Source organism: Moschus berezovskii, chromosome X, assembly GCF_049115385.1.
Source record: "Moschus berezovskii isolate FMDL1 chromosome X, NW_MosBer_1.0, whole genome shotgun sequence".
Lineage (NCBI taxonomy): Eukaryota > Metazoa > Chordata > Mammalia > Artiodactyla > Moschidae > Moschus > Moschus berezovskii.
Genome location: NC_142488.1, coordinates 103344699 through 103488877, shown reverse-complemented (window position 1 = coordinate 103488877; position 144179 = coordinate 103344699). Strand labels below are relative to the sequence as shown.

General features: G+C 38.9%; 1 protein-coding gene across 1 annotated transcript; it reads right to left on the bottom strand.

Annotated features, from left to right (window-relative positions):
- Window positions 1-27797: 27797 nt before the first annotated feature.
- Window positions 27798-92889, bottom strand: LOC148773418 (phospholipase A2 group V-like). Its single transcript, XM_088834292.1, has 3 exons — window positions 92853-92889; window positions 28825-28935; window positions 27798-27922 (listed from the first exon to the last, which is right to left on the bottom strand). Exons 1-3 carry the CDS (start codon window positions 92887-92889, stop codon window positions 27798-27800), a joined length of 273 nt encoding a protein of 90 aa, XP_088690418.1.
- Window positions 92890-144179: the final 51290 nt, after the last annotated feature.

Below are 144179 nucleotides of genomic sequence, written 5' to 3'. Positions count from 1 at the left end.
AAATAGAGGTTTGAATTAGAACTAAGCAAGTGGATTTGGAGCTGTCAGTTTAGATAAAGTAGAACTTAGATTGAAACAGTTTCAGAAGGTTCATTTAATAGCATTCAGAAAAAAATTAGAAAATATACTCCTGGAATAAGGCAATCCAAAATCCAATTATTAGATTTGAAATATTCTCTTGGAGCTTACAATCTCATTAAGAGAAAAAACATGTTTTAATAATAGGTACATTAAAAACTCAATATGATGGCCTACAGACTAATTTCACACTATTTTAATGAGTTGATGGTAAAGAAAGATGAATGCCAATTTAAGAAAAGTTTTGTTTCTCTGTTGAGGAATACCTTTTCCCTAGTGAGTTCAAACGACTCCCTCTACATTTCAAAATGTAAGAGCTAGAAAACATGGATTAATGGACAAGAACAGGGGTCATTTCTCATGTTTGAATTTAAGAGGACCATCTTTATAGTTCTATAGAGAAATACTTTATCAGGAAAAAATGGGGACAGGAGGAAGATTCTATTTTCATGATAATACTTAAACTATAAATTACTAAATTTCTGTTAGGAAATATAAAGTCAATGCAATTCAAACATAAGCCTTAATACTGTGAATTAATGTAACAACAAATATTGACAAGATATTGGTGACTCTAATAATGAACAGAGACCTTAATTTAAATTGATACATGTTTTGGGTATTTTTGTCTAATCTTTGTTAAATCCTCCTTTTATCCTGATTTAAGCCTTTAATCAACAGCCTTTAAGCAGTTTTCCTTGACATTCAAAGATTTTTATAATCTGGTTTCACTCCAGCTACCTAAATTTAGTTATTCCTACCTCTCAGCATCCATTATTTTCCCTGGCCATTTCATTAACACGCCAGGATCATGTCTACCTCTGTCTTCCTTTAAAGTGTTTACCTTACACAAATCCTACTTATCTTTCAAATTCTAGTTCAAGACCTGCCTTCTCTATGAAACTTTCCTTTATTATTCCAGTACTCATTGACATCATTTTTTAAAATTCCTATAGCACTTTGTATACAATATACAATTCAGGCTTTATTTATATATTAGCTTGTATTGGCATAATAACTTCATGTATATTGATGCAATGAACATTAACTGAATACGCCTCTGAAATACCTGACATTACGCTAGGCATTCAAGACAGGAAAGTGCATAAGATGTGGCCCCTTCCCTAAAGAAGCTCATAGTTTACCAGGAGAAGAGGCAGACACATAAAATGTAAGAAGCAGTATTAAAGAGAAATATCTGTTTCTTTTATAATGACGTAGATAATCAATTAATATTGAGAAGCTATTATAAGAGATTAAACATGAGCTGGGCTTTAAAAGATAAGTAAGTTTTCTGGGTTGGTAAGAAAAGAAAAGGCCTTGTATGGTTTCCACTTCCAGATTAATCTCCTCTATTCCATGTTAAAAATTATAAAACGTGGATATTCAGGAAATTTCAAATAGTCCCATGTGACAGAGCAGCATTTCCCAAAATATGTTCTGTGAAGAGTTTTATGCTTTTAAAGAAATACTCTTCAAAACTTGGTTCCATTGTCAAATAAATTGGAAAACAACTGATTAATGTTAAATAGACCTCTTCAGTATTGTAGTTTTTCAAAGTTTTTAACATATTGCATTCATTTCTAAGAAAAGAATATACTATACAATACCTCCCAAACTCATATGACCATGGAAACTTTTTTCCCCCCAGAGCAAAGGGAATTAAAGTTCTATAGAAAATTATTTGGAAAAAAATTAGACTATGACATAATTTGCATTGTAAAGGGGGTGAGGGTGATGAATGGTGTAAATTACAGAGGCTGGGATCAGATTTTGAGGTATCTTAAACTTTCTAAGAGTATTAGGTTTGTTTTTTTCTACAGGCAATAAAGAAACATCAAATATTTTATACAAGGGACTTGTATAATCAGACCTATAAAAGTACACTTCAGGCAAAAGCATAAAGAATGGATTCAAAGAACTATGTCTGGGACCAAGGATATCAGCTAAGACATTGCCATGTGAAAAATAAGATGGAAGCCTGCACTAGATTAATACTAATGACAGAAACATTGGTATCGTGATTGGTGTTTTGACTGGTGGTGATTTATTTGAAAACCAGCACTATGTTGGATGTTACTTTTCTTACACTCCTCTCTGCCGACCATAGGATCTAGTACATTGCAGAGAATGTCAGAAGTGTCTGCATTTAAGATTTTTAAGATTCACTTTTCATTAAATATCTTCTGAGAAGTAACTGAGCATGACAACTTCAGGCTTTCAGAGAACACTGGACAGAAAAGCAATTATTCTTTACATTAAAACTTCTAAGTATAGGCCTCATTTCTCAGGTGTTTATTCTAAAACTATTGTAGGATCCAGCATCCAAGCTAGCCCCAATGACTCCCACTTGCAAGCATTTGTACTTGTAGAGTCTCAAATTATACCAGGGTTCATCTGGGTGACCAACAGAACATAGCAGAAATTACGGTTATATCACATCCAGGCTTAAGTTTTGAAATCTATCTTAGTCATTCATATTTTTTTCTCTTGGATCACTCACTCTGGGGGAAGCCAGTTGGCATGTCATGGGTAGTCCTATAGAGAGGGTCACATGGTAAAGAACTGATTTTCAGGCAACAGCCATGTGATTACTCTTGGAAGTAGGATCAATGCAAATAGTGAGTTTAAGAAGCCTAGAGTACCTATATTAATATTCAATAAAATACATTTTAAAACAAATTGTATTACCATTGCCAGAGATGATAAATTTATTATCATAATATATGTGTCAATTCAACAGGATAAAATAATCACAAGTGTGTGATTATAAAGCTTCAAAATGCATGAACCAAAATGGCAAAATTAAAGGAAAAACAGACAATTCCTCAATCATAGTTAAGGATCTTAACAGTCTTCTCTCAAAACTTGATAGAACAACTAGACAAAAACTCAGCAAAAATTAGATCTGAACAAAACTATCATCACTTCAACTTAATTAATATTCATAGAATACACACAAAAATGGCAAAATACACATTTCTTTCAAGTATGTATAATACCTTTCCATACTTTTATTCAATTGATATTTGATAACTATTTTAAGGCAATTTCGTGGGGGAAAGACACTCTTTTCAACAAATGATATTGGAACAACTATATAGCTATATAGAAAAAAAGAACCTTGACTCTTATTGCACACCAAACACAAAAATTAACTCAAAATAGATCATACATCTCAATGTAAGAGCTAAAACCGCTAAACTAGAGAAAACATAGAAAACAATTTTTGTAACATTAAATTAGGTAAAATTTCTTAAATAGGACACCAAAATACAATGTATTAAAAGTGATGAAATGGGCTTCATAAATATTAAGAAAGTTTTCTTCTTGAAAAGCATAATTAAGAAAACAACAACAAAAAAAAAAATAAGCTACAGCCTTGGAATATTTATAAAACATGTACCTTACAAAATGCTCTTGAACCAAGACTGTATAAAGAATTCTTACAACTCAACAACAAAAATACAAATAACTCAATGTAAAAATCAGCAAAAGACTTCAATAGACACTTCTCCAAAGAAGATATACAGATGACCAATAAGTACATGAAAATGTTCAGTCATTAGGGAAACATAAATCAAAACTACAATGAGATACCACAATATACCCATGAGGATGACTGTAATCAATGTGATAGTCAATACCAAGTGCTGGTGAGGATTTGGAGCATTACCAGTGGAAATGTAAAATGGTGTATCCACTTTGGAAGACAGTCTGGCATTTCCTCAAAAGGTTAAGTACAAAGTTTTTATATAGCCTAGCAATTCCACTCCTAGGTATTTACCCAGAAGAAAGGGAAACATATATCTACACAAAATATATCTGTGAATGTCCATAGTAGCTTTGTTTCTAATATTCCAAAAGACAAAATAATCCAATGCCCATCAACATTTGAAAAAAATATAAACTGTGGTATATCCATAAATTGGAATGCTATTCATCAATCAGCAATGCTGCTCAACATAGAGAACCATGAGCTAGCCCCCCCACAACAGAGAACTATACAGCTCAAATGTCAATAGTGTCAAGGTCAAGCGAAAGTGAAAAAAGTCAGTGACTAAAAAAGTAACTAAAAGTGCTAAGTGAAAAAAATCAAAGACAATCACAAACTGTATGATTCCATTCATATGAAATTCTAGAAAAGACAAAATTATAATGACATAAAAGAGACAAATGGGGAGGGGAGGTTAAGTTAAAGGGATATGAAGAAAACTTTTCAGGGTGATGGCATTCTATGCGTTGATTGTGGTGGTGTTGACACAATTATATACAATCACAAAATTCACCAGAATATGAACTTAAAATTGATTGTTAAAACATTGCATGCATATCAGTCATATGTTAAAGGTACCACAGTGGGGGGAAAAGCATTGAAAGAAAAGGCAAGAAAATTCCAAAGACGAGCTTTGTCAACCTTACCTATGTGACTGAGAACTGACCTCCAACTTCACTGATACTTACATGTCACTGAGATATTATCCAGTAGAACATCACAACAAGGGCACCTTGGTATCCTGTAAAGAGAGAGTTAAATCAGTTTCTTACCAGGTTCTATAAGGGACAATTAATAATAAAGAGATTTTATTCTCTTCTAGTTTTTTTTTTAATTCCTCAAATAATATTTTCATTAACAGAAAATATGATTCAATATTATTCCACCAAGTGAGCATTTTTGAGAGTGTGTTCACTATGGCAAGTAGAGTGTTACGCATAGTCCTTTTGTGAATTTTTATAACTTTTACTATATTTTCGTTGATAAATGAATGAAACCTTTCCTTGAGCACTTGAGATGAACTTTGTTGTTGTTGTTTAGTTGCTGAGTCTTGTCAGACTCTTTTGCAATCCCATGGACTGTAGTCCACCAGGTTCCTCTGTCCATGGGAATTCTCCAGGCAAAAATACTGGAGTGGGTTGCTATTTCTTTCTCCAGGGGATCTTCCCAACCCAGGGATCAAAGCTACGGTCTCTTGCATCTCCTGCACTGTCAAGCAGATTCTTTACCACTGAGCCACGGAGGAAACCCCCTCTTCATAATAGAGGCCATATTTGTTCAATACCACTCTCCTCCTAAAAACGAACCTATTACACTTCCTTAAACAAATGCTACTCTGACTCTGAGAAGTAAAGAAAGTAGAATTACAGTTGATGAAATCTGAACAACAAAGGGTGAGTTACTTTTCTCCTCCTGGGGTTAAATCAGAACTTTTCCTTCATTTTGAGTCTTGTTGAGACAGTTAAACAGGAATAGCCTCTTATCTCTGCACCTCTGAAAACAGTTATTTCTCCCATATGCCTCATTAAATCCTTGGAAAAAATCATCTTAGAAGAAACAAAAATCATTACATTCAGCTCTGTGTAGAAGATTCCTTATGAAGATAGATAAAAACATAGCCGGGCTGCCTTCAGAGTCCCTGGAGATTCCAGAGCTCTATATGAATCCTGGCAATCCTATTGCAAATATTAAGAAAAGGGAAAATAAGACGATGCAGAAAGCTCTTTCCCAGAGATGATGAAATGTTGAAAAATAAGCATTTTTAATGCTGATTTAGAAAATTACTTAGATCTGCAACGTTCATTTAAGTGAAAGCTTTTCAATGTCAACAACCTACCCTTGCATATCCTTCTGTTGTCCTGCATGACCCTCTAGGTCTCACTTCTGTTGATATGAGTCTAAGGGTTTTTAATTTGGAGCTTCCAAATAACCACTCTGGGTTGATGCCACAGCTAAGAATGCTATCAGATAATCCTAGATGGCCAGTTGAACTATATGTAGCTTCTCTATGTCTACTTGGCATACAAAGTGTGGTTAGGGGAAGTAGCAAAAGAGCTTATAGCTAGGATGTAGAAGGGGACATGATTCTACTATTGTAGAAAATGAGAGTTTGGGGGAAGAAGATTCAGAACTATTTCAAAATAGAATACTTTCAAAATAGTATGTGAATGTGTTTTATGCACCAAGTTGTCTAGCTACTCTTAAAGGTATTTTGCTATAGAGAAAGTGAAGGAATTTCTACATCATCATATATAATATAGTTACTAAGCAATACATTTTCAAAAGCTTCCCTCGTGGCTCAGCTGGTAAAGAATCTGCCTGCAACATGGGAGACTTGGGTTTGATCCCTGGGTTGCAACATTTTCAAAACTATTAAGTTGTTTCTGAATTACATTATTTTCATATCGTGAACAGGTCCAACTACTCCAACCGATCAAGAATAAATGCAGCACCGGCACAGTCTCTTTTCATGTGATTTCAATGCATTATATTTGTAAAACATGGAAAAGAAGAAAAGATCTTTGGAGAGTCAAACAACATTGTCAATGGCTAGATGAACCATTTTTGTTTGTCATCCATGTCATCTACTCAGACTTTCTGTTCTTTGAACAACCATTCTCCTGAAACACCAAGAATATGTTGCTCTACTGCCCTGTCAATGGTCCAAACTCAAGTATATGCAACAATCTCTTCCACTTTGTCATTAATTCATGTTATTCCTTTGTCTTTCTCTCTCTCTTTTGCTTTCCTTTTTTCCCCTTGTAAGTCTCATCATCTCCTAGATATTCTTCCCTTAGGCCTTTGCTTTCAACCAGGTAGCATACGCAGAATACACTGAGCTAATCTTAATGTGATTTACTTATAGGTTGATAGGTCAGGCAACCTAATGAATTTTAACACTATTCAAGAACCAGTTCTTTCTATCCCAGCACGTTTCCTTCACTGTCAGGAAATGATTCCAATGCAGTTTCCCTTTATAAAGGTACTCCAGTTTATCCCACCCATTATTCAATCTGCCAACAAAAACTCAGTATCCTCAAGATACTTCTGTGAGCATAGGCACATATTTATTGGCACAGAAATCAAACTTCATCACCAGATGTGACTGCAGCACCATGAGAGATTTCAATTCTGTCTCATTAATCTACAAACGGAGTAAGCACTTTGAAACCCAAATAAGACGGTAGGTATTGGGAGGGGGCATCAGAGGGCAGACACACTGAAATCATAATCACAGGAAACTAGTTGATCTGATCACATGGACCACAGCCGAATGTGGTCCACTGGAGAAGGGAATGGCAAACCACTTCAGTATACTTGCCTTGAGAACCCCATGAACAGTATCAAAAGGCAAAACGATAGGATACTAAATGAGGAATTCTCCAGGTCGGTAGGTGCCCAGTATGCTACTGGAGATCAGTGGAGAAGTAACTCTAGAAGGAATGAAGGGATGGAGCAAAAGCAAAACCAATACCCAGTTGTGGATGTGACCGATGATAGAAGCAAGGTCTGCTGCTGTAAAGAGCAATATTGCATAGGAACCTGGAATGTTAGGTCCATGAATCAAGGCAAATTGGAAGTGGTCAAACAGGAGATGGCAAGAGTGAACATAGACATTCTAGGAATCAGTGAATTAAAATGGACTGGAATGGGTGAATTTAACTCAGATGACCATTATATCTACTACTGTGGGCAGGAATCCCTTAGAAGAAATGGAATAGCCATCATGGTCAACACAAGAGTCCGAAATGCAGTACTTGGATGCAATCTTAAAAACAACAGAATGATTTCTGTTCGTTTCCAAGGCAAACCATTCAATATTACAGTAATCCAGGCCTATGCCCCAACCAGTAATGCTGAAGAAGCCGAAGTTGAATGGTTCTATGAAGACCTACAAGACCTTTTAGAACTAACACCCAAAAAAGATGTCCTTTTGATTATAGGGGACTGGAATGCAAAAGTAGGAAGTCAAGAAACACCTGGAGTAACAGGCAAATTTGGCCTTGGAGCACGGAATGAAGCAGGGCAAAGGCTAATTGAGTTTTGTCAAGAGAATGCACTGGTCATAACAAACACCCTCTTCCAACAACACAAGAGAAGACTCTGCACATGGACATCACCAGATGGTCAACATCGAAATCAGATTGATTATATTCTTTGCAGCCAAAGAACATTCACTTATTGCATAATCCTACAGCCTAGTCTTCAAATCAAGATGAGGTTGCTGTATACTCAGATAATATGAACTCAGATAATATGTTTCAGTGAGAAACGAATCCCCTTAATTGTAAGAAAAAAATGGCACTTAATTAAAGGGCAACTCAGCTACTTGGGAAAAAAAAGGCAAACCTCAAAAACAAGAAGAAAAAGCCTATTATAAAATGATATTTTGATATTGAATCCATTAAATGTCAGTTCTCATTTGTGCTCATTCCAAATCTGAGAAATTCATAGTAAGATGAAGAAAGTTGATTCAACGTCCATAATATGCACACTACTGTGTGACTTTGGGTTTTATTTTTTAATGATGAGTAATTATTTCAGTCAATTCTTACAATTGTCTGGACCACCTATTTTATCACCTAATCAAACATATCTCATATTGCTATTTAACAGCTCAATGCAGTTTGTTCACTTATTACTTAAATGCTTGTTGTGTGGATAAGGCTTTGTGCCTATACAGACTATAAATCCATGATGGGTGTGCTCAATAAATAATCATTAAAGTGACCTCAATTGAATTGAGAAGATAGTAACAGAGATAATCCCCAGTTCATCCCTATTAGGCATTTTCAATGTGTGTTTGTATTTCCATTTCAATAGGATCTCTCTGGGATATTAGGACTTCGCATAATTTCAGATAATGAAGTCACACTGAGAAGAGGTGATTTTGAAGAAAATGGAAAGCAACCCAGTTTACATTTATGCTGAAAACTGAAGCAAGGCACCAAACCCAGATTTAGGGACTTTGATGATTACAGGCTGAATGACTCACATCTTCCCCAGGGAATGGAAGAATGAATCACAAATCTGTTTTAAAAACCTCCTGACCACTGAGCATGGACAAGGAGGTGGGGGCAGGGCGAGAAGGTAGTGGAAGCAGTACAAACACTCTGAAAGGTCTCTATTTTGTAGCATGCTGAATTAGAAAAGGGGAGAATTAAAATAAATTATGATAATACCAAGAAAAGAAAAGGAAAGAAAAAAAAAAAACCTGTGTGGCTTTGTTCCCTGTTTCAATCACTTAGTAGAGAATTTAAAGATTTGCTTCTGATAAGCTTTAATACAATAACTGAGTTAACACTTTCACTGATCCCACACCCATCCATCACTTACTATACACAAACTAGCAAACCCTTCCTGAAAAATCACTGCTAGACTAATCTTCTCAAGGTCCTGCTTTCAGCATGTCATTCCCCAACAAGGGCATCCATTTGCCTGTAGGATCAAGTCAAAACTAATCAACCTGACGGTCCAGGTCTTCCATCCAGTGGCTCCACCCTACCTATTCATTCTAAACCCCTACTAATCCCCAACATGATCACTGGCCCCAATTCTGTCAAACTGGCATTCTTAAAATCACATACCACATTCCTGCTTCCATACTGTCAATCATTCCTCTTCCTTTTATCTAAAGGATATAAGTCATTCAAAACCCAAAATTTACTTTTTTTGAAGCCCTAATTTCAAGACAAACATAGAGTATTAAAAAGCAGAGACATTGCTTTGCCAACAAAGGTAGGTATAATCTAGTAGTCATGTATGGATGTCAGAGTCGGATCATAAAGAAGACTGAGCACTGAAGAACTGATGCTTTTGAACTGTGATGTTGGAAAAGACTCTTGAGAGTCCCTTGGACTGCAAGGAGAACCAACCAGTCAATCCTAAAGGAAATCAATCTTGAATATTCATTGGAAGGACTGATGCTGGAGCTGAAACTCCAATACTTTGGCCACCTAATGTGACTCATTAGAGTCATTAGCCAACTCATTAGCCGACTCACTAGAAAGGACTCTGATGCTGGGAATTCAGATTGAGGGCAGGAGGAGAAGGGGACGACAGAAGACAAATTGGTTGGATGGCATCACCAACTCAATGGACATGAGTTTGAGCAAGCTCCTGGAGATGGTGAAAGACAGAGAAGCCTGGTGTGCAGTCTATGGGGTCGCAAAGAGACACGACTGAGCAACTGAACAACAAATAACAAAGTTCAAGAATAATCTTCTTCATAAGAGCTGCCCAGTCTAACTCCATCCCTCAGTGACCATTTCCTTCCTTAAAATATCTATAACATGTTACGTACATCAATATCAAATGACTTCTACCTACCTTGAAATCCTCATGCTTCCATAATTAGATGCTAATCAGAGGGCAAAGGATCTTTTCGTTATCACCAACATGTCTTAAAATAGTGCTCAAGATATATACGTATTTTAATGTTAATAATCAATAAATAGAAGTTTGTGGGCTTTTGAATGAATTTAGAGTTAATTTGGCATAGAAATGCAGATATGTTGTAACTTTCTTTTCCTTTCATAGTTATAAAGCCATTTTTAAATTCCCAAATTCATTTACTTTCTTCATTTTTCTAAATGGAACTCATTTTCATTTTACTTTCCTTTTTAAAAAGAACCTGTTCTTCATGTTGTATTTTCAAAGCTCTGTTTTTAAGTATGACACTAAGGGCATGAACAATCATCAGACTTTACATATTCCAATTGAGGTACTGTAATTTAACCTTTACACATATCTGTAGCTCAGTAACCTGGTCTGATGAAAGAGGAAGATCTATCCCACCAGGAGGCCTTAAGGAAAAGATGTAGTTCTTTAGAATTGAGTTTCATGAGGGGAATCACATTCTCTCCCACTTGGATATAAGCTCTTCTTGGAGCCTGGAGGATGATTTTATGACTCAAACAGATGGATTTTTTTTCTTTTTATGTATTGTTCTTTACTTAGACAGGTAAAGAACAGCTGCTTCAATTCCTGTTTTTTAATTTATTCTCTACATCACACTACTTTTTTTTTTTTTTATCTCTTTTGGGTATTTGGAATTCCAATCTGGGGGAATGATTATTTTGTATTCTTAAAAACTAAATTCATTCATTTTCTTGTCCCTTTTAGACAAAGTATTGCAGGGAGAATTTAAAATCTGCTAGGGCAGTGAGCAGACATGGCAGACAGAGGTCATGATTTTTAAGGGGGAGAAATCTTTCTAGAAATACTTCAGTTTAAGTTGGATCTACTTGCTCATGCCAAAATTCTGCTAGCTAATGCATTTTCCTCTCTAGGCATCCTCCTATAAAATGTAAATATCTCGAGAGCAGTAACAAATGAGTCATGCACACTATAATTTAGATTAGTTTATCAAATGTCCCTCTCAACTAGCTGTGCATTGTGGGAATGGAATTTGCAATGGTGTATTCTCCTAATTAGTCGCTCTAGAAATCCCAGACCAGCTTGAATAGGCTAGATTAGTCTTATCTTCCACTTCTCTCAATACACTCACATTATTTGCAATCATTCAAATAAACCATGTATTTTAAAAAAAATCATGTGACGCTGCTTCTTTGCCCATGCAGTGTCCTCCTTCACAGATTCCCTTGTATGCAATCAAATCTTTTTCCATGGCCCATCTCATTCACCACACCATCCTTCAAGAAACCTTCTCGGCGTATTTTGCCTGGCAATAGGACTCATTCATCCTTCATCTATCATAGCAAATGCTACCTCCTCTATGAAGCATTCTCTGACTTTTTCAGGTAGCTGTAGATACTTTTCCTCTAGGCTCCCACACCATATCTTAAATTATACCCTAGCATATCACATTGTAGGGCTTCCCTGGTAGCTCAGCTGGTAAAGATCCACCTGCAATGCAGGAGACCCCGGTTTGATTTCTGGGTCAGGAAGATCTCCTGGAGAAGGGATAGGTTACCCACTCCAGTATTCTTGTCCTTCTGTGGTGTCTCAGATGGTAAAGAATCCGCAACGTGGGAGACCCGGGTTTGATCCCTGGGTTGGGAAGACCTCTTGGAGGAGGGCACAACAATCCACACCAGTATTCTTGCCTGGAGAATCCCCATGGACAGAGGAACCTGGCAGGGTCCATGGGGTCACAGAGAGTCGGACACAACTGAGCAACTGAGAAGAGCATATATCACATTATATTGAAATTATCCTATTATGTGTTCATCCCCACAAGACTGTGTTTCTCAGTGGCATGGACTAGATCTTATTCGTCTTTGTTTCCAACAGGAGACCGGTTTTCAATTCCTGGGTTGGGAAGATCCCCTGGAGAAGGGAAAGGCTACCCAGTCTAGTATTCTGGCCTGGAGAATCCCATGGACTATACAGTCCGTGGGTCACAAAGGGTTGGACATGCATTTTCCCCTAAATGTTCCATATTTGTTGAAAGAATAAATCACAGGAGTAGCCTAAATAGAAAATTAAACAAGATTCAAATTCATTTCTACAGGTATTCACTTCCACAGATGGTTGCACGTGTGCTCACTTGCTCAGTTACTTAGTTGTGTCTGACTCTTTGTGATCCCATGGACTGTAGCCTGCCAGGTTCCTCTGTCCATGGGATTCTCCAGGTAAGAAAACTGGTATGGGTTACCATTTCCTCTTTCAAGGGATCTTCTGTATCCAGGGATCAAACCTGCAACTCTTTGCATTGGTAGGCAGGTTATTTACCACTGAGCCATCTGGGAAGTCAATCAGATGACTACTTTATCATAAACCATGAAGACTTCCTAACCACTAGCATGTACTTTGTCAGGGCAAAAAAGCAGAGCAGTTAGCTGTGTGTGGAAACATCAAATTTAAAAGGTTGTTATTCTGTTATACTAAAAATGAATTCCAAATTATATTTCTCTTGTTTGACTTTTAAAGTCACTCCAAGTCATCCTTTCCTTACTCTAACTTTCAGAGTTAAACAAAAGAGCCAGAAGAGAGCAGTGATTTTGAGATCAAGCTTGTTTATTTATTCATTGACTACTTATCAAATATCTACCACATACAAATCTACAATAGTGAGGAAAACATAGTTACCTCCTACCCTCATGAAACATCATCTAGTGGGGGGAAAGATCATAAATTAGAGATAGATACTATCAGTTAATGATAAACTTATAAATAAAAAACATCAGGATAAGAGGATAAAATGTAATAGGGTAAAGATGTGGTTATTTTAGAGAAAAAGACATCATTGAGAAGTTTACATTTGAGAACAATATAAAAGTAAACCGTGAGTAATGCCGCTGGTGGGAAGAAGAGGGGCTAGGTCAGCAAGTGCAAAATCTGAGGATGGAGGAAGGAAGAATTTGTGGTAACTTAGCAACAGCAAAGTAGCCAGAGTGGCTGGAATGTAGTGAGCCAGGGGATGCCTGGTAAGAGTTATCAGAGAAGCAGCAGGGATTTAGATCATATAGAATCTTATGCATGCGTGGTAAGTAGCTTCAGTCATGTCCAACTCTTTGCTACCCTATAGATCATAGCCTTCCAGGCTCCTCTGCCCATGGGATTATCCAGGCAAGAATATTGGAGTGGGTTGCAATGCCCTCTCCCAGGGGATCTTCCCAACCCAGGGATTGAACCCGTGTCTCTTACAGCTCCTGCATTGACAGGCAGGTTCTTTACCACTAGCGCCACCTAAGAAGACCATAGAATCCTACATGGGTGCTCAGTCGCTAAGTTGTGTCTGACTCTTTGTGACTCCGTGGATTTTAGCCCACTAGGCGCCTCTGTCCATGGGATTTTCCAAGCAAGAATACTGGAGTGGGTTGCCATTTCCTTCTAGCAGAATTTTTGGGCTTTATTTTAGAAATTATAGAAAATTATTTGAAAATTTTTAGCAAGAAAATTACATGATTTCATTTATGTATTTTTGGATGCTATCTTAGTTATCTCAGGCCACCATAACAAAATAGCATAGACTGGGTGACTTAAACAACAGGAATCAATGTCTCACAGTTCTGGAGACTGGATATCCAAGACCAAGTTGCCAGTAGGATAGGTGTTTAGTGAGAACTCTCTCCCTGGATTTCAGACAGCTACCTTCTTGTTAAGTCTTTATATGGCATTTCCTCCAAACATGTAAGGCAGAGGGAGAGAGAGAAGAAGAATAAGAAGCAAGCTCTCTGGTGTCTCGTCTTAAAAGGGCATTTATTCCATTACGTGGACCCCATCCTCATGACCTCATGTAAGCCTAACTACTTCCCAAAGTCCTCATCCAAATACCATTATATTGGGGGTTAAGGGCTTCCCTGGTAGCTCAGCTGGTAAAGAATCTGCCTGCAACGCAGAAGACCCCGGTTTAGTTTCTGAGTTGGAAAGTTCTGCTGGAGACGGGATAAGCTACCCACTTCAGTATTCTTGGACTTTCCTGGTGACTCAGCTGGTAAAGAATCTACCTGCAATGTGGGAGGTCTGGGTTTCATCCTTAGGTTGGGAAGATCCCCTGGAGAAGGAAAAGGCTACCCACTCTAGTATTCTGGCCTGGAGAATTACAGGAACCATACAGTCCATGGGATAGCAAAGAATTGGACACGACTGAGTGACTTTCACACACTTTGGGCCTTCAACATATGGATTTTAAGGGGACAAAATTCAGTTAATGGCAGAAAGTGTAATCTTGAAAGTCTATGGAGAATAGACTCTCAGAGAATAAGAGTGTAAACAAGAGAACTAGCAAGAAATCTATTGTAATGATTTACGTAAGAGATAACAGTGGCTTGGACATGGGTTGAAGTGTTGGAAATGGTGAAAGGTGGTGATCTTTTAGACATATTTTAAAGGTAGAGTCCATGGGATTTGCTAATAAGTTGTATGTGGGTCATGAGAGGAAATAGTCAAGAATGACTCCAAGGATTTGGCCTGGACAACTGGTGAATGTTGGTGCCGTTTACGACAGTGGGGCACACTGAGAAAAGACAATTTGAGTTGAAGCGGGTAGAATCAGGAGCTCAATTTCGTGTGTGTTAGGTTTAAGCTGCCAAGTAGGTAGTGGATTATACCAATCTGAAGTCCAAGGAACAGGTCTATAATAAATATACAAATTTAGGGGGCATTGATATATAGATGATGTTTAAAATCAAGAGATGATATCACTTACCCCCCAAAAAAATGTAGATAGAGAAGAAAATAGGACTAAAAATAAACCTACTCTGTTATTGTAAATTATTTTACAATATTATATTGGTTGATTTTGCCATACATTGACATGAATCCGCCCCGGGTGTACATGAGTTCCCCTTCCCGAACCCCCCTCCCACCTCCCTCCTCCCCTTATCCTCCCTCTGGGTCATCCCCGTGCACCAGCCCCAAGCATCCTGTATCATGTGTCGAACCTGGACTGGTGATTCGTTTCACATATGATAATATACATGTTTCAATGCCATTCTCCCAAATCATCCCACCCTCACCCTCTCCCAGAGTCCCAAAGACTGTTCTATACACCTGTGTCTCTTTTGCTGTCTCGTATACAGGGTCATCATTTCCATCTTTCTAATTCCATATTTCTTCTTTCCCAATCCACATACCTTTTATTTTCTTTTCTTGTCTTATTGAATTAGTAAAGATTTCCAGGACTGTTGACTAAAAGAGGTAAGAGGTGACAACACTGTCTTATTCCTGATATTAGCAAGAAATCACCTGGCTTCTTATCAAGTATGACATTAACTGAAGGATTTCTGTAGATGTTCTTTATCACGTTGGAGAAGACCCCCTTTATTCATCATTTTCTAAGAGATTTTAAAATCATGAATGGGCATTAGATTTTGTCAGTGCTTTTTCTGTATCTATTAATATTATATGATTTTTCTTCCTTAGTCTGCTGATGTGAAGGCTTACATTAATTTCAAATGATGAACCACCTTGCATGTACAAAATTCATCTTACTTATTCATGTCATGCAATTTATGCAATTTTTTACACATTGTTGGATTTCATGTCCTAATATTTTTGCACTTATATTTATAAGAGATATTTGTGTATAGTTTTCCTTTCCTGTAATGACTACCTGATTTTGGTATTACTAACTTCACAAAATGAGTTAGTAAGTATTCCCTCTGTTATCTTCTAGAAGATACTCTAATTTTTATTATTCCTTTTCTTCTGCTTACTTCTATTTAATTTGCTCTTATTTTTCCAGTTTCCTAAAGTGGAAGCTTAGATTAATTTTAGATCTTTCCTCCTTTCTAGTATATGTATTAAATGTTTAAAGAATTCTCTTTAAGCATTGCTTTTGCTGTATCCAAATTTGCTAAGTTGCATTTTCATTTTACTCAAAATGTTTTCTTAATTTCTCTTGAGGCTTCTTTGACCCATGTGTTATTTGTAAGTGTGCCATTTAATCTCCAGACATAGTATATTTCAACTATCTTTTCATCATTGATTTTTTTTGACCCATTTCGTTGTGGTCTGAGAATGTGCTTTGTATGATTAATAATCTTTTAAATTTGCTAAGTTGTGTCTTATGGCCCAGAATGTGGTTTATCTTGGTAAATGCTCTATAAGCTTGAGAAAAACATTCATTCTGCTGCTATTGGATGAAGTACTTTGTAAATGTCAATTAGATCCAGTTGATATATGGTATTGTTCAGTTCAGCTATGTCATTATTTTTCTGCTGGCAGGATCTGTCAATTACTGATAAAGGGGTACTGAAGTCTCCAACTATAATAGTGAGTTCATTTATTTCTCCCTGCAGTTCTATTTGGTTTTGCCTCACATATGTTGACACTCTGCTGTTAGGTGCATACATATTCAAGACCACTATGTTTTCTTGGAGAATTAACCCCTTTATCATTATGTAATGCCCCTCTGTATCCCTGATACTTACCTTACTCTAAAGTATGCTTTATCTGGATATAATATAAATATTAATTTACCTAATCTTCTTTTGATTATTATTAAAATGGTTTATCTCTCCATTCCTACACTTTTTTGTGTCTATGTACATTGATGGAATTTTCTTGTAGCTGACATATAGCTTCTTATAAAAAACATATAAAGACTAGTTCCCATATCCATTTGTTTAATTTGTGTATTTAGACCATTGATGTTTAAAGTGATTATTGACATAGATTAATATCTTACCACGATTGCTAGTTTTTATTTTTGTCCTCGTTCTTTGTTTCTTTTGTTTTTATTATTTTCTGATTTATGCAGTTTTAATTGAGCATTTTATGATTTTAAATTTTCTCTTCTCTTACTATATCAATTGCATTTCTAGCATTTCCTTTTGATTCTGAGAGATTCTGTCTCTCTGCTTACATTATCCATCTCTTCTTGCATGTTTCCACTTTTTTCATTAGAGCCTTTAACTAATTCATCACATGTGTGTGCATGCTTTCATGTCCGACTCTTTGCAACCCCATGGACTATAGCCTGCCAGGCTCCTCTGTACACAGAATTTCCCAGGCAAGAATACTGGAGTGGATTGCCATTTCCTTCTCCAGGGTATCTTCCTGACCCAGGGACCAAACCTGGGTCTCCTGCATTGCAGGTGGATTCTTTACAGGCTGAACTACCAGGAAGCCTCAGCCACAAAAAGGGATGAAATAGTGCCATATTCAGAGACATGGAAAGACCTAAAGATTATCATACAGAGTGAACTAAGTAAGAGAAAAACAAACATCATATAATATCATTTATATGTGGAATCTAGAAAAATGGTACATATGAACTTATTTGCAAAGCAGAAATAGAGACACAGATGCAGAGAACAAACTTATGGATACCAAGAGAGGAAGAGGGGCTGGGATGAATTGGGAGATTGGGATTTACATATATACACTACTATGTGCGGGGCTTCCCTGTAGCTCAAATGGTAAAGAATCTGCCTGCAATGCAGGAGACCCAGGTTTGATCCCTGGGTAAGGAAGATCCCCTGGAGAAGGTAATGGCAACCCACTCTAGTATTCTTGCCTGGAGAATCCCATGGACAGAGAAACCTGGTGGGCTACAGTTTATGGGGTCACAAAGAGTCAGACACAACTGAGCAACTAACACTACTACTACTACTGTGTGTAAAATAGATAGCTAATGAGAACCTATTGTATACCACAATGCTACTCAATGCTCTGTGGTGACCTAAATGGGAAGGAACTCTAAATAAGAGGATATATATATATATATATATATATATATATATACACACACACACATATGTATAACTGATTCACTTTGCTGTACAGTAGACGCTAACACAACATTGTAAAGCAACTAACTCCAATAAAAATGGAGAGAGAGAGATACTTGGTGTATAAGTCTTCTGTTGTAAAATTCTTTAGCTGGAACCCTGTAACCCAGACAAGTTATCTGCTTTCAAAATGTAATGGTTGGAAGGATTACAGGATAGACACTCCCATTATGAAAGGGAGAAGTAGGAAAGAAGAAAGAGGTGATGGGTTCCAAGCAAGTCCAAACTCCACTAGCAAAACAAATTCCACTAGATTTTTAATGCTCAAAAATAATCCTCTTTGACACTACCTAATATCATACACAAAGATAAACTCAAAATGAATTAAGACCTAAATGTAAGATCAGAAATTATTAAACTCTTAGAGGAAAACATAGGCAGAACACTCGATGACATAAATCAAAGCAAGATCTTCTATGACCCACCTCCTAGAGTAATGGAAAGAAAAACAAAAATAAACAAGTGGAACCTAATTAAACTTAAAAGCTTTTGCACAGCAAAAGAAACGACAAACAAGGTGAAAAGACAACCCTCAGAATGGAAAAAAATAATAGCAAAGGAAATAACTGACAAAGAATTAATTTCCATTAATATACAAGCAGCTCATACAACTCAATACCAGAAAAGGAAACAACCCAATCAAAAAGTGGGAAAGGGACCTGAAGAGACATTTCTCCAAAGAAGACATACAGATGCCTAACAAGCACATGAAAAAGATGCTGGCACAAAGACAGAAATATAGATCAATGGAACAAAATAGAAAGTCCAGAGTTGTGCTAAGAAAACTGGTCAACCACATGTAAAATCATGAAACTAGAATACTTTATAACACTATACATAAGAATAAACTCAAAAGGGATTAAAGATATAAATGTAAGACCAGAAACCATAAAACTCTTAGAGGAAAAAAAAGGCAGAAGACTCTCTGACATAAATCACAGCAAGATCCTCTACAACCCATCTCCCAGAGTAATGGAAATAAAAACAAAAATAAACAAATGGGACCTTATTAAACTTAAAAACTTTTGTACAACCAAGGAAACTATACGCAAGGTAAAAAGACAGCCTTCAGAATGAGAGAAAATAATAGCAAACATAACAACTGAAGAAGAATTAATCTCCAAAATATACAAGCAGCTCATGCAGCTCAACACCAGAAAAATAAACAACCCAACCAAAAAGTAGGCAAAAGAACTAAACGGACATTTCACCAAAGACATACAGATGGCTAATAAATACATGAAAAGATGCTCAACATCACTCATTATTAGAAAAATACAAATCAAAACCACAATAAGGTATCATCTCATATCCATCACAATGGCTTCCATCAAAAAGTCTATGAACAATAAATGCTGGAGAGGGTGTGAAGAAAAGGGAACTGTCTTACACTGTTGGTGGGAATGCACACTGGTACAGACAGTATGGAGATTCCTTAGAAAAACTGGAAATAGAACTGCCATATGACCCAGCAAAACCACTGCTGGGCATACACCCTGAGGAAACGAGAAATGAAAGAGATACATGTACCCCAATGTTCATTGCAGCACTGTTTATAATAGCTAGGCCATGGAAGCAACCTAGATGTCCACCAGCAGATGAATTGATAAGGAACTTATGGTACATATACACAATGGAATATTCAGTTCAGTTCAGTTCAGATGCTCAGTCATGTCCAACTCTTTGTGACCCCATGAATCGCAGCACGCCAGGCCTCCCTGTCGATCACCAACTCCCGGAGTTCAACCAAACCAATGTGCATCAAGTCAATGATGCCATCCAGCCATCTCATCCTCTGTCATCCCCTTCTCGTCCTTCCCCCAATCCCTCCCAGCATCAGAGTCTTTTCCAATGAGTCAACTCTTCGCATGAGGTGGCCAAAGTATTGGAGTTTCAGCCTTAGCATCAGTCCTTCTAATGAACACCCAAGACTGATCTCCTTTAGGATGGACTGGTTGTATCTCCTGGCAGTCCTAGGGACTCTCAAGAGTCTTCTCCAACACCACAGTTCAAAAGCATCAATTCTTCGACAATCAGCTTTCTTCACAGTCCAACTCTCACATTCATACATGACCACTGGAAAAACCATAGCCTTTACTAGGTGGACCTTTGCTGGCAAAGTAATATCTCTGCTTTTTAATATGCTGTCTCAGTTCAGTTCAGTCACTCAGTCGTGTCCGACTCTCTGCAACCCCATGAATCACAGCACGCCAGGCCTCCCTGTCCATCACCAACTCCCAGAGTTCACTCAAACTCATGTCCACAGAGTCGGTGATGCCATCCAGCCATCTCATTCTCCGTCGTCCCCTTCTCCTCCCGCCCCCAACCTTTCCCAGCATCAGAGTCTTTTCCAGTGAGTCAACTCGTCGCATGAGGTGGCCAAAGTATTGCAGTTTCAGCTTCAGCATCAGTCCTTCCAATGAACACCCAGGATTGATCTCCTTTAGAATGGACTGGTTGGATCTCCTTGCAGTCCAAGGGACTCTCAAGAGTCTTCTCCAACACCACAGTTAAAAAGCATCAATTCTTCGGCGATCAGCTTTCTTTACAGTCCAACTCTCACATCCATACATGACCACGGGAAAAACCATAGCCTTGACTAGACGGACCTTGGTTGACAAAGTAATGTCTCTGCTTTTTAATATACTATCTAGGTTGGTCAATGCTGTCTAGGTTGGTCAAAACTTTCCTTCCAAGGAGTAAGCGTCTTTTTATTTCATGGGTGCAATCACCATCTGCAATGATTTTGGAGCCCACAAAAATAAGGTCTGACATTGTTTACACTTTTTCCCCATCTATTTCCCATGAAGTGATGGGACCAGATGCCATGATCTTTGTTTTCTGAATGTTGAGCTTTAAGCCAGTTTTTTCACTCTCCTCTTTCACTTTCATCAAGAGGCTTTTTAGTTCCTCTTCACTTTCTGCCATAAGGGTGGTGTCATCTGCATATCTGAGGTTATTGCTCACCTATAAAAAGGAATGCACTTGAGTCAATTGTAATGAGGTGGATGAAACTGGAACGTATTATACAGAGTGAAGTAAGTCAGAAAGAGAAAGACAAATTCTGTATATTAACTCATATATGTGGAATTTAGAAAGACAGTAACAATGATCCTATATGCAGGGCAGCAAAAGAGACACAGATGTAAAGAACAGACTTTTGGACTCTGTGGGATAAGGCACGGGTGGGGTGATTTGAGACAATAACATTGAAACATTTATATTACCATATGTAAAACAGATGATCAGTGCAAGTTCAATACATGAAGCAAGTCATCCAAAGTCGGTGCTTTGGGACAACCCAGAGGGACAGGGTGGGAAAGAAGGTGGGAAGGGGTTCAGGATGGGGTGACATATGTGTACCTGTGGCTGATTCATGTCATTGTATGGTAAACACCAGTGTTAGTCACTAAATCGTTTCTGACTCTTTGCAACCCCACGGACTGTAGCCCACCAGGCTCCTCTGTCCATGGGATTCTCCAGGCAAGAATACTGGAGTGGGTCACCATTTCCTTCTTCAGAGGATCTTCTCAACCCAGGGATTGAACCTGGGTCTTCTGTGTTGCAGGCAGATTCTTTACCATCTGAGCTACAGGGAAGTCCTAAGTGGCAAAACCATCACAAAATGGTAAAGTAATTATCCTCCAATTAAAATAAATTAACTAAATTAGCAAAAGGTGCTCAACATCATTCATTATCAGGAAAATGTGATTCAAAACTGAAATGAAATGAAGGAGACACGGGTTGGATCCCCAGTCCAGGAAGATCCCATATGCTGAGGAACAAATAAGCCCATGTGCCACAACCATTGAGCCTGTGCTCTAGAGTCTGGGAACCAAAGCTTCTGAACTGCAACTACTGAAGCAACTACAGAGTAGCCCTCGCTCGCTGCAACTGGAGAAAAGCCCATGCAGCAAGGAAGGCCCAACACAGCCAAAAATAAATTAAAAAATAAAATAAAAAGTTAAAATGAGGTATCACCTATCACCAGTCAGAATGGCCATTATTAAAATTTTTACATAATAAATGCTTATGAGAGTGTGGAGAAAATGGAACCCTTCTACATTGTTGGTGGGAACATGAATCGGTGCATCCACTACAGAAAACATCATGAAGTTTCCTTTTCTTTTGCTACTTAGTCACTAAGTTGTGTCCAACTCTTTGGTGGTCCCATGGACTGTAGCCTGCCAGGCTCCTCTGTCCATTGGATTTCCCAGGCAAGAATACTGGAGTGGGTTGCCATTTCCTTCTCCAGGGGTTCTTTCTGACCCAAGGATTAAAGTAGCATCTCCTGCATTGGCAGGTGGGTTCTTTACCACTGAGCCACCAGGGAAGCCCATGCATGTTCCTTAGAAAAGTTTTTAAAAAAAAAAGTTGTCATATGATCCAGCATATGATTCATTGCAGCCGAAGATGGAGCTCTATACAGTCAGCAAAAACAAGACTGGGAGATGACTGTGACTCAGGTCATGAACTCCTTACTGCCAAATTCAGATTTAAATAGAAGAGGGAAAACCACTAGACCATTCAGGTATGACCTAAATCAAATCCCTTATGATTATACAGTGGAAACGACAAATAGATTCAAAGGATTAGATCTGATAGACAGAGTGCCTGAAGAACTATGGATGGAGGTTCATAACATTGTACAGGAGGTCGTGATCAAAACGATCCCCAAGAAAAAGAGATGCAAAAGACAAAATGGTTGCCTGAGGAAGTCTTACAAATAGCTGAGGAAAGAAGAGAAGCTAAATGCAAAGGGAAAAAGGAAAGATAAATCCATCTGAAAGCAGAGTTCCAAAGAATATCAAGGAAATCTAAGAAAGCTTTCTTCAGTGATCAATGCAAAGAAATAGAGGAAAACAATATAATGGGAAAGACTAGAGATCTCTTCAAGAAAAATAGAGATACCAAGGGAACATTTCATGCAAATGAGCACAATAAAGGACAGAAATGGTATGGACCTAACAGAAGCAGAAGGTATTAAGAAGAGGTGGCAAGAATACACAGAACTACACAAAAAAGATCTTCATGACCCAGATAACCGCGATGATGTAATCACTCACCTAGAGCCAGACATCCTGGAGTGCAAAATCAAGTGGGCCTTAGGAAGCAGCACTAACAACAAAGCTAATGGAAGTGATGGAATTCCAGCTGAGCTATTTGAAATCCTGAAAGATAATGCAATGAAAGTGCTGCACTCAATATGCAATCAAATTTAGAAAACTCATCAGTGACTACAGGATTGGAAAAGGTCAGTTTTCATGCCAGTACCAAAGAAAGGCAATTCCAAAGAATGTTCAAACTACCGCACAATTGCACTCATCTCACAGGCTAGCAAAGTAATGCTCAAAATTCTCCAAGCCAGGCTTCAACAGTACGTGAACTGAAAACTTCCAGTTGTTCAAGCTGGATTTAGAAAAGGCAGAGGAACCAGAGATCAAATTTCCAACATTCGTTGGATCATTGAAAAAGCAAGAGAGTTCCAGAAAAACATCTACTTCTGCTTTATTGACTATTTCAAAGACTTTGACTGTGTGGATCACAACAAACTGTGAAACATTCTTAAAGAGATGGGAATAGCAGACCACCTGACCTGCCTCCAGAGAAATGTGTATGCAGGTCAAGAAACAACAGTTAGAACTGGACATGGAACAACAGACTGGCTCCAAATCGGGAAAGGAGTACATCAAGGCTGTATATTGTCACCCTGATTATTTAACTTATATGCAGAGTACATCATGAGAAATGCTGGATTGGAGGAAGCACAAGTTGGAATCAAGATTGCTGGGAGAAATATCAATAACCTCAGATATGCAGATGACACCAGCCTTATGGAAGAAAGTGAAGAGGAACTCAAAAGCCCCTTGATGAAAGTGAAAGAAGAGAGTGAAAAAAACTGGCTTAAAACTCAACATTCAGAAAACAAAGATCATGGCATCTGGTCCCATCATTTCATGGCAAATATATGGGAAACATTGGAAACAGTGTCAGACATTATTTTTTTGGGCTCCAAAATCACTGCAGATGGTGACTGCAGCCATGAAATTAAAAGACACTTGCTCCTTGGAAGAAAAGCTATGACCAACGTAGATAGCATATTAAAAAGTGGAGACATAACTTTGCCTCCAAAGGTCCGTCTAGTCAAAGCTATGGTTTTTCCAATAATCATGTATGGATGTGAAACTTGGACAATAAAGAAAGCTGAGCACCAAAGAATTAATGCTTTTGAACTGTGGTGTTGGAGAAGACTCTTGAGAGTCCCTTGGACAGCAAGGAGATTAAACCAGTCAATCCTAAAGGAAATCAGTTCTGAATATTCATTAGAAGGACTGATGTTGAAGCTGTAGCTCCAATACTTTGACCACCTGATGTGAAAAACTGATTTATTAGAATAGTCTCTGATGCTGGGAAAGATTGAAGGCAAGAGGAGAAGGGGATGACAGAGGATGAGATGGCTGGATGGCATCACCAACTTGATGCACAGGAGTTTGAGCAAGTTCCAAGAGTTAGTGATGGGCAGGGAAGCCTGGCATTCTGCAGTACATGGGGTCTCAAAGCGTCAGATACGACTGAGTGCCTGAACTGATGATCCAGCAATCACACTCCTGAGCATATATCCAGAGAAAATTCTAATTCAAAAAGATACATGCACCCCAATGTTCAGAGCAGCACTATTTACAATAGCCAAGGCATCGAAGTAACCTAAATGTATATCAGCAGATGAATGGATAAAGAAGATATGACATATATCTGTGTATATATATGTGATGGAATACTACTCAGCCATAAAAAAGAATGAGGCAATGCCATTTGATGCAACATTAATAGACCAAAACCACAAAAGAAAAAGACGAATATCATGTGATATCAGTTATATGTAAAATCTAAAATAAAAGTGATAGAAATGAACTTATATACAAAAAAAATATATCCACAGATACAAAAGCAAACTTAAGGTCACCAAAGGGAAAAGGGTAGTGGGAATGTGTAAATTAGGAATTTTTATTTCTTCTTGAGACACATTGCATATTATGTTTTTCCAGTGATCTTCCTAAGTATGTAAGGTATCAAATGTACTGGCATAAAATTGTTCATTATACACTCATATTTTTAGGTGCAGTTTTGTATATACCCTTCTGTTTCCCTGATGTTGTATATTTGTACCATGCCTTTTATTCTTCTTGTCTCTTGCTCACTTCTTCATAGTGATTTGTTCATTTTATTTTTCTTCCTAAAAAACTAACTCTTGGTTGTGTTGGTCCTGTCTAATGTATGCTTATATTATATTTCACTAATCTCTAGTGTTTGTTCTTTCCTTACTTATCACTTATTTACATTTAGTTTTCTACTTTTTCTAGAATTCATTAACTTCCAGACTTTCTTTCCTTTAATACACACATTTAACGCTATTAAAATTTCCCTCTACTGACTTTGTTGTTGTTCAGTCGCTCAGTTGTGTCTGACTCTTTGCGACCCCATGGACTGCAGCACGCCAGGCGTTCCTATCCTTCACCATCTCCCGGAGCTTGCTCAAACTCATGTCCATTGAGTCAGTAATACCATCCATCTCATTATCTGTCGTCCCCTTCTCCTTCTGCCTTCAATCTTTCCCAGCACCAGGCTCTTTTCCAATGAATCAGCTCTTTGCCTCAGGTGGCCAAAATATTGGAGCTTTAGATTCAGCATCAGTCCTTCTAATGAATATTCAGGATTGATTTCCTTTAGGACTGACTGATTTGATCTCCTTGCAGTCCAAGGGACTCTCAAGAGTCTTCACCACCACAGCTCAAAAAGCATCATTTCTTCAGCACTCAGCTTTCTTCATTGCTGCAGTCAACATCTGCAGTGATTTTGGAGTCCAAGATAATAAAGTCTACTGACTTAGTTTGATCTAAATGTTCTTATGTTGCATGTTAAAAATTCCAAACATTTCATAAGTTTCATTTTTATTTGTCCTGTGATTTGGTAACTATTGGAAAGTGTATCATTATTTTGAGGTATGTGAGGCTTTTGTAGTTACTTGTTGATTTCTAACTTAATCACACTGTGGTCAGATACTGTTGTGTATATGATAACAATAATTTGAAATTCAAAGCTCATCAGTATATCTATTTTCATCAGTATATTTACCCAAGTAAATAATGTAAGAACCAAGAACACCAAGCCTGATCCATTTCCACTTTAACAAATCTCTTCACATAATGTCATTACTATAACATTACTATCTCTATCTAGTATTTAGTTTATCTTTATTATTCCTCAAGATATCATCATTAAGACATCATCATTATTATTTTAAATATTCTGTATATATTTATGTTTACCCATGTACTTGCAATTTTATTTCTTCAGCACACCTTGCTTTTCAAATCTCCCATCTTAGATCATATTTTCTGCCCCAGAGATATTTTTGTTGGTTATCGAACTCTAGTTTGCCACTTGTTTTCAGATCACTTTGTCTTTGGTATTCTAGAGTTTCAACATAATGTCTCTAGGAGTGTGCGTTTTTTTTTTTTTTAATCTTGCTTGGGATTAGCTTTGCTTCTTGAATCCATGTATTGATGTTTTCTAATAGTTTTACAGACAGTTCAGTCCTTATATCTTCAAATATTTCCCCTGTTTCAATCAAACAATTTCTTTTGTTTTTGGATCTCTGATTAACTATATGGTAGATCTTCTCAGTCTGTCCTACAAGTCTGTTATCCCTTCTTTCATAGTTCCCATCTCTTCATCTCTTGGACGGTATTCTGTATATTTTTTCAGTTCTTTATTATAGTTCTCTAAAATTCTATTCAATTGTGTGTAATCATTTTTAAACACTTTCACAAAGTTTTCTATTTCAATATATTCCGTTAAGATGGGTTCTTTATGATTTAATAGCTACTTCCTCCTTAGTTATATTTTTAATTCTCTCTTTAATTCATTAAAATGTAGAAAACTTATTTTATACCCCAAGTCTCATAGGTACAAAGATAAAATTTTATGAATCTTATTCTATTGTCTTTTGTTTCTACTGGCTGTCATGCATGGTTACTTCTTCATAAGTTTATTTTTCTCTCATTTTCCTTTTATCTCTATCTGTGGAAATTATTTTGAGCTTAGGATAAAGGTATGTTCACTCAAAAAAGGACTTGAGTTTGGTTCTGTTAGACTATTGGAGAAACCAGTATGGATTTGCTTTAAACTAAACACTCAGCTTTTGAGTCTAGTGCCCCCAACAGCCAAGAAAGAGATGCAGGCAATCCCCCATGGCGGGGGAAATATCTGTGGTTACTGTTAATCTTGAAAAGGAATTTTATTTAATATCTCTGTGGCAGAATTATGGGAGTCACTTTTGATTCTACTTGAGTAAAAATTCTCTGCAAGGTGGTAGTGACTGCGGAACTGAAAAGTTAAAGCATCCCAGGAAAACCACCCTCCTGGGGAAGTAAGAGTGATCTTCAGGGATGAGGAGACACACGACCTGCCTGGAGTCAGGGGTGAGCTTTCAGCACCAGAGCAGGAATTTTTGCAAGTGGAGGCCAGGGATCCTGGCCTTCTTGATCCAGTGACATGAGTCACTCTCCTGGGACTCTCTGGTGGGCATGAGAGTGTGGGCATGGGGCTTCTCCAAGCCCAGTGGGACCATTGAGACTCCAGACCTGGAACCTCCCTGGGAAGTCCAGCAGAGTGGGTGAACTAGGTGCTGTAGTGAGGGAAGCAAGTTTCCTGGCCCAGGAGGAGCTCTCTGAGGGCGACTAGGTGCAGAGGAAGTTGGGAAAGTATTGATAAAGAGGGTTGTAGCTCCTCATGCTTCTTTTCAGGCAGTAGACGAATTTCTGATCACAGGCGCAGAGCTGCCGCTGGCAGCGGGACCTGTGTTCTGCAAATAGGATGCCAAATGCAGGATGAGAAAGCAAAAAGACGCTCTGTGACACTGACTCCAGGCTTGCCCTGGAGCAAGACTTCCTACTAGCCTGAGTGGACACCCCAGTCTCTTTCCTACTCTCAGCCTGAGGAGGGAGCCCAGCTTCTACGCTGAGGGTGCATAATCGGATGGAAGGGGCACAGTCGCTAGCAGCCCAGGGTGAAGTTTGAGCCCAGGTAGGGATTGTGGGCAGGAGAAGAGGACGACAGAGGATGAGATGGCTGGATGACATCACCAACTTGATGGACATGAATTTGAGTGAACTCTAGGAGTTGGTGATGGACATGGAGGCCTGGCGTGCTGAGATTCATGGGGTTGCAAAGAGTTGGACACGACTGAGCTACTGAACTTACTGGACTGACTGACTGAGACACAGCTACTGCCCTCAGGGAGTCTCTAGTCTGATGGAGAACACAGATTCCCTCCAGAGTTCCCAGTGTGATGGTGGAGACTGTCCTGGCTCTGGAGAAACTTCAGTTCTCACAGAGGAGACGCCATCCCTAGATTTAACTTTGAACTCAGATGGACCTGAGCTTGAATCCAGACTCTAGCTGTGTGCGCTTGGCAATCCTTTTTGGGTCTGTTTCCTCATCTGTAAAATGGGGGACAATAAACCCGCCCACAGCAAGCAAAAGGAAATATGCAGAGCGCTTGACTCCTAGAGCATGTTGAGCCTAAGGAGCCTAAGACCCTTCAATCTGTCCCCTGGAGGTCAGATACAGCTGCAATAATCCTGCCTCTCTTGCCCCATCTCTGCCCACCAAGATATAGACTGGCTGAGTTCTTGGGACAGCTGACCTCAGAGACAGCAGGAACCCAGGCTCTTTGGGTGACCCGAATGGCGGCCCCAGCCTTACTGCAGATGATGAAGCCCCATGCAACCCTGTATGTGTAGGCCTGTGTCAAGATGTCACAGTCTTGGGTCTCCAGCTGGGCATAGCAGCAGTCATACTTCCAACAGCACCTCTCTATGAAAGAACTTCAGATCCCAAGTAGAGGCCATCTGTCACTTGAGCAGAAGCCACCATGGTGGTTAAGGTCTGATCAAGAAAGAATCTCATAGTGGCTAAGTCCTTCTGCCCCACACTTGTACCAGTTCACCGGATGGCTGTTTCCTTCTGGGCCCACGGGGAGATTACATTTCCCAGCCTCCTTTGCAGGTATGTGTGGTCACATGACTAGACAGCCGGTGGGCCAGGGAAATGCACAGAACTTCTAGACCTACCCATAGAAACCTCCTATTCTGTCATCCTCCACTCTCTCTCCATCTCAGCAGGAAGGAAATGTCCCAGCTATTCATGGGGTCGCAAAGAGTCGGACATGACTGAGCGACTGAACTGAACTGAAGGACTCTGAGGGCATAGGGAGAGCCACAAGACAGGAGAAACCTGGGTCCTGGAATTGATACGTGATTCACATAGTTAAGTGAGCAAAAATTAAACTTCAAGGATGATAGGCATGGACAACTGTATTTTTTTTTTTTAGATTTACACAAAAATTGAGAAGATTGTACCAAATGCCCCCTTTTACCCCATACCTAGTTTCCCCTATTATCAACATCTTTCAAGAGTATAATACATTTGTTACAGCTAACAAATAAATTCACTGGCTGTTGTTTAAAAAATAAATAAATAAATAAATACACAGCTTTGGGTTTTCCAGGCTACATACGTGGTGAATATTTGGGCTGTAAACTTGCGAAAAACTAGCCTGCTATCTCAAAAATATCAAGAGATTAACTCACATTCCTACCAAGGTTCAAAGCAGGTAGTACAGTTTTCCTTTCAGTTTCCTGGATAAGGAACAGATTTATTCCTCCTGCTGCTGCTGCAAAGTCGATTCAGTCGTGTCCCACTCTGTGCAACCCCATAGACAGCAGCCCACCAGGATCCCCCGTCCCTGGGATTCTCCAGGCAAGAACACTGGAGTGAGTTGCCATTTCCTTCCCCAATGCATGAAAGTGAAAAGTGAAACTGAAGTCGCTCAGTCGTTTCTGACTCTTCGTGACCCTATGGACTGTAGCCTATCAGGCTCCTCAGCCCATGGGATTTTCCAGGCAAGAGTACTGGAGTGGGTTGCCATTGCCTTCTCCGGATTTATTCCTCCTGTGAAGAAAACTGATCACCAAAGAATCGTTGCTTTTGAACTGTGGTGCTGGAGAAGACTCTTGAGAGTCCCTTGGACTGCAGGGAGATCCAACCAGTCCATTCTAAAGGAGATCGATCCTGGGTGTTCACTGGAAGGACTGATGTTAAAGTTGAAGCTCCAATTCTTTGACCACCTAATGCGACGAGTTGACTCACTGGGAAAGACTCTGATGCTGGGAAGGATTGGGGGCAGGAGGAGAAGGGGACAACAGAGAATGAGATGGCTGGATGGCATCACCGACTCTGTGGACATGAGTTTGAGTGAACTCCGGGAGTTGGTGATGGACAGGGAGGCCTGGCGTGCTGTGATTCATGGGGTCACAAAGAGTCGGTCACGACTGAGTGACTGAACTGAACTGAACCCTTAAACTATAGGTATGGCTCTTTGGGTCCCAAAATTTGTAGAAGGATCTTCTGTAGATTCTTCATCTTAGGTGGATTATAGGCTTTTTTTTCCTGCTCCCTGGACGCCACAAAACTGTGAAAAAAGTTTGTTGGGTTCAGCATATGCTCTTAAACTAAAAGTTGGCTTTAGAGAGCTGCGTAGTCCTTTTAAGTCTCTGCCTTCATTTGGTCACTGAATAATAATTTAATAATTTCTTTTTTTTCCTAGCTGATAGATGTATTCAAAAAGATTTATAATGTGCTTTTATTCATTTTGTTTTGTTTTTCATGTGAGAGTCAATATGGCTAGCTGGTTTGTTGGTTTATTAGAAACAAAAATGACTGCCATTTTTCCCCATGTCTTAATAGTAGTACTAAATTCTAATGAGAATAGAGTAAGAAAGATACTTTATGTATTTACTGGTGACTGAGTAGTTAGCTATAACATTTCTGGATAATAAAATATATATAGGGCTTTATAAATATTCATTTACTTGGGTATAATAACTGAAAATATAGGTTAGTAACCTAGGCACATGATCAGAAATGCAGAAGTGAGTTTTGTTTATGGGTTAAAGCAAAGATACTGTGGTGTTGGAGAAGACTCTTCAGAGTCCCTTTTACTGCAAGGAGATCCAACCAGTCCATTCTAAGGGAGATCGATCCTGGGTGTTCATTGGAAGGACTGATGCTAAAGCTGAAACTGCAATACTTTGGCCACCTCATGAGACGAGTTGACTCACTGGAAAAGACTCTGATGCTGGGAAAGGTTGGGGGCGGGAGGAGAAGGGGACGACCGAGAATGAGATGGCTGGATGGCATCACCGACTCTGTGGACATGAGTTTGAGTGAACTCCGGGAGTTGGTGATGGACAGGGAGGCCTGGCGTGCTGTGATTCATGGGGTCGCGGAGAGTCGGACACGACTGAGCGACTGAAATGAACTGAACTGAACTGATACATCCATATAACATTATATAGCAATTATAACTGTATTTTATTTTATTTTATCATCAGAGATATATTTTATTGTTTTGCATTCCGTTATCATAATCTTACATTGATTAAACATTGTAGTACACACTCAAGGGAAATTGTCAATAAAAGCTAACAGTGGAATGTGATAGTCTAGTGACCATGACGCTTGTTGTAAATCTCATGCATAACTGGGTCAGAGACAGTCAGGTTCCCTCCAAGCTTCCTCTTCATAATGAACTGTCCCACTAAATGTATGACTTCAGTGTGTCTGAACAGCCACTAACTCAGTGGACATGCAAATATTGTTTGGAAAATCAAGCCTAGGAAATAATATCCCATGATGATAATAACTATTTGGAAAGGTAGAATTGAATTCAGTCCTCTAACAAGAGTTTGACACTCAAGGCTGGTGCACTGGGATGATCCAGAGGAATGACATGGGGAGGGAGGTGGGAGGGGGCCTCAAGACGGGGAACACATGCACACCCGGGGCGGACCCATGCCAATGCCTGGCAAAAACAATACAATATTGTAAAGTAATTAGACTCCAATTAAAACAAATAAATTAAAAAAAGAATAAACTCTCACAGACTTGGGAAGTAAAATACCTGAAACAGTGGACCTAAAGATGCAGTGATCTGAGAAGAAATCCACAAGATAGGTGTGATTTACCAGATGCTGTCAACAGGCAGGAGGGTCATGGGTGTCTGTCATTGAAAGCTGGCATGCAACTTAATGTTTCACTTTTCCGCATGGGATCGGTTATCACCAGTTAAATGCAGGCACTCTCTCTCATTGCATATCTGCTGGTCTCCTTTGTTGTACTTCCTCCAGCAAAGAGGATGATTCAAGAGCATCTCACTCCATATTTACTAACCTCTCCCACGTCCCCATCAAACAAACAGACAACAACAACAAAAAAAAAAACTGAGATATTTGTAAGCAACCTCATGTCTGTCCTGATGCCGTTCTGTTTCCCTGTAGCTTACCTTGAGGACCTCCTGGTAGAACACCTCCAGACTGGGGTTGAGGAGCCTCCTCTGCCTACTGTGAAGGTAAGCTCAACTGTTATCTCTCATAAGACTGTTGCTTCACTTCTTTATTTTTTATTCAGTGAAATACAGTTATACTAATCTGACTATGTATATTGATGCTTATGTATGCACTTCCTTGCTAGTGAAATATTAAAGATAAATCGATTATCAACACAGACCTGATTCCAAAAGACACTAAAATATACTGTCAATTACTACTGTAGGTACTTTCCTCAGTAGAATTTTTTTCCTCCTTGAAACAGAAAATCTTAACTGAAAGAACTCTTTCAATGAGGGTTCTCTCTGTTTTCTTTTGGAACGATGGCTTTTTTTATTATTATTATTTTATTGGAGGCAAATTACCTTACATTAATATATTGGTTAGTTTTTGCCATACATTGACATGAATCCGTCCCGGGTGCACAAGTGTCCCCCTCCCAAACCCCCCCACCTCCCCCTTCCCCACATCCTCCCTCCAGGTCATCCCCGTGCACCAGCCCCAAGCATCCTGTATCATGCGTCGAACCTGGACTGGTGATTCATTTCACATATGATAATATACATGATACAATGCCATTCTCCCAAATCACCCCACCTTCACCCTCTCCACAGAGTCCCAAAGACTGTTCTACATACCTATGTCTCTTTTGCTGTCTCGTATACAGGGTTAAGTTTACCATCTTTCTAAATTCCATATATATGCATTAGTATACTGTATTGATGTTTTTCTTTCTGGCTTACTTCACGCTGTATAATAGGCTCCAATTTCATCCACCACATTAGAACTGATTCAAATGCATTCTTTTGGATAGATGAAAAATACTCCATTGTGTATGCTTTCTTATCCATTCATCTGCAGATGGACATCTAGGTTGCTTCCATGTCCTGGCTATTATAAACAGTGCTGCAATGAACATAGGAGTACATGTGTCTCTTTCAATTCTGGTTTCCTTGGTGTGTGTGCCCAGGAGTGCAATTGCTGGATCATAGGGCAGTTCTATTTCCAGTTTTTTGAGGAATCTCCACACTGTTCTCCATAGTGGCTGTACTAGTTTGCATTCCCACCAACAGTGTAAGAGGGTTCCCTTTTCTCCACACCCTCTCCAGCATTTATTGCATGTAGACTTTTGGATAGCAGCCATTCTGACTGGTGTGAAATGGTATCTCATTGCGGTTTTGATTTGCATTTCTCTGATTATGAGGGATGTTGAGCATTTTTTCATGTGTTTGTTAGCCATCTTTATGTCTTCCTTGGAGAAATGTCTGTTTAGTTCTTTGGCCCATTTTTTGATTGGGTCACTTAGTTTTCTGGAATTGAGCTGCAGGAGCTGCTTGTATAATTTGGAGATTAATCCTTTATCAGTTGCTTCATTTGCTATTATTTTCTCCCATTCTGAAGGCTGTCTTTTCACCTTGCTTAGAGTTTCCTTTGCTGTGCAGAAGCTTTTGATTTTAATTAGGTCCCATTTGTTTATTTTTGCTTTTATTTCCAATATTCTGGGAGGTGGGTCTTGGAGGATCCTACTGTGATTTATGTCAGAGAGTGATTTGCCTACGTTCTCCTCTAGGAGTTTTATAGAATCTGGTCTTACATTTAGCTCTCTAATCCATTTTGTGTTTATTTTGGTGTATGGTGTTAGGAAGTGTTCTAGTTTCATTCTTTTACAAGTGGCTGACCAGTTTTCCCAGCACCACTTGTTAAAGAGACTGTCTTTTCCCCATTTTATATTCTTGCCTCCTTTGTCAAAGATAAGGTGTCCATAGGTGTGTGGATTTATCTCTGGGCTTTCTATTTTGTTCCATTGATCTATGTTTCTGTCTTCATGCCAGTACCATACTGTCTTGATGACTGTGGCTTTGTAGTAGAGCCTGAAGTCTGGCAGGTTGATTCCTCCAGTTCCATTCTTCTTCTTCAAGATTGCTTTGGCTATTCGAGGTTTTTTGTAGTTCCATACAAATTGTGAGATTATTTGTTCTAGTTCTGTGAAAAATATCATTGGTAGCTTGATTGGGATTGCATTGAATGTATAAATTATTTTGGGTAGTATACTCATTATCACAATATTTATTCTTCCAATCCACGAACACGGTATATTTCTCCATCTATTAGTGTCCTCTTTGATTACTTTCAATAGTGTTTTATAGTTTTCTATGTACAAGTCTTTTGTTTCCTTAGGTAGATATATTCCTAAGTATTTAATTCTTTTCGTTGCAACAGTGAATGGAATAGTTTCCTTAATTTCTCTTTCTATTTTCTCATTATTAGTGTATAGGAATGCAAGGGATTTCTGTGTGTTGATTTTATATCCTGCAACTTTACTGTATTCATTGTTTAGCTCTAGTAGTTTTCTGGTAGAGTCTTTAGGGTTTTCTGCATAGAGGATCATGTCATCAGTGAACAGTGAAAGTTTTACTTCTTCTTTTCCAATTTGTGTTCCTTTTATGTCTTTTTCTGCTCTGATTGCTGTAGCCAAAACTTCCAGAACTATGTTGAATAGTAGGGGTGAGAGTGGGCACCCTTGTCTTGTTCCTGACTTTAGGGGAAATGCTTTCAGTTTTTCACCGTTGAGAATAATGTTTGCTGTGGGTTTGTCATATATAGCTTTTATTATGTTGAGATATGTCCCTTCTATTCCCACTTTCTGGAGGGTTTTTATCATAAATGAATGTTGAATTTTGTCGCAGACTTTCTCTGCATCTATTGAGATAATCATATGATTTTTATTTTTCAGTTTGTTAATGTGGTGTATTACATTGATTGATTTGTGGATATTGAAGAATCCTTGCATTTCTGGGATAAAGCCCACTTGGTCATGATGTATGATCTTCTTAGTGTGTTGTTGGATTCTGATTGCTAGAATTTTGTTAAGGAATTTTTCATCTAAGCTCATCCGTGATATTGGCCTGTAGTTTTCTTTTTTTTGTGGTATCTTTACCAGGTTTTGGGATTAGGGTGATGGTGGCCTCATAGAATGAGTTTGGAAGTTTCCCTTCCTCAGCAATTTTCTGGAAGAGTTTGAGTAGAATAGGTGTTAGCTCTTCTCTAAATTTTTGGTAGAATTCAGCTGTGAAGCCGTCTGGACCTGGGCTTTTGTTTGCCAGAAGATTTCTGATTACAGCTTCCAGTTCCATGCTTGTGATGGATCTGTTCAGATTTTCTATTTCTTCCTGGTTCAGTTTTGGCAAGGTGTGCTTTTCTAGGACCTTGGTTGGCTAATTACTTTGCCAACCACGGTCCGTCTAGTCAAGGCTATGATTTTTCCCGTGGTCATGTATGTATGTGAGAGTTGGACTGTGAAGAAGGCTGATCGCCAAAGAATTGATGCTTTTGAACTGTGGTGCTGGAGAAGACTTTTGAGAGTCCCTTGTACTGCAAGGAGATCCAACCAATACATCCTAGAGGAGATCAATCCTGGGTGTTCATTGAAGGGACTGATGCTAAAGCTGAAACTGCAATACTTTGGCCACCTCATGCGATGAGTTGATTCACTGGAAAAGACTCTGATATTGGGAAAGGTTGGGGGCGGGAGGAGAAGGGAACGACAGAGAATGAGGTGGCTGGATGGCATCACCGACTCTATGGACATGAGTTTGGGTGAACTCCAGGAGTTGGTGATGGACAGGGAGACCTGGCGTGCTGTGATTCATGGGGTCACAGAGAGTCGGACACGACTGAGCGACTGAACTAAACTGAACTGAACTTTTCTTGGAATTTGTCCATTTCTTCCAAGTTTTCATTTTATTGCCATATAATTGCTGATAGTATTCTCTAATAATCCTTTGTATTTCTGTGTTTTCGGTTGTGATCTCTTCATTTTCATTTCTAATTTTACTGATTTGGTTCTTCTCCCTTTGTTTCTTGATGAGTATGGCTAGTGGTTTGTCAATTTTATTTACATTCTCAAAGAATCAGCTTTTGCCTTTGTTGATTTTTGCTATGGTCTCTTTTGTTTCTTTTGCATTTATCTCTGCCCTAATTTTTACGATTTCTTTCCTTCTGCTAACCCAGGGGTTCTTCATTTCTTTCTTTTCTAGTTTCTTTAGATGTAGAGTTAGGTTATTTAGTTGACTTTTTACTTGTTTCTTGAGGTGTGCCTGTATTGCTATGAACTTCCCCCTTAGCACTACTTTTACAGTGTCCCAGAGGTTTTGGGTTGTTGTGTTTTCATTTTCATTCATTTCTATGCATATTTTGATTTCTCTATTGATTTCTTCTATGATTTGTTCATTATTCAGCAACGTGTTGTTCAGCCTCCATATGTTGGCATTTTTAATAGTTTTTCTCCTGTAATTGAGATCTAATCTTACTGCATTGTGGTCAGAAAAGATGCTTGGAATGATTTCAGTTTTTTTGAAATTACCAAGGCTAGATTTATGGCCCAGGATGTGATCTATCCTGGATAAGGTTCAGTGTGCGCTTGAGAACAAGGTGAAGTTCATTGTATTGGGGTAAAATGTCCTATAGAGATCTATTAGGTCTAACTGGTCTATTGTATCGTTTAAAGTTTGTGTTTCCTTGTTAATTTTCTGTTTACTTGATCTATCCATAGGTGTGAGTGGGGTATTAAAGTCTCCCACTATTATTGTGTTATTGTTAATTTCCCCTTTCATACTTTTTAGTAATTTCCTTACATATTGCGGTGCTCCTATGTTGGGTGCGTAAATATTTATAATTGTTATATCTTCTTCTTGGATTGATCCTTTGATCATTATGTAGTTTCATTCTTTGTCTCTTTTCACAGCCTTTGTTTTAAAATCTATTTTATCTGATGTGAGTATTGCTACTCCTGCTTTCTTTTGGTCTCTATTTACGTCGAATATCTTTTTCTAGCCCTTCACTTTCAGTCTGTATATGTCCCTCGTTTTGAGGTGGGTCTCTTGTAGACAACATATATGGGGGTCTTGTTTTTGTATCCATTCAGCCAGCCTTTGTCTTTTGGTTGGGGCATTCAACCCATTATTGATTATTGATAAGTATGATCCCATTGCCATTTTCTTTATTGTTTTGGGTTCGAGTTTATATACCCTTTCTGTGTTTCCTGTCTAGAGAAGATCCTTTAAATTTGTTGGAGAGCTGATTTGGTGATGCTGAATTCTCTCAGCTTTGCTTATCTGTAAAGCTTTTAATTTCTCCTTCATATTTGAATGAGATCCTTGCTGGGTATAGTAATCTGGGCTGTAGGTTACTTTCTTTCATCACTTTAAGTATGACTTGCCATTCCCTCCTGGCCTGAAGAGTTTCGGTTGAAAGATCAGCTGTTATCCTTATGGGGATCCCCTTGTGTGTTATTTGTTTTTCCCTTGCTGCTTTTAATATTTGTTCTTTGTATTTGATCTTTGTTAATTTGATTAATATGTGCCTTGTAGTATTTCGCCTTGGGTTTATCCTGTTAGGGACTCTCTGGGTTTCTTGGACTTGGGTGATTATTTCCTTCCCTATTTTAGGGAAATTTTCAACTATTATCTCCAAGTATTCTCTCATGGTCTTTCTTTTTCTCTTCTTCTTCTGGGACTCCTATGATTCAAATGTTGGGGCGTTTAATATTGTCCCATATGTCTCTAATATTGTCCTCATTTCTTTAATTAGTTTTTCTTTTTCCATCTCTGTTTCATTTATTTCTACAATTCTATCTTCTAGCTCGCTTATCCTGTCTTCTGCCTCTGTTATTCTACTCTTTGTTCCCTCCAGAGTGTTTCTGATCTCATCTATTGCATTATTCATTGACTCTTTTTTATTTCCTCTAATTCCTTCTTAAACATTTCTTGCATCTTCTCAATCCTTTTCTCCAGTTTATTTATCTGTAACTCCATTTTGCTTTCCAGATTTTGAATCATTTTCACAATTAAAGTTTGAAATTCTTTATTGGGTAGGTTCCCTATATCTTCCTCTTTTGTTTGTGTTGGTGGGCATTTATCCTGTTCCTTTACTTGCTGGGTATTTCTCTGCCTTTTCATCTTTCTTATGTTGCTGTGTTTGGGGTGGCTTTCCGTCTTCTGGCAGTTTGTGGAGTTCTCTTTATTATGTAGTTACCTCGTTGTGTGTGGGGTTGGATGGGTGACTTGTCAAGGTTCCCTGGTTAGGGAAGCTTGTGACGATGTTCTGGTGGGTGGAGCTGGATTTCTTCTCTCTGGAGTGCATTGAAGTGTCCAGTAATGAGTTTGAGATGTCAGTGGGTTTGGAGTGGCTTTGGGCAGCCTGTATATTGAAGCTCAGTGCTATTCTCCTGTGTTGCTGGATAGTTTGCGTAGTATGTTTTTCACTGAAACTTGTTGACCCTTGGGTGGTGCCTGGTTTCAGTGTATGTATGGAGGCATTTGATGAGTACCTATCAATTAATGTTCTCTGGAACAGGAGATCTCAGGTGTTCTCAGGATTTGGCCTTAAGCCTCTGCCTCTGGTTTTCAGTCTTATTCTTGCAGTAGGCTCAAGGCTTCTCCCTCTGTTACTTCCAAGGCAGTTCCTTCTGTTGAAAAAGCTCTTCTGTTTTCTGGTCTCCTCAGTGTCTAATACCCGTCCTGACACCAGGATGTGGTGGTGGACACTTTTTTTTTTTTCCCAGCTCACCTATTCAGTCCTGCTGTGGGGAGGGAGGAACGCAGCTAACAAATATCCCTGGTGTCTGTGGGGAGTGCTCGAAGTGTCTTGGCTACACTGGGAATGCTCCCACTCGCGATGTGTGTGCTTTCCCTGTTTATGCTCCTCAGGCTCTATGTTGCTCTGCAGGGAGCTGTCCCTGGCCTGCGCTGGGTTGCATGCACTTCCCAGGTCTGAGCGGCTCAGGTTCAGGTCCTCGGGTACTCCACAAAGGCGCAGACTTGGCTGGGCCTGCGTTTTGTGCCTTCTCCGGTCCGAGCAGCTAAGGTGACCAGGCATTTGGTGAGCACGGTAGCTGTGACTTATCGCCTTCCTGGTCCCTGCCACTCAGTTTTCTGGGTGTACAACTGGCGCACTTTCTCAGGCGGATATCGACCTCTCCGAACCCAAGAAGTTTTGGTTAGCAAGGAAGCCTGCCTGCAGCTTGGTATGGGAAGCCTCTTGGGGCCGCAGCTGCCCCTTCCGTCGCTTGCTGCCCTCCCCACCCACGTCAGCGTGGGCTGGGGAATGGGATGCCGGCTGCCAGCTCACTCTGCTCAGTCCTCTGTTCTGTGAGTGGGGCTGGCTGAGTCCCAGGTTGGGGCTTTTCTCAGCCTTTTCGCATCCTTTTTGCCTTTTAGCTGCAGCGTTCGTGCCCTCAGTTTGCCCTGGGGCGTTCAAGCCCGGTTCTCCCTCTAGGCGCCGCCACCCGCACCTCCCTGCCCAGCCCCAGGGTGAGGGCGTCTGGGCTGCTTCTCCTGAGAGTTTCCTCTGGGCACTTAGTCTGTGAGTTTTAATTATTTGTGTCTTTTGTCTCCCAGTTATGTGGCCCTCTGAGGTTCCACTCGCCAGTGTTTCCAGGTGTTTGGAAACTTCTCTCTTTTTTTTTTAAGCCTCCCTTCCCAGGACGGAGATCCATCCCTCCCTCTTTTGTCTCTCTTTTTATCTTTTATACTATTTCCTACCTCCTTTCAAAGACTATGGGCTGCTTTTTTGGGTGCCTGATGTCCTCTTCTGGTATTCAGAAGTTGTTTTGTGGGATTTACTCAGCGTTCAAATGTTCTTTTGCTGATTTTGTGGGGGAGAAAGTGGTAGCCCCATCCTATTCCTCCGCCATCTTCCCGTGCTCCCCTATAACTGTATTTTAGAAAAATAAAAACATAGACTCGTGGAAATGCCCTATAATATTAAATTAAAAGTTATGATACAGAATTATATACAAAACATTACACTATGCATAGAAAAAAGTGTTGAAATAATTACTAGACTTTTTGGGTGTCTGTTCTACAAATATAAGTGCTTTTGGTTAACATTAATATTTTTTCTGTATCTTCAAAGTACTTTTTGCAATAAATTATATATTTATTCATATAAATATTAGTAGGGCTTCCCTGGTGGCTCAGATGGTAAAGCGCCTGTCTGCAGTGCAGGAGACCTGGGTTCAGTCCCTGAGTTGGGAAGATCCCCTGGAGAAGGAAATGGCAGCCCACTCCAGTAGTCTTGCCTTGAAAATCCCATGGACGGAGGAGCCTGGTAGGCTACAGTCCATAGGGTTGCAAAGAGTCAGACACGACTGAGCGACTCCACTTCTTCTTCTTCTATTTATAAAAGAAAAATAAAGGTGTTATTGTTCTTTGTTTTTAAACAGAAGTCTTAGACAATAAAATGGTCTTAAATGTTGATACACTTAAAAATTCACCTTCCCTAGTATTTCAATAACACACTTCATTTTGCCAGTGTTTAATAATTAAGAATGTCCTTTGTGTAAAAGATAGCACTTCTACTGAATGATCTGATAAATTATACCTGATTAAAGGTGATTAAGAAACAGCCTGAAAAATAGTCAGTCTGGTATTTTCAGACATTTTAACAAGCAGAAAGGTTTTACTGCAAAGGTGATCCGATTGGTTATGCAAAGTGCAATCATTAAGAGGTCTGTAAAAAATAACTTGACCTAAAAAATACTTCTCTAGCAACCAGTAAACTTTGACCAAGTTTGCATGCTCTTAACATTCTCTTTATCTTTTCCTCCTTCTCTCTCTCTCCTTTTGCCTGCATGCATGCTTAGTTGCTCAGTCATGTCCAACTCTTTGTGACCCCATGGACTATAGCTTGCCAGGTTCCTTTGTGGAACTTTCCAGGCCAGAATACTGGAGTGGGTTGCCATTTCATTCTCCAGGAGATTTTCCCACCCCAGGGATCAAACTTGCATCTCCTGCAATGCAGGCGGATTTTTTACCACTGAGCCATTGGCAAATCCCAGTGATTATTATGACATGGCCTCAAATATCATTAAATCTTCATAGATCTGTCACATGTGGCACAACCTAGATTTGGGAAGTTTTAAAAGGGCATGCAAAGCTTGTAACTGAAAGCAACAAGAAGTAAATAGATTCAATCTATGAAGAGAACAGGTTTTGTAGTAGGCCACAAGAGTCATAGAGGAGGTTTCAAAAGGGGTAGAGTAGTACAGAATGAAAAGTAAAAGAAGCTACAAATTCAGAAGATAATCAAGGGGTGGCCCAATTAATTCTACATATTTATTGTCCAAGAGATCATTTTTAGTGTCACTTTATGGGGGCTGTCATTTCTCTTTTGACACTCTAGCACCAAACATATTTCTTTAAAAACCTAAGAGCTCCATGAGGGCACAGACTGTTTTGTTCACTGCTTTATCCAGGACTGATAGTCAGTAAACACTGGCAAAACCTACTGGACCGCATGAGTTCTAGATGTTCCTTTGATTTACATTGCTTGGCACATATTTGGCATTATATATATATATAATTAATATATACATATATATATACATAACTAGATGTTGCAGTTCACCATCTGTTAACTACAAATTCACCATCTGTTCTTTCCTGTATGTTCCCACTCTCATGGCATAATTCCACGCAAGACTTTTAGTGGCCTGTATTTTCAACACCCTCATAATTTACTCAGCGACCATCAATGCCAACCTCCATCCCAATTGATAGCTATTCTATTACCAGAATAAAATGTCTAAAATGCTATTTTTGTCATGTCTCTCCTCTGCTAAAAACCAACAAACCACAAAACACACTAATGCCTTTCTTTCATCCATAAGATAAAATCTAAAAGTTTAAACAGTTTAATTTGCATCAAAAGCTCTCTAAAATCTAGCCCAAATCTACTTTTTCCAAGTTTAGCTCCCAAAATTCTGCTGCATCTGTGTCCTTAATGCTCTTCCCTATTGGTTTATTCTTCCTACTTCATCCATCTACTTCCTCTATCATCTACTTCCTCTATGAAATCTTTCCTGGTTGCCCCAATCCATTATAAGCTCTTCATCTTATGAAACCCAGTATCATTTAAGTTTTGCATTTTGAGGGTTTTTTTAAACTTTTTTTTCACGGAAAGGCATTTTATTTTAAATGTAGCAGTGTGTACTGTCAATCCCAAACTCCCAATCTATCCCTCCCTGGCAACCATAAATTCGTTCTCTAGATCTGTGAGTCTATTTGTATTTTGTAAATAAATTCATTTGTATCATTTTTTAAAGTCTGCATATGAGGGATAACACACGATATTAGTCTTTCTGAGATTTTGCATTTTTGGTACAAATTTTAACCTACCTTGCATTTTAATATGTATACATATCTACACATCATGAAATGTTAAATTCTCAGAGTATAGGAACCATGTATGCATGCTAAATCGCTAGTTGTGTTTGACTCTATGCAACCCTTGTTAGTTATTTGCTTCTTTGCCCAAGATCCTAGAATAATATGTGAAAACAGTAGATAAAAATTGCCATTTCCTATTCCAAGGGATCTTCCCCACGCAGGGATCAAACCCTCACCTCTTGTGTTTCCTGCACTGGCAGGCAGATTCTTTGCCACTGAGCCACTAGGATGCCAGAAACTTGCTGGTTAATTGGCTCACTCATATTTCACTCCTCAATCCCTTCCTTCCTTTCATTTATTCAACAAATACTTTTGAGGGTCTATTCTGTATGCTTAACAAGGAGGATCCAAACATGACAAGATACAGTCCCAGATTTCAAAGACTTTGCTGTCCAGATATTAATCAACAAAGAATTCTAAATGATGCACTGATCATCTAGTGGAAGAGGTCTGAATTACAGTCTCTCGACCTGCTAACCATTATTGCCTTTTCAAAATTTTATTGTTATATGAACTCTTTCATTGTTGCACTTTTTTCAGGATACACATGCTGTTAAACAAAGTGGTTAGAGGCTAAATCAAGATAGGAACCAGGTAGAAAACTCAAGGCCAGTGGTTCTCAAACCTGGCTGCACAGAACAATCCCCTGGGGAGCTCTCAAAGCTACCCAGTGCTTCTGCACTAATATAGATCAACTCAATCAGAATGGAGGGAGGAGGCTCATCTAGGCATCTATCTTGAAAGTTTCCCAGGTGATTCTGATGCTCAACAAAATGTGAAAAACACAGCTCTACACTAAAATAAACTGCATTTCTACATAGTCATTACAATTATGTTGAAAGAATAGTAACAAATGCATATAATTTACATATTCATATAAAAATGAAATCACGCCATCATATCCATTGGTTTAAACAACTAAATTAGGTAATGTCCTTTAAGAAAATAAGTTCAAAATTCTTTAGTATTATTATCCAGTGTGGATAAAGAAATCACCATCTTTTTACAACACATTTGCTCTCTATTTTTATTTTGCTAAATTAAAATATGAGGTAAGTCTCTCCCTGCTCCTGTTTTTAAAATACTGGTTTGGACTGAGAGGATCTAATAGCAAAAGTGAAGGTTAGCTATATTACACAAAGTTCATATTACACTAGAGGACTGGTTCACAAACTCCTCAAATCATCTAGAAGTCTTGCTTAAACCAGATCACTGAACCCCTGCTCCAGAGTTTCTGATTCAGTAGGTCTGAGGTAAAGTTCCATAATTTGCATTTCTGACAGATTCTCAGGTGATGGCAATGATGCTGGTTGAGAGATCACATTTTGAGAACCACTGATTTATATAGAGAAAAAGCTCATAATAGTTGTTTGATAAATGTCAGATCAACTTCATTGAGTTGAATGGTGTTTTTTGAGTATAGAATCTACGATACATTCTAATATGTATAAAGATAGACTATTTTTTATCAGTTTCCTATTTCTCTAGGTCTTGCTCATGAATAGATATATAAAAATCACTATGCTGCTGCTGCTGCTGCTGCTAAGTCGCTTCAGTCATGTCTGACTCTATGCGACCCCATAGACGGCAGCCCACCAGGCTCCACCGTCTCTGGGATTCTCCAGGCAAGAATACTGGAGTAGGTTGCCATTTCCTTCTCCAATGCATGAAAGTGAAAAGTGAAAGTGAAGTTGCCAAGTCGTGTCTGATGCCGAGCGACCCCATGGACAACAGCCTACCAGACTCTTCCATCCATGGGATTTTCCAGGCAGGAGTACTGGAGTGGGTTCCCATTGCCTTCTCCAAAAAATCACCATAAGTAATTATTAAAAATGCAGCTCCCTGGGTTCCATTCCAGACAAATTTAATGAAATTATCTCTTGGTGTGGCCCAAGAATCTGCATTCTTAACAAAATACCCCGGCATTTCTTGTGCACAAAGTTTGAGAACCAATGCTTTATTCTCTTACACTACTGCTTTTTTCTTACACTACTGCCTTTCTATCTCTGCAGAAATCCTGTCCCCTTCTTCAAAGCCCAGCCCAAATACAGCTTCCTTTCAAGCCCTCTACCGGTAATTACCACAAACAGCAGACAGAATACTGGGAAATGAGTGCTGTGGGATAGGGCAGTGGGACAGTTGCAATGGAGGAGTAGGATTGGCTCTGGGTTTTGTACACAGAGGTTATACACTTGACTTTGTGCACATGAATGGGAAATTATAAGAACTGTAAGAAGGGTAAGTTTTAAACTTATTTGACACTGAATCTCTTGCTATACAACAGCTATATTTGAAGCAGAGGTATGGTAGGCATGCCTGGACAGGAGTGGAAACACGGAGGAGAAAAGGAGACAGAATGGCTCCACATTGGATAACCTCAATTGTCCATTAAGGAAAATGGATAATAACATTCACTGAGAGGCCTTTCCTTACCCAAGAGGAGAATAAAATAGGCATCCAATTCAGCTGACCTTGAGCCCATGATGGGGAATGAATAACATGGAGGAGTTAGGTAGTTAGTTGACAGTGGCATCTGAGAGGGGTGGCATTAAGTGTGAAGCTAATAAGAGGCAGAGAAGTTGAACTCAAGAACTTCTTTATCATCTCTGGTAGTTTTCCCTAAGTATGGTACCTGTCTTGCTAGTCAGAATTTGTATTTCTTGCAAGTTCTCCAGATGATTTTGGTAAAGACTAAAATTTAAAAGTCAATGTATGGCAAAACCAACCAGTATAATATTGTAAAATAATTAGCCTCCAATAAAAATTAAAAAAAAAATAAAATAAGAAATAAAAGTTACTGATCCAAAAATAAATAAATAAAGATAAAAACTACTGAACCACAATACTGGAAATGCATGTGTGGTGATTATGTGTGTATACGTCTGTACTCAGTCCTATATGACTCTTTTGTGACCCCATGGGCTGTAGCCTGCCAGGCTCCTCTATCCATGGGATTTCCCAGGCAAGAATACTGAAGTGCATTGCCATTTTCTTCTCCAGGGCATCTTCCCAATCCAGGAATTGAACGTACATCTCCTGTATTGGCAGACAGGTTTTTACCGCTGAGCCACCAGGGAACCCTTATAGCCTCCTCCCATTCAGCAGCTGGGAATGAATGGCTACCCACTCTAGTATTCTGGCCTGGAGAATTCCATGGACTGTATAGTCCATGGGGTCGCAAAGAGTCAGACATGACTGAGTGACTTTCACTGTCCAGCAGCTAGTAGAAATTATACACACTAATGTAGTATATAAAAGCAGATGATACACATTGAGCAAAACAAAAAGGACCCTAATACTGGTATTAAGTGCTTTCTTCTACTTTTCATCCTTAATAGTTTATGTAAGATAATCAGCCAACCCATCAACAAGTACTCACTGAATGTTTTTCATATATTTGCTACAATGGGATAATGGTGTTTATAATTTGTTGTCTTAAATATCTTTTACAATTAAAGAAAAATTGCTAAGACATTTTTTTCTGTAATGAGATAAAACCACAGATGGAATTTATGATGATTTAATCGAATCATCTAATTTTAGATACGAAACTTAATGAAGTCCAGAGAGATCAACAATTAATTTGTTCTCAGTCCCAAAGCTACTGAGTAACAGAGCCAGTGACTAGGTTTCTGGTTCCCTGTCAGTCTCATGCATTTTTTTATACATGTAAAGATTTAGTGAATATTCTAGCAGCCCAACTCTGGAAGTGTCAAACTCACTGACTTCAGTGCCATTTACTTTTATACATAGTAGTGCTGGGATGAGAGTGTGGCTTCAGAAATTGGTATCTGTATATTTTGCAGTCTTCATATAAAAGCTAAAAATAGGAAATTCTATAGCAAATTTTGTCATATACTTTTATAATAGTATATGCTCTCTAGGTATAAAATTTATCACCACACCATCAAAAATTGATTGCTAGATTATCTTGTAAGCTAAGAAAAACAAACTATTAAATATAGTAGATTAGTACATTCTGCAGGTGATATTTATTCTTTTCATTTGACGATTGACTGGTCACACCTGCTTTCTTTTCCATAATATGCACTTGGAATTATAAAGAAAAAGGCCTACCAGACATTCAATTAACCCAGTTGTCATGCATTTGTTGCTGTCTCTAAAAATGTAGCAATTTGCTGGTAATTACTCTTCACATAATAATCAAAAATTTCACACCTCTTTTAATTGTGATACTTTCTTCTTCCATCAAAACTATCTCAATGACTTTGTGATTCAAACATTCCAGAACATATACAACTATTCCTGATTTTTCAAGTAGACTTGTAAATAAGTCTGGGGTCTCCAGAGTGACTTGAAAGCTTACAGATGTGGTCTCAGAGTATTCCACCAAATTTCAAAATATGAACCTAGACTAGCCAATAAAGGTTTACTCCAAACATGGCTATAAACTTGCTTCCAGAGTGTAAGCAAATTATGTAACTGCTTTGTACTTAAGCTTTCCAATCTGTAAATATGCACAAGAAGACTGGGCTTTCCTTCTACTTAAAAAGTCATTTGGAGCATAGTTCCTGGTTGTTGTCTGAATGTTTGTGTACTCCCAAAATTCACATGATGAAAACCTAATACCCAAGACAATGGTATTAAGAGAGGGTTTTGAAGGAGGTGATAAAGTCATGTTAGCCAAGTCTTCATGAATGGAATTAGTTCCTTTTTTTTTAACTTTTATTTTGTATTGTGGTATAGCCAATCAAGCAGAAGGCAATGGCACCCCACTCCAGTACTCTTACCTGGGAAATCCCATGGATGGAGAAGCCTGGTAGGCTACAGTCCATGGGGTCCCTAAGAGTCGGACACAACTGAGCGACTTCACTTTCACTTTTCCCTTTCATGCATTGGAGAAGGAAATGGCAACCCACTCCAGTGTTCTTGCCTGGAGAATCCCAGGGACAGAGGAGTCTGGTGGGCTGCCATCTATGGGGTCGCACAGAGTCGGACACGACTGACGCGCCTTAGCAGCAGCAGGAGCATAGTCAATCAACAATGCTGTGATAGTTGCAGGTGAAAAGCAAAGGGACTCAGCCATACATACACATGTAATCCATTCTCCCCCAAATACCCCTACCATCCAGGCTGCCATGTAACACTGAGTAGAATCCCAACAGTAGGTCCTTGCTGGTTATCCATTTTAAATATAGCAGTGTGCACGTGTCCACCCCAAGGTCCCTAATTATCCATTTCCCACATCCTTCCCCCCACTACCCAGCACTATAAATTTGTTCTCTAAGCCTGTGAGTCTCTTTCTGTTTTGTAAGTTCATTTGTATAATTTCTTTTTAGATTCTACACATAAGTGATGTCATATGATATTTCTTCTCTGACTTACTTTGCTCAGTATGACAATCTCTAGGCCTATTCATGTTGCTGCAAATGGTGATTATTTCATTCTTCTTAATGACTAAGTAATATGGAATTGTTCCCCTATAAAAGAGGCCCTTGAAAGCTAGCTTGCCCCTTCTACCACATCTTAATACAGGAAGTCTGCAACCATAAGAGGGCCTCCACCTCAGCATGCTGACACTCTGATCTGGATCTTTCAGTCTTGAGAACCATGAGAAATTAGCTTGTTGTTTGAAAGCCACCCAGTCTGTGATATTTTGTTATAACAGCTGGAACTAACTAAGACAATGATATACAAATTTCCTGGGGCATCAGCTATGTTGTGCTAATAGCTTCTCTTAGAAATTAGAAGTTTACAAATCTGCTAGCACAGTTGTTTTTCTTAATGAATTAAATAATAAATATTACCATTTATTTATGTACTACTTTATTTTATTCAAAAGAGTTTAAGCCATAAAGCACGTATTTAAGTACCTGCTGTGTGCCAGGCATTGTACTAAATGCTAGAACTAGAAAAATGATTAAAACTTTGTCCCTTGTTTTTGGAGTATTTGAGGCAGCTCCATAAACAAAATATCTCTTTCCTGTTCAACTTCTGAACCAATGGAGAGGTAGCACATAGTAGTAAGTTAGATTTTAAAATATCAGCTTCATATCTCATACAACTGATATTCAAGAATATGACACTTCTAAGGCCAAGAGAATTTCATAATCTGAATCACAGAATTAATTATAGGCTTAACCATTTAGCAAGATTAAACCTGAAAAAAAAAGGAACCAGTCCTTGGAGAACAGAATAGGCTACATGTTCCCTATGGGCAGCTGCTCCCAAGAAGCAGGGGACAGGAAAGGGCTGCACTATGCATACTTAATTTTTGCATCCAAAGTCACCAATCAAGTGGTTGATTCCTCTTCCATAGCTAGTTGTGTTATACTAATGGATATTTTTCCACCTGGAAGGGAATATGAGGAGTGGAGAAGAAGCATTACCCACCCCAATACCTACCCTTTAAGTAAATAAGAAGTGATTATGTCACATTATTTTTATATTAATAACCGGAAGCTGCGATCTAGAGGAGTCACATAACTAGGTTGAGAATAGTATCAGTTCTTTATGGTATGAGTCTGGATATTGTTACCAATGAAATTAGATCATAGACTATTCCATACAATGCTACATTTTTTTTCTTTTGCAAGTGAAACATTTGCAAACAAAACCATTTGGAATCAAAGCTTCAGTTGAGTTCAGTTCAGTCACTCAGTCATGTCCGACTCTTTGTGACCCCATGAATCACAGCATGCCAGGCCTCCCTGTCCATCACCAACTCCCAGAGCTCACTCAAACTCATATCCATCTAGTTGGTGATGCCATCCAGCCATCTCATTCTCTGTCATCCCCTTCTCCTCCTGCCCCCAATCCCTCCCAGCATCAGAGTCTTTTCCAGTGAGTCACCTCGTCGCATGAGGTGGCCAATGTATTGGAGTTTCAGCCTTAGCATCACTCCCTCCAATGAACACCCAGGATTGATCTCCTCTAGAATGGACTGGTTGGACCTCCTCGCAGTCCAAGGGACTCTCAAGAGTCTTCTCCAACACCACAGTTAAAAAGCATCAATTCTTCGGCGATCAGCTTTCCTCACAGTCCAACTCTCACATCCATACATGACCACGGGAAAAACCATAGCCTTGACTAGACAGACCTTGGCTGGCAAAGTAATGCCTCTGCTTTTTAATATGCTATCTAGGTTGGTCATAACTTTCCTTCCAAGGAGCAAGCGTCTTTTAATTTCATGGCTGCAATCAGCATCTGCAGTGATTTTGGAGCCCCAAAAAATAACAGTCTGACACTGTTTCCACTGTTTCCCCATCTATTTCCCATGAAGTGATGGGACCAGATGCCATGATCTTTGTTTTCTGAATGTTGAGCTTCAAGCCAATCTTTTCACAGCTAAGGTTTAAACAAAAGCACCTATCATCTTGTGTACAGATGGGATTATTTGCAAATTTGAATTTTCTGTGGTAAGAGCAGATAAGCTCTAAGAAATTGAATGCCACTATAGTAAAGTTTTTTTTTTTTTTAATAGGAAAATCAGCCAGGCAAAGGTGAGAAAAACAAGTAAGACAAAGGAAAACCAGGAAGTTATCCAATGCTCAATATGAGAAAGAATGCTTAATTTGGTCAACTGGTACTGTGTTTCTATAGTAGTTATAAGAGGCACTAATAAATATTGAGCTTCTGATAGTTTAGGTTCTGGTTAAGCACCATTTATGTGAGCTATCATTTAATTTTCACAAATACACATGAAAGTTATATCTTCTTGGGAGGATGAGGAAAGCAGACTTATTTAGCTTAAGTGACTTATCTATTACCATATAACCACTACTAAGTGGTGTCACGGTTTGAACCCAACTTCTGACTCCAGAGCCCATACCCTTCACTAAGCTGTTAAGAACATAAACTGAATTAATTCTAGATGCAGCACGTTCCAGCAGGGGACAATTAAATACATTTAAGAAAGTCACCTTATTTTCAAGCTTAAAATACAATTAGATACACATGACTCAAACATTTAAAAGGCTGAAAAAAATGCTGACAGTGGACAGTTCAGTTCAGTCACTCAGTCGTGTCTGACTCTTTGCGACCCCATGAACCGCAGAATGCCAGGCCTCCCTGTCCATCACCAACTCCCGGAGTCCACCCAAACCCATGTCCATTGAGTTGGCGATGCCATCCAACCACCTCAACTTCTGTTGTCCCCTTCTCCTGCCCTCAATCTTTCCCAGCATCAGGGTCTTTTCAAATGAGTCAGCTCTTCGCATCAGGTGGCCAAAGTATTGGAGCTTCAACTTCAACACCAGTTCTTCCAATGAACACCCAGGACTGATCTCCTATGAACATATTAACAAGTGCATGAGCACGCAAAAGAGCTGGAATGAAAACGTGATTAGAGCAAGAATTAAGTTGACAAGCAGTGCTAATAGCCTGAGCTATTTAAAATCTGCTTCAGGAAGTAGTAAATTCTCATCATGGAAGGAGCTTCCCACACAGGCTGGATGGACAAACACTTAGCAGATTAATGTGGGTTGTTTAATATGGTTTCTAAAATCCCCCTAACCCAGAGATTCTGTGATTTAGTCGACTTATTTCAAATAGCCATTATGTGCTACTTTAAGCTCCTTTCAGAAAGAGAAGGCAGACACACTGTCAAGGAGAACATAGTCTAGTGGGGCAGTTAGCACAAACCCAGAAATGTAGAATGAAATGTGATAAGTGCTCATATAGCATGGGAGCAAAGAAGACCTATACCTAACTCAAACTGGGAAGGGGAATTCAAGAGGTAAATTGGACATTTCTTAGAGTTGATGCCTAAATGAACCTTTGAAGGAAGAGTAAAAATTATCCAGGTGTTCCAGTTATCTACTGCAATGTAACAAACTATCTCTAAAACTTTGAACAGGTATCTTATTATTTCATAATTTGGGTACCTACTTATTAATTGGTCTGGTTGGTAAGATTCAAGATAGTTTCACTCACATGCCTGGTACCTTGGAGGAGATGGCTTTAAAGACAGTCTCAGCTAGAACCCTCCCTCTATCCATGAAGTTTCACAGCTTCACCCTAAAAGGTAGATTCTTACAAGGTAACTCTGGGCTCCAAGAATGAGTGTTCTAAGAGATCAAAGTGAAGGCTGAAAGGTTATAGCTTAGCCTTGGAAGTCAGGAAGTATCACCTGCAATGCAATTTTTGGTTATACCTGGTCACTGTGAGTGGAGACACACAAGTGTAAAAATACTTGGGATGTTGTTTATGCACTCAGTTGTGTCCAGCTCTTTGTGACCCCATGGACTGTAGCCTTCCAGGCTTCTCTATCCATGGGATTTCCTAGGCAAGAATATTGGAGTGGGTTGCCATTTTCTTCTCCTCAGGGTCTTGCTGACACAGAGGTTGAAGCCTTGTCTCCCACATTGCAGGTGGATACTTTACTGCTGAGCTACCTGGGAAGCCCAAATACTTGGGGGGTGCAGTTTATTGGAGGTCAGTGCAGCATCTGGTTACCACATAAAGCTAAGAGGTTTGGGAAATTGAGAGGATTCAATTTTCAGCTAGAACAGAGATCATGCACACAGACAAAGAGGCATATAAGTCTAAATCCTGAGAAACAGCAGGCTGCCACATTACCAGCCCAGCAGTTTGTGAGCAGATGGGAGACTGGGCTATGCCCCATTGCTTCGTCTTCCTGCCACCAGGTCCCACATCCTAGGTCCCACATAGATGACCTTAAAACCAGAAATGTGTGCTTGGTTCAACAGCCTGTCAAAACAGGATGGACTATTACTAAGTTCAATGTGTGCAGAGACATCCCTCAGCCTTTTAAGGTTATTAAAAGGCGGGGGCAGGGGGGAGTGGATACACGTATATGCATGGCTGAGTCTTTTTGCTGTCCACCTAAAACTATCACAACATTGGTTTTTTTTAATTTATTATTTTTTATTGGAGGCTAATTACTTTGCAATATTATATTGGTTGGTTTTGCCATACATTGACATGAATCCGCCCCGGGTGTACATGTGTTCCCCTTCTTGAACCCCCCTCCCACCTCCCTCCTCCCCATATTCTCCCTCCAGGTCATCCCCGTGCACCAGCCCCAAGCATCCTGTATCATGCGTCAAACCTGGACTGGTGATTCATTTCACATATGATAATATACATGTTTCAGTGCCATTCTCCCAAATCATCCCACCCTCACCCTCTCCCACAGAGTCCCAAAGACTGTTCTATACACCTGTGTCTCTTTTGCTGTCTCCTATTTTTTAATTGAAGGATAATTGCTTTACAGAATTGCTATCACAACATTGTTAATTGGCTATACCCAAATAGAAAATAAAAAGTTTTGTTTGTTTTTTTAAACTTAGCACTGAAGTAACATCCATGCTAAAGCTGAAACTGCAATACTTTGGCCACCTCATGCGACGAGTTGACTCACTGGAAAAGACTCTGATGCTGGGAAGGGTTGGGGGCGGGAGGAGAAGGGGACGACCAAGAATTAGATGGCTGGATGGCATCACCGACTCTGTGGACATGAGTGTGAGTGAACTCCGGGAGTTCGTGATGGACAGGGAGGCCTGGCGTGCTGTGATTCATGGGGTCGCGGAGAGTCGGACACGACTGAGCGACTGAACTGAACTGAACATCCAGGCAAAAATCCTGAAAATAAAGAATAAGCAGAGACACCAACAAGGACCCACTATATAGCTCAGGGAACTCTCCTCAGTGTTATGAGGCAGCCTGGATGGGAGGGGGATTTGGGGAAGAATGGATACATATAATTATGACTGAGTCTCTTTGCTGTGCACCTGAAAATATCACAACATTGTTAATTGGCTCTACTCCAATATAAAATAAAAAGCTTTAAGAAAAAGAATAGGCAGAGAGAGAAAATTCAAACAAGTAGCTGAGACTTATGAGGTATTATCAGATGCTTAAAAACGGGACATCTATGACAAATAGATGGAGAAAAGGGAAGCCTCCTACACTGTCGGTGGGAATGTAAATTGGTACAGTCACTGTGGAGAACAGTATGGAGTTTCCTTTAAAGCTAAAAATAGAGTTACCATATGATCCAGCATACCTAGATCCTGCATACCATGTGATCCTGCAAACCTAGACAGTATATTAAAAAGCAGAGACATTACTTTGCTAACAAAGGTCTGTATAATCAAAGCTATGGTTTTTCCAGTAGTCATGTACGGATGAGAGAATTGGACCATAAAGAAGGCTGAGTGCTGAAGAATTGATGCTTTTGAACTGTGGTGTTGGAGAAGACTCTTGAGAGTCCCTTGGACTGCAAGCAGATCAAATCTGCCAGTCCTAAAGGAAGTCAACTCTGAATATTCATTGGAAAGACTGATGCTGAAGTTCTAATATTTTGGCCCTCTGATGTGAAGAGCTGACTCATTGGAAAAGAACTTGATGCTGGGAAAGACTTGAGGACAGGAGGAAAAGGGGCAACAGAGGATAAGATGGTTGGATGGGGATGGCATCATGGACTTAATGGACATGAGTTTGAGCAAATTCCAGGAGATAGTGAAGGACAGGGAAGCCTGGAGTGCTGCAGTTCATGGCGTCACAAAGAGTTGGACACGACTTAGCAACTGAACAACAAACTGAGGATGTTTTCTAGAGTGTATGAATGCTGACAACATAGTAAGTTCAGACAATTTTTTATTTTATTGAAGTATAATTGACTTAAAATATCATATGTTTCATATGTAAAATATAGTGATTCAATAGTTTATAGATTATATTTCATGTAAATTTATTATAAAATATTGCCTTATATACCTTGTGCTATACATTACATTGTTGTATCTTATCTATTTTATACCTAGTAGTTTGTACCTCTTAATCCCTTTCACCTATTTTGCCCTTCCCCCCATCCTCCCCTAACTGATAGCCACTAATTTGTTCTCTGTATCTATGAGACTGTTTCTGTTTTATTATATTCATTTGTTTTATATTTTAGCATCCACATATAAGTGAAAACATACATCGTTTGTCTGACTTTGACTCTCTTTCTCTGACTTACTTCACTGACATAATACCCTCCAGGTCGATGCATGTAGCAAATGGCAAAATTTCATTTTTTTAATGGCTGAATCCTATTCTATTGTATATATACACACATACATACATATATTCCATTGCATATATACATATCATAAGTATATATGATATATACATATATCACATTTTCTTGATCCATTCATCTGTTGATGGACATTTAGGCTGCTTCCATACCTTGGCTACTATAAATAATTCGGCTATGAATATTAGGGTTCATGTATTTTTTCCAATGAGTGTTTTCACTTTCTTTGACTATATACCCAGGAATAGAATTGCTGGCTCATATGGTAGTTCAATTTTTAGGTTTTTGAGGAACCTCCATACTGTTCTCCATAGTGGCTGCACCAATTTACATTCCCACTAACAGTATCCTAGGGTTTTCTTTTCTTCACATTCTCACCAATACTTGTTATTTCTTGTCTTTTTGATGACAGCCCTTCTAACAGGTATGAGGTGATATCATTAGTAAAAATGCAAATAAAAACTAGAATGAGGTATCACCTCATTAAAAAAAGTTAAGTTGGTAAACTGGGTCTTTGCCATTTGCTTAAAAAAATAAAATTAATGTGAATGTATTTGATGCATCAAAAAAAAAAAAAAATCCTGAAAAACACCAGAACAAGAAGCAATGTAGTGTTGTGGCCAAAGGTGCAGGCTCTGGAGTCAGACTCTGGAACCAGTTATTATTCCCTAGTGTAGGCTTTATATTCTAGAACTGAGCTGTCCTAGAAGGCTATAAATTAAACTAAATTTATTAGTTAAATTAAGAATTCAGTTACACAGTCTCATGAAAGGCACATTTCAAGTGCTCAATAGCCATATGTGGTTAATGGCTACCGTATTGGACAATGCAGATATAGAACGTGTCCATCACCACAGAAAATTCTATTGAACAGCAATGTGCTAGAAGCTCTTTCAATTGACCATTATTTAACTAATTTGCCATGTTAACTCTGTAAAACATATCAACTGATGCCCAAAACATACTGAAATTTAATGGATAGCCACATATTTCTTCACTCTCCAATTTAACTGTTTGCTTATAAAACATCAGTTGTGTTTGTTCCCAAACCTGTGTATTCCAGGCTATATTGTAATTATATAACTTAGTTATATTTTTTAATATATAAAATGTGGATGGGAAAAGTCTTATTTCTATGTATATTGAATTGAATGCCTTATTAAGAGATTATAAAATGACAGAAGTAAAAACATTTAGAATTCTACTTCAAGAACTCCACCTTAAAGAACATGAAACTGAAATGTCTTTAAATACAATTATGGGTGTGATTTATTAAAGGAAGATGAAACTGAACTCCAAAAAACAGAATCACTTATCAAATAATGGATAAATAAGCACACAAGATACCCTAAGTTAACATAAATACATTTAGAAACATAATCAGATATTGTATGCTTCCTAATGGAATAAGTCTGGAAAAAAAATAAATCAAACCTGTAGATCCAATCAAGTCTCTAGATCCAACTGACATTTTATAGGAAACACAGAGGACAAAAGAACTTGCTATTCTATACCATGGGAATGCAATCATCAAAGTCTATACTGTGGGAAATTCTACAAGACAAACAACCTGGTTTCTTCAACACACTGCCAAGAAAAAGAATAGAAATGGTAGGGTAGGTGGTAGATTAAGAGTCTTAAAAGAGCAAACAATCCCAAGATGTAGACTTTATTTGGATCCTAATTCAATGTTAATGCTAAAGATGTCAGAGGCTTAATGTAGATTCAGATAAATGTGAAAAGTATCAATTGAAATTTAATACTACCTGATTGCTTGAAACAGAGGTAAGGTTCAGGAAAATGTCCAGTACAGTGTCCTGTTGATGCCGCAACAAATTTTTCTCTTGCCACTCTCAATTTGCTTATAACTCCCAGCTGTAAACCAAAAAGGAAGGTAGTTAATTGCTCACAAAGGGAATGACAAGAAAATCTAAAAGTCACAGCTTTCACTGTTACTCAACAAAAGAGACGTTTTTTTCTGAGTAAGTAGTGTTCTTTATAAGTTTATAATTTTTTAAGCAAACTTTCTTGGACCAGAGCAGTGATAAATGCATTTAAGACTCATTCTTTCCTAACTGCAACCAACCCCAATGTTATTTTTCACTGTAAAACTAAGCAATACTTAAGCTTTTCTTAGACCATAGAGATAGTCTTACAATGTTCAATTGGGTAGCTCAGAGGTTTCCCTTGTGCTACTTCATCACTGTTTCTCCTGATCAGCTAATTAAAATGAAGCTCAAAAAGGACAAGCTTTCCACATGTGGACTCCCAAGAGAAGACAGCCAGAGATTGGGTGTTCAGTCCCTGCCAAGCTTCCTGACTTTAGGTGATTGAAACAAATCACTTACATTTGTACTACCAGTATACCTGTTTTAAAAAGAGAGTCTATTAATCTGAAAGCATCATGGGACTTGATTTTTCAAACTGATTTCTTTGAGAAAAATGAATTCTGGAAGCATTAAGCACTGTTATATGACACAGAAAAAGATTGGACCACACAACAAAAGAAAAAGAAGGCTTGATTTTGTTGAAAGGACTATATAACCTTTAAAATGAGAAATTTGGAGTTTACAAAATGTGTCCTCTCAAACAAATTTCTTCTTGTATTTGATCACTTCCTCAGCTATACACATTTATAGCATATTCAAGTGTAAGCCAGACCACTGAGACAATGAATCCATTCACAATTTACAGACTGTCCACATCCCAGAAAAAAAAAATCCCCTTAGCCAATAATAAATAGGAACAATCTCTGCATCACTCTGAATCCCATAAGGAAGTATTCTCAAAAGTTGCTTTCTGTCTTCTTTTTTGAAAAAACGGTAACACCTTATTAATTTAGACCTCTAACACTTCATCACTTGTTTTGCAAATCCTGCCCCCACATAGTTTTTTTTTTTTTGTTTTACATGTATTAAATGTATAAGCCTGCTATGTGAACATACCACCACCAGGTGGCAGTTGTATGCCATGGCCTCCAAGGTTTGGGCTGCTGCTGCTGCTGCTGCTGCTGAGTCACTTCAGTCGTGTCCGACTCTGTGTGACCCCACAGACGGAAGCCCACCAGGCTCCCCCGTCCCTGGGATTCTCCAGGCAAGAACACTGGAGTGGGTTGCCATTTCCTTCTCCAATGTGTGAAAGTGAAAAGTGAAAGTGAAGTCGCTCAGTCGTGTCCGACCCTTAGCGACCCCAAGGACTGCAGCCTACCTGGGCTATAAGGTGTAAACCGAGACTTGTTTGATTGCCATCGACATTCTTTTGAACCTTGTTGGTAGCAAAAACACATTATAAACTGAAATAATAACTAAATCTTAAAATAACCTTTTAAAGCAAATGTCAATCTTAAGTTCAGGATGCAATTTTATTCAACATCTCCTAAGATATTTTACTCCAACAGGAATGCTAGTCCTCATGTCTATTATCACCTGCACCTTCCTGATTTTTTTACCGTCAGTCTTGTTGTGCACATTCCCATTGACTTAGTCAGGCATACTGTAGCTGCCCTGCCCTCTTGTGCATGTGCTGTGTGCTCAGTCACTTCAGTAGTGTCTGTCTCTTTGCAACGCTATGGACTGTAGCCCACCAGGCTCCTCTGTCTATGGGATTTTCCAGGCAAGAATACCAGAGTGGATAGCCATTTCCTCCTCCAGGGGATCTTCCCAACCCAGCAATTGGTATCAGATCTCCCACATTGGCAGGCACATTCTTTACCACTAATGCCACCTGGGTGTCTCTCTCCTGGATCTCATAGTTGCCAGATTTCAGTCAATCCTGCATGCTTACTTTTTAAATGATCTTCATAAATTCATCTATTCATCCCTTTTGGTGCTAGTTAATTTCAGAACTCACTACTTTGTGCTTCTATCATGCTGACACTATTATTCCACCTAATTAAAGAAACACCAATTCCTGTGGTCTCTTCATCTCCCTGAAGCTTTCTAGATCTCTCATTTGTTCTTCCTTTCTTTCTCTTTACTTTCTACCTCTTTCCTTAGATGGTTTCCCTTCATGCTTGTCCCTGATTTTTACAATTAGTTTCATTTTTTCTTGTTGAAAAGAATTTACTCTTCTCAACTGCTGGAGCTGACTGAAGTTTAGCAAAAATAGCAACTAAAAATAGGCAGCCCCACTCCTGAGCATATATCCGAAGAAAAACAAGATCCTAAAGGATGCATGTACCTCAACATTCACTGCAGCATTGCTTACAATAGCCAACACATGGAAACACTCTAAATGTCCATCCACAGATGGATGGATAAGGCAGATGTGGTACATATATACAATGGACTATTACTCAGCCAATGAAAAGAATGAAATAATGCCATTTGTAGCAACATGGATGGACCTAGAAATTATCATACTAAGTGAAGTAAGTCAGAGATGGAGAAATATGGTATGACATCCCTTACATGTGGAATCTAAAAAGAAATAATACAAATGAACTTTACAAAGTAACAAAGCAGAAATAGACACACAAACTTAGAGAACAAATTTATAGTTGCTGGGGGGAAGGGAGAGTTAGGGAATTTGGGATGGACATGTACACAGTGTTATATTTAAAATGCATAACCAACAAGCACTTACTGTATAGCACACGGAACTCTGGTCAATATTATGTGACAGTCTGGGTGGGAGGGGGCTTCAAGAGAGAATGGATACATGTATATGTATGGCTGAGTCCGTTCACTATTCACTTGAAACTATCACAGCATTGTTAATCAGCTATACTTTGATACAAAATAAGAAATTTAAAAAACAAGCAAATAATTTTTTTAAAAAGGCAAATAACTCAATTCCAAAATACCTGAAGGACATTGATGGATATTTCTCCAAAGAAAATATACAAATGGCCAATAAGCACATTAAAAGATATTCCACATCATTAGATGTTAGAGAAATACAAGTTAAAACTACAGTGAGATACCACTTCACATTCATTCAGTTCAGTTCAGTTCAGTTCAATCGCTCAGTCGTGTCCGACTCTCCGCGACCCCATGAATCACAGCACGCCAGGCCTCCCTGTCCATCACCAACTTCCGGAGCTCACTCACACTCATGTCCACAGAGTCGGTGATGCCATCCAGCCATCTCATTCTCGCTCGTCCCCTTCTCCTCCCACCCCCAACCTTTTCCAGCATAAGAGTCTTTTCCAGTGAGTCACCTCGTCGCATGAGGTGACCAAAGTATTGCAGTTTCAGCTTCAGCATCAGTCCCTCCAGTGAACACCCAGGATCGATCTCCCTTAGAATGGACTGGTTGGATCTCCTTGCGGTACAAGGGACTCTCAAGAGTCTTCTCCAGCACCACAGTTCAAAAGCATCAATTCTTCAGCGATCAGCTTTCTTCACAGTCCAACTCTCACATCCATACATAGCCACGGGAAAAACCATTGCCTTGACTAGACGGACCTTTGTTGGCAAAGTAATGTCTCTGCTTTTTAATATATTATCAAGGTTGGTCATAACTTTCCTTCCAAGGAGTAAGCGTCTTTTAATTTCATGGCTGCAATCAGCATCTGCAGTGATTGATTTTGGAGCCCAAAAAAATGAAGTCTGACACTGTTTCCACTGTTTTTCCATCTATTTCACGTGAAATGATGGGACCAGATGCCATGATCTTTGTTTTCTGAATATTGAGCTTCAAGCCAACCTTTTCAATCTCCTCTTTCACTTTCATCAAGAGGCTTTTGAGTTCCTCTTCATTTCCTGCCATAAGGGTAGTGTCATCTGCATATGTGAGATTATTGATATTTCTCCTGGCAATCTTGATTCCAGCTTGTGCTTCTTCCAGCCCAGCGTTCCTCATGATGTACTCTGCATATAAGTTAAATAAGCAAGGTGACAATATACAGCCTTGACGCACTCCTTTTCCTATTTGGAACCAGTCTGTTGTTCCATGTACATTCATTAGGATGACTATAATTAAAAAAAAAAAAAAAAAGGAAAGTAAGCCTTGTCAAGGATGTGGAGAAATTGGAACTCTCATGCATCGTTGCTTGAAATGTAAAACAGTGCAGAGCATTAGTCACTCAGTCGTGTCCAACTCCTTGCAATCCCATGGACTGTAGCCCACCATTCCCTTCTCCAAGGGTCTTCCCGACCAAGGGATTGAACCTAGGTCTCCTGCAATGCAGGCTAATTCTTTACCATCTGAGCTACCAGGGAAGCCCACTACCAGTATTCTTGCCTGGAGAATTTCATGGAGAGAGGAGCCTGAGAGGCTGCAGTCCATGGGGTGGCAAAAAGTCAGAGACAATTGAGCAACTTTCACTTCATTTACTAGCTAGATAAGAATGTTAGGATAGACAAGTTATCTAGTTAATGCTTAAAATAGTGCAACAACTGTAGAAAATACAATGGTTTCTCAGTCAACAAAAATTACTATATGAATAAGCAATCCTAGGTTTATACCCCCAAAACATTGAAACCAGAGACTTAAACAGACATTTGTACACACATTTTTAAGTAGCATTATTCACAATAGCCAAAATGTGAAATTACTCGTTTCCATCAATAGATGAATGATAAACAAAAAGAGGTGTGTGTGGATATATATATATATATATATGTAAAATGCAATATTATTGGACCATAAAAATTAATGAAATTCTAGTGCTACAACACAAATGAATCTTGAAGACACTATGCTAAATGAAATAAGCCAGACATAAAATGACAAATACTGTACAATTCCATGTATATACGATACCTAGGGGCTTCCCAGGTGGCGTTAGCATTAAAGAACCTGCCTGTCAATGAAGGAGACCTAAGAGATGCAGGTTTGATCTTTGAGTTCGGAAGATCCCCTGGAAGAGGGCATGGCAACTTATTCCAGCATTCTTGCCTGGAAATCTCATGGACAGAGGAGTCTGGAGGGTTACAAAGGGTAAGACATGACTGAAGCAACTTAGCACGCATGCAAGATACCTAGAGCAGTCAAATTCATAGAGACAGAGAGTAAAATGGTTGTCAGGGATCGGGGGTAGGGAGAATAAGGAGTTAGTGTTTAATCCAGTTTCAGATTGAGATGAACAAGTCTAGAAACAAATGGTGGTGGTGGTAGCAATGTGAATGTGCTATAGAACTGTACACTGGTTACAATGGTAAGTTTTAATGGTGATGTGTAGATTTTCCCACAATAAAAATCATTCTGTCTAGCTCTAAATCTCAACATAAAAGAAACATTAAGCCTTTCTTGTACTTACTGACTTCCCAATAATTTGGTGAGACTGATATCTGCATATATGTTCAAAACGTTTCAGATAACATAATCATATGAGAAAATGGTTGTTTTTCCATCATGAACAAAACATCTGTAAACTCAGGAAATTTGGCATAATATATATTTTCTACAAATAATAACAAAGAAAAGTTTTGTTTTTTAAAGTGTCCATTGGTCACCTGTTGATAATGAAAGCCTAAATAGGCATTGCCTCAATTTAGACAGTATGCCATCAAATAGGAAACTTGGAATAAAGGAAATAACAGGCAGAGCTTTACCTCGCTGTATCACAAATCTATTAATTCAGAGCTTGAGATAGTTCTACCCAGGTTAAGCCAATACTGACACTGAAGTGTCTAGTAAATAATTTCTTCTCATTAATGTAAACAAGAGATAGAATTAATGTAAGAGAAAAACCAATTTTAATTTTTTTAGCATAATTATGGTCATTCATGGAAAAGAATGTTATGAATTAAAAGTGATTGCCCAAGAGTTAATTTTTTCCATAAATGCCAGTATTTAGGATTGTTCATTATGTAATATAACTCTGTTTATCCTGTGTGTTCTTCTCATATATCTGAAACTTTTGTTTTGCTATTTCTCTGGCATAAGGGAGTATCTGACCTCTCTGATAATTATCTAACCACTGCAGAGGAACCAGTGTACCCTATTCCTTAGTTCCAACTTCTCTAGCCCATCTCTCAGGCAGAGGAAGGAATGTGAATTATCTCCACATCATGAATATTGTATTAATATTGCCTACTACTCTCTGGGCATCTAGTTTATGAAAGCACTGTGCTAGTGTTTCTTCTGTGTTATTTCTAATTCTAAAAACTTTGAGAGATAGACACTGGAATCTCTATTTTAGAGGTTGGGGAACTGAGGCAATAACACTGATGTATTTTTGATCAAGGCCACAGAGCTATTAAGTGGTCCAGCAAGGTTTCTAACACAAGTCCTTTAGCATCAAAGCCTGTGTGTGACCTTTCTAATACTATGCTGCCTTCAAAACATCATCTGTTACCGTCAGACAAGGTATATGAGGGTTTGAACTAGTTCTGAAGGAACAAAGATGCATTCTTTGCAAAGAATGTATAGTTTGAGCTTACCCCTCAAGTGGCCTTGTGCTTTTCTTCTTTTTGTTTCCCCCTGATTTAGTGCAGTGAGACTGTGAAAGCCTTATAGCTCAAAGGTCCTTCTGTGTCTGTAATCTTTAGTTCCCAGGTTAATGTTAGCATGTCTCTAGGGAGAGTTTTCTTCCTGACGACCTTGGCAGGAAGTTAACCCCCTCTTCAACTCAGTCTGTACACTACACCAAAACATGAGAGGACCTTCATGTTTTGCTCCAAAATATCTCTTTATATAATCCCCAGAGCCCAGCCAAGGCAGCTTAGAGGGTAAAGCAAATATCTTCTGAGACAGTAGAGAAGAAAAGTTTCCAGAAAGTCAGGGATCTGAGGTTGTCCTCTGCCCTACTGTTGATGAACAAGCAAAGGAATCAAGAACAGATAAGGAACTAGCAGATAAGGGAATTTCCAGTATGGTCTAAAACAAAGTAACAAAGTAAAGATAAGATGTTTGCAGGAAAAATAATCTTTGGATGTCCAAAAGGCTAGGTAACCTTTCACAAAATTGTGAAGGAGGTTGTCTGTTTTCTCTTTTACTCCCACTGCATTCACTTCTCCTCCTATCATTCTACTTCTCCCCTCTATGTAGTCCCAGAGCTCATAAATACCTGTTGAATAAATGCATGTCCAAGCCTCCTACCATGGGCCTGCCTCTTCTCTCCCACTCCCTTAGCATATTTCATGTTCCATAACATCTTCCCTACCCAAGTTAAAACTTGCTCTGTCTTTTAACTTATTCTCATTTAGGAGCTCCAATTAAACTCATTTGGTCAATTTATCTAGCAAAGATGTTGATGGCTAGTCAGGATTTAACGGATTACCCTTACCAGATTACACACTTGCATTTTGATAGGACTTTTCAAAACCTTAGGGCTGTCTTTCCCTCTAAGCTATCTCTTCTGCTTTTTCTACTTGTGAACCTATAAATTCCATCATGCTGTTTTTATGACCTCTCCAACAGCAGCAATGAGAAAAGTTTGACTATAAGATAAAGGACTAATGTGCATAAAAGAGGAGGCATTTGTTTGTAAACATTAATGGAACATTGCTTACAAGCCTAGTACTCCATAACTTGAAGGAGCTTACAGTTTAGCTGGGGAGACAAAATTAACACATATGAAAAGGCAAACAACATAACCAAAATACGATGCCCTTCCTGGGTTTGATTATCTGGGAACACCTATAATTCAAGTGACCCGACACTGGCAGAGGTAGGAGGGATGAGAGAAAAAAAACAAAAGCAGTAGTATATGGCAAAAATAACTACATGGTGGAGGGTAAAAGAAGCAATAACAGAGTCATAAATATATTGTGAAAACAAGGCCATACCCCTAGCATATACACCCATCAATCCCAATATATGCTGGATTGTTCCAGTAGTGAGGGTCCAGGCTCTGGGAAATATATGGTTGAAACACTATTTAGTAAATACCTCCTGAAAACTACTTTTCATCATTTCCCTGTGAACACATTGAAAACAGGATGATAGCATTTTAATTTATTCTGTGTCTAATATCCAGATGGTAAGTTCAGCAATGGCACAAAGCAACTTCCTTAGGTTAAAGCTCTAAAATCAGGGTTTGGGAACTTAATTTTCAGAAAGCTATTTAAAAGCCGTACATGGAGCAGTAGTTCTCAATTAAGGTCAGAGTTAGAAGCTACTGGGGAAAGGGACACTTTCTTTTTATCTCCAAACTATGGGCATAGAAAGAACAGCTGCTTGCATCTTCCTAAATATGGAAATGATAGTAAAATACTTCTATCTGTTGCTGTCACATTTAGGTTAAATACTTATTTCCATATTACTTTCCTCTTTCTGTGCATCTTACAACACTGATACCATTCACATGAGGAAAATCTTCAACATATACTTTCCAAATGATTGGTTTATTCTGGAAGAGATCCAAACCTTTAGAAAAATTTTTGGTAGAAACCGAGAATTTCCTAACTCTGAGGTCTGTTTCAGAAAGCTGTCTCTTTCTTTTTTAATCTGTCATTGTTTTTGTTTGTTTGTTTTAATTTAGTGAGTGATCTTTTTTTCTGTGACCACTGGTTTTGAATTATCCAGTTCTCCTGGACATTGACTTTTTTTTCTCCCTGAATTACATTTTTCCCCTTCTTTTATTTATTTTTAACTTTTTTGTATATCTGATAATAGCCAATTAATAATGATGTGATAGTTTCAAGTGGATAGCAGAGGGACTCAGCTGTTGATAAACCTGTATCCATTCTCCCCCAAACACCTCTCCCCTCCAGGCTGCCACATAATATTGTGCAGAGTTCCCTGTGCTATACAGTAGGTCTTTGTTGTTTATCTATTTCAAAGATAGCAGTGTGTACATATCGATCTAAACTCCCTAAATGTCCCTTCACCCCATCCTTCCCCCCAGCAACCATAAGTTCATTCTCAAAAAAATTTCTCTGAACTGACTTTGCCACACCTACTAAGAGATTCAGTGGATGTAAACCACAGTTCCCATCAGATGAAGATAAGATATTGATTAGAAAGGTGGGGGATATTGTTGAATTCCCTGAGACAGCAAAAGGAAGGGAAAAACAAAAAGAAGGTGGAATAACAAACTCTTTCTCCTCCCATGAGCATATGTACAACGTGACTAAGAAAATTTATAGAATTACAAATGTGGCCTACACAGGTATATAACTTTGAGTACCCATGATATATTCCAAAGTTAGTTGTAGAAAACTTTATCAGTAAGATTTTCCTTTGATCTTCCTATTTAATTGAAACCCTACCTCCTACCACCCACCCCATACCCTATACCATTTCCTTGCTGTATTGTCTTCCATGGCATTTATCAATACATATTTTGTAATACATATGCTATTTATTTACTTCATTTGTTATCTTTTTGGCCCACAAGGATGGAAGTTCCAGAAGAACAAAAGTCATGTTTGTCAAATTAATCACTGTTAAAAGATAATTTCCCCCCAAATGGTAACATCATGATTCTCATACAAAGATAAAAATAAATACGTTAACGATTTTACTTAAGTCACTGATGAGGAAACTGGTAAGGTTTAACAACCAGTTGACTGTAGAATCCAATATTCCTGATCTAATGAGCAAAAAGAGGCAAGACTGGTTTCCCCACAGAGGGCATAATTATCCCTTCAATTGAGAGAATTAGATTTGTTTGTTTACCCAATAGACAAAACATCATTGTCTATAGACAAGAAAGCTTTTACACTGTTATCAGTTATCTCCAGAGTTGTAAATAGTTGCCACCCAAACAGGATTAGACAAATCTAATTCTCTCAATTGAAGGGATAATTCAATATGCCAGCAAATTTGGAAAACTCAGCAGTGGCCACAAAACTGAAAAAGGTCAGTTTTCATGCCAATCCCAAAGAAAAGCAATGCCAAATAATGCTCAAACTACCGCACAATTGCACTAATCTCACATGCTAGCAAAGTAATGCTCAAAATTCTCCAAGACAGGGTTCAACAGAATGTGAACCCTGAACTTCCAGATGTTCAAGCTGGATTCAGAAAAGGCAGAGGAACCAGAGATCAAATTGCTAACATCTGTTGGATCATCGAAAAAGCAAGAGAGTTCCAAAAAACATTTGCTGCTGCTGCTGCTAAGTCACTTCAGTCGTGTCTGACTCTGTGTGACCCCATAGACGGAAGCCCACCAGGCTCCCCCGTCCCTGGGATTCTCCAGGCAAGAACACTGGAGTGGGCTGCCATTTCCTTCTCCAATGTGTGAAAGTGAAAACTGAAAGTGAAGTCGCTCAGTCATGTCCGACCCCCAGCGACCCCACGGACTGCAGCCCACCAGGCTCCTCCATCCATGGGACTTTCCAGGCAAGAGTACTGGAGTGGCTTGCCATTGCCTTCTCCACCAAAAAACATCTACTTCTGCTTAATTGACTATGCCAAAGCCTTTGACTGTGTGGATAACAAGAAACTGTGGAACATTCTTAAAGAGATGGGAATACCAGACCACCTGACCTCTCTTGAGAAATCTGTATGCAGGTCAAAAAGCAACAGTTAGAACTGGACTGGTTCCAAATCTGGAAAGGAGTACCTCAAGGCTGTATATTGTCACCCTCCTTATTTTAACTTATATACAGAGTACATCATGAGAAATGCTGGACTGGATGATGCACAAGCTGGAATAAAGATTGCTGGGAGAATTATCAATAACCTCAGATATACAAATGATGCCACCCTTATCAAACAAAGATCATGGCATCCGGCCCCATCACTTCATGGCAAATAGATGGGGAAACAGTGGAAACAGTGAGAGACTTTATTTTTTTGGCATTCTAAAATTACTGCAGATGGTGACTGCAGCCATGAAATAAAAAGATGCTTACTCCTTGGAAGAAAAGTTATGACCAAGCTAGACAGCATATTGAAAACCAGAGACATTACTTTGCCAACAAAGGTCCGTCTAGTCAAGGCTATGGTATTTCCAGCAGTCATGTATGGATGTGAGAGTTGGACTATAAAGAAAGCTAAACACCAAAGAATTGATGCTTTTGAACTGTGGTGTTGGAGAAGACTCTTGAGAGTCCCTTGGACTGCAAGGAGATCTAACCAATCCATTTTAAAGGGAGTCAGTCCTGAATGTTCATTGGAAGGACTGATGTTGAAGCTGAAACTCCAATACTTTAGCCACCTGATGCAAAGAGCTGACTCATTTGAAAAGTCCCCGATGCTGGGAAAGATTGAAGGCGGGAAGAGAAGCAGATGACAGAGGATGAGATGGTTGGATGGCATAACCAATTCAGTGGACATGAGTTTGAGTAAACTCCAGGAGTTGGAGATGGACAAGGAGGCCTGGCATGCTGCAATCCATAGAGTTGCAAAGAGTTGGACACGACTGAGTGACTAAACGAACTGAATTGAAGGTGTGCTATGGACATTGCAGTCTTCCACTGAAACACAAGAGTTCTCCCAACATCACAGCAGTGCCTAGCAGAGTGCCTGGCACATAGAACACTTTATAAGGCAGCACAAGGGCCAGTATTACCAACACGAATCTAATTCTCCAAATCATAAACATATTCATCATCCCAGCTTGCCTTCTTTCCCGCTACCCTCCTTCTATATCCCATCAGTCACTGCGTCCCATCATTTCTACCATCTGATAATCAATTTTTTTGCATGAAAAAAAGTCTGTTCTATTGTATAAATCTTTCATCAGGTGTTTTCATGTTTAAAACCCATGCCTTCAGAATAAACTATGAAGTAATTTAAAACCTAAGGCTATGGTTTTTCCAGTGGTCATGTATGGATGTAAGAGTTGCACTGTGAAGAAAGCTGATAACCGAAGAATTGATGCTTTTAAAGTGTGGTGTTGGAGAAGACTCTTGAGAGTCCCTTGGACTGCCAGGAGATCCAACCAGTCCATTCTAAAGGAGATCAGTCCTGGGTGTTCAATGGAAGGACTGATGCTAAAGCTGAAACTCCAATACTTTGGCCACCTCATGCGAAGAGTTGACCCACTGAAAAATACTGATGCTGGGAGGGATTGGGGGCAGGAGGAGAAGGGGACAACAGAGAATGAGATGGCTGGATGGTATTGCCGACTCAATGGACATGAGTTTGAGTGAACTCCGGGAGTTGGTGATGGAGGCCTGGCGTGCTGTAATTCATGGGGTCGCAAAGAGTCGGACACGACTGAGTGACTGAACTGAACTGAACTGATCTGAACTGAAGGACCTTTACTTCTGGGTGGTAAGTAAGTAAGTGTTAGTCGCTCAGTTGTACCCGACTCTTTGCGACACAATGGACTGCAACCCACCAGGCTCCTCTGTCCATGAGATTTTCCAGGCAAGGATACTGCAGTGGGTCGCCATTTCCTTCTCCAGGGGATCTTCCCAACCCAGGGATCGAACCTGGGTCTCCTGCACTGCAGGCAGATTCTTTACCTACTCAGCTACAAGGGAAGCCTGGTTTAATCACTAAGTCGTGCCCAACTCTTGCAACCCCATGGGCTACAGCCCGCTGGGTTCCTTTGTGTATGGGATTTTCCAGGCAAGAATACTGCAGTGGGTTGTCATTTCCTACTCCAGGGTATCTTCCCAACCTAGGTACCAAACTTTCATCTCCTGAATCTCCTGTGTTGCAGGTGGTCTGCATTGCATGAGAATTCTTTACTGCTGAGCCACTAGAGAAGCCAGCTTACTTCTAGGTACCTCTAACAAAGGTCTTCCCCGGTGGCTCAGATTGTAAGGATCTCCTGCCTGCACTGCAGGAGATCTGGGTTCAACCCCTGGGTGGAGAAGATCCCCTGGAGAAGGGAATGGCTACCCACCCCAGTATTCTTACCTGGAGAATTCCTTGGACATAGGAGCCTGGTGGGCTACAGTTTATAAGGTCACAAAGAGTACGACACGACTGAGTAACTAACACACACACACACACACACACACACACTCCCAACAAAACACAACGGTACAAAAAGGTCATCAACAAATCACCAATTCAGCATAGTTGCTCACACGTAATGGGTGCTCAGTAATTATTTGATAGATGAATTAATTCACAAAATTACTCAAGGAATATCCTATAACTCATCTTTGCCCTGAATTTTTTAAAATTATAATTTATTCTATAAACACACCTTCTTTTACCTTTTCCATTTGGTACTCAGACTTCATTTAAAAAAATAATAATTGGATTCTATGAAAAGTTTTATCCTGAATCTAAGGCACAAGAGTGTTAAAATTATAGTTAACTTCTCCAGTCTGACAGTCTTACCTAATTATATGCACCAATTCCATGCCCAAGGGAGTCTCTAGACGGTACTGCCAAAGCTCTGATTGTTGCAAGAAAAATTAAGAGCCAATATAATGGTTCTGTAGATGAAGAAACTCTTTCTAAATTAATTTGAGCTGGCTGGAATGGATGGCCTCTTTGCCTTCACTGTATTTTGTGGTATTTTATTCTCTTTGAAGGAAGGCTGATGTCTAAAGAAATCAGAATCAAAGACTAAGGTGCAGCTTAGTTCTGTGGTGATATTCTCTCTAAGAGCTCATGATTTTTGTCAGCAGCAGGTCCTTATAGTTACCATGTATAAGAGCTCCCAGGGAAAAGAAAATGTCAATTCAAAATGTACTTTTTGAATTGACATTCAGAAGTCCGTCATTGTTATTACAGTGAAATGCAGGATTTAATACTTAACAAACTAAAAGCACTGTAGTAGAACCCTTTTGAAATGCTGAGAGTGAGTGAGGTGCCTTGCTATCCTTCCAGCCTTCCCCAAAGGTACTTCTATTTCCCCACTAGGTAACCAGGTCCTTCATGTAGTAGCCATAAAAGGTCTGCCTTCCTTGTGATAGATAAATGGGGATACAAAGGCAAGGAATAAGCCTACTCATTGGAATAGCTTATGATTAACAACTACATCTATACTTTACTTGCTATGAATTTGTCTTATCATTTGTCTTATTCTTTTAAAATCCAAGTACAGTACAAGGGAAAAAATCTTGTTAGATTCAGGTCAATCAAGGTTTCACTCTAATAGAATTAATATAATGTGGTGACTTTGAGCTGAGAAAAAAAATTGGGGGTATTCAGTTCAGTGAGCCTGTAATATTGATTTAATGACTTGTTTGAATGGGTCACACTAATTGAACTAAACTGGACTGTTTACAAGAGCAGCTGGTAGTGAAAATAATGTGTCCTGTATCCTACCAAAGTAGACAACACAGCTCATTTTACTTATTGCTTAGAATTGGCTTGTATGAACTCCATTTTTGATGGACATTAATTTTTTATTTTACTTCATTTTGTATTTGTATGCTCTTCTGTATATCACAAGGTAGACTAATTCCAAATGGAACATTAGCATAATAAATAAAAAGGTGATAAAGTGAAGTCTCTCTTATCTTGATCACTTCAAAAGCTCAGTTTTAATTTCTGTGATAGTTCTGGGAAAAAGTGGTTCTTTGTGCTAACATAAAAATCATATTTTTGCAGGTGTCATATTTAAGATATATACTAATTGCTTAAAGTATACTATGGGAATGTTTTTTAATGTGGAGGAAGATGGTAAGTATTAATACATTTTTGAGGGTTTAATTGTAAACATTTGAACTATGCCAAAATGCCATTTCAACTGTGTTGTTTTGGCCCAAACAAAAATAGTTGACAAATTTAAAGAGAGCATTAAGGTCATGTCACTATAGCTTAATAATCATTAACCATCTATTGTTTTGCTAAAATGTTTTTCCCTCCTAGCCCCATCTATAAGATACTATTAAAATACAGAATCGTATTTTGAATATCAATGATATCAATGTGTAAATATTTATTATCAACCTACCCTGTAAGCATTACCCATATGAATAATTGTCTAGTTGAAGAACTTGACATCCATTTGAGGAAGTGAATTAAATACCCATAAGCAATAAACCTCAGTATAAAACAAAGAATAATAGGATATCAGAGAAAGGGAGTTGGAAAGGCTTCAGAGAAGAGATGGGATCCTCAGCAAGACCTTGAAAGGCCCAGTTGTTGATAGGTAAAGGAGAGTGAGGGTGGCTTAGTGGTAAAGAATCCACCTGCCAATGCAGGAGATGCAGGTTCAATCACTGGGTTGAAAAGATCCCCTGGAGAAGGAAATGGCAACCCACTCCAGTATTCTTGCCTGGGAAATCCCATGGACAGAGGCGCCTGGAAGGCTACAGTCTATGGGGTTGCAAAAGAGTCAGACATGGTGACTAAACAACAACAAAACCCAGTATTCTTTGCTGGAGAATCCCATGGACAGAGGAACCTGGCAGTTTGCAGTCCATGGGGTTGCAGAGTTGGACATGACTTCGGGACTGAGTGTGCACACAGCCTGGTACTGGTACTCATCCCTTTGCATTCCATATCAAAGCTTGAAAACTTAATATTTACTGCATCCATGGATCTGTATATGTTAGGACAATATTTCCCCAAAGTGTCTGACAGATTAGTAGTTCTGAGAGATGTTGAATAGGTATGTAAAAATGTGCCACATGGAGTTTGCGGGAGACTGTTACATGTATATATATGGCTGAGTTCCTTCTCTCTTTACCTGAAACTATCACAACATTGTTTATTAATCAGCAATACTCCAATACAAAATAAAAAGCTAATAAATTAAAATTTAAAAAAGGAATCCATCCAAATCTAGAGCTTGAAATAAAATTGTATTGTGTTGACTATTGCTTGGTGTAAAAATATAGCTTTATTGGACAATTAAGATTTTTATGCAAAAAAGATATGCCACATAATCAAGTACAGAGCTACAGCCTCCTCTATCACCATCTTGGAGATTCCCAGTGAATATTTGTCCATATATCAAAATTTTCTGTAATCTCTTAGAGTAATTTGTTTTACATTGTTCACATTGTTTACCACTGTATTTCTCAAACTTATTTCACTAAAGAAATCATTTTATTGTAATAGACCACCTATTAAATGTCATTCTGTGGGAGACTAGCATCCAAATGAAAACCAAGAGAGTTGCTGGAAAAAAATTGAGCATTGCAGTTTTAAATCTGCAGCTGCCTGTGCCTTTTTGTCATTTCAAAGATGGTGCCCTCAAGAAAAGTGTCATGACTCCCTATCTCCACATACTACAGTTTATCATCAAGACAGTCTTTGTACTGTCTGCTTACTTGTGAAATGATCTAGGAGTCCTCAGGAATAAAATAGTTACAACAATCTGCGATAGTTACAAACCTAGTCTTCCCACTTATGTAACAATGCATAGCACAATTTCAAAATTTGAGTTTCCAAGGAGTTGTCTAGTTTTGTGTATTTGATTATGGTTCCATGAACATGGTTCTAAGTGAGTGGAATATAATTTCTACATGGATCAAAATTCTTAGGTGCTAACAAGCAAAACCTGAAAAGGGTTTTAAGATAGTATTTTAAAATGCATCACAAGTTTCTGTCTTTTATCACCCTAGTTTCCCATCTTAAGAAAGTTTGGCCACTGCCTTTCTTTGCTAGAATTTTGAATGGGATTGATCAGATTATCTTTGTGGGTTAATTAAGGAATTTAATCACTTTTACAATATTGCCTCCATTGGAAAACCCATTTGGCACTTCATGAGAGGCAACATATGTGATAATAAGTAGTTTGATCTCTAGAAACAGACATAACTGGGTCCAAACTCTGGATTATCTCAGGTAATATATGAGATTACATGTAAGAAGGGTACTGTTATTTTTATCATTTAATAGAGAAGTTTGCCAGTGGGTTCAAGAATGGGAATTTTCTTCTAGAGTAGTTTGCAACCAAAGTTCATTGCCTTTTCCCCACACCTCTTCATTCCAAAGCACTGCTCTGCAAGTGATCAGGGTTAATGATAGTAAGAGTGAAAATATCAGAAAAATGAGGACTGGACGTGTAAACAACACAAGTATGTACACTCTTATGTGATAAAACAGAGCTGGGGACCTCTACTGAGACAAAGACTCAGAAACGTGGTTCACTCTGAGTGACCAGGCAAATAAATGATACATACCAATAAGGACAACCAAGGAGAAAGTAAAGAAAAAGGAAGTAAAATGTATGGATTTTTTTTCTCTATATTTTCACTTTTTAAAAATGTTCTGGGCGGGGGGGACGGGAAGATGGTGGAGGAATAGGACGGAGCGACCACTTTCTCCCCAACAAAATCAGCAAAAGAACATTTGAATGCTGAGTAAATACCACAAAACAACTTCTGAATACCGGCAGATGACATCAGGCACTCAGAAAAGCAGCTCATGGTCATAGAAAGGAGGTAGGAAATAGTGTAGAAGATAACAAGAGAGACAAAAGAGGGAGGGACAGAGCTCCATCCCGGGAAGGGAGGCTTAAAAAGAAAAAAAAAAAAGAAGTTTCCAAACACCTGGAAACATTGGCAAGTGGAACCTCAAAGGGCCGCATAACTGGGAGACAAAAGACATAAATAATTAAAACTCACAGACTAAGTGCCCAGAGGAAACTCTCAGCGGAGACGCCCGGGCCCCCCACTAGCAGGCAGGGGCTGGGCAGGGAGGCGCGGCTGGCGGTGCTTAGAGGGAGAACCGGGCTTGAACGCCCCAGGGCAAACTGAGGGGCGAACTTAAGATACCAAAGCAGAAGCTGCAGCTAAAAGGAGAAAAGGCTAGGAAAAGCTTGCGAAAAGCCCTAAACCAGGACTCCGCCAGCCCCACCCACAGAACCAGGCGGTGAGCGGAGCAAGCCGGCAGTGGGCAGTCCATCCCCCAGCCCCCACCGATGCCGGCGGGGAGGGCAGCCAGCGACGGAAGGGGCAGCTGCGGCCCCAGAGAGGCTTCCCGTGCCAAGCTGCAGGCAGGCTTCCTTGCTGGCCAGGACTTCTTGGGTTCGGGCCGGTGGATAACCGCCTGAGAAACTGTGCTGGTTGTACTCCCAGAAAACCGAGTGGCAGGGACCAGGAAGGTGATAAGTCACAGCGACCGCGCTTGCCAAATGCCTGGTCACCTGAGCTGCTTGGACCGGGGAAGGCACAAAACACAGGCATAGCCAAGTCTGCGCCTTTGTGGAGTACCCGAGGACCTGAACCTGAGCGGCTCAGACCTGGGAAGTGCATGCAAACCAGCGCCAGCCAGGGACAGCTCCCGGCAGAGCAACATAGAGCCTGAGGAGCATAAACAGGGAAAGCACACATGCCTCCAGCGGGAGCATTCCCAGTGTAGCCGAGACACTGCAAGCACTCCCCAAAGAGGCCAGGGATATTTGTTAGCTGCGTTCCTCCCTCCCCACAGCAGGACTGAACAGGTGAGCCGGGGGAAAAAAAAAAAGTGTCCACCATCGCATCCTGGTGTCAGGATGGGAATTAGACACTGAGGAGACCAGAAAACAGAAGAGCTTTTCAACAGAAGGAACTGTCTTGGAAGTAACAGAGGGAGAAGCCTTGAGCCTACTGCAAGAATAAAACTGTAAAACAGAGGCAGAGGCTTAAGTCCAAATTCTGAGAACACCTGAGATCTCCTGTTCCAGAGAACGTTAATTGATAGATACTCATCAAATGCCTCCATACATACACTGAAACCAGGCACCACCCTTGGGTCAACAAGTTTCAGTGAAAGACATACTATGCAAACTATCCAGCAACACAGGAGAATAGCACTGAGCTTCAATATACAGGCTGCCCAAAGCCACTCCAAACCCATTGACATCTCAAACTCATTACTGAACACTTCATTGCACTCCAGAAAGAAGAAATCCAGCTCCACCCACCATAACATCGACACAAGCTTCCCTAACCAGGGAAACTTGACAAGTCACCCATCCAACCCCACACACAACGAGGTAACTACATAATAAAGAGAACTCCACAAACTGCCAGAAGACGGAAAGGCCACCCCAAACACAGCAATATAAGCAAGATGAAGAGGCAGAGAAATACCCAGCAAGTAAAGGAACAGGATAAATGTCCACCAACACAAACAAAAGAGGAAGATATAGGGAACTTACCCGATAAAGAATTTCAAACTTTAATTGTGAAAATGATTCAAAATCTGGAAAGCAAAATGGAGTTACAGATAAATAAACTGGAGAAAAGGATTGAGAAGATGCAAGAAATGTTTAATAAGGAATTAGAGGAAATAAAAAAGAGTCAATATACAATGAACAATGCAATAGATGAGATCAGAAACACTCTGGAGGGAACAAACAGTAGAATAACGGAGGCAGAAGACAGGATAAGCGAGCTAGAAGGTAGAATTGTAGAAATAAATGAAACAGAGATGGAAAAAGAAAAAAGAATTAAAAGGAATGAGGACAATATTACAGACATATTGGACAATATTAAACGCCCCAACATTCGAATCATAGGAGTCCCAGAAGAAGAAGACAAAAAGAAAGACTATGAGAGAATACTTGAGGAGATAATAGTGGAAATTTTCCCTAAAATGGGGAAGGAAATAATCATCCAAGTCCAAGAAACCCAGAGAGTCCCTAACAGGATAAACCCAAGGCGAAATACTACAAGGCACATATTAATCAAATTAACAAAGATCAAACACAAAGAACAAATATTAAAAGCAGCAAGGGAAAAACAACAAATAACACACAAGGGGATCCCCATAAGGATAACAGCTGATCTTTCAGCAGAAACTCTTCAGGCCAGGAGGGAATGGCAAGACATACTTAAAGTGATGAAAGAAAACAACCTACAGCCCAGATTACTATCCCCAGCAAAGATCTCATTCAAATATGAAGGAGAAATCAAAAGCTTTACAGACAAGCAAAAGCTGAGAGAATTCAGCATCACCAAACCAGCTCTCCAACAAATGCTAAAGGACCTTCTCTAGACAGGAAGCACAGAAAGGGTATATAAACTCGAACCCAAAACAATAAAGAAAATGGCAACGGGATCATACTTATCAATAATCACCTTAAACATAAATGGGTTGAATGCCCCAACCAAAAGACAAAGGCTGGCTGAATGGATACAAAAACAAGACCCCCATATATGTTGTCTACAAGAGACCCACCTCAAGACGAGGGACACATACAGACTGAAAGTGAAGAGCTAGAAAAAGATATTCCACGCAAATAGAGACCAAAAGAAAGCAGGTGTAGCAATACTCACATCAGATAAAATAGACTTTAAAACAGAGGCTGTGAAAAGAGACAAAGAAGGACACTACATAATGATCAAAGGATCAATCCAAGAAGAAGATATAGCAATTATAAACATATATACACCCAACATAGGAGCACTGCAATATGTAAGACAAATGCTAACAAGTATGAAAGGGGAAATTAACAATAACACAATAATAGTGGGAGACTTTAATACCCCACTCACACCTATGGATAGATCAAGTAAACAGAAAATTAACAAGGAAACACAAACTTTAAACGATACAATAGACCAGTTAGACCTAGTAGATCTCTATAGGACATTGCACCACAAAACAATGAATTTCACCTTTTACTCAAGCACACACGGAACCTTATCCAGGATAGATCACATCCTGGACCATAAATCTAGCCTTGGTAAATTCAAAAAAATTGAAATCATTCCAAGCATCTTTTCTGACCACAATGCAGCAAGATTAGATCTCAATTACAGGAGAAAAACAATTAAAAAAGCCAACATATGGAGGCTGAACAACACGTTGCTGGATAATGAACAAATCATAGAAGAAATCAAAAGAGAAATCAAAATATGCATAGAAATGAATGAAAATGAAAACACAACAACCCAAAACCTCTGGGACACTGTAAAAGCAGTGCTAAGGGGGAAGTTCATAGCAATACAGGCACACCTCAAGAAACAAGAAAAAAGTCACCTAAATAACCTGACTGGAAGAGGTCAGTCTTCATTCCAATCCCAAAGAAAGGCAATGCCAAAGAATGCTCAAACTACCGGACAATTGCCCTCATCTCACACGCTAGCAAAGTCATGCTCAAAATTCTCCAAGCCAGGCTTCAGCAATATGTAAACCGTGAACTCCCAGATGTTCAAGCAGGTTTTAGAAAAGGCAGAGGCACCAGAGATCAAATTGCCAACATCCGCTGGATCATGGAGAAAGCAAGAGAGTTTCAGAAAAACATCTATTTCTGCTTCATTGACTATGCCAAAGCCTTTGACTGTGTGGATCACAATAAACTGTGGAACATTCTGAAAGAGATGGGCATACCAGACCACCTGACCTGCCTCTTGAGAAACCTGTATGCAGGTCAGGAAGCAACAGTTAGAACTGCAACAGACTGGTTCCAAATAGGAAAAGGTGTACGTCAAGGTTGTATATTGTCACCTTGCTTATTTAACTTATATGCAGAGTACATCATGAGGAACGCTGGGCTGGAAGAAGCACAAGCTGGAGTCAAGATTGCTGGGAGAAATATCAATAACCTCAGATATGCAGATGACACTACCCTTATGGCAGAAAGTGAAGAGGAACTCAAAAGCCTCTTGATGAAAGTGAAAGAGGAGAGTGAAAAGGTTGGTTTGAAGCTCAACATTCAGAAAACAAAGATCATGGCATCTGGTCCCATCACTTCATGGGAAATAGATGGAAAAACAGTGGAAACAGTGTCAGACTTTGTTTTTTTGGGCTCCAAAATCACTGCAGATGCTGATTGCAGCCATGAAATTAAAAGACGCTTGCTCCTTGGAAGGAAAGTTATGACCAACCTTGATAGTATATTAAAAAGCAGAGACATTACTTTGCCAACCAAGGTCCGTCTAGTCAAGGCAATGGTTTTTCCCGTGGTCATGTATGGTTGTGAGAGTTGGACTGTGAAGAAGGCTGATCGCCGAAGAATCGATGCTTTTGAGCTGTGGTGTTGGAGAAGACTCTTGAGAGTCCCTTATACTGCAAGGAGATCCAACCAGTCCATTCTAAAGGAGATCAATCCTGGATGTTCATTGGAGGGACTGATGCTAAAGCTGAAACTGCAATACTTTGGCCACCTCATGCGACGAGCTGACTCACTGGAAAAGACTCTGATGCTGGGAAAGGTTGGGGGCGGGAGGAGAAGGGGACGACGGAGAATGAGATGGCTGGATGGCATCACCGACTCTGTGGACATGAGTTTGAGTGTACTCCGGGAGTTGGTGATGGACAGGGAGGCCTGGCGTGCTGTGATTCATGGGGTCGCGGAGAGTCGGACACGACTGAGCGACTGAACTGAACTGAACTGAAATAACCTGACTCTACAGCTAAAGAAACTAGAAAAGGAAGAAATGAAGAACCCCTGGGTTAGTAGAAGGAAAGAAATCGTAAAAGTTAGGGCAGAGATAAATGCAAAAAAACCAAAAGAGAACATAGCAAAAATCAACAAAGGCAAAAGCTGGTTCTTTGAGAAGGTAAATAAAATTGACAAACCACTAGCCAGACCCATCAGGAAACAAAGGGTGAAGAACCAAATCAATAAAATTAGAAATGAAAATGGAGAGATCACAACTGACAACACAGAAATACAAAGGATTGTTAGAGAATACTATCAGCAATTATATGGCAATAAAATGAATAACTTGGAAGAAATGGAGAAATTCCTAGAAAAGTACACCTTTCCAAAACTGAACCAGGAAGAAATAGAAAATCTGAATAGACCCATCACAAGCACGGAACTAGAAGCTGTAACCAGAAATCTTCCAGCAAACAAAAGCCCAGGTCCAGACGGCTTCACAGCTGAATTCTACCAAAAATTTAGAGAAGAGCTAACACCTATTCTACTCAAACTCTTCCAGAAAATTGCTGAGGAAGGGAAACTTCCAAACTCATTCTATGAGGCCACCATCACCCTAATAAAAAAACCTGGTAAAGATCCCACACAAAAAAGAAAACTACAGGCCAATATCACTGATGAATATAGATGCAAAAATCCTTAACAAAATTCTAGCAATCAGTATCCAACAACATATTAAGAAGATCATATATCATGACCAAGTGAGCTTTATCCCAGGAATGCAAGGATTCTTCAATATCCACAAATCAACGTAATACACCACATTGCTGCTAAGTCACTTCAGTCGTGTCCGACTCTGTGACCCCATAGACAGAAGCCCACCAGGCTCCCCTGTCCCTGGGATTCTCCAGGCAAGAACACTGGAGTGGGTTGCCATTTCCTTCTCCAATGTGTGAAAGTAAAAAGTGAAAGTGAAGTCGCTCAGTCGTGTCTGACCCTCAGCAACCCCACAGACTGCAGCCTACCAGGCTCCTCCATCCATGGGATTTTCTAGGCAAGAGTACTGGAGTGGCTTGCCATTGCCTTCTTCGAATACACCACATTAACAAACTGAATATCAAACATCATATGATTATCTCAATAGATGCAGAGAAAGTCTGCGACAAAATACAACATCCATTTATGATAAAAACCCTCCAGAAAGTGGGAATAGAAGGGACATATCTCAACATAATAAAATCTATATATGACAAACCCACAGCAAACATTATCCTCAATGGTGAAAAACTGAAAGCATTTCCCTTAAAGTCAGGAACAAGACAAGGGTGCCCACTCTCACCACTACTATTCAACATAGTTCTGGAAGTTTTGGCTACAGCAATCAGAGCAGAAAAAGACATAAAAGGAATACAAAGTGGAAAAGAAGAAGTAAAACTTTCACTGTTCGCTGATGACGTGATCCTCTACACAGAAAACCCTAAAGACTCTACCAGAAAACTACTAGAGCTAATCAATGAATACAGTAAAGTTGCAGGATATAAAATCAACACACAGAAATCCCTTGCATTCCTCTACACTAATAATGAAAAAAATAAAGAGACATTAAGGAAACTATTCCATTTACTGTTGCAACGAAAAGAATTAAATACTTAGGAATATATCTACCTAAGGAAACAAAAGACTTGTACATAGAAAACTATAAAACACTAGTGAAAGTAATCAAATAAGACACTAAAAGATGGAGAAATATACCATGTTCGTGGATTGGAAGAATAAACATTGTAAAAATGAGTATATTACCCAAAATAATTTATACGTTCAATGCAATCCTTATCAAGACACCAACGATATTTTTCACAGAACTAGAACAAATAATCTCACAATTTGTATGGAAATACAAAACACCTCAAATAGCCAAAGCAATCTTGAAGAAGAAGAATGGAACTGGAGGAATTAACCTGCCGGACTTCAGGCTCTACTACAAAGCCACAGTCATCAAGAAAGTATGGTACTGGCATAAAGACAGAAACATAGATCAATGGAACAAAATAGAAAGCCCAGAGATAAATCCACACACCTATGGACACCTTATCTTTGACAAAGGAGGCAAGAATATAAAATGGGGAAAAGACAGTCCCTTTAACAAGTGGTGCTGGGAAAACTGGTCAGCCACTTGTAAAAGAATGAAACTAGAACACTTCCTAACACCATACACCAAAATAAACTCAAAATGGATTAGAGAGCTAAATGTAAGACCAGATTCTATAAAACTCCTAGAGGAGAACGTAGGCAAAACACTCTCCGACATAAATCACAGTAGGATCCTCCAAGACCCACCTCCCAGAATATTGGAAATAAATGCAAAAATAAACAAATGGGACCTAATTAAAATCAAAAGCTTCTGCACAGCAAAGGAAACTCTAAGCAAGGTGAAAAGACAGCCTTCAGAATGGGAGAAAATAATAGCAAATGAAGCAACTGATAAAGGATTAATCTCCAAAATATACAAGCAGCTCCTACAGCGCCATTCCAGAAAAATAACATATCCAATCAAAAAATGGGCCAAAGAACTAAACAGACATTTCTCCAAAGAAGACATAAAGATTTGTCTGAGGAGGCCTTACAAATAGCTGTGAAAAGAAGAGAGGCGAAAAGCAAAGGAGAAAAGGAAAGATATAAGTATCTGAATGCAGAGTTCCAAAGAATAGCAAGGAGAGATAAGAAAGACTTCCTCAGTGATCAATGCAAGGAAATAGAGGAAAACAACAGAATAGGAAAAACAAGAGAGCTCTTCAAGAAAATTAGAGATTCCAAGGGAACATTTCATGCAAAGATGGGCTCGATAAAGGACAGAAATGGTATGGACCTAACAGAAGCAGAAGATATTAAGAAGAGGTGGCAGGAATACACAGAAGAACTGTACAAAAAAGATCTTCACGACCAAGATAGTCACGATAACGTGATCACTGACCTAGAGCCAGACATCTTGGAATGTGAAGCCAAGTGGGCCTTAGAAAGCATCACTACGAACAAAGCTAGTGGAGGTGATGGAATTCCAGTTGAGCTATTTCAAGTCTTGAAAGATGATGCTGTGAAAGTGCTGCACTCAATATGCCAGCAGATTTGGAAAACTCAGCAGTGGCCACAGGACTGGAAGAGGTCAGTCTTCATTCCAATCCCAAAGAAAGGCAATGCCAAAGAATGCTCAAACTACCACACAATTGCACTCATCTCACACGCTAGTAAAGTCATGCTCAAAATTCTCCAAGCCAGGCTTCAGCAGTATGTAAACCGTGAACTCCCAGATGTTCAAGCAGGTTTTAGAAAAGGCAGAGGCACCAGAGATCAAATTGCCAACATCCGCTGGATCATGGAGAAAGCAAGAGAGTTTCAGAAAAACATCTATTTCTGCTTTATTGACTATGCCAAAGCCTTTGACTGTGTCGATCACAATAAACTGTGGAACATTCTGAAAGAGATGGGAATCCCAGACCACCTGACCTGCCTCTTGAGAAACCTGTATGCAGGTCAGGAAGCAACTGTTAGAACTGGACATGGAACAACAGACTGGTTCCAAATAGGAAAAGGTGTACGTCAAGGTTGTATATTGTCACCTTGCTTATTTAACTTCTATGCAGAGTACATCATGAGGAACGCTGGGCTGGAAGAAGCACAAGCTGGAATCAAGATTGCCGGGAGAAATATCAATAACCTCAGATATGCAGATGACACTACCCTTATGGCAGAAAGTGAAGAGGAACTCAAAAGCCTCTTGATGAAAGTGAAAGAGGAGAGTGAAAAGGTTGGCTTGAAGCTCAACATTCAGAAAACAAAGATCATGGCATCTGGTCCCATCACTTCATGGGAAATGGATGGAAAAACAGTGGAAACAGTGTCAGACTTTGTTTTTTTGGGCTCCAAAATCACTGCAGATGCTGATTGCAGCCATGAAATTAAAAGACGCTTGCTCCTTGGAAGGAAAGTTATGACCAACCTTGATAGTATATTAAAAAGCAGAGACATTACTTTGCCAACCAAGGTCCGTCTAGTCAAGGCAATGGTTTTTCCCGTGGTCATGTATGGATGTGAGAGTTGGACTGTGAAGAAGGCTGATCGCCGAAGAATCGATGCTTTTGAACTGTGGTGCTGGAGAAGACTCTTGAGAGTCCCTTATACTGCAAGGAGATCCAACCAGTCCATTCTAGAGGAGATCAATCCTGGATGTTCATTGGAAGGACTGATGCTAAAGCTGAAACTGCAATACTTTGGCCACCTCATGCGACGAGCTGACTCACTGGAAAAGACTCTGATGCTGGGAAAGGTTGGGGGCGGGAGGAGAAGGGGACGACGGAGAATGAGATGGCTGGATGGCATCACCGACTCTGTGGACATGAGTTTGAGTGTACTCCGGGAGTTGGTGATGGACAGGGAGGCCTGGCGTGCTGTGATTCATGGGGTCGCGGAGAGTCGGACACGACTGAGCGACTGAACTGAACTGAACTGAACACATGAAAAAATGCTCAACATCCCTCATAATCAGAGAAATGCAAATCAAAACCACAATGAGATACCATTTCACACCAGTCAGAATGGCGGCTATCCAAAAGTCTACATGCAATAAATGCTGGAGAGGGTGTGGAGAGAAGGGAACCCTCTTACACTGTTGGTGGGAATGCAAACTAGTACAGCCACTATGGAGAACAGTGTGGAGATTCCTCAAACAACTGGAAATAGAACTGCCATATGATCCAGCAATCGCACTCCTGGGCATACACACCGAGGAAACCAGAATTGAAAGAGACACATGTACTCCAATGTTCATTGCAGCACTGTTTATAACAGCCAGGACATGGAAGCAACCTAGATGTCCATCTGCAGATGAATGGATAAGAAAGCTTTGGTACATGTAAACAATGGAGTATTTTTCAGCCATCAAAAATAATGTATTTGTATCAGTTTTAATGAGGCGGATTAAACTGGAGCCTATTATACAGAGTGAAGTAAGCCAGAAAGAAAAACATCAATACAGTATACTAATGCATATATATGGAATTTAGAAAGATAGTAACCTTAACCCTGTATATGAGACTGCAAAAGAGACATAGGTATATAGAACAGTCTTTGGGGTGTGGGAGAGGGTGAAGGTGGGATGATTGGGGAGAACGGCATTGTATCATGTATATTATCATATGTGAAATGAATCACCAGTCCAGGTTCGACGCATGATACAGGATGCTTGGGGCTGGTGCACGGGGATGACCTGGAGGGAGGATATGGGGAAGAGGGAGGTGGGAGGGGAGCTCAAGAAAGGGAATACATGTACACCCGGGGCGGATTCGTGTCAATGTATGGCAAAACCAACCAATATATTAATGTAAGGTAATTTGCCTCCAATAAAACAAATTTAAAAATAAATAAATACATAAAAATGTTCTAGAATTTTTATTTTAAACTACAGAATAAATCACAATTTTTTTAAAAAGTCTGTTGTACCATTTAAACAAATTTCTCTACAAAATGAATAGAGAAACTTCTCTTCACCCTCAATTTCAGCACTGTAAAACTTAACTACAGTTCAGAGACTGGTACATATGTTTCAAGACATTTTTCTATGCTTCTACAAATAATACTTCTATGTAAAAAATATGTTCTTTAATCTTCATTTTAAAATCATAATTACGTCTACAACTTTTGTGATATGAGCAACCTATTTTTCTAACATTGAGCTACTTATTAAGTATATATACACACATATAGGTATATGTAATTTTATTTTAAATTTACAAATGGTGACTAAGATGATGCTTACTTTAAAAATGAAAAAAAAAATCATGTTCTAGTTTCAAAGAGCATGCCTCCAGTGTTGAGAAGTTGTAGAATTATCTATTTTAGAGACCGTAAAACATTCCTTTTTTTTTTTTCATATGTTCACAATTTATCATACATATTTAAAATTTAAAGGTCACTTTCTTTTTAACTTTATTTTTAATCTACATATTATAAAATCCACTTTTGATGTGCATATCTGTAAGTTCTACCACATGCAGATGATTATACATTTATCACCACAGTCAGGATACATATAGTTTCATTATCCTGAAAATGCATGAAGTATTCTGGGTTGATGATTATTTTCTTTTAGCACTTTAAAGATATCATTCCACTGTCTTCTGCCTTCCATCTTCCATTGTTTGTGATGACAAATTCACCATCACTGAAATCATTATTTTCCCCATATGTAATACATTCTTTTTTCTCTAGTGTTTTCAAGAAGCTTTCTTTTCTTTGGTTTTAAGTATTCAAATTAGGATGCATCTGACCAGGATTTATGTTTATTTTCTTTGGAGTTTGCTGAGCTTCTTGAATCTGTAAATTTATATCTTTCACCAACTTGAGGAAGATTTCAGCCAGTCTCTTTCTCCTCTCAGTTTGGGACTACAATGACACAAGTGTTAAACTTTTTTTGATAGTGATAATAATGCTATTTTAAAATAATTAAAATAAGTAGTAGCAATGATGAAAATATACTTTTATCAGCTCTACTGAGATGTTATTCACATAAACATATAATTAATTCATTTATAGTATACAATTCAAATACTAAAATTTTTGATATTTTCTCACACAAGTCCTTGAGGACCTTTTTTTCAATCTCTTCTCTCCCTGTTCTTCAGACACGATAACATGTATTGCCCTATCTTTAAGTTCACTGACTCTTTTCTCTGGCATCTCTATTCTGCTATTGAGCCTCTCCAGTGATTTCTTTAATTATTAATTTTTCTGTTCTAAAATTTTAAGTTAGTTCTTTTATATAGCTTCTATTTCTTGGCTGAGGACTTCTATCTTTCCATTCATTTCAAGAGTATACATCCTACCCACATGGACCATTAGAAAATATCTGTTTTAAAGCCTTTGTCTGATAATTCCAATATCTGAATTATCTCAGGTTTCAGTTCAGTTCAGTTCAGTCGCTCAGTGGTGTCTGACTCGTTTAACATCTCTTTATTGTCTAAAAACTTAAACAATTTATCTTGGACATTCTGAGTATTCTATTTTTACTTTATATCCTTTTTAAAGTCCTCTGGCAAATGATGAGTTTGGTTGATTGGTTGGTTGATTTAGCAGGCAATCAATTCATTTAGGTTCAATTGCAAGTTTTACCTTCCCTTCTGTGAACAATAGCTCTACTATCAGTTCAGCTTTCCAAGTCATTGCTATGTTGCTTGGAAATATGCACCAGTTAGGACTTACTCTGGTCTTGGGCAGTAGTTTATATCATAGCTCAGTTTTCAAAGCTTTTTTGTGTGTGTGCTTTTTGTGTGTGTCTATGCCCTGCATACACAACTTAGGTGTAAGCCCAGAACTTGTCAGTTCAAATGCAGAATTAGGGAAATCCCTTCTTCAATGCTTTACTATCTAGAATTCCAAAGTCTCTAGGTCCAAAAGGCCCCTTTGTCCAATTCCTCCAGCTAGAATATATGTTTTTCTCATAGATTTAGACCTGTGTGATGTTTCAAATTTCCATGAAATGGGGGCCAGAATTAAAGCAAGAAAAAGAAAATAATTGGGATTTCCCATACACCTTTTGGTCCACCAAGATCACTTTCCTTGCTTCCTTTAGAAAGAAATATAGGAATTTTTTTGCATCAGGATTTTAGGTGAGTACCTCATCATTACAACACTGCAGATCTGTAACTAGCAAGGCTTCGGGATAAAAAATAAAGAAAAGATAAGAATTTCCTTTGCATTTTCCAGATCATTTTCTTAGTCTTCTGGCTGAAAAAAGGAATTACTCAGAGTTTTTGCTGTCCATGCCCACTGCATAGGGTGGAACATTTACCACCCATGAGTCAAAGCTAAACAAAACAAAAGAAATAGTAAACTCATCACTTTACTGTCCATTCTTCAAGTTTTTACATCTCTCCTCAATCTACCTGCTCTTGTTTACTCTTCAGAGTCTCCAATGAGTTACATTTTGTGTATTGCTCATAGTTTTGGATTATAATTAATGGGTCAAATAGGCTTACTCTGTTTAGTTCAGCCCTGCAAGTCCCAGGCAATCTCTTTTGGTTGAGGAAAAGACAAATACAGGGAAATCACACATTTTAGATATATTTGGCTATCATCTTATGTTTCTCCTTCCCAAAGACATAAAAACATGAAATAAAAGAAGAAGCAATTATGTAGGTAAAAATAAAATAGATCAAAAGAATCAATATTAATACCAAAGTACAATTAAAGGGAAAGAAATATTATTTTATAGAGAAGATAATATGTTTTGATTAAAATGGATAATTTACAATGAGGATATAACCGTAATAAACCATTATCAACAGCATAGTGTCTCTACCACTGTTGCTTTTTAGTCACTAAGTCATGTCCAACTCTTTCGTGACCCCATGCACTGTAGTCCACCAGGCTTCTCTGTCCATGGGATTTCCCAGGCAAGAATACTGGAGTAGGTTGCCATTTCCTTCTCCAGGGGGTCTTCTCCACCCAGTGATCAAACCTGATTCTCCTGCATTGGCAGGCAGATTCTTTACCACTGAGCCACCAGGGAAGCCCTGTCTCTACCACTATATGTTCATATAAGCAAAATCTTATCAAGGAGAAATTGAAAGGAAATATAGTTATAATAAAAGACAGATATATTATATTACTAAATCTTTGATAAAGTAGAAAAAAACGATACTAGAGAAAACTTGAAAATATAATTTATACATTTAAATTATTAGGTATATATCTTATAAAATGTCCTAAAAAGAGAATATACATTTTTAAATTAAGGCTCATAAGCATTTCTAAAAATTGATCATAATTTAGACCAGGGGTTCTATAAACTTCTTCTCTAAGGGCTGGAGAGTAAATATTTTAGACTTCATGAAGTCTTTTAGTCCCTGTCACAGGATGCAGCTCTGTTATTGTAATAAAAAAACAATCATGAACAATACATAAACAAATGGGCATAGCTTTGTTTCAATGAAACTTTGTTTACAAAAATAGGAGGAGAGCCAGATTTGCCCCTCCAGGATGTAGTTTGCTGACATCTGATCTAAACTAATCAGAGAAACTTGAGCTATGAAGATTTCTTCAGTAGGAAGCTGTGAGATAGGTCAAATAACAGAGATGAGTTTTAAATCAGATACAGATTCAAATATTCCCAGGTGTCTTGACAGATGAAGAGTAAAGCAGCCTGATACAAGAAGAGGCAGGGATATTTGGTTCTTGATCAATGAGAAAGGTGAGAATAGAGCAGTCACAGCACTGTTCAGTTCAGTTCAGTTCAGTCGCTCAGTCGTGTCCACTCTTTGAGACCCAATGGTCTGCAGCACACCAGGCTTCCCTGTCCATCACCAACTCCTGGAGTTTACTCAAACTCATGTACATTAAGTCGGTGATGCCATCCAACCATCTCGTCCTCTGTCATCCCCCACCTTCCTTCAATTTTCCCCTTCATCAGAGTCTTTTCCAATGAGTCAGTTCTTCGAATCAGGTGGCCAAAGTATTGGAGTTTCATCTTCAGCATCAGTCCTTCCAATGAATAATCAGGACTGATTTCCTTCAGGATTGACTGGTTTGATCTCCTTGAAGTCCAAGGAACTCTCAAGAGTCTTCTCCAACACCACAGTTCAAAAGTGGTACCATCAGACCATGGCACTGTTAGGAAAATTAAATTACATCTGACTCTCAATCTAAGAGATTTCTTGTGCATTGAAAAATGTACTAATTCTTAGACAAAATGAAAGCTAACTTCAGTAAAAATTGCTAGTGGTTAACATTTACTAAAGTGACTAAATATGTTTATAAAGATGGAGACAGGTTTTGATGGAAAGCCACAGGATTAAGAATGGATTTATTTGGGAGTTCTGTTACTAATTAACTGCATGCCCTTAGGCAAGTCACTTAGTCAATTTTGACCTCAATTTTTCAACAGGTAATAAGGGGCTTGTAGTGAATAGATACTTACATGCCTTATGAAAACTTTTATGATTTATTTAAATATTAGTGTATCACTTTAAAATTTATTAATAGTACTTGTCAATGTTTAATAATCTACCTAGCTACTTTTATGAATTACCTAACACCTTTAAAGGATAATTACCTGGAAAGGTGATCTATTCATTAAACAAGTCATCAACCAATTTACTTCAATTGTAAACAAAGCAATGAGAATAAAATAAATAGCTTCTTGAGGACCTATCTTAAAAATCCCACATCTGAAAAGTAACAGTAAATATCACAGAGGACAAAAGTGAAAGAGTAGAAATAAAGTAGAAATAAAATAAAGTAGAAAGTAAAGAAAAATAGGTAACTGGATACAGTAGGAAATGATAGACAGAAAATATATCAGTGATTGTTTCTAGCACCAAAGGTTGTCTAGAGAATGATGGAGTCCTGATTAGAGATAGTGATTATATATATTTTTTCAGGAATAAATTCACTGAACATGTAAACATTAGATGCTGAATAAAATAAATTTTATTCTCTCCAATACCTTTTGCATTTATTGTTTTCTCTATGCCAACTACTTACAAGCATTACAACTTTGAATTCTTACAATAAACTTATGAAATAGGTACTAGTCTTTTCCCCATTTTTACAGAAGAAGAAACAGAGGCATGCATAGAAGAAGAAATTTGCCCAAACTCACACGGTATGCAGTCTTCAGTGTCTGGTTTCTTTCACTTAGAATAATACTTTTGAGACTCATCTACCTTGTGTGTATCAGTAGTTTGTTATTTTTTTTTCCTGAGTAGTTTTCCATTTTATGAATGCGCTACAATTTGTTTATCCATTCATCTATTAAAGGATACTTGAGTTGAATCTAGGTCTTGACTCTTGTTTAAAAATCCCCATAAACATTCAACTACAGATCTTTATAAAGATAAATGCTTTCAATTCACTATGCAAAAGTTACAGCAGAAGTTAATATAGGAGAGTACCTAAAGGTAGCAGGAGGTCCATAATAGAGAAGCTCCTCCATATGAAGAGAAAAGAATTTTAAGAAGGATGTGGTAATTAACATGCCTTAAGGACGTATGCCTTAGAGAGTCATATTCCTTAGAGGAGGACTACTAATAAATAGGGCAAAAATTGCAAGTTATTATATGAAACTATTATCACAACATTGGAACTTAGGGAAAGAATTTCAGTACAGTTGGGAGAATAAGAAGCCAATTTTCAAGGGGTATAAAGAAGCAGTAAGGAATGCAAACTGCAAGTATAGCCTACTTTTTAAAATGTATTGGCAGTAAAGAGTGTGGGAGAGAAGTGAAAAGGCATTTTTAAGAGGTATACAATTTCAAGGAAGATTGTGGAGGATTCTGGGGGAAGCTGATCTTCTGTGTGGCAAAGAAAGAGAGATTAACATTGCAGAGAGAGGAGGTTCCAGAAGAGTGTGGAAAGGATAGGAACAAGAGGCACCTGCCTTGAAAAAGTGTCTCTTACAAAACAAAGACAGGATGTTAGATTCTATATTGGTAGTGAGGAGGGTTTGGCAATAAAAACCTATCAGAATAAAACCAGGGAAGGTCAGGGAGCCATGTCAAATGACCTTAATCTTACCCAAGTAGTTAAGAACCTTTTTAAAGTTTGGGAATCTACCATAGGAAAAGATCAAAAAAGGTCAAGAAAAGAGGCAAGAACTAGCAACCAAAGTGAAAAATCTAGTTGAAGTTAAGTAGCACAAATTTATTGTGAACTTGATCATTATTGTTTTGTGACTTTCCTCAGAAATGAAGGTCTAAGAGAAAAATCAGATGACCAGAACAAGAAGACATTTCTTTCTTGGGTTAAGAATGGGCTTTCCTTATATTGAAGGCACATTATTCTTTTCTCTAAAAAAGAAAGAAAAATAGAAAAATTCACATGAGAAATTAACAGTCTATAAATGAAGCAAAATAAAGTTTATCCTGTTTTTAAGTAATAAAAAGAAATAATAAGCTTTTCAGACACTTAACAAAAGATAGAAGAAATGAGGGCTAATTGAGTTAATGATGACATATGTTAAAATCATGGGTCCTAATTGGATAAAGAAGATATGGTACATATATACAACGGAATATTAGTCATTAAAAAGAAAGAAATAATGCCATTTGCAGCAACATGTTTGGACTTAGACATTGTCATACTGAGTGAGGTAAGTCAGATAGAAGAGAAATATCATATGACATCCCTTGTATATGGAATCTAAAAAGAAATGATACAAATGGATTTAGTTACAAAACAGAAAGGGACTCACAGACATAGAGAACACATTTATGATTGCAAGTGGAAAGGGATAGTTAGGGAATTAGGGGTAGACATGTACACATTGCTACATTTAAAATGGATAATGAACAAGGATGTACTGTATAGCACAGGGAACTCTGCTCAATGTTATATGCCAGCCTGGATGGGAGGGGAGTTTGGGAGAGAATGGATACATGCATATGTACGGCTGAGTCCCTTTGCTGTCCACCTGAAACTATCACAACATTGTTAATTGGCTATATCCCAATACAAAATAAAAAGATTATTTAAAAAAAAATCATGGGTCCTAGCATTAGAAAGCAAGCAAATAAAAAAATAAATGAAAAGTTAATCAGGAGAGCTAAATTATCATGAGGTGATTTGTGCAGTGGGAGCAAAAAGAGAGAAGCATGTAGGTATAAAAGAGTAAGGCTAAGGAAGGAAATATTATTGTAGTCAGAGTAGTGATAACTGACTTACTGAAGAAACGGTTAAACGGGTTAAATAAAGAACATGTTGGGGAGCAATTTGCAGGAAATGTAATTGCTACAGATCACTTGTAAAAGACAAACTACTGCAAGACACCATGAAAGAAGAAATGTGGTGATAACTAAAGATCTATTAAGATAGTTTTATCTTTTTCTGCAACAACACAGATTGCCTCCAGAAAGACTGAGGTTCTATCACCAGCACTACATCAAATCAAAGAGCAGAGAGAAGCAGTTACTGGTTCTTTGATTTTGTACTGTTTTTTCCTTACAATCCATTTATCAGCTTTAGTGCATACTGCTGCCATGCTAACTCTTTCGATTGCTACCAGTCATAAAACTGCTGCCATATAGTACATTTCAACTGTCTGTCCCATCCCCCAAGTGTACACTGGCAACTTATACAGAAAAGAAATGATTTTGTTAAATATTTTGATAATAGCCTTATTATAAAGAACACCAATACACTCCTCCTGAACATAACAGAAACAAAATCATGAGGATAAGATAACAAAAGCACCCCATTACAAAACTGGATGGGAGCATGGAACCAAAGTTAAAGAGAAACCCCAGTTATATGAACCTAGGGGTTAGTTATAAGGTCCAGCCCAGAGCCATGGCAGCAGTTGTACAACATACTTGATAACAATGAAAAGGACATGGATATACCAATTTCCTTACAGAGGTTATTTCTGGAGGGTGGAGTGGGGAGGAGGAGGAGAAAGAGACTTTAACTCTATATTTTTGTCACTTGGTTTTTGCCAAGTATGTATAATTTCTGAAAAAGTTTTAAGACTGAGAAAAGAAAAAAAAGAAGGGAAGATGAAAGGAAATGAAGAGATGTACCACCTAATTTTGGGCAATATATTTAACTTACCTATCTGAGCATCAATAGCTTCATTTATAAAATGGGAATATCAAGAACCATGTTGCCTGTTGGTTCAATCGACAAGTATTTATTGAGTTTATTGTCTTAGCTGCTGTGAGTTGGCAATAATTAACGTTGTGAGGAACTGAACAAAATGATTCAGATGATGTGTCTGGCTCAGAGAAAGCACTCAGTGAATGCCATTATTTTTCTTCCATTTTTCTGTATAAAAGCAGAAATGGTCTCAGAACTCGAGACAGGTTTAAAGAGTCTAAGCTGGGGAGACTTGTGAATGAAAAAGCAGAACAATGGGCAGATTCTGTGTAAATCAGTCCACCTCCATGTTGTCTGAGGAAGTGGACTCTTGAGTAGCCTGAAAAGTCCCAAAGTCCTGGCATCTACTCTAAGTCCATTCTTGTATCAATAAGATTGAGCTGCAAACCTGAAGTCTTCTTCTCATCCTTTAGAACTTGCATTTCAGAGTAGATTAATCTCTATTTCTCCTCTCAAAAACTGTACCCAACAAGTAAATGTATAGTTTCTTGAAGTATCTCACTTACCTGTTGGATGAAGGCTTTCCCAATCTTGGCTGTTCATGTCTAATTTTAAAGATTAAATGATAGTAAAAAGCTAAAGTGTAATATGAAAAAACACAATGTCTCTAAAAATTGAATGCTGGTGATGAGAAAAAAGAGCATGATTTTTCAAGGTTGATCTCATGTAGACTGTATTTGGGGAGGAAGGGGCTGGTGGTGCTGAAGGGAGTCGACTCATAATCATCAGCTCATTAAATAATATTGTTGTGAGGAATCAAATGAAATTATTTGGATAATATGTCTGGCATGTAGTAATCATGCCTGGCACACTGATTATTGCAAACCTGCTAGACTGAGTCAGCTAAATCCAGTCTCCTCATCAGTTACCTTGTGTCTGTGTAATAAACAATCATTAAAAGCCATTTTTTTTACAATTTCATAGAAATAGCTATTCATGACTACATTTTGAGAAGCAATCAACTCAATCATTTTTATGTATTATATGAGGCCCCAGTATCCTAATTTCCAAGGCATGGGTGAGAACAAAATTCAAAACTGGAAATCCTTACATGGGGAACAATTTAATGTGAGAATTAGATTTGAGCTTTAGATGGATATAGTTGAGAGGAAATCTATTAAATAGAAGTTGTTATAAGAGAATCGAAGTCTTAAACATAAATTGTTTTCTTACTTATGAAAGAGTTCACATTTTCCTAATGCTGTTCTATCAGAATCAGAATGCCTTCATCTCTGATTTGTGGATGCTAGCTCTGCCAAAGATTATGCTAACTTGCAATGTAATCTTGAAAAACTCAAAGACTCATATTTCCTACTTGTGAAATGAGGATAGTGCTAAGAGACTTGCCTAACTAATGGGGATTTAATAAAGCTTAAATGCAATAATCATGGCATCTGGTCCCATCACTTCATGGCAAATAGATGGGGAAACAGTGGAAACCGTGGCTGACTTTATTTTTCTGGGCTCCAAAATCACTGCAGATGCTGATTGCAGCCATGAAATTAAAAGACGTTTACTCCTTGGAAGGAAAGTTATGACCAACCTAGATAGCATATTAAAAAGCAGAGACATTACTTTGCCAACAAAGATCTGTCTAGTCAAGGCTATGGTTTTTCCAGTGGTCACGTATGGATGTGAGAGTTGGACTGCAAAGAAAGCTGCTCACCAAAGAATTGAGGCTTTTGAACTGTGGTGTTGGAGAAGACTCTTGAGAGTCCCTTGGACTGCAAGGAGATCCAACCAGTCCATTCTAAAGGAGATCAGTTCTGGGTGTTCATTGGAAGGACTGATGCTAAAGTTGAAATTCCAATACTTTGGCCACTTGATGCGAAGAACTGACTCGTTTGAAAAGACCCTGATGCTGGGAAAGATTGAGGGCAGGAGGAGAAGAGGACGACAGAGGATGAGAAGGTTGGATGGCATCACCAACTCAATGGACATCGGTTTGGGTGTACTCCAGGAGTTGGTGATGGACAAGGAGGCCTGGCATGCTGCGATTCATGGGGTCTTAGAGTCGGACACAACTGAGCGACTGAACTGAACTGAACTGAAATGCGATAATATATGTAAATGCATTTGGAAGTGTGTAAAGTACTATGCTGCTGCTGCTAAGTCGCTTCAGTCATGTCCAATTCTGTGTGACCCAATATATAGCAGCCCACCAGGCCCCCTCATCCCAGGGATTCTCCAGGCAAGAACACTGGAGTGGGTTGCCATTTCCCTCTCCAATGCAGGAAAGTGAAAAGTGAAAATGAAGCTGCTCAGTCGTGTCCGACTCTTAGCAACCCCATGGACTGCAGCCCACCAGGCTCCTCCGGTCATGGGATTCTCCAGGTAAGAGTACCGGAGTGGGCTGCCATTGCCTTCTCTGGAAAAGTACTATCAGTTCTGTTCAGTTCAGTTCACTCGCTCAGTCGTGTCCGACTCTTTGCTACCCCATGAATCACAGCACGCCAGGCCTCCCTGTCCATCAACAACTACCGGAGTTCACTCAAACTCATGTCCATCAACTTGGTGATGCCATCCAGCCATCTCATTCTCTGTCGTCCCCGTCTCCTTCCACCCCCAATCCCTCCTAGCATCAGACTCTTTTCCAGTGAGTCAACTCGTCGCATGAGGTGGCCAAAGTATTGCAGTTTCAGCTTTAGCATCAGTCCTTCCAATGAACACCCAGGATTGATCTCCTTTAGAATGGACTGGTTGGATCTCCTTGCAGTCCAAGGGACTCTCAAGAGTCTTCTCCAGCACCACAGTTCAAAAGCATCAATTCTTCGGCGATCAGCTTTCTTCACAGTCCAACACTCACATCCATACATGACCACGAGAAAAACCATGGCCTTGACTAGATGGACCTTGGTTGGCAAAGTAATGTCTCTGCTTTTTAATATGCTATCTAGGTTGGTCATAACTTTCCTTCCAAGGAGTAAGCGTCTTTTAATTTCATGGCTGCAATCAGCATCTGCAGTGATTTTGGAGTCTAAAAAAATAAAGTCTGACACTGTTTCCACTGTTTCCCCATCTATTTCCCATGAAGTGATGGGACCGGATGCCATGATCTTCGTTTTCTGAATGTTGAGCTTCAAGCCAAACTTTTCACTCTCCTCTTTCACTTTCATCAAGAAGCTTTTGAGTTCCTCTTCACTTTCTGCCAAAAGGGTGGTGTCATCTGCATACCTGAGGTTATTGATATTTCTCCCGGCAATCTTGATTCCAGTTTGTGCTTCTTCCAGCCCAGCATTCCTCATGATGTACTCTGCATATAAGTTAAATAAGCAGGGTGACAATATACAACCTTGATGTACTGCTTTTCCTATTTGGAATCAGTCTGTTGTTCCATGTCCAGTTCTAACTGTTGCTTCCTGACCTGCATACAGGTTTCTCAAGAGGCAGGTCAGGTGGTCTGGTATTGCATCTATATAAATATATGAAAGGATATTCTTTAATTTCTCTGCAAGCATTATTCTACAATCCTAGCTCATATCCTTTGGCCCTTCTCTAAACGTTTTAAATAGTAGTTTTCAAACATTTGTGTTTATTTTTCATCTGTGGCACTCTTTATTTGTTTGTTTTATTCAAGTGAAATAATGGGAAAGTGAAAGCATTAGTTGCTCAGTTGTTTCCTACTCTTTGTGACCCCATGAATTGTAGCTTGCCAGGCTCCTCTGTCCATGGAATTCTCCAGGTAAGAATACTGGAGTGGGTTGCCATTCCCTTCTTCAGAATGGGAAGACCAAGGAAAATCTAAATGCAATATAAGTAAATTAAGAACTGCTGCATTTAAGCTGGAATATGACTTCTGCGGGCTAAGCCCAACCACCCTTCCCCATTCCTTCTCACCAACCATCTGGAGATCCCTGAGGCAAGCCCACCAAACACAACGAGAAAACTATTAATCTAATGACCATAAAATAATTCCCACCTGATTTAGTTCCAAATTATTCAAAATATTCATGCACATTTTATTTCCCATCCACTTTACTTTCAAAGGCAGGTACCATTTCTCAAGTGGTTCTGTTAACTGCAATGCTAGACAAACTGACAGGCAGCTCAAATATCATGCCTCATCAAATTTTAAATTACATCAATTATAATTATACACTATCATATATAAAATAGATAGCTAGAGGGAAGCTGCTGTATAGCACAGGAAACTCAGCTCGCTGCTCTGTAATGACCTCCAGAGGGATGGGGCGGGGGTGGGGTGAGAGGGAGGTCCAAGTGGGAGGGCATAAATGTATACATATAGCTGATTCACTTCATTGTACAGCAGAAACCAATGAAACATTGTAAAACAATTATACACCAACAAAATTTTAAAAATAAAAAGATATACATTATTTAATGTACCACTAACAAAGAAAAAAGTTATATCTGAGACATCTTTTCATAGTTTCTCACCATGATATATTATTTTGTAACTCATAGATTAGCAAAGATGAAAAATATCCATGCTATCCACTGTTAGCAAAGGTATGGGAAAACAGACTCTCTCAGACACTGCTGTTGGAATGAAAATCACTAAAAGCATATTGACAATTGGCCTCATGAATTCATTTATTCACTGAAAGTCTGCTGTGTATAACAAGGAAAACAGAGGGGGAAAGCCTTGTCTCCAGCAGAGCTTACATTCTTATGAGTAAAAATAAACAAATAAATATACAGTGCATCAGTTCAGTTCAGTTCAGTTGCTCAGTTGTGTCCGACTCTTTGTGACCCCATGAACTGCAGCATGCCAGGCCTCCCTGTCTGTCACCAACTCCCAGAGTCTACCCAAACCCATGTCCATCGAGTCGGTGATGCCATCCAACCATCTCATCCTCTGTCATCCCCTTATCCTCCTGACCTCAATCTTTCCCAGCATCAGGGTCTTTTCAAATGAATCAGCTCTTCTCATCAAGTGTCTACAGTGTATCAGGCACTGATAAATGTTATATAAAAACATGATTAAGCAAGATAAGAGGGAAAAGAGTGATGGGAGGTGCTACCATAGAGTGATCATAGAGGTTCTTCCTGAAGAGGTAACAGTTAAGCATATAACTGACTGATGTAAGAAAATAAACGTACCTGCAAGAACAAAGCGGGAATTATAGGGATGACAAGGGGCCCAGAGTGTATGAAACAGAGAACTATGGGTTTCATAAGTGTCCTGGGAAGCCATTGGAGGATTTTCAATAAGGAATTGACATAGTCTTTGCATTTTTAAAGGATCATTCATTCTATGGTTTGTAAAGTAAATCTTTATTTCTTGGGCTTCAAAATCACTACCGATGGTGACTGCAGCCATGAAATTAAAAGACACTTACTCCTTGGAAGAAAAGCTACAACAAACCTAGACAGAGTATTAAAAAGCAGAGACATCACTTTGCAACAAAGGTCCATATAGTCAAAGCTATAGTTTTTCCAATAGTCATGTATGGATGTGAGATTTGGACCATAAAGAAGGCTGAGCACAGAAAAATTGATGCTTTCCAACTGCAGTGTTGGAGAAGACTCCTGAGAGTCCCTTGGACTGCAAGGAGATGAAACCAGTCAGTCCTAAATGAAATCAAACCTGAATATTCATTACAAGGACTGATGCTGAAGCTGAAGTTCCAATACTTTGGCCACCTGATGCAAAAAGCCAGTTCATTGGAAAAGACCCTGATGCTTGGAAAGATTGAAGGCAGGAGGAGAAGGGGATGACAGAGGATGAGATGATTGGATGGCATCACCAACTCAATGGACATGAGCTTGAGCAAACTCCAAGATATAGTGAAGGACAGGGAGCCTGGTGCGCTGCACTCTATGGGGTCACAAAGAGTCAGATATGACTGAGTGATGGAACAACAACAGTAGATCTTAAAGGGGCAAGGGTGAAAGCACTTAGGAGCCAGAAGCAGTAGCTCAGGTGAGCTATGATGGTGTCTTTGACTACAATGGATGAGGCAGAGATGGTGAGATATTGTCCAATTTGGGATATATTTTAAAGGCAGACCTGAATCTTCAAATTCAAGTTGATGGATTAGATGTGAATTATGGGAGAAAGAAAAGAATCAAGGTTTGTTCTCAGTTATTTTGTTTAAACAACTGAATGGAGACAGATAAAAGATGAAGAGCAGTTTAAGAGTGGGGTAGGAATAAAAATACTGACCTAATACATGTTAACCTTGAAATGTCCATTAGATATCAAGATAGGCTGAAATTTAGGGAAAGATTAGGGCTAGAGATATAAATTTGGAAGTCATGGGACCAGCTGAAGTCATGTAGGAAGTCAACTGCAGACAGAGTTCCAAGACTGAACTTTGGGAATTCCAAACATTTAGAAGTTTGTTAGGAAGAAAAAAAGAATCCAGCAAAGGATACAGGAGTAGCCAATGGGTGAAAATGATAGTATCCCAAAAGCCAAGAAAACAGTGTTGCAAGAAGGATTTACCAAATTGCAAATTATATATCCAAAGTCTCAAGACTGTTTTTACCTGTGGACCATACTCTAGCAATATATCCTAAAGAAATATTCATAAATGCATACAAGGATTTAGGGCTTTCCGGGTGGTGCTAGTGGTAAAGAACACCCCTGCCAATGCAGGAGGCAGGAGACATAAGAGATACAGGATCGATCCCTGGGTTGGGAACATCCCCTGGATGAGGGCATGGCAACACACTCCAGTATTCTTGCCTGGAGAATCCCATGGACAGAGGAGCCTGGCAGGCTACAGTCCATGGGGTTGCAAAGAATCAGACACGACTGAAGTAAGTTAGCACACATGCACACACAAGGATTGAGCTACAAGAATATTCATTAGACTGTTGTTTAAAGTAGTCTGATTTATAAAATACCAAAATGTTAATAACAGAATTATTTTAAAATAATCAGTATTCTCCATTCAGTGACAAAATAATGTGAAAGGTAAAAACTTATGTATTGCCTTGAAAATATGCCCAAGATAAAAGTAAAATAAAAATATCTTACATTCACATCAAATTGATATCTATAGCACGATGGCATTTTAGAAAATAAACTATAATCTATGTGAGTTTATACATGTATAGGAAAAAATCCTAAAGAATTTACACCAAATTAACAGTGATTTTCTTTGGGCGATTTTTACTTCTTTACATTTTCTACATCATCTAAATTTATTTCCATTTTAAGAAAAAGAAATTGTATGTTCTAGCAAAGCTTCACGAATTATACTGAAATTGAGAACTCACCACACTTCCTTGATCAACTCACAGATGTCACTTTTCACTAGTCTAAGAATTTGCATCTAAATCTAAATGCAGTCCAAGTATTATGTTCTTTCCCTGTAGACAACCTCCTCTGGAAAAAATTCAAATTACTATAAACCATATGAATTTCTGATATTAAATCATTTGGGCTTATTAAGAGAGCAATTTCATGTAGTTTGACCTACTGTTTGAAGTATGACCTAATACTATGATTCTAGATCTGGGACATCCTAACTCCAATAGACCATCCCATAAAATACTGACTCCTCCTCTCTGCCCTCATCCTTAGAGGTTCCACCCCCAAACTTGGAGAGGCAACTGTGATGTAATGAAAAGAATCCTAGACTGAGGGTCAAATAGAAAACTTTTAAAACTTTATTGAGGCCTAATTTAAATAAAACAAACCACACATAATTAAAATCTGTGAAATTTGATTCATTTTGACATATGTATGCAACTATGGAAACATACCACAATCAAGATAATAAACCTTTCAGTCACACTGAGGAAATCACACATGCACCATTCCATCCTTCCCTCCACCTCCATTCCCAGGCAACTGCTCACCTACTTTCTATCACTATAGATTGATTTGCATTTCTAGAATTTTATATAAATGGAATTCATACAGTGTGTACTCTTTGATGTTTAGCTTATTTCAATCACCACATTTATTTTAAATCCATCCATGTTGTTTTGAGTATCAGTGCTGAAAAATTTCAAAAATCAGTAAGTTATTACTCTTTATTGTTGATCATTCATATTAATATGAACTAATGGAAATTTATTTTATATCTCAAGTTGCAATCTATTTTATTTATTTTGGTGCTCAAATTGTTCCAGTTTTGGCCACTGGAATCTCTTTTAGTTGGGTCCTGTGTCCCTTTGATGTATCCCCATCATTGAGGTTTTTGTTGTTGTTGCTGTTTGTTTGCTTGCTTGCTTGCATGTTTCTTTGCTCTCTGGCAGTACAAAATGTTTCAGGCTCATATTGTACATTTCCTTCCCTGGTGCTACAATCAGCCATTCCTTCAAGAGCCCTGATTCCTTGTAGGAGAATGGTATTAGTAACCAATATGTGGGCACTGGTTATACTCATTTTTTGCATAATTTTTCAATTTTTGAAAATACAACCTTAAGGACATTACTAAGTGAAATAAACTGGTCACAAAAAGACAAATATTGTACAATTGCACTTATATGAGGTATCTAGAGTAGAAAAATCAAAGAAACAGAAACTAGAAAGGTAGTTTCCAGGGGCTGGAGTGAGGGGGAAATGGGGAGCTATTGTTTAATGGGTATAGAGTTTCAGTTTTGCAAGATGAAAAAGTTTTGGAGGTTAGTTGCACAACAATGTGAATATACTTAACACTGCTAGATTGTATATTTAGACATTGTTAAGAAGGTAAACCTAATGTCATGCAGTAAAAATGTGTTTTAAATGCATGAAATAACAAAGTGATACAGTAGACATCAGTTCAGTTCAGTTCAGTCGCTCAGTCGTGTCTGACTCTTTGCGACTCCATGAATCACAGCACGCCAGGCCTCCCTGTCCATCAACAACTCCTGGAGTTCACTCAAACTCATGTCCATCGAGTCGGTGATGCCATCCAGCCATCTCATTCTCTGTCGTCCCCTTCTCCTCCCGCCCCCAATGCTTCCCAGCATCAGAGTCTTTTCCAGTGAGTCAACTCGTCGCATGAGGTGGCCAAAGTATTGCAGTTTCAGCTTTAGCATCAGTCCTTCCAACGAATACCCAGGACTGATCTCCTTTAGAATGGACTGGTTGGATCTCCTTGCAGTCCAAGGGACTCTCAAGAGTCTTCTCCAGCACCACAGTTCAAAAGCATCAATTCTTCAGCGATCAGCTTTCTTCACAGTCCAACTCTCACATCCATACATGACCACTGGAAAAACCATAACTACAAAAAAGAGAAGGGGACAAGAGAGAATGAGATGGATGGCATCACCAACTTAATGGACATGAGTCTGAACAAACTTGGGGAGATAGTGAAGGGCAGGGTAGCCTGGCGTGCTGTAGTCCATGGGGTCACAAAGAGTCAAACATGACTTAGTGACTGAACAACAACTACAACAAAAATCAATTGTCCATGTTTTCGTGAGTCTGTTTCTGTACTCTTGATTCTGTATCAATAATCTGTGTGTCTATCCTTTCACCAATACCACTGTATCTTGGTTACTGTAGATTTATAGTAAGGCTTGAAATTAATTGGTGTGAGTCCTTCAACTTTCTCTTCATTTTCAGAATTGTTTTGACTATTTTAGTTCTTTTGCATTTCCACATACATTTTGAACCATCTTTTCAATATCAGCTAATATCCTGCTATCATTATGATTGTGATTGAATTGAATCTATAGATTTATTTGGAGAGAATTGAAATTTAAACATATTGAGTCTTTCATCATTGGTCATTTTCAGTGAACAGAAACTTATATTTTGTTAAATATATTTCATGTGTGTGCATTGTAAATGGCACGGATTTTTACATTTTGTTTTCCAACTGCTCATTGTCAGCATTTAGAAATATAATTGATTTTTGCATATCGATTTTGTATGTTACATTGTTAATCTCATTTACTAGTTCTAGGACTATTTTTATAGAATCCTTAGAATTTTCTACTTAGAAAATCATGATATCTGTGAATAAAGACAAATTTATTTCTTCTTTTCCAATGTGTGTGCATTTTATTTCTTTTTCTTGCTTTATTCCACTCAAGAAGACCTTAAGTATAACTTGAATAAGAGGGGTAAAAGTAGACATCCCTTCTTGATTCCCATTGTAAGTAAACATTAGTCTTTCACCATTAAGTATGTTGTTACTGGAGGCATTTTGTTTCATTTTGTTTTGCTTTTAGGTGTTTGTTTTTGTAAACTCTTTATCAGACTGACTTCTCCTCCAACTTCTTGTTTGTTGATAATTTTTAAAATTATGAAATGATGTTGAGTTTTGTCAGATTCTTTTCCCTGCATCTTTTGATATGATCATATATTTTTTCTTTAATCTGTTATGGTTTATTAAATTGACCGATTTCCAGTGATGAACCATCCCTACATTTCTGAGATAAACTTGTTTTGGTCCTGATGCAGTATTATTTCAGATATAATCAATCTTTATTTGCTAATATTTTGTTTGGGGTTTTGAATCTGTTCATGATGGATGTTAGGCTTCTAGTTTTCTTTAATGTCTTTGTCTGATTTTGATATCAGGGTTATGTTGACCACTTTTTACTGGAAGAGATTGTATAGATTTAGAAGTATTCCTTTCTTAAATGTTTGATAGACTTCTCAAGTGGAGCCATCTGGACCTGGAGTCATCTTTTTGGGAGTTTATTCAACTATGAAATCAAATTATTTAATAGGTATAGGACTATACAGGTATCAGGTAATCATTCTGTTAGGTTTAGACCATAAATTCTGTCTTACCTTAAGTGGGTAGCAGTTCAAATCTGTTTAGAAAGTGAAATAGCCATATGATGGAACACTTTTCATCCTTAAAAAAGAACAAAATACCCATACATGTTACAATATGAACAGAGGTCAAAAACATGCTAAGTGAAATAAGCCAGATGCAAAGACCATGTATTGTATGATTTCATTCATGTGCAATGTCCAGAAAACACAAATCCATAGAGAGAAAAAGTTGATTAGTGGTTTCCAGAGGTGAGAATAGATGTTAAATGTAAACAGAAACAAAGGATCTTATTGGGAGGATGGAAATAATCAAAACAGAACTGTAGTGATGTTTGTAGGAATCAGTAAATTTCCCCCAAATCATTGAATTATAAACTTAAAACAGATGAATTTTATAGTATGTAAAGTTGCTAAAATTTGAAATCTTGTTTTATTTCTCAAAGAATTTCCTCTGCTTATTTGGATGTGTTTCATGAAAGTATTGGGCTTCCCAGGTGGTTCAGTGGTAAAGAATCTGCCTGCAGACGTGGGTTTGATCTCTGGGTGAGGAAGATCCCCTGGAGGAGAAAATAGCAACTCACTCCAGTATTCTTGCCTGGGAAATCCCATGGACAGAGGAGCCTTGAGGGCTATATAGTCCATGGGGTCACAAAGAGCCAGACATAACTGAGCAACTAAACAACAAAATCATACAGGTATTATTCAGGGTCAATTTGACTCTAATCTCACTTCAATTCTAAAAGCCTTTGCTGTGCTTATTAGGGTCTATTTTATACATGAATAGCTCAGGGATTCAGCTGAAACTTGCACAGAATTAGATGACCCCTTTTCCAGATTTCCCCCCTCTGTGATCCCTCCCACACTATCCAGTATTATGACATTTCTTTCTTATTCTGGCCAGAAAGTTGATGAATTTTCTATCAGAGTTTTAGTCTCCAACATCACCATGCCATTATATGATAGGGACCCATTCTAGACACAAAACAGCACAAGGGGGAAAAAAATGGGAACCTCACCCCCATGCAGGTCACTTCAAGTTTTTACTTCTATCTGTAATATTACTGCTTTTGTTAACTTTTGTTAATACAAGTAAATTTCTTTTGTTTTTCCTTATTTTTTTCCGTTGTAATCAGCCAGAAGGATGGGTGGTAGTCAGTTTATATAGCCATAATGGAACTACAATCATGACAGATCTGGTTTTGAATCCTAGCTCTGCCACTCACTAGCTGTATGAAATTGAATAAATTACCTAATTTTTCTGAGTCTATTTTAATTTTGTCTATAAACTGAAATCCATGTTTTTACTGAAAAAAAATGATAGAAAAATGGGCAAAGGTAGGCCTTCTAAAGATAATACCATTACCACTGGCTACCAGACAGGACAGACATTCCTTATCCAAATGTTTATTACTTTACTGTAATTATTTGTTCAACGGTCCATCTTCTCTACCAGAAACAAAGTTCTGTGAAGCCAGGAACTGCGTTTTCCTCATTTATGGCCGTATCACCTCAATACTTTCCACAGCAGAGGCACTCCCTATTCATCCAATAAGAAAAGATCCCTATGGACAGTTAGTTCACTCAATGCCCACATTTACAGTTCCTAAACCTTTAACCCCTGTGACATTTGCCTTCACTTCATTACACCCACTCACTGCCATTAAAGTCTTCCAGACTGTGCCATCCCCAGGACTGCTCTACATCAAAAAGACTTATCTCCGGTATCCCCATCTCTGACCTCAATTTCTCATGCTTTCAGCAACCCCTTCCCCCTCAGTCTCAGTACACATATTCCTGACTCATAACAACTTCTTCTTCTCCCGGTTTTTTGATAAAAGGCTTGTAGCACCTTTGAGGTTGTAAAAAAAACATCCTTGGAGAAATTTCTCAGGTTGCTTCTGTCTGTTTCTTGTGGGATCCAGTTGATGAACCATGTGGGTTCATTAACACATCTTCATGGTGTAATTTTATGGATTAGTGATATAATATGTAATTAGATTAGATAGTTCATCCCTTAGGTTGAAGTCCTATATACTCAATGTGCTACATAATATGCCAAGCTCTGAAAAGTCATGTTAGGTTACCATTACATGACAAAACTTCATTTCTTCAAAAACTGATTCTTATTATGGGCTATCTCTAATATCATATATATATTCTCTATAGTAATTTATACCTTGAAATAATTTCTATTTTCATGAAAAGTATAACCGAGGAATAAAGTAGACTTTTTGCTTTTTTAAAAAAATGCATGGTGGGCAGATGTTTCTGAATAAGTAAATTTCATTCATTAGAAACAAGTGTTTTTATAAAACTAGACAAGTCAAAATAGTCTGTCTTTTAATTCTGGTTTAGTGATCAGGGAATAAATTCCTCATCAGTCTCTTACGGTTCTTTAATACAGTTAACCTAGGGCACTGGCAGATTTGCAAGTGATTTATATTAGTTTATTGGTTGGTATAAATGTACACATCTTTCTCCTTTCATGTGGTAATAAAACTTTTGCATGCTTTTTTAAATAGCCAAGTCTCTGTGCTTAGCAGTAGCAATTTTTTACGAAGACTTTGAATCATGAATTGTAGTTGATGATCAGTTCCTCTTTGGGGAGGATGGTTCTCTGGGATGTAGAGAGGTAAATGAAGGGGAGAGAAAGAATGAGGAAATAGACCTACTTCTGCTTACTATTGAAGCAAATGCTAATCCTGTTTTACCTAAGTCTCAATCTGTTCCTGAACTAAAAATTCTTTCTTCAGTTTCTCTTTCCCTCATCATTCTTAACCTGCTGCTGCTGCTGCTGCTGCTGCTAAGTCACTTCAGTCGTGTCCGACTCTGTGTGACCCCATAGACGGAAGCCCACCAGGCTCCCCCGTCCCTGGGATTCTCCAGGCAAGAACACCGGAGCAGGCTGCCATTTCCTTCTCCAATGTGTGAAAGTGAAAAGTGAAAGTGAAGTCGCTCAGTCTTATCCGACCCTTAGCGACCCCACGGACTGCAGCCTACCAGGCTCCTCCATCCATGGGATTTTCTGGTCAAGAGTACTGGAGTGGCTTGCCATTGCCTTCTCTCTTAACCTGCTAGAAAATACCAGATCTTGTTAATCCTAATGGAGAACCATTTGTTTTCTTGGGGAATAGATAACAAACATCACATACCCAAGATAGAAGCTACCTGTATTTAATATATATTCAGTCAGCCTCCAAAGGAGCCAGCTATAACTACTAAGATATCACATACTCAGAATTCACATCATATACACAACAGCCACACTTCCAACTTAAGCTGAAGTCTGTGATCTAAAAACTGAAAAATGATAGAACTGAGAGCAGACAGAGATAATACAATCCAACCCCTCATTTATTTTACAGATGGGGAAACTGAGCTCCTGAGAAGTTAATTGACATGACTGGGGTCACACCTAAGCTAGCTCATTATTTCAAATTGTACACTCACTCTCTGTCAGTAGAATATTTTCTAATGCTGTCTATGTTACACTAACCATTGCAACTGTGGTCACACAATGATGCATTTTCCTCCTCTATCCTCATTTCATAAAATATAAAAATAATCACAAATATCAGTTCACTGTCAGAACATGTGGCCTGTTGTTTTAGATCACAGGCATAAAATTGCCTCCATTTGATGTTTCGCTTTTCATAGCTGCAAAGTGCAATTTCATTAAATATCATTGATTCATTTTTCAGCAAGCATTTGAAACCATATTCTTGAAGTTAGATGCCAAAGGTGATATGGACAAACATAGTAAAAAGATGCATGTCTCATTGCCACTGAACAGCTTTGCAACTAGCTGGAGGAGGGAGATGGATATATAGAAAATGACTTCAGAATGATGCAAAGCTGTATATCTGCAGATGCATAAGATTATGCAATTATGTGAGTACTGAGAAGATGAACGAGAATCATGAGACCTAAGTCAAATGGGGTTAATTAGGCAATTTCCTGGAAAAGGTGAGTTTTGTTCAAGATTATGAAACAAATTAAAATGTGGTGGCATTGAAGAGCAAAAGGCCCTCACTGTGGAGTAATGACAACAGTGAAAGCATGGGACTGAGAAGCTGAATATTGTTTAGGGGCAGAAAGGAAATTAGTTTGGCTGTAACAAAGAGACCAATTCTCACTAGACTGTAACAAACTAAGAGGAATGGTGCTTGGGATAAATACAGGAGCCAATTCCTGAATAATAGGATAAAGGATTTACATGATACTTTCTAAATACAAGATACCTATCCATTCATTAAATCAATATTTATTGAATGGCTGTGTACTCTGCACTATGTACATATTAAGGCTTACCATCATGCCAGGCACTATACTAAGAACTTTAAACATTGTCTCATTTTACCCCTCACAACAATACTACCAGTATTGTATACATTCCCCTGCTTTGTTTATAGGGAAGCTGAGCCTCAGAGGAAATAAAGGACATTCCCAAAGTCACACAGCTAGCAAAAGGCAGAGACTCAAACTTAAAACCTCTGTTGCTAGAGCTCTGTAACCATTAGAGCTATAGGCATTCTTAATAGGATTTTTGAGCAAGAGAAGAATGCAATGAAAATACTATTCATAAGAGATTATACCAATATGTATGGGAAAGATGGATATAAAAGCTAAAGTTCATAATTTTAAGTGGCTCATATGAGATATTTGCCACTAATTTAGTCACAATTAATATTAAAGTGTGTGCAGTCCCCCCACTGAATTTTTTAAATCATGTATATTAAGACACTGATGTGAAAAGAAAAAGACTAAAACTGAATACAACTTGTTTCCTAGTCCTAGCTGTGCTGAAAAATGAGAATACACACAAATTTCAATGTATTCCCTGACAGGTTAGCATTCAAGGATGCTTTATTTATGTACATTTATGTATTTATTTAATTTTGGTAGGACATAAAATCCCAGGCAAAGAATTATTTTTCTTTTCATATATCTAACAAAATTATCTAAAAGTCAAGTATCTCTTGTGCAGCAGTTTTATGATAAAAATGAAAACTACCAAAATGAATAGTCCAATTAGTCTCTGCCTAAAAGAAGAGTTACAGGCTTGGATCAAAGGATATTTACTCTTAATGTCACAAACTGACTTCTACTGTCGGTATGGAACTATCAAACGGAGAAACATGAAAAAAATAAATAAAATCTATTTTAAAAATAGAGGAGGGAGGTAGGAGAGGGGTTCAAGAAAGGGAACACATGTACACCCGGGGCGGATTCATGTCAATGTATGGCAAAACCAACCAATATAATATTGTAAAGTAATTCAGTTCAGTTCAGTTCAGTCGCTCAGTCGTGTCCGACTCTCCGCGACCCCATGAATCACAGCACGCCAGGCCTCCCTGTCCATCACCAACTCCCGGAGTACACTCAAACTCATGTCCACAGAGTCGGTGATGCCATCCAGCCATCTCATTCTCCGTCGTCCCCTTCTCCTCCCGCCCCCAACCTTTCCCAGCATCAGAGTCTTTTCCAGTGAGTCAACTCGTCTCATGAGGTGGCCAAAGTATTGGAGTTTCAGCTTTAGCATCAGTCCCTCCAATGAACATCCAGGATTGATCTCCTTTAGAATGGACTGGTTGGATCTCCTTGCAGTATAAGGGACTCTCAAGAGTCTTCTCCAACACCACAGTTCAAAAGCATCGATTCTTCGGCGATCAGCTTTCTTCACAGTCCAACTCTCACATCCATACATGACCACGGGAAAAACCATTGCCTTGACTAGACGGACCTTGGTTGGCAAAGTAATGTCTCTGCTTTTTAATATACTATCAAGGTTGGTCATAACTTTCCTGCCAAGGAGCAAGCGTCTTTTAATTTCATGGCTGCAATCAGCATCTGCAGTGATTTTGGAGCCCAAAAAAACAAAGTCTGACACTGTTTCCATTGTTTTTCCATCTATTTCCCATGAAGTGATGGGACCAGATGCCATGATCTTTGTTTTCTGAATGTTGAGCTTCAAGCCAACCTTTTCACTCTCCTCTTTCACTTTCATCAAGAGGCTTTTGAGTTCCTCTTCACTTTCTGCCATAAGGGTAGTGTCATCTGCATATCTAAGGTTATTGATATTTCTCCCAGCAATCTTGATTCCAGCTTGTGCTTCTTCCAGCCCAGCGTTCCTCATGATGTACTCTGCATATAAGTTAAATAAGCAAGGTGACAATATACAACCTTGACGTACACCTTTTCCTATTTGGAACCAGTCTGTTGTTCCATGACCGGTTCTAACTGTTGCTTCCTGACCTGCATACAGGTTTCTCAAGAGGCAGGTCAGGTGGTCTGGGATTCCCATCTCTTTCAGAATGTTCCACAGTTTATTGTGATCCACACAGTCAAAGGCTTTGGCATAGTCAATGAAGCAGAAATAGATGTTTTTCTGGAACTCTCTTGCTTTCTCCATGATCCAGCGGATGTTGGCAATTTGATCTCTGGTGCCTCTGCCTTTTCTAAAACCTGCTTGAACATCTGGGAGTTCACGGTTTACATACTGCTGAAGCCTGGCTTGGAGAATTTTGAGCATGACTTTACTAGCGTGTGAGATGAGTGCAATTGTGCGGTAGTTTGAGCATTCTTTGGCATTGCCTTTCTTTGGGATTGGAATGAAGACTGACCTCTTCCAGTCCTGTGGCCACTGCTGAGTTTTCCAAATCTGCTGGCATATTGAGTGCAGCACTTTCACAGCATCATCTTTCAAGACTTGAAATAGCTTAGCCTCCAATAAAAATTTTTTTTAAATAACTTTAAAAAAATAATAATAAATAAATCCTAAGAAAAGTATCGGAGAAGGCAATGGCACCCCACTCCAGTACTCTTGCCTGGAAAATCCCATGGATGGAGGAGCCTGGTGGGCTGCAGTCCATGGGGCTGCTAAGAGTCGGACATGGCTGAGTAACTTCACTTTCACTTTCATGCATTGGAGAAGGAAATGGCAACCCACTCCAGTATTCTTGCCTGGAGAATCCCAGGGACGGTGGGGAGCCTGGTGGGCTGCCATCTATGGGGTCTCACAGAGTCGGACACAACTGAAGTGACTTTGCAGCAGTAGCAGCAAGAAAAGTATAAGGAAAAAAACTAAATTTCCACTTTAAAGCAAGACATTATTAAATTCACCATCAACTAACAATGAATAAGTTCTTGTAAAAAATAAAAATAACTATATAGCTAGGGCCTTTCCCCCTATATATTTTAATAATTTTTTCTAAAATATAAAATTCTATCTATCATTTAAAATATTAAGGACACATTTTAAACTTTTCTTCAGTGACAAGGTTTTGAAGACAGTTACTTATTTCTGTGCTGCACTCAGCAACTAGTGTCTTTCCCTCTGTTAAAGGCATTTCTCAAAAGATAAACATTGGAAAAGGGTTCTGTGATCAGATAGATTCAGGAATTACTACATACTAAATATTCTCTAAAGTGATTCATAAGGAGTTCCATGGTAGTACAGTGGTTAGGACTCTGCTTTCTTAACTGCTAGGCGCCTGAGTTCAATAATCCCTGATCTAGGGGGACTAAGATTTCACAAGCCACACAGCATGGCCAAAAAAATATATAAAATAAAAGTTATTCACAGTGCAAATTAGTATACTAAAGTCTATGCAGTTCTATAATAAATTAAAAATATTAAAAAATAAAAATAAATAAAAATCAACAGTATATGTTGAGTGCCTGCAATGAGCCAAGCACCGAGCTACACACTTTTTATTGGTTTGCTTCTTTCCACATTGGGTACCCAAGATATATTAGAATTTAAGATTAAAGAGGGTGGACTCTAGGAGTTGGTGATGGACAGGGAGGCCTGGCATGTTGCGGTTCATGGGGTCGCAAAGAGTTGGACACGACTGAGAAACTGAACTGAACTGAACTGAAGATTAAAGAAAAAGATATGCTAGAAAATATTATTTATAGAATCTCAAGTACTAGATCAATTCTACCTCCTTCATTTGAAATGTCATATATTATTGCCAATAAATTATTACCAGTTTTTCATTATCTGAACTCATTTTGGTATTTTAGTAGTCAATCCCCTTTTTTCCTGAGAGATTGAGCCACAGTAAATATAAACTTTGACCCTAAGCCTCAGCTGCCTCATCTGACAAATGAGTTATGATGGGTCTTGAAAATAACTAGTCTAACTCCCAAAGGTTGTAGCACAACTGCTAAGGAACTGCTCAAATCCCTTCAAGCTCCAACATTCTATAACCTACAGAATGTCAATGGGTTGTATTCTTTTCTCTTCCTGTGGTCATTCTTCTGGCTAATATATAACCATCTCTATTTACTTTTGTGCTAAAAATGCAGCCTGGGAGAAATTCCAAAAAAAGGAAGTTTGAAGCTATTTCCTTTTAAGAAAACACTCTTATCCTCAAAGAAGTTGTAACACAGAGCATCAACAAGCTGAGAAAGAAAATGAGCATCTCTTAGATTAATGTCTAGCCTATTCATAAAGCCAATCCAGGAAGGAAATTCCTAAATTCTCCTGGGTAATCTTCTTGAGAAGTTAACAAATAGTGCAAAATATTTACATTCTTGCTTGTGACTGACTAAACTTGGGCTCCTTGAAAATGTTACCTGTCTTCAATATCTCTACAGGACTTCATGCTGCACCATATCCATGGTGAGAGCTTGTTACACCTATTTTTAGATGTTGATTGAGGCTGTTGTTCAGTATAAGACTCTAGTGACCTGGGAAACAAAACCTCTTGAATAGAACTTGAAAAGAGTTTATAGTTGGCATGCACTGGAGGTGATTGATCTAGTTGATTTTCACTCTTGTCAACATGCAGCCTCTCAAAAATATTCTTAGCTTACAGGATATGACCGAAAGAGTATAAACAGTCATTTCAAATTCTCGCACAGGCAGAAACATTTTTAAATTGCTCGTTGTCCAAAATCTGGCTAGTTGAGGGAATTAGATTGTCAAAGCAATAAAATCACTGTCCAGTTTAAAAATTTTTCAGTTAAGGTTGAATCTGAACTTTTTAATTTTTCAAAAATCTCTAACATAAATTTACATATTCTGTGAATTCAAATGCAAATTTTTGCAAATGTGAAATACCATGTAAATCTGTAAATTCTAGATATAAATATATGCATATTCAATGATATTCATGAAAATTACATATACATCTATGCTTATAAATATATATAATTATAGAACAGGGGTCTTCGAATATTTATTTTAAATATGTTTATCCTTCCAAAATAGTAGTAAAACCTTGATGGTTTGATATTTCTTCTTCCTCTTTCTTCCAATTCCCATTCTCAATTATTATAGAAGATACTACTGATAATAACAGCGATTTCTAGAAAAAAATTGGCAAGTACTATAACATTCATGTATTTACAATCATAATTCTATATAACAAGAGCTTAAAGGAAGAGTAAAAAGAACTCTACCAGTCACTGGTCCAGATCTAGTCCACATAGGTGTAGTCTGTGTTTTAACTGACCCAACATTTAAAAACACTTTTTAAAAAACCCAAATTTCTGACTTCTCTTGAAAAAAATAAAAAAATCTGGCAATACCAGGCATGGCATTCCAGTGTGTCCACAATCAATAGGAACCAAGTAGCTGCTGCTCTCTTCAAACAGGGCTGTATTCTTCAGCACATTACAACCAAACAGACCTTCTCAATTATTTGTTACATCTTTGGCCCCTATACTCATCCAAGTTTGAAACCACTGATGGGTCTGACCTTCTCACATAATAGAGGTTGATTAATTCAGAAATTAGGTAGCTAAAGTTATTCAGTGGAAGAACACAATGAGTAAATATAATTTTTTCCCTCAAAGAGTTTATAATCCGCTGCAGGAGAATAAACATATTCATGATACAGCACGCAGAATACGATAGTCACCCTAATAGATGGAGAAAAACAATGCAGAGAAAGTTATCAGAAGATATCATATCTTGCCATTTCCTTCTCCAGGGCATACCAATAAAGGCTTCACAAAAGAAGTGTCATCTCATAAAGCAGCACATGTCATCATAAACCAGTTTTTCAGATTTTTGACACAAATTCTAGCCCTGACACTTATCAGCAGTGTGATTGACACTGTTACTTAACCTCACAGAGCCTCAGTTTCCTCATCTGTAAAATGGAGATAATAATAGAAAGCACCGAACAGGAATGTTGTGAGAATTAAATGGGAAAACAAAGGCAACAAATCTTACATAGTAAGCAACTACCAAAATATTCTTCTTATTTTTTTTTAATGGATAAAGCAGACTGTTTATAGATAGAAAAGGAGGACATGATCCTACTCTTCAGAGTGAACTTCTAGTTGGAAAAATATAGGCTACAGTCAAAGAAGAGTAAGGACAAAATAGGGCTGAATTATAAATAAAAGCGGCAGACAGGCACCTCCCCAAAGCAAGGGCAATGTCCTCACAGAAACAGTGTGAGGACACGAAGGAAAAGTAAAAGCTGGTCAGTCCACCCAACTAACAGAGCACCTTTCACCCTGCCACCTCTCTGACTGATGGGGGTCTCCCACCCTACCTAGCCACACATCCATGTGATAAGCATAATAAAGAGATGTACAATGGAATATGAGAAGGTTAGGGACAGTGGATCAAGTCAAGGAAGTCATAAAAGTCTTTCCTAAAGGAAAATAAACTACGACTTGAATGATGAGCTTGAGGCGACCAGAGAAAGTGGGGTAAGTGCATTCCTAGCTAAGAAAAAGCATGTTCAGAGCCCCAGTGGCAAGAAGCAACATAGAATAGAAGTAAAGGAAGGTCGGTGCAGTTGGAGTACAAAGAGTAAGGCAAATGCAGGGTGAGATGACACTGGAGAGGGTGAGAAGGGTTCAAATCATTCAAAGCTTTGTAGGTCTTGTTAAGTCTTCAAACTTTCCTCAAGATCAGTGGCAAGGAGAATTATGTGTTTATATCTATGTCTTGAAATGGCTGCACTGTGGAAATGGTATAGAATTAAATATGCTTTAGAAGATTTTTTAAAAACAATTCTAAAAATTTATTTATTTTGTTTTTTGGTCTCATGGCATGCAGGATCTTAGTTACCCAACCAGGGATTGAATCTGCACCCCCTGTAGTGGAAGGAAACACAGGGCCTTATCCACCAGACCATCAGGGATTTTTGAAGTAGTCTAAGTGATAATGAATAAACTGCATGAGGCTAATTGTGGTGAAGTTAGAGGAAAGAAACAGAACTGAGAGATATTTAGGAGAAATTGAGAAACTTAGTGATGGATTGAATGTGGCAAGGGAAAGAGAAAAAAGTATCAGAGGTGATTCTGGCTTGCAAACCAGAATACATAGTGGCATTTTTTGGTAGAGAGCATTAAATGGAAAGAGAAATTATAGTTCTTATTTTTGAACATGGTAAGTTTGAATGCCTTTAGGATAAAATATATATATCATGTAGGTACGCTCTAAGAGCCTGGAACTAGAAGAATAACCTACGCTTGAGATAAAATGCTGAGTCATCTGAACAAGGTGATAATTCAAATGATGGACATGAATGAGCTCTCCTAAGAAGAGAGTACAGATTGAGAAAATAAGAAGCCCTAACACTGGCTCAGTAGTGTAAGATGAACCTGTACACAAGAGAGAAAGACGGAAACCAAAGATATAGATGGAAAACCTCAAGAGCCTTATGTCAGGAAAATTAAGACAATAGAGCATTTCAAAGAGTCAAAGGTTTAAACTACAGAATGCTGGCAATGAGTCAAAAAACAAACAAACAAACAAAAAACCCCAGCATAATTTTTCTTTTTGCTGTTCAGCCATGCAGTTCATTTCTATTGCACTGTTTCCTTCTTGTATCTTTCTGGTTTACAATAATGAGAGTTTTAGTATGGACGGTCTTTCACTGCTCCTTCATAATATAAAGAGAATTCTGAGGTACAGGGGGTAAAGTAGGAACCAAGAGGATAACCAAAAAGTACTGTAAGTTCCCCCATGTACACTTGGACATGGGTTTCTATATCCAAGTTTGCTATGAAAACAACAACCTTAAGAAGCTGTATTTTTATGCAACTTGTTGGGAGCATTGTTACTTCTCCTGTTTCTGTAACTGTGATTGCCTCTCCTCAAAATGGAGCCAACTAATCAAATGGTTGCATCTTAAAAAAAAGTAAAAGCTGCTTTGAACATTACAATAATCACCAATTAATTCTAACACAAGCTTTCTGACTGGTTAATATTCTCCCTTCTCCTTTTGTGACACAGAATGAGATAACAACATTAGTTTACCATCTAGGGCTTCCCTGCTGGTGCAGTGGATAAGAACCTGCCTGCCAATGCAGGAGATGGAGCAGACAAAGGTTCAATACCTGGGTTGGGAAGATCCCCTGGAGAAGGGAATGGCAACCCACTCCAGTATTCTTGCCTGGAGAATCCCATGGACAGAGGAGCCTGGCTGGCTGCAGTCCGTAGAGTCGCAAAGAGTTGGACGTGACTAAAGCAACTTAGTGCGCACACACACACAACACTCCAGTGCAGTAGACACGGGTTCGATACCTGCTCCTGGAAGATTCCACATGCTGCAGAGCAACTAAGCCCATGGACCACAACTAAAGAAGCCCATGACAAGAGAAGCCACCACAATGAGAAGCCTGTGCAATGCAATGAAGAGTAGCCCCTGCTCTCCACAACTAGGGAAAGCCTGTGCAACAACAAAGACTCAGCACAGCCAAAAACAAAATAAATAAATAAAATTATTTTTAAAAAATAAATTCACCATCTATTTACAAAATCAGTCTGATATACAGTTCTGCCATTGCATTCCAAAAGAAGAAAACAAGGAAAGAACTGCTATCAGATGGCTTCAGATTTTACATCCCTTGTGAAATAAATTAAAAGTAACAATAATTTTTAAACAACAACTTCATGTTTCGCCAACCATCCACACTTCACTCTTCTTGTTTTGCAGACTATCAGTTTTAGCAAATGTAACCATTGCTTCCCCAAACCATACCAGTCACAGGAAATAATTAAGGGCCCAGATTATATATAGGGCAATAGTGGTCTCAAATTTTCCATTCAATTTTTATCTATTGTTAATCGAGCATCTACTATGTGCCAGGCATTCTTCCCAGTGGTGACAATAAAGCAATAAAACAGACATAAATCCTTGCCTTAGTGGGGCTTATCTTTTCCTTTATTTTGATTTTGTGAGGCTTTCACCAATACCCTTTGCTAATTAGTTTACCTCTTTGCTTGTATGAGGTTAGAAGAAAAAAATTCCTCAAGGACCCTTCCTTTTCCCCTTTCATTTATTGCTCCCTCTGCCAGGAAATATATCCTGAGTCCCACAGGAATTGCAGCAGAAAATTATTTGTGTGGCCTAGCTCCCTGCACTTTTCTCCATCTTCCTCTATCCTCACTCTGTATTTTAAATCAATATGCTTGTCTTGTGATTCCCCACCATGACAAGGTGAATGATTCTACTTCCCAAAGTAGTTTTTTTTTTTTTTTAAGCATTTTTAGATTTTGTTTTTGTTTTTTGTTTAGTGGGGTAAAGCGTGAGTGAAGTGAAAGTCACTCAGTCGTGTCCGACTCTTTGCGACCCCATGGACTATACAGTCCATGGAATTCTCCAGGTCAGAATACTGGAGTGGGTAGCTATTTCCTTCTCCAGGGGATCTTCCCAACCCAGGGATCGAACCCAGGCCTCCCGCATTGCGAGCAGATTCTTTACCAGCTAAGCTGCAAGGGAAGCAGTGGGGGAAAAGCAGACTTCAACTCCCTTTCTTTCTTTGAAACTATCCATCCCACAATCTGGTTCAATCTTTTCTAAGCCTGTGGTGGTATGTCCTGCAGCAAATAGGACTCCTGGTAACCTGGCTTGGCATTCCAGCACTCCCCAAATGAACCCTTTACTCCATTATGAAAAAAGAAAACAACAGCAATAACAATGACAAAAATGCAGAACAAGGAACATTTTCCGCTTTGGAAATCTTAGTATTCTCAACTACAAACAGCTCTTATATGGTGACAGTAGAGAACACAAAAACAAAAAGCCATAATGAGGAACATGTTTTCCTCTCTGTGCCAAGGAAGAAGCAGAAATTGTGATATTAAAGGTATGCATATCTAAAAAATTGTTTTGATTTTGCCTTCAAAATTATGTAAAGTGAAAAACCAACAATGTGTGATAACCAATATATTAACTGCCTATCTTTGCCAACTTGACTGTCTAAAGATAGGTATATTATTCTGTACTTTTTTTATTACTAATGAGAGAGAACTTCTTTGTTTCTTAATCTTTGTATTCTGTGTTAATGTTCCTTTATTAGATTCTCTTTCTACCTACTGGGAAACACTTTATTTTATTTTAATTGTAGGCTGATTACTTTACAATATTATGGTGGTTTTTGCCATAAATTCACATGAATCAGCCGTGGGTGTACATGTGTTCCCCATCCTGACCCTACCTTCCACCTCCCTCCCAATCCCATATCTCAGGTTCATCCCAGTGCACCAGCCCTGAGCACCCTGTCTCATGCATCATACCTGGAGTGGGGATCTATTTCACATATGATAATATATATGTTTCAATGTTATTTTCTCAAATCATCCCACCCTCGCCTTCTCGCACAGAGTCCAACAGTCTGTTCTTTACATCTGTGTCTCTTTTGCTTTTTCGCATATAGGATCATCATTATCATCTTTCTAAATTCCATATATATGCATTAATATACTGTATTGGTGTTTTTCTTTCTGACTTATTTCACTTGTATAATAGGCTCCAGTTTCATCCACCTCATTAGAACTGATTCAAATGCATTCTTTTTAATAGCTGAGTAATATCCCATTGTGAATATGTACCACAGCTTTCTTATCCATTCATCTGCCTATGGACACCTAGGTTGCTTCCATGTCCTGGCTATTGTAAACAGTGCTGCGATGAACATTGGGGTACACAAGTCTCTTTCAATTCTGGTTTCCTCAGTGTGTATGCCCAGAAGAGGGATTGCTGGGTCGTATGGCAGTTCTATTTCAAGTTTTTTTTAAGGAATCTCCACACTGTTCTCCATAGTGTCTGTACTACTTTGCATTCCCACTAACAGTGTAAGAGGGTTCCTTTCTCTCCATGCCCTCTCCAGAATTTATTGTTTGTAGACTTTTTGATAGCAGCCATTCTGACTGGCGTGAGATTGGTATCTCATTTTGGTTTTGATTTGCATTTCTATGTTAAAGAGTGATATTGATAATCTTTCATGTGTTTCTTAGCCATTTGTTTGTCTTCTTTGGAGAAATGTCTGTTTAGTTCTTAGGTCCATTTTTTGCTTGGATTGGTTATTTTTCTGGAATTGAGCTGCAGGAGTTGCTTATATATTTTGGAGATTAATTCTTTGTCAGTTGTTTCATTTGCTATTATTTTCTCCCATTCTGAAGGCTGTCTTTTCACCTTGCTTACAGTTTCCAAGACCTTTTAGAACTAACACCAAAAAAGATGTCCTTTTCATTACAAGGGATTGCAATGCCAATATAGGAAGTCAAGAAACACCTGGGGGTAACAGGCAAATTTGGCCTTGGAACACGGAATGAAGCAGGGCAAAGGGTAATAGAGTTTTGCCAGAAGAACGCACTGGTCACAGCAAACACCCTCTTTCAAAAACACAAGAGAAGACTCTACATATGGACATCACCAGATGGTCAACACTGAAATCAGATTGATTATACTCTGCAGCCAAAGATGGAGAAGCCCTATACAGTCAGCAAAAACAAGACCAGGAGCTGACTGTGGCTCAGATCATGAACTCTTTATTGCCAAATTCAGACTGAAATTGAAGAAAGTAGGGAAAACCACTAGACCATTCAGATATGACCTAAACCAAATCCCTTATGACTATCCAGTAGAAGTGAGAAATAGATTTAAGGGACTAGGTCTAATAAATAGAGTGCCTGATGAACTATGGACGGAGGTTCATGACATTGTACAGGAGACAGGGATCAAGATCATCCCCATGGAAAAGAATTGCAAGAAAAAAAAATGGCTGTCTGAGGAGGCCTTACAAATAGCAGTGTAAAGAAGACAAGGGAAAAGCAAAGGAGAAAAAGAAAGATATAAGCATGTTAATGCAGAGTTCCAAAGAATAGCAAGGAGAGGTAAGAAACCTTTCCTCAGTGATGAATGCAAAGAAATAGAGGAAAACAACAAAATAGGAAAGACTAGAGATCTCTTCAAGAAAATTAGGGATACCAAGGGAACATTTCATACAAAGACGGGCTCGAAAAAGGACAGAAATCGTATGGACCTAAGGGAAGCAGAAGATATTAAGAAGAGGTCGGAGAAGGCAATGGCAAGCCACTCCAGTACTATTGCCTGGGGAATCCCATGGATGGAGGAACCTGGTGGGCTGCAGTCCGTGGGGTCGCTAGGGATCGGACACGACTGAGCGACTTCACTTTCACTTTTCACTTTCACACATTGGAGAAGGAAATGGCAACCCACTCCAGTGTTCTTGCCTGGAGAATCCCAGGGATGGGGGAGCCTGGTGGGCTTCCGTCTATGGGGTCACACAGAGTCGGACACGACTGAAGTGACTTAGCAGCAGCAGCAGGCAAGGATACACAGAAGAACTGTACAAAAAAGATCTTCACGACCCAGATAATCACGATGGTGTGATCACTGACCTATGGCCAGACATCTTGAAATGTGAAGTCAAGTGGGCCTTAGACAGCATCACTACAAACAAATCTAGTGGAGGTGATGGAATTCCAGTTGAGCTATTGCAAATCCTGAAAGATGATGCTGTGAAAGTGATGCACTCAATATGCCAGTAAATTTGGAAAATTCATCAGTGGCCACAGGATGGGAAAAGGTCAGTTTTCATTCCAATCCCAAAGAAAGGGAATGCCAAAGAATGCTCAAACTACCACACAATTGCACTCATCTCACACGTTAGTAAAGTCATGCTCAAAATTCTCCAAGCCAGGCTTTAGCAATCCGTGAACCGTGAACTTCCAGATGTTCAAGCTGGTTTTAGAAAGGGCAGAGGAACCAGAGATCAAATTGCCAACATTTGCTGGATCATCGAAAAAGCAAGAGAGTTATAGAAAAACATCTATTTCTGCTTTATTAACTAAGACTTTAACTCTGCGGATCACAATAAACTGTGGAAAATTCTGAAAGAGATGGGCATACCAGACCACTTGACCTGCCTCTTGAGAAACCTATATGCAGGTCAGGAAATAACAGTTAAAACTGGACATGGAACAACAGACTGGTTCCAAATAGGAAAAGGAGTACGTCAAGGCTGCATATTATCACCCTGCTTATTTAACTTCTATGCAGAGTACATCATGAGGAACGCTGGGCTGGAAGAAGCACAAGCTGGAATCAAGATTGCTGGGAGAAATATCAATAACCTCAGATATGCAGATGACACCACCCTTATGGCAGAAAGGGAAGAGGAACTAAAAAGCCTCTTGATGAAAGTGAAAGAGGAGAGTGGAAAAGTTGGCTTAAAGCTCCACATTCAGAAAACTAAGATCATGGCATCTGGTCCCATCTCTTCATGGGAAATAGATGGAGAAACAGTGGAAATCAGTGACACTCTTTATTTTGGGGGGCTCCAAAATCACTACAGATGGTGACTGCAGCCATGAAATTAAAAGACGCTTACTCCTTGGAAGGAAAGTTATGACCAAGCTAGACAGCATATTGAAAAGCAGAGACATTACTTTGCCAACAAAGGTCTGTCTAGTCAAGGCTATGGTTTTTCTAGTGGTCATGTATGGATATGAGACTTGGACTGTGAAGAAAGTTGCTTGCTGAAGAATTTATGCTTTTGAACTGTGGTGTTGGAGAAGGCTCTTGAGAGTCCCTTGGACTGCAAGGAGATCCAATCAGTCCATCCTAAAGGAGATCAGTCCTGGGTGTTCATTGGAAGGACTGATGCTAAAGCTGAAACTCCAATACTTTGGCCACCTCATGCAAAGAGTTGACTCTTTTGAAAAGACCCTGATGCTGGGAGGGATTAGGGGCAGGAAGAGAAGGGGATGACAGAGGATGAGCTGGCTGGATGGCATCACCGACTCGATGCACAAGAGTGTCGGTAAATTCCAGGAGTTGGTGATGTACAGGGAGGCCTGGCCTGCTGCTATTCATTGGGTCACAAAGAGTCAGACACGACTGAGTTACTGAATTGACCTGAACTGAATCACACAAGATCCAACATATTAAATTGATTGGCATTCCATACATTTCAAGATGATTAGAGAGCTGTGTCTTCAAGCTTCTTGGTGCAGAAAATCCTTATATTTTTAAGCAGGCATGGGAAGCATAGGAGCTGCAGAGTAGCCAGAAGTTGTATATAATAATAGATTTTTTTCCCAGAGACCTTAAAGACCTAAAAGTTACTGAATGGCCTGGAGCTCAAAACATTTAGAACTTAAAGGTCAGAATCATTAAACTAAGTCACTAATTCATCTGTGAAATTATTTACTATATCTGCCCAATAAGGTGAGTTGGACTAAATGGTTTCAAAGTTCAGTTCAGTTCAGTTCAGTCGCTCAGTTGTGTCTGACTCTTTGTGACCCCATGGACTGCAGTACGCCAGGCTTCCCTGTCTATCACCAACTCCCGGAGCTTACTCAAACTCATGCCCATCAAGTCGGTGATGCCATCCAACCATCTCATCCTCTGTCATCCCCTTCTCCTCCTGCCTTCAATCTTTCCCAACATCAGGGTCTTTTCCAGTGAGTCAACTCTTCGCATGAAGTGGCCAAAGTATTGGAGTTTCAGCTTCAATATCAGTCCTTACAATGAATATTCAGGACTGTTTTCCTCTAGGATGGACTGGTTGGGTCTCCTTGAAGTCCAAGGGACTCTCAAGAGTCTTATCCAATACCACAGTTCAAAAGCATAAATTCTTCAGCGCTCAGCTTTCTTTACAGTCCAACTCTTACATTCATACATGACCACTGGGAAAACCATAGATTTGACTAGATGGACCTTTGTTGGCAACATAATGTCTCTGCTTTTTAATGTGCTGTCTATGGTCATATCTTTCTTCCCAGGGAGTAAGTGTCTTTTAATTTCATGGCTGCAGTCACCATCTGCAGTGATTTTGGAGTCCAAAAAAATAAAGTCTGTCACTGTTTTCATTGTTTCCCCATCTATTTGCCATGAATTGATGGGACCAGATGCCATGATCTTAGTTTTTTGAATGTTGAGTTTTAAACCAGATTTTTCATTTTCCTCTTTCACTTTCATCAAGAAGCTCCTCAGTTCCTCTTCGCTTTCTGCCATAGGGGTGGTGTTATCTGCATATCCGAGGTTATTGATATTTCTCACAGCAATCTTGATTCCAGCTTGTGCTTCATCCAGTCCAGCATTTCTCATGATGTACTCTGCCTCTAAGTTAAATAATTAGAGTTCACTTCTAACCTATTATTATGCTCTAGATCTTTATACTGATGGAACCCCTTAGAGATTAAGTTGGGCTTGATAATACCAAAGTGGGTCAAAAGAGTTTAACTACACATTTACCTTTTCAGGTGCACTTACATTTCTTCTTTCTGTTCTTTCCTTCTTTCTTGGATTCTTTCCTCAGTCTAGAGAACTTCATTTATTGTTTCTTTAAGTATAAACTTGGTGTCAATGAATTCCTTTATCTTTTGCTTGTTCGATAATGCCTTTATTTTCTTTTATTTTTGGAGGATACTTTTCCCAAGTTTAGAAACATGAGTTGGGGAAGTTTGGCGTATTGTAGTCCATGTGGTCTCAAAGAGTCAGACATGACTGAGTGAGTGACCTGAACTGATTTCAAAGTATTTGTCTGCTAAAGCTAACAGATGGATCATTTTGCATGCAGCAAAGTGGTTCCAAAAAGGAAGTTTAGAGCAATACAGGACTACCTCAAGAAAGAAGAAAAATTTAATAAACAATTTAAATTTATATCTAAAAGAACTAGAAAAAGATAAAGAGAAGGAAATAATAAAGATCAGAATAAAATTAAATGAAATAAAGATGAAAAAATAATAGAAAAGATCAGTGAAACTCAGAACTGGTTCTTTAAAAAGAAAATCAAGAAAACTTCAGCTATACTGAGAAAAACAGAGAATTCAAAGAAAATCAGAGCTAAAATAGGAAAAATTACAACTGACACCATAGAAATACAAAGGATCATAAGAGCATAGTATGAGCAATTATATGCCAACAAATTGGACCACTTAGGGAAAAAAAAATGGATAAATTCCTAGAAACATATAATCTTCCAAGACTGAATCATGCAGAAATAGAAAATCTGAACCAACTGATTACTAGCAAGGAGATTAAAACAGTAATCAAAAATATTCCAACAAACAAAATCCAGGATCAGACAGCTCCATTGGAGAATTCTACAAAACATTCAAAGAAGACCAAATACCTATTCTTCTCAAATTCTATCAAACAACTGAAGAGGAGGAAAAGCTTCCAAACATATTTCACAAAGCCAATATTACCCTGATACCAAAAACAGACAATGATGCCACAAAAAAATAAATTAGAGGCCAATATCTTTACGAATGTAGATATAAAAATTATCAACAAAATATTAGAATTCTGCATTCCTCAGTACTTTAAAAGGATCATACACCACGATCAATTGGGATTTATTCAAAGGGTGCAAGTGTGCTTCAACATCTGCAAATAAATCAACATGATACCTCATATTATCAAAATGAAGGATAAATATCATGTGATCATCTCAATATATACAGAAAAAGCATTTGACAAAATTCAACATCCATTGATGATAAAAAAAAGTCCCCAACACAGTGTATATTGAGGAAAGTGTCTTAACATAATAAAGGCTATATATAACAAACCCACAGCTAACATCATTCTCACTGGTGCACAGATGAAAGATTTTCCTCTAAAATCAGGAACAAGACAAGAACGCCCATTCTTGCCACTTCTACTAAACATAGTATTAAGAGTCCCATGATACCACTTTTGTAGAAAGACCTAAAGACTCCCACAAAAAACAAAAAAACTGAATTTAATAAAGTTTCAGGATGCAAAATCAATATACAGAGATCTGTGTCATTTCTATACACTAATAATGAACTATCAGAAATGAAAATAAAGAAGCAATCTCATTTATAATTGCCTCAAAAAGAATAAAATACCTAGGAAAAAATTTAACCAAAGATGCCTATAAACTGAAAACTGTAAGGAGAAGACACAAATAAATAGAAAGATATTCCATGTTCATGGATTGGTGGAATTAATACGTTAAAATGTCCATAATACCCAAAGCAATCCACAGATTCAGTGCAGTCCCTATCAAAATTCCAATGGCATATTTCACAGAACTATAACAAATAATTCTGAATTTTATATGGAATCAGAAATGACCCTAGGTAGTCAAGACAATCTTGAGAAAAAACAAAACCGCAGGTATCATGCATGCTTCCTCATTTCAAAGTATACTACAAATCTATAGTAATCAAAGCAGTATGGTACTAGCACAAAAACAGACAGATCAGTGGAACAGAATTCAGTGCCCAGAGATAAATTCATGCACATATTAACAATTTATGATGAAGCAAAATCATACAAGGAAGAATGGATATTCTCTTCAATAAATGGTTTTAAGAAAACTGGAAAGCCTCATGCAATAGGACAAAATCAGATCTCTATCTTACATCATACACAAAAAAGTTAACTCAAAGTAGATTAAAGACTTGAAAGTAAGACCTCAAACCATAAAAGAAAGCATAGGTGATAACTTCATTGACATCAGTCTTAGCAATGTTTTTACGAAACTGACTCCAAAAGCAAGAGAAACAAACTAAAAGATAAACAGATGGGACTACATCAAACTAAAAAGTTCTGCACAGCAAAGGAAACCATCAACAAAATGAAAAGACAACCTATTGAATGGGAGAAGATATTGCAAATAATATATAGATAAGTGATTTATATTCAAAATATATAATGAACTTATACGACTCAACATGAAAAAACGAATTCAATTAAAAACCGGGCAGAGAATATGAGTAGACAGTTTTTCAGAGAAAATACACAACTAGCCAACCAGCACATGAAAAGATGTTTAATATCACTAATTATTATGAAATGCAAATCAAACCCACAATGAAATATCAGTACACACCTGTTAGAATGGCTATAATTGAAAAGACAAGAAACAACAAATGTTAGAGAGGATGTAGAGGAAAGAGAACCTTCAAATACTGTTGATGGGACTGTAAATTGGGGCAGTCAATTTGGAAAACAGCATGGAGATCACTCAAAAAATTAAGGTTAAAACTATCATATAAGCCACTTAAATAACAACTTATTCCACTTAAATAAGCCACTTATCTGGCTTATTTATCTGAAGAACACAAAAATACTAATTTGAAAACATGTATGCACCCTTATGTTCATTGAGGGCTTCCCTCATAGCTCAGTCGGTAAAGAATCTGCCTGAAATGCAGGAGACCTGGGTTCGATCCCTGGGTCAGGAAGATCCCCTGGAGAAGGAAATGGCAACCCACTGAAGTATACTTGCCTGGAGAATCCCATGGACAGAGGAGTCTGGAAGGACACAGTCCATGGGGTCACAAGAGTTGGACACGGCTTAGTGACTAAATGACAACAATGATCTTCATTGAAGTGATATTTACAATAGCAAATACATGGAAGCAACCCAAGGGTCCATCAAAAAATTAATGGATAAGAAGATGTGATACATGTATACACACACCACACAGAAAGAGAGAGAGAGAGAGAATGGAATACTACGCCATGAAAAAGAATGAAATTTTGCCATTTACCCCAACATGAATGGACCTAGAGGGTATAATACTAAATGAAATATGTCAGACAGAAGCACAGATACCATTTGATTTCACTTATGTATAGAATCTAAGAAAAAAACAAACAACATAAAACAAAAGCAAACTCATAGATACAGAGAATAGATTAGTGGTTACCAGAGGGGAAAGGGATTGGGTGTGAATGAAAGTGGTCAACTATACAGTGAGGGATGGCAACTAGAAATGTGATGATGATCACTTTGAACTGTATATAGGTGCTGAATTATAATGCTGTATACCTGAAACTTATAAATACAGCAGTACAGTTCAGTTCAAAAACAATTAAGAAATTGTTTTTTATTTGTTTTGGGTTCTTTTAAAAGTCATTTCTAAAAAATTTAAAAAAAAAGTCATTTCTAGTTTCTTACATTTCCTATTAGACACTGTTCAAAACCTGCCATTTCTAATTGACTTTAGAAAGTTTTTAGTTATGTCACTCTTAAGGAGAAAAGTGACCTTTACTTTTTTCTCTAAGGACTTTTTCCTCCTTAGTTAAAGCCAAAGAGAATTTGAACTTGGCCTTTTAAAACCATAATGTAGAGCTAGATAAGACAAGTTACAGTTAAGTTTGTTCAACTGCCTTATATTTCATATGAGAAAAACAGATTAGGAGGGATGTTAAATGTCTTGATAAAGATCAAACACCAAGTAGCACAACTAGGGCTAGAACCAGATTTTATGTCTCACAATATCCGTTAAATAACAGTGTCTTTTTAAAAACTCTGCTTGGCCATGTAGGCCAAGTAATCAGTAAAGAATGACTCATGTGATTCAACAAATATATACTGAATGCTTACAATGTGCCAGGTATTATGCAAAGAGTATGCATTACATTTTTAATTTTGCAACAGCTCTTTTTGTATGCATAGAGGACACAACTGTGAAATAAGAGAGACTAGATACCAGGCCTAAAAGTCTGATGGAGGTGCAGATACATCTTTTTCATTCCTCCACCCCACCCCTAGCTCTCACTTTCACTAACCTTTGTCTTCACTAACACGTTCAGTTCTCCCCACAGGAGTAGGAATGACTAACCTGATTGATCAATCACTCACTGAGCCATATTATCCTATTGGCTGAGATCCCTTTGACTCCAAAAGCAGGAAGGAGGCTCTGCTTTGTCTCTACCACAGTCTGCCTTACCTACAGGAAACAAAGGCAGCACAATCGCCACTTCTAGACTCCACTGTATCAACAAACGCTGCTCTCTTTTCCTGCTCTTCACTGGGGTAAGTAGATTGACTGGATTGGTACTAGGGCCTAGGAACCTTCAGTCCAGGGAGCAAAAGAGTAGAAGGCCCAGTTTAGCCTCAGGCCTAAACTGTGTCCTCTAATAATTTCCCCTGTACTTCAGAGTTACTGGCCACCACTCTCCAGCTTTTGTGTACATTTTAAGTTGGTTAGAACCCAGAAGGAAAGATGATGAATGATGAATATTTCCACCAAGCCAGTCTAGTAGGAAAGACAAAATCAAACTAATAACTCAAAAATAATTAACTACACGACAAGTTTGAAATGCAACATGGGCATATATATCAGAGAAGACTTTGAGGTAGTGACATTTAACTAGGATCTAAAAGATAATTCAGTTCAGTTCAGTCGCTCAGTCATGTCTGACTCCTTGTGACCCCATGAATCATAGCACGCCAGGCCTCCCTGTGCATCACCAACTCCCAGAGTTCACTCAAACTCATGTCCATCAAGTCAGTGATGCCATCCAGCCATCTCATTCTCTGTCGTCCCCTTCTCCTACCGCCCCTAATCCCTCCCAGCATCAGAGTCTTTTCCAATGAGTCAACTATTCGCATGAGGTGGCCAAAGTATTGGAGTTTTAGCTTTAGCATAAGTCCTTCCAATGAACACCCAGGACTGATCTCCTTTAGAATGGACTGGTTGGATCTCCTTGCAGTGCTCAGATAAGCAAAGGGAAGGGGGAGAAGGCAGAATAGTCCAAGAAGAAGGACCAGCGTGTGTGAAGATTCTAGGGCAAAATAAGAGCAGACTACATTCCAGGACTGGAATGCAAAAGTAGGAAGTCAAGAAACACCTGGAGTAACTGGCAAATTTGGCCTTGGAGCACGGAATGAAGCAGGGCAAAGGCTAATAGAGTTTTGTCAAGAGAATGCACTGGTCATAGCAAACACCCTCTTCCAACAACACAAGATAAGACTCTACACATGGACATCACCAGATGGTCAACACCGAAATCAGATTGATTATATTCTTTGCAACCAAAGATGGAGAAGCTGTATACAGTTAGCAAAAACAAGACCAGGAGCTGACTGTGGCTCAGATCATGAACTCCTTATTGCGAAATTCAGACTTAAATTGAAGAAAGTAGGGAAAACCACTAGACCATTCAGATATGACCTCAATCAAATCCCTTATGATTATACAGTGGAAGTGAGAAATAGATTTAAGGGACTAGATCTGATGGATAGAGTGCCTGATGAACTCTGGACGGAGGTTCGTGACATTGTACAGCAGACAGGGACCAAGACCATCCCCATGGGAAAGAAATGCAGAAGAGCGAAATGGCTGTCTGAGGAGGCCTTACAAATAGCTGTGAAAAGAAGAGAGGCGAAAAGCAAAGGAGAAAAGGAAAGATATAAGCATCTGAATGCAGAGTTCCAAAGAATAGCAAGGAGAGATAAGAAAGTCTTCCTTAGTGATCAATGTAAAGAAATAGAGGAAAACAACAGAATAGGAAAAACAAGAGATTTCTTCAAGAAAATTAGAGATTCCAAGGGAACATTTCATGCAAAGATGGGCTCGATAAAGGACAGAAATGGTATGGACCTAACAGAAGCAGAAGATATTAAGAAGAGGTGGCAGGAATACACAGAAGAACTATACAAAAAAGATCTTCACGACCAAGATAGTCACGATAGTGTGATCACTGACCTAGAGCCAGACATCTTGGAATGTGAAGTCAAGTGGGCCTTAGAAAGCATCACTACTAGCAAAGCTAGTGGAGGTGATGGAATTCCAGTTGAGCTCTTTCAAGTCTTGAAAGATGATGCTGTGAAAGTGCTGCACTCAATATGCCAGCAGATTTGGAAAACTCAGCAGTGGCCACAGGACTGGAAGAGGTCAGTCTTCATTCCAATCCCAAAGAAAGGCAATGCCAAAGAATGCTCAAACTACCGCACAATTGCACTCATCTCACACGCTAGTAAAGTCATGCTCAAAATTCTCCAAGCCAGGCTTCAGCAGTATGTAAACCGTGAACTCCCAGATGTTCAAGCAGGTTTTAGAAAAGGCAGAGGCACCAGAGATCAAATTGCCAACATCCTCTGGATCATGAGAAAGCAAGAGAGTTCCAGAAAAATATCTATTTCTGCTTCATTGACTATGCCAAAGCCTTTGACTGTGTGGATCACAATAAACTGTGGAACATTCTGAAAGAGATGGGAATCCCAGACCACCTGACCTGCCTCTTGAGAAACCTGTATGCAGGTCAGGAAGCAACTGTTAGAACTGGACATGGAACAACAGATTGGTTTCAAGTAGGAAAAGGTGTACGTCAAGGTTGTATATTGTCACCTTGCTTATTTAACTTATATGCAGAGTACATCATGAGGAACGCTGGGCTGGAAGAAGCACAAGCTGGAATCAAGATTGCTGGGAGAAATATCAATAACCTCAGATATGCAGATGACACTACCCTTATGGCAGAAAGTGAAGAGGAACTCAAAAGCCTCTTGATGAAAGTGAAAGAGGAGAGTGAAAAGGTTGGCTTGAAGCTCAACATTCAGAAAACAAAGATCATGGCATCTGGTCCCATCACTTCATGGGAAATAGATGGAAAAACAGTGGAAACAGTGTCAGACTTTATTTTTTGGGGCTCCAAAATCACTGCAGATGCTGATTGCAGCCATGAAATTAAAAGACACTTGCTCCTTGGAAGGAAAGTTATGACCAACCTTGATAGTATATTAAAAAGCAGAGACATTACTTTGCCAACCAAGGTCCGTCTAGTCAAGGCAATGGTTTTTCCCGTGGTCATGTATGGATGTGAGAGTTGGACTGTGAAGAAAGCTGATCGCCGAAGAATCGATGCTTTTGAACTGTGGTGTTGGAGAAGACTCTTGAGAGTCCCTTATACTGCAAGGAGATCCAACCAGTCCATTCTAAAGGAGATCAATCCTGGGTGTTCATTGGAGGGACTGATGCTAAAGCTGAAACTGCAATACTTTGGCCACCTCATGCGACGAGTTGAGTCACTGGAAAAGACTCTGATGCTGGGAAAGGTTGGGGGCGGGAGGAGAAGGGGACGACGGAGAATGAGATGGCTGGATGCCATCACCGACTCTGTGGACATGAGTTTGAGTGTACTCCGGGAGTTGGTGATGGACAGGGAGGCCTGGCGTGCTGTGATTCATGGGGTCGCGGAGAGTCGGACACGACTGAGCGACTGAACTGAACTGACATTCCAGGAACTGAATGAAGACCAATGGGTCTGGAACAGCCAGTGTAGAAAAGTCCTATATCATTCACTGTTTTTAAAATAGCACTTTATTATTATTACTTCTTAATGATGCATAATCTTGAATTGCACTAATACACTTGCACACACATCAATGAAAATGGAGAAGTACTATGCTTGTAGGAGTGCTCATATGTCAGGAGCTTTTGCTGCATAGATGAGTTAATAACACTCAATTAAATTAACAGTGGGACTTCCCTGGTGGTCCAATGGTTAAGACTCTGCCTTCCAATTCAGGGGAAATGGGTTTTATCTCTGGTCAGGGGACTAAAGATCCCACATGCCACAGAGCAACTAAGCCTGCATGCCACAACTAGAGTGTCCATGTGCTTCAACTAAAGCTACTCTGCATGCTGCAACTAAGACCTGACACAATCAGATAAGTAAATAAATAATGTCTTAAAAATAAATAAAATAAAACAACAATTATAAATCTAGCTAACCAAAATGCCCTTATCTCCAACCAAGCCAGTCAAGTGAAGTCTGCGTCTAAGGTATCTGTAAAATATCCATAGAAGACATATAGATTTCCCTATCAAAATCTAGAGTTACTAAAAGCTCTCTCCCAGTGCCTGTTTAACCAGCCCTGGGCTTACCTGGTGGCCAAGTGGTAAACGAATCCACCTGCAAATGCAGGACATGTGGATTTGATTCCCGGTCCTGGAAGACCCAACATGCTATGGAGCAACTAAGCCTATTATGCTACAATTACCACTGCAGGGCCCGTGAGCCACAACTGCTGAACCCATGTGCTGCAACTACTGAAGCCTGTGTGCCTAGAGCCCATGCTCTGCAACAAGAGAAGCCATTGTAATGAGAATTGCACTGCAACTAGAGAGTAGCCCCCACTCACGGCAGTGAGAGAAGAGCCCACACAGCTGCAAAGACCCAGAGCAGTCAAAAATAAATAAGTAACCATCCCCATCTTCAAACATGAGAATCATGTGTTCGATTTATTAAGATTTGTTTCTGACAGCCACTAATTTTTCTTTCTTCAGTAAGACAAATCGAGATATATAAAAAAAATAATATATCCTTTTTCTCACTCAATTTCAAGGAGTTATAAGTGAGAAAAGGATATATTATTTTTTTATATTTCAATTTGTCTTGCTGAAGAAAGCAAAACCAATATCCTTGGTGGCTCAGTTGGTAAAGAATATGCCTGCAATGCAAAAGACCACCTGCAGCATAGGGTACCCGGTTTCAGTCTCTGGGTTGGGAAGACCCCCTGGAGTAGAAAATGGCAACCCACTCCAGTATTCTTGCCTGGAAAATCCCATGGGCAGAGGAGCCTGACTGGCGACAGTCCATAAGGTTGCAAAAGAGTGAGACACAACTTAGCAACTAAGTGAAAGTCACTCAGTGGTGTCTGACTCTTTGCAACCTCACGGACTATATAGTCCTCAGAATTCTCCAGGCCAGAATATTGGAGTGGGTAGCATTTCCCTTCTCCAGGATATCTTCCCAACCCAGGTCTCCCGCATTACAGGCGGCTTCTTTACCAACTGAGCCCCAAGAATACTGGAGTGGGTAGCCTATCCCTTCTCCAGCAGATCTTCCCCACCCAGGAATCAAACCAGGGTCTCCTGCATTGCAGGCGGATTCTTTATCAACTGAGCTATCAGAGAAGCATAGCAACTAAAACAAGAATGATATATCATAAACTCTCAAAATGTATCTCTAGTTCCAAACTTCCCCTACACTCCAGACTCGTGTAGCCAACTGTCTTCTCTGTATCATCACTTAGAAGTTTAATGAGCAGCTGCTTCCCTGGTGGCTCAGACAGTAAAAAATTTGTCTGTAATGCAGGGGACCCGGGTTCAGTCCCTGGGCTGGGAAGATCCCCGGCAAAGGGAATGGCAACCCACTCCAGTATTCTTGCCCGGAGAATTCCATGGACAGAGGAGTCTGGTGTGCTACAGTCCATGGGGTCGCAAAGAGTCAGACACGACTGAGCAACTAACACTTTCACTTTCAAACTTATCATGTCCAAAATTGAATTCTTTATTCCCACACCAAGCCTGCTCCTCCCCTAGTGTGCCTTCTTTCAACAAATGACATCACCATTTACCTAATTGCTTAGATTAGAATCCTTGGAGTCCTTTTAGATTACTTTCCTGCTCACATACCTCACATCTAATGCTTCAGAAGATCACACCAGCCCTACCTTCAAAATATATTCAGAACATGGCACTTCCCACCACCATAGTACAAGTTGCCATTATCTCTTGGCTAGAAAACTGCAAGAATTTCTTGGCTAGAAAATTACTAGAAAACCTACATCGATGCATCGTAATCATCCAGAGTCTGTCATTTAAGTTAGAGTTCACTCTTGGTGATGTACATCTTATGGATTTGGTGTCTCAGCGGTAAAGAATCTGCCTGCCAATGAAGAAGATGCGGGTTCGATCCCTGGATCACGAGGATACCCTGGAGAAAGAAATGGCAACCCACTCCAGTATTCTTGCCTGGGAAATCCCATGGACAGAGAAGGCTGGCAGGCTACAGTCCATGGGGTCAGAAAAGAGTCAGACACAACTAAGCAACTAAACAACAACAACCTTTATGACTAGACCTTCTCCTCTCCTCTAAACCCCAATTCCCCCTCCTACCCCTACCTTCTTGCTCTCAGGAAATGATCTATTTTCTTAAAGTGAAATTCCCCTGAAATGTTCTCCCTGATCTACTCTTAACATATCATGTTTATTTCTATAGTTATTTTTTCTCTCTTCCTGTAAATCTCAAATGAATAGGCACCTCTTCACTTTTCCTACTGCAAAAACATCTGTTTCTAAATTTTATTTATTTCCATCTTTCTTTGGTTAATTGTGATGACGATGATAGTGATGAGGAGGATTATGATGAACATTTATTAGACACATTCTCTGGGCCCATCGTCACTTTATTTTGTCCTCACACCAGCCATATGATGTAAGTACTATTATAATCCCCATTTTACAAATACAGACAGTAATCCTCACAAATTTCTGTATTTTAGGTGATTCATACTTTCTTCTTTGTATTTTCTGTACTGCTTAGATTATTTACAATGAACCACATGCAACTTTTAATGTAAAACACAACAGATAAAATAGAACTTTTTTGGGATAGAGGTGAGTGAATGAATTCATCAGGATAGTTTACCTCCAGTCTTTAATTCTCTTTCCACTATAGCTCCAAATGTGCCATTCCATCCACCAAAAAGTATTTGAGTGATTAAGAGGAACAAATTACTATGAAATATGCTACAAGGGTATATTGTACATCAGAGAATATAACTAATATTTTATAACTATAAACAGGATGTAATCTGTAAAAATACTGAATGACTATATTGTACAGCTGAAACTAATAGAATATGTTAAATCAACTATATTTCAATTTTAAACAAACATTTGTCTGCCTACCATATGCAAAGCACTGTGAGGGAAACAAAGCAACATAAGCAGCAGTTGAAGATAGTTTGTTTCAAAATGAGTGGTGTTTGTTTGTATCCTTTTTTTTTTTTTAGATTCCACATTTAAGCAATATCATATGATATAAAAACAAATTCATGGTTTCCAGGGGTAAGGAGCAGGTAGAATAAATTGGAAGATTGGGATTGACATATACACACGGTGGCTCAGACGGTAAAGAATCTGCCTGCAATTCAGAATTCAGAAGACCCAGGTGTGATCTCTGGGTCAGGAAGATCCTGGAGAAGGGAAAGGCAGCCCACTCCAGTTCCTGCCTGAAGAATTCCATGGACAGAGGAGCCTGGCGAGATACAGTACACAGTGTCACAAAAAGTCGGACACAACTGAGCGACTTTCACTTTCACTTCTTTTTCTTTCTTCACATATATAAAATAGATAACTAATGAGAATATACGGTATAGCACAGGGAACTCTACTCAATGATATGTGGTGACCTAAATGGGAAGGAAATCTGAAAAAGAGGAGATATATGTATATATATATATATATATATATGTATGTATACATATATATATATATATATATCTGATTCACTTTACTGTACAACTGTACAACAGAAACATAAACTGTAATTGTAAAGCAATTACAGTGAAAGTAGTGAAAGTGTTAGTCACTCAATCGTGTCCAACTCTTTGTGACCCCATGGACAAGAATATTAGAGTGGGTTGTCATTCCCTTCTGGGTGATCTTCCTGACCCAGGGATTGAACCCTGGTCTCCCACATTGCAGGCAGACTGTTTACCAACTGGGTCACCAGGGAAGACCTACGCTCCAATTTAAAAAAAGCAACTATTGCTTTTGAACTGTGGTGCTGGAGAAGACTCTTGAGAGTCCCTTGGACTTCAAGGAGATCCAACCAGTCCATTCTAAAGGAGATCGATCCTGGGTGTTCATTGGAAGGACTGATGCTAAAGCTGAAACTCCAATACTTTGGCCACCTCATGCAATGAGTTGACTCACTGGAAAAGATTCTGATGCTAGGAAGGATTGGGGGCAGGAGAAGAAGGGGACGATAGAAATTGAGATGGCTGGATGGCATCACCGACTCGATGGACATGAGTTTGAGTGAACTCCGGGAGTTGGTGATGGACAGGGAGGCCTGGCGTGCTGTGATTCATGGGGTCGCAAAGAGTCGGACACGACTGAGCGACTGAACTAAACTGAACTGAACTGATACTCCAATAAATTTTTTTTAAATAAGCGGTGTTCATGCTACCAAGAGTTTAGAGGAAAAGAAATTCACTCTGATTAGAAATGCGAGAAATGCTCAGATATCAGGAAAGAGAGAGCAATTATCAGAAAGAAAGGAAGCCATGTCCCTATCCTGAGTCCATCACCCTCTTGAGCCTCTCTCCTGCCATGTTACTTTAATTTTCCTGATTGAGAAAATAATACCCAAAACTAAAACTGAGGAATGAATATAATTAGGAGTACATCTGAGCCCTGGTTTGTTTTTCCCATCACTGTCTTTCCTCCAAGTTTCTAAGTCATGAAACTAAACCTTATGATATTTCACAGTAAGCAAACTTCTAGCTCACTTTTCAGACTTGCATTTGTTCACCTGCCTTAGGTTCAACTTTTAGACTAAAAACTCTGAAGACACCTATACAAGAATATAGAACTTCCCAGGTGGTGCTAGTGGTAAAGAACCTGCCTGCCAATGCAAGTTAGATGTAAGAGACACAGGTTCAATCCCTGGGTTGGGAAGATCCTCTGGAGGAGAACACAGCACCCCACTCCAGTATTCTTGCCTGGAGAATCCCATGGACAGAGGAACCTGACAGGCTACAGTCCATAGGGTCGCACAGAGTCAGACATGACTGAAGCGACTTAGCACACACACATGCATATAAGAATATATAACAGGAAATATCAAATTCCATCTCCCTCAATCTTGCCTCTTTCAAATAAATTGCAAATTATATTTAGCACAACTGCAAACACAGTGCTGGGCACATCAAAGACAATCACTTGTAAGGTGATTGATCACTAACATCTGTACTTTAATTACCTTTGTTCCAACATTTCACAATAAATTACTAACTCCCACAAGAGTAGGGTTTCACAAAACCAAGGCCATTTATCTCCATTAAGATTTAGAGATTAAAATAATAACACTTTAAAGCCCTTTTCAGTACCAAAATAAATTTCAAACCATAAATAAAGCTCATCAAGAAGCTCAGAACCCACTGTACTAATCCCTTGATATATATCTCTACAGAATTTAAATCAATTTAATAGATCAGAACATAAAAGTTTACTCTCTTTACCCATCAACTATATAAACTCTGTGGTGTTAGTTGCTATAGCAAAAGACATCTCAGAAATCCTTAGAGTTAAAGATTACTTCAATCCCATCATATTCAAAGACCAAAAGCTGGTTTCACTCTTCAGTATTGATCTTCTCTCATATTTTTTTCCCTCAAAAGTGGCACTGTCTTCTATTTCAGAGCATTAATATCTAAAGTGAACTTTTCCTGGAATGTCAACATCTGATAGTATCTTTCACATTAGGTAAGTTACTTTTCATCACAAAGACCATAATTACAGGAGAGAATGGTAAAATCTGTTCTTATAAGGAGATCTTCATAAAAAATAAAGAGACATACAAGTAATCATTACACCAGCCATAGGATTTGCTTTCATTTTTAAATCCCTCATCCCTACCCCAGATAGATGCAAGTGTAAAAGGAAATTGGCTCTAGTTTTAACATATCAATTTATTTATTGAATAATTTTGAAAGAAACATGCATCATGTACAGGATTAGGGTCCTGACATTGCAAAAATTTTTATTAATTTGGACAAAGTCATTTTTTCACATTGGCACATAAAGAGTGGTGTATGATGCTTTCCCAGATTGTAGAACAGAGTTAATAAGTAGAGAAATGTACAGTGAAGTTTAAAAGACTCAAGAAGGACCTTATCCAGAGAAGATTCATCCACACAGACTGAAATTATTCTTTTCTTTTTCATTGTGGGTTCAGGCATAAAGCCTGATGGAATTCTATCAGAACAGGCACAAGAGGAAGAATAAACAACAGGATAGGGTGTTGATACCTCATACTTGTTCCAACTGGCCTCATTAGCCAGGAGAATAAATTTCCTTGTGAAGCCTAGAAGTAGGAAGTTCCAATCAGGTGATACTTGAAACCAGGAAGGTAGAAACACCACAGTCTAGGATGAGTGGCTTATTCAAAACAGACCTCCTGTGCCAGAAAATGGTGGGTCTAAGGAATAGGATTCAATGCTTTGTAGGAAGAGACCACCAGGGACTGGCCACTGCCAGGCAGAGCATCAAAGCCTCAGGATAACACAGTTTGGATTAGAGCAGAGCTTCAGGACTGGCTGGAATTGAGGTGCCTCTAGACAGAGGCTCAGCTTTGCTGATTAGGAGAAGTTATGATTCAGCAGGTAAATCAAATGATGCTAGATATGCCTCTCTGAGTTCCAGTTTTCCTCATCTGTAAAAGGGAGATAATAGATTTTCCTGTTTCATGGGGGTAAGGAGACTTACCCTACCCAAGGGCAGAGACAAATAGCTATCTCTCTCCTGGAATACATACAGTTATGCAGACAGTTATATAACAGGGGAGAGATTAAGAGCAATAAATTTTCAATGATAATCAAAAGGAATGGGGATCCCTACTATAACCAATAAGCAGCATCACTGAGAATTGAAGTCAGGTCCATATCCTTATGGGCTTCCCAGGTGGTACAGTGGTAAAGAACCCACCTGCCAATGCAAGTTAGATGTAAAAGACACAGGTTTGATCCCTGGATCAGGAAGACCCCCTGAAGGAGGGCATGGCTACCCACTCCAGTATTCTTGCCTGAAAAATCCCATGGACAGAGGAGCCTGGTGGGCTACAATCCATGGAGTTATAAAGAATTGGACACAACTGATCCACTGAGCATGCATAAGCATGCCATATCAATGATTTAGATGTCCATAATTATGCATCCCTTTATATTGATGTCTACATAGCTACCATTTAGTGAGTGCTTACCATGAGTCAGACACTGTGCTAAGTACTGTACCTTAATTTCTTATTTAATTTCACCAACACCCTATGAGTTAGGTATAGTCATCACTCTCATTTTACCAATGGGGAAACCAAGACTGGTGTAGAGCAAACAAAAGTAACAGGAAAATGAATCAAAGTAACACTATTAGATGAATTACTATTGAATAGCATTTGTATTGAACATGTATTTGTTCCCTGAAAATGAAATTGATTATGACATAAATTATAAATTGAATCTCATTCAAAATAGCACCATTAATACAATGGGAGAATGCCAAATATCAGGAAATTCAGCATAACCACTGGCCATTCAAAGGTAGTAAACTGCCAAGAACTGCCAAAGAATGAATATAAAGTTAGTAATGGGAGGGGCAGCTCTGCTGGCCGGCCAGGTTGAAGGAGCAATCCTGTTTTGAGCATCCTACTCCAAGAAGAGTTCTCATTTTCCCTACAGATAACATAACAAAGTTGGGGCAACACGAAAACACTGATAAAGGAAGAAAGTTTGACATTATTGAGCCATATATCATGCTCTTTGCTAGGTTTACATATACTTTCCCGGTCAATCTACCCAAAAATTAAAGACAATAAGTGGAAAATAATTATTCCTGTTTTACTAAAAAGGACACTGAGATCAGAGCTAGTACAGAGCTAGTAAATGTCAAAGTCAAGATGTAAACTTAGGGGACTTCCTTGGTAGTCCAGTGGTTAAGAATCCACCTTTCAATGCAGGAGACATGGGTTTGATCCCTGGTCCAGGAATTAAGATCCCATATGCGGTGAGAAAACTAAGCCTGAGTGTTGCAACAAAGACCCAGTCAAAAAAAAATTTTTAATAAAATAAAATAAACTTAGAACTCAGGTCTGCATAACTTCCCTCCAAGAGTTGCCACAGGAATTTATACAGAAGAAGTAAACAGAAAAAAAGTAGTCAAGAAACTCTAGCATTGAATCTGGGAATAGACACAGCAAGGCTGCCATACTAAAGTGGTATGAAGGAGGTATAGAACCTGAAGCTCATGCCCAAAATATAAGAGTAATAATGATAATCATAGCTAACATTTACTGAACACTTTGTATGTGACAGGCATTGTTCAAAGCACTTTATATGTTTAATTCATTAAATCCTCACCACACTCTATGAGATAGATATTATTGTCTCCATTTTATAGTTGAGTAAATGGAGATAGAGAGGTTGAATGCTTTATCTAAGGTAGTAAATGGCTGAGCTGGAAGGGAATACTGGATTTCAAGATATGGTTCAAGGAAACTCTCAAAAAGACAATTCAAACTATACAATTGTAAATTATACTGATGCAACAGAAAGAAATAGAAGTGAATACCTAAATAAACCAGAGAGCTGTCCAGGGTGATGGATAACATGAGGAAAGTAGACTCCTTTAAGTCCTGTTTTGTTTCTGTCTTCTGTGTCAAAGAGAATTATTTTCAGGCTGAAAAGTGTAAAAAACAACCATTGCTAAAAAATAACTTAAGACTAAGATGGTTGAAAAGATTATAAAATGCACACACACAGGCAAAATCTCAGTGTTCTAGTGTTTCTAAATGGCTTTAAATCTCCTGGGATGTATGAATTAAATCCAAGAATGTATAAAATTGGTCAAGCTATATTCATTGTCTTTGAGGAATCACAGAGAAGAGATGAAATCATGGATGAGTGCTAGAGATGCATTCCTTTTGATTTTTCCTATTGATTTTTTAAGATGAGAAGATAGATTCCAGAATTAAATACAGGCAAATTGCCTTCATTCTTGCCTTAAAATTCATTCTCTGCATACAGCAGCTAGATTCTTTGAATAATATAAATCAGACCATGAAACACTGCTGATTCATACAATGCTCCCTGTGCTTAGAACACAGTCTACACTCTACAGTTGCTCTTACCATGTGGCCTCCCTCTTAAACTCCATTACTCATTATTGCTCCATTGTTCACTATGCTTCAACCACTTTGATCTTCTGTCCTTGAACACACCAAGATTGTTCTTGCCCCAGGGCCTTTGCATTGTTGTTATTCTTTTTTTCTTAAGATTTTTGATGTTTTTATTGAATTTTTTACAATATTGCTTCTGTTTTTTGTTTTGCTTTTTGTCCACAATGTAGGTATGATCTTAGCTCCCTGACCAGGTATCGAACCCACACCCTTTGCATCAGAAGAAGTCTTAATAATTGGACTACCAGGGAAGTTCCCTGCTGTTATCTTTGCCTAGAGGATTCTCCCCTTACATAAATCCTTGTCAACTAAACTAAATCCTTGCAAACTAAATCCTTGTCAACCAGATTTCAGCTAAAATCAGTTCAGTTCAGTTCAGTCGCTCAGTCGTGTCCGTCTCTTTGCGACCCCATAAATCACAGCACGCCAGGCCTCCCTGTCCATCAACAATTCCTGGAGTTCACTCAAACTCATGTCCATCGAGTCGGTGATGCCATACAGCCATCTCATTCTCTGTTGTCCCCTTCTCCTCCTGCCCCTAATCCTTCCCAGCATCAGAGTCTTTTCCAGTGAGTCACCTCTTCTCATGAGGTGGCCAAAGTATTGGAGCTTCAACTTTAGCATCAGTCCTTCCAATGAACACCCAGGATTGATCTCCTTTAGAATGGACTGACTGGATCTCCTTGCAGTCCAAGGGACTCTCAAGAGTCTTCTCCATCACCACAGTTCAAAAGCATCAATTCTTCGGCGATCAGCTTTCTTCACAGTCCAACTCTCACATCCATACATGACCACTGGAAAAACCATAGCCTTGACTAGACGGATCTTGGTTGGCAAAGTAATGTCTCTGCTTTTTAATATGCTATCTAGGTTGGTCATAACTTTCCTTCCAAGGAGTAGGCGTCTTTTAATTTCATGGCTGCAATCAGCATCTGCAGTGATTTTGGAGTCCAAAAAAATAACGTCTGACAGTTTCCACTGTTTCCCCATCTATTTCTGATGGGACCAGATGCCATGATCTTTGTTTTCTGAATGTTGAGCTTCAAGCCAACCTTTTCACTCTCCTCTTTCACTTTCATCAAGAGGCTTTTGAGTTCCTCTTCACTTTCTGCCATAAGGGTGGTATCATCTGCATATCTGAGGTTATTGATATTTCTCCCAGCAATCTTGATTCCAGCTTGTGCTTCTTCCAGCCCAGTGTTCCTCATGATGCACTCTGCATATGAGTTAAATAAGCAGGGTGACAATATACAGCCTTGACTTACTCCCTTTCCTATTTGGAACCAGTCTGTTGTTCCATGTCCAGTTCTAACTGTTACCTCCTGACCTGCATACAGGTTTCTCAAGAGGCAGGTCAGGTGGTCTGGTATCATCCTCTAATAAATGCCTTCCCTAACTTATCTAGTAATAATTATCTAGTATTACTTTCCTGCCTTACTCTGCTACTGCTGCTGCTGCTAAGTCACTTCAGTCGTGTCCGACTCTGTGTGACCCCATAGACGGAAGCCCATCAGGCTCGCCCGTCCCTGGGATTCTCCAGGCAAGAACACTGGAGTGGGTTGCCATTTCCTTCTCCAATGTGTGAAAGTGAAAAGCGAAAGTGAAGTCGCTCAGTCGCGTCCGACTCTTAGCAACCCCACAGACTGCAGCCTACCAGGCTCCTCCATACATGGAATTTTCTAGGCAATGGTACTGGAGTGGCTTGCCATTGCCTTCTCCTTGCCTTACTCTAGTCACTTTCTATTCCATTTCCTGATTTTATTCTCCTCACAGTATTCACCATTACTTGAAATGCTCTTATTTGTGTGTTTGCTTGTTGCCTGACCCCTCACTAGTACATAATCTCCATGGGAGCCAAGATCTTGTTGGTCTTGCTCTCCACTTTAACCCCAGTGCTTAGAATAGTTTCTAACACAGAGCAGGAGTTAAGCAACTGCTTGTTAAATGAATAATTGACTACTTGAGTCATGGAAAAGATTCTAGAGCAGATTATTAAAATAATTGTTCATGAACAACTAAAAATGTAAGAGATTATTCAGTTCAGTTCAGTCGGTCAGTCGTGTCCGACTCTTTGCGACCCCATGAATCACAGCATGCCAGGCCTCCCTGTCCATCACCAACTCCCTGAGTTCACCCAAACTTATATCCATTGAGTCAGCGATGCCATCCAGCCATCTCATTCTCTGTCGTCCCCTTCTCATCCCGCCCCCAATCCTTCCCAGTATCAGAGTCTTTTCCAGTGAGTCAACTCGTCGCATGAGGTGGCCAAAGTATTGGAGTTTCAGCTTTAGCATTATTAGCTTATACTAATTTCATTTTATTCTCTGACATGGCCAATAACCTTGAAAATCAGAGATCTATGGTATGCAGAGTATACATATACAAAGGCATTTAACAAGTTTTTTTTTTTAATTACACCCATGCATTGATTATGGATAAGCATTGGCTGGAAGCTCTTCATATCATTTTTTTTAAAACACTGAGTGATTTTAGCCAGAGTATTTTCATGCCATTCTAGAACACAAGTTCCTCATTTCTTTGGACCTTGAACAGCTTTAAGAATATGATGAAAGCTATAGATATTTGTTATAGAAAAAAATCTACATATATGCGTGTGTGTGTGCATGTATGATCAGTCATGTCTGATTCTTTGCAACCCCAGCCTGCCATGCCCCTCTGTCCATGGGATTTTCCAGGCAAGAATACTGGAGTCTGTTGACATTTCCTTCTCCAGGGGATCATCCCGACCCAGGGATCAAAATCATGGTCTCTTGCATCTCCTGCATTGGCAAGTGGGTTCTTTACCAGCTGAGCCACCAGTGAAGCCCACATATATGCATACATTTTGCATAAAATTTACCAAGCTCCTGTTGATTCATGGATCCCAGGTTAAGAAATGCTGTACTAGAATAGTTCTAATGGAAAACTTCCTGTTTTTTCTTTCATTGTTCCTTCTTTCTTTCTCTTTTCCTTTCTTTTTCTTTAGCTTAAAACAACAGAAATGTATTTCCTCACCATTCAGGAGCAGAGAAATCTGGAATCATGATATTGGTAGGTTTGTTTCTTTCTGCAGATCTAGTTCTTAAATGTTCAACAATTTTATCAATTATTTGGATGAAGAAAGAAGGATGATCTGTCATGTTTGGACAGCAAAAGATGGTAGATATATAAGGTACATTAGAAAGCACAAACAAAAGTCTTAAAAGAACAAGAAGGACTAGTTGTGATGGATGACATATAATAGGAAATTTAGAGTTTTAATCAATTGCAAGTTTGACATGGGATAGCATTGATGTGGACAGCAAAAGCAGCTAATCTGATCTTATGTTCCATTAATAGAACAAGGTAGGTGATAGCAGAGACTTCTCTGCATGGGTTGCAACATATTGTGAGTATACATAACAGTCTAGGTGCTACCCTTTATGAATAAATGGACTAGTATGTTCAAATGCACTTGATAGACATGGTAAAGAAACATGAAATCAGTTCTTATAGGCAACTAATTGAATGGAAATGTTAAGCTGAGAGTAAAGAAGATTCTGGTGGGTGAGAGACTTTGTCTAATGTTAGTTGGTTCCAAACATTTGAGAGGTCTAGAGGTGAAAGACAGAGAAGGCAATGGCAAGCCACTCCAGTACTCTTGCCTAGAAAATCCCATGGACAGAGGAGCCTGGTGGGCTACAGTCCATGGGGTCGCTACCAGTCGGACAAGACTGAGCGACTTCACTTTCACTTTTCACTTTCACACATTGGAGAAGGGAATGGCAACCCACTCCAGTGTCCTTGCCTGGAGAATCCGAGGGACGGCAGAGCCTGGTGGGCTGCCGTTTATGGGGTCGCACAGAGTCAGACACGACTGAAGCGACTTAGCAGCAGCAGCAGAGGTGAAAGAAGTGATATGGCTTATTCCATATGACTATAAGTCATAAATCTGGGACCAAAGGTTATAAAATGATATTTAGTTTAATATCAGGAATCACCTTATAAATAATAGAAGCAGTCCAAAGATGGAAGGTATCGCCTTACGCCATAGAGGTATCCATCATATCACTGAATCTATTAAAGCGGAGGTTCCATAATTAATTGGCAACAATGCTACAGAAGGGACTCAAATATAAGACAGAAGGTTGGAAACTAGATAACTGTTCTACTTTCTTCTTACTCTAGGAACCAAGCAAGTTAGGTGATTGTGAAGAATGATGCCCCAAAGTCATCTATGTGGATGCCACACCCAATTTGTTCAGGAGCAGTGAGAATCTAATAATAACTCTAGTAGTAGTAGTAAAGTTGCTCAGTCGTGCCCGACTCTTTGCGACCCTGTGGACGGTAGCCTACCAGGTTTCTCCATCTATGGGATGCTCCAGGCAAGAACACTGGAGTGGGTTACCATTTCCTTCTCCAGGGGATCTTCCCGACCCGGGGATCGAACCCGCATTGGAGGCAGA

What these genes read in the sequence shown, in the direction of transcription:
- LOC148773418 (XM_088834292.1), bottom strand. Translation starts at nt 92,889, where the DNA reads ATGAACAGCCAAGATTGGGAAAGCCTTCATCCAACAG. An exon ending in GGAAAGCCTTCATCCAACAG is followed by an intron (nt 28,936 to 92,852) that starts GTAAGTGAGATA and finishes GTTCTTTCATAG; the next exon opens with AGAGGTGCTGTTGGAAGTAT. An exon ending in ATGGGGCTTCATCATCTGCA is followed by an intron (nt 27,923 to 28,824) that starts GTAAGGCTGGGG and finishes TCCTATTTGCAG; the next exon opens with AACACAGGTCCCGCTGCCAG.